The 126,206-nt window shown below is 32.7% G+C and overlaps 7 protein-coding genes and 1 pseudogene across 10 annotated transcripts; 2 read left to right on the top strand and 6 right to left on the bottom strand.

The window, feature by feature from the left end:
- The first annotated feature begins 9,699 nt into the window (after positions 1-9,699).
- LOC113855540 lies at positions 9,700-12,270 on the top strand (annotated as a pseudogene).
- Positions 12,271-38,152: 25,882 nt separating this feature from the next.
- Positions 38,153-42,550, bottom strand: LOC113856074 (leucine-rich repeat receptor-like serine/threonine-protein kinase At1g17230). The gene is made up of 2 exons (XM_027487710.1): positions 39,667-42,550; positions 38,153-39,161 (listed from the first exon to the last, which is right to left on the bottom strand). Exons 1-2 carry the CDS (start codon positions 42,548-42,550, stop codon positions 38,767-38,769), a joined length of 3,279 nt encoding a protein of 1,092 aa, XP_027343511.1. The 3' UTR covers positions 38,153-38,766.
- A 7,006-nt stretch (positions 42,551-49,556) lies between these two features.
- On the bottom strand, positions 49,557-50,966 carry LOC113855541 (serine/threonine-protein kinase WAG1-like). Its single transcript, XM_027487181.1, has one exon. The coding sequence runs from the start codon at positions 50,964-50,966 to the stop codon at positions 49,557-49,559; it is 1,410 nt and encodes a 469-aa protein (XP_027342982.1).
- Positions 50,967-57,619: 6,653 nt separating this feature from the next.
- LOC113855542 (kinesin-like protein KIN-14Q) lies at positions 57,620-62,569 on the bottom strand. The gene is made up of 17 exons (XM_027487182.1): positions 62,465-62,569; positions 62,228-62,308; positions 62,023-62,100; positions 61,576-61,908; positions 61,384-61,445; positions 61,076-61,283; positions 60,921-60,997; positions 60,742-60,841; positions 60,556-60,654; positions 60,291-60,467; positions 59,891-60,176; positions 59,509-59,670; positions 59,196-59,411; positions 59,045-59,082; positions 58,765-58,928; positions 58,536-58,661; positions 57,620-58,438 (listed from the first exon to the last, which is right to left on the bottom strand). The coding sequence occupies exons 1-17, from the start codon at positions 62,565-62,567 to the stop codon at positions 57,620-57,622; spliced, it is 3,129 nt and encodes a 1,042-aa protein (XP_027342983.1). The 5' UTR covers positions 62,568-62,569.
- Positions 62,570-64,153: 1,584 nt separating this feature from the next.
- LOC113853962 (translation initiation factor IF-2, chloroplastic) lies at positions 64,154-72,920 on the bottom strand. The gene is made up of 12 exons (XM_027484707.1): positions 70,980-72,920; positions 70,853-70,885; positions 70,103-70,216; positions 69,751-69,900; positions 69,548-69,646; positions 69,386-69,448; positions 68,759-68,914; positions 68,572-68,637; positions 67,797-68,033; positions 66,885-67,160; positions 66,293-66,481; positions 64,154-64,923 (listed from the first exon to the last, which is right to left on the bottom strand). The coding sequence occupies exons 1-12, from the start codon at positions 72,450-72,452 to the stop codon at positions 64,768-64,770; spliced, it is 3,012 nt and encodes a 1,003-aa protein (XP_027340508.1). The 5' UTR covers positions 72,453-72,920; the 3' UTR covers positions 64,154-64,767.
- An 11,123-nt stretch (positions 72,921-84,043) lies between these two features.
- Positions 84,044-92,607, top strand: LOC113854422. 2 transcript variants are annotated; one of them, XM_027485385.1, is made up of 7 exons: positions 84,044-84,266; positions 84,404-84,605; positions 84,713-84,833; positions 85,649-85,995; positions 86,106-87,864; positions 89,851-90,095; positions 92,074-92,607. In XM_027485385.1, the coding sequence occupies exons 1-7, from the start codon at positions 84,184-84,186 to the stop codon at positions 92,143-92,145; spliced, it is 2,829 nt and encodes a 942-aa protein (XP_027341186.1). In that variant the 5' UTR covers positions 84,044-84,183; the 3' UTR covers positions 92,146-92,607. The 2 variants fall into 2 exon arrangements, with proteins under 2 accessions (XP_027341186.1, XP_027341187.1); XM_027485386.1 differs by having other exon boundaries at positions 84,075-84,266; positions 85,667-85,995; positions 92,074-92,546.
- Positions 92,608-97,425: 4,818 nt separating this feature from the next.
- Positions 97,426-101,210, bottom strand: LOC113855187. 2 transcript variants are annotated; one of them, XM_027486709.1, is made up of 7 exons: positions 101,107-101,210; positions 99,634-99,753; positions 99,269-99,331; positions 99,101-99,148; positions 98,966-99,019; positions 97,831-97,885; positions 97,426-97,710 (listed from the first exon to the last, which is right to left on the bottom strand). In XM_027486709.1, exons 2-7 carry the CDS (start codon positions 99,724-99,726, stop codon positions 97,667-97,669), a joined length of 357 nt encoding a protein of 118 aa, XP_027342510.1. In that variant the 5' UTR covers positions 99,727-99,753; positions 101,107-101,210; the 3' UTR covers positions 97,426-97,666. The 2 variants fall into 2 exon arrangements, with proteins under 2 accessions (XP_027342510.1, XP_027342509.1); XM_027486708.1 differs by having other exon boundaries at positions 100,981-101,204.
- A 2,401-nt stretch (positions 101,211-103,611) lies between these two features.
- On the bottom strand, positions 103,612-109,862 carry LOC113853883 (dnaJ homolog dnj-5-like). 2 transcript variants are annotated; one of them, XM_027484569.1, is made up of 9 exons: positions 108,550-109,862; positions 107,614-107,743; positions 106,834-107,324; positions 106,341-106,421; positions 106,086-106,190; positions 105,096-105,209; positions 104,906-104,989; positions 104,750-104,821; positions 103,612-103,988 (listed from the first exon to the last, which is right to left on the bottom strand). In XM_027484569.1, exons 1-9 carry the CDS (start codon positions 108,868-108,870, stop codon positions 103,716-103,718), a joined length of 1,671 nt encoding a protein of 556 aa, XP_027340370.1. In that variant the 5' UTR covers positions 108,871-109,862; the 3' UTR covers positions 103,612-103,715. The 2 variants fall into 2 exon arrangements, with proteins under 2 accessions (XP_027340370.1, XP_027340371.1); XM_027484570.1 differs by having other exon boundaries at positions 108,641-108,743.
- Between the last annotated feature and the right edge of the window lie 16,344 nt (positions 109,863-126,206).

The raw sequence follows: 126,206 nt of genomic DNA on the forward strand, positions 1-126,206 counted from the left end.
AGAATCTTAAATATTAAAATATATTTAAAATAATAAGATATTATAAAAATATTTAAATTTTACAAAATGTAAAATATACATTTATTCTTAAAATAATTTTTTTATATTTTCACCCAATTCATTTCTCAACCAAAAATATTAACCATCAATTGTTACTTAAAATATAAAAAATAAAAATGTACAAAATTCATTAAAAATATGTAAAAATTATAAAAAAATATATTTAAATTTAATATATTATTAACAGAGAAGTCATATAAAAACAAAAATAAATTTTATGATACATGTTTGAAAAAAAAAAATATGAAGAATGTTTGAAAAATAAAAATAAAAATGAAGAACTAAGTTAAAACTAATTTTTTTCATTTTATTTGTGGACTATATAAAATTAAAATTAACAACCTTTTATTGTGACATATAAGAATAAATTTATATTTAAGTAAAAGAATTTAACTAATAATATCTGAATGTATGTTTAAAAAGAAATTTTTAATATATCTTTTTAACTTAAGTATTTAAGAATAATAATAATTTATTTATTATAAAATCTTAAATATTAAAAAATATTTTAAATAATAAGCTACTATAAATATATTTTAATTGTACAAATGTGAAAATATATATTTATTTTTACAATAATTTTTATTTATCTTTGCACCCAATTCCTTTCTCAACTTAAAATCTTAATCTTTGAATTTTTACCACAAATATAAAAAAAATTGTAAAACTATATAAAATATTATTATATATAATTAAAAAGATGTTTAAAATTAATATATCATTAATAGAGTTGCCATATGAAATGAAAAATAAATTTTGAGAGACATGTTTGAAAAAAAAACTAAATAAAAAAGGAAAATTTATCATTTTCTTAATGAAAAATATTAAATAAAAATAATATATTTATATCGACACATATAAAAATAAATTTATATATTTTTGGTTATTATAAATATATTTTAATTGTACATAATGTAATAATATTTTTAAAATATTTGTTTGTTATTCTTTGCACTCAATTCCTCTTTCATCCTAAAATAAGAACCAAGAAAATTTACACAAAATATAAAATAATAAAAATATTATTAAAAAATATATAACTAATTATAAAATGTTAAAATTAATTATTATTAGGTAGATCGTATGAAATGAAGAATAAATTCTAGGAGACATGTTTAAAAAAAATAAAAAAGAAGAAATAAATTAATAATTTTATCAATTTATTATTAAAAAACATAAAATTTAAATTAATAACATTTTATTGAGACATATGATGATCTTTTTATTTGAATGTATGTTTAAAAATAAGTTTTTTAATATTTTTTAACGTAATTATTTAAGAAATATGATATCTTTTCATTATAGAATCTTAAATACTAAAAGTTATTTAAAATATTAATATATTATAAATATATTTTAATTATAAAAATGTGAAAATATATATTATTTTTAAAATATCTTTTATTTGCCTTTGCAACAAGTTCATTTCTCTATAAAAAAATATTAACTATAAATTTTTACATAAAATATAAAAAAACTAGTAAAATAATAAAAAATTCTTAAAAAAATATATAAAAAGAACTAGTAAATTTTAAGAGACATGTTTGAAAAAAATAAAAAAAATAAACTTAATTAAAAAGGAAATTTTATCATTTTATCAATAAAAAATATAAAATTAAAATTTAGAACTTTTTATTGAGACATAAAAGAACAAAATTTATATTGAAGTAAGAAATATTAACTAATTACTATTTGAATGTTTAATTAAAAATAAATTTTTAACATATCTTTTTAACTTAAGTATTTAATAAATATCAATTTTTTATTATAAAATCTTATATATTAAAAATATTAAAATTTTATAAATATATTAATTATAAAAATGCTAAAGCATATATGTTTTTTAAAATATTTTTTTTGTTTGTTTTTACATTTAATTTCTTTCTCTATCAAAAATATTAAACGTAAATTTTTACACAATATATAAAAAGAAAATATTATACAAAATTATTTATATATATATATATATAAATAAGAAACTATAAAAAATTTTGAAATATAATTTTTTTTTGTTGGTGTCTAAAGTAATAGAATAAAACAAGGAGGAGTATTTGACCGTTGGAACATCTTTCCCTCTCTTACAGTAATTCGGTCCCCGCTCCAAGTCCAGAGCCCGTAGCATAATATATATGCCCTTCAGACTTCACAAGTGCACGCTCCTAAGTTCCAAAGAAGGTAAACATTGCAGAACCCTTCTGCTAGTTTCTTTTGCAGTCTTGAAATTAACCTGTTTGAATGCATATTTCCAAAAGATACCTTGTCATTAAGGTTTTTGAAATTAAACTTAGTTGCTTGACAGCTAATTCTAAGTCTGCAACCTGCAAGCCTTCCCTTTTTTTATCCAATGGTTCTTTGATTTGATTCAAGGTTTCATTGTGATTGCAGGTGGCAGGGGAAGTCATATCTTGGAATCACTAGACATCCTTGTTTTCATTTTTTAGTTGAAACCATTCTTGAAATGGAATAACAATCTTAGATGTGCAATTGTGCCATTGCAAGAATGATTACTTTTATACGGAGGGAGCATTTGCAGCAGGGAAAAGAGGTTTTTGAAATTATTTACCCAGGTAATTTGATTTAGTTGCATTATTATCTGTCACATGCAACATTCTGGTTTTGAGTTAATGAACTTTATGTTATTATCTAAGTATTTTTTTTTTGTAATCTACTTTGCTTCCATTTTCAGTAGTCAACATGTGATAATGCCTATATATTTACTCATTGTTTCTACATTTTGCTTTTCGTTGCTACTCTTGCTGGAATTTTTGAGTGCACAGTTTGAGTTGTTGAGACATAAAACTCTTGAGTTTTTTTTTAAATTTTTTCATGTGAATTAATGTTTTGCTGTTACTAGGGAAGTGACATTTTGGTTGTAAGAATACTGATGTTTTTTGTGTGATTTTTGCATATATGAAGGGTGATGCTTGCTGTAATTCAACTAGGCTTAGTTGAGACTCTAGGATTAATCTTGATGACACAATAATGAACATAATTCTGCCTCGTCAATATGAATAAAAAGGGACCACTCTGTAGACTCTTTTAGCTGGTTCTGATATAAAATATACTACATGTGTTTTTTGTTTGTGTGGCTGAACTTGTGTATGAGGCTGAGCTTCTTTTAGTTGTTATTGTTACTGATTAGTGGTATAAGTGTCCAATTTTTTGTGATGTTTCGTCTATACTGAATGTTGTTTTGATCACCTCCTCTTGGGTATTGTATCACTGAGTTTCTTCTGGTTGTTATGAGGTACGTCTGTCCAAAGCTACCCTTATTCTTCTACAATGTTTTTGTGTGCAGCTTTACCACCGTGGAACCTAATTCTGGTCAGACAAAACTTCGTCTTTCAAGAGAATGCTACTATTGAGAGGATTGCAAACCCCATTGCATCTGTGGCAGTAAGTTTAGATTGATGCAGTGTGGATTCACTTCTTAGCATTTAGAAATAATCTTCCTTTTATTCATTCATTTTCTGGTGAATCAAATAAAACAATTTTGATCTAAATGCTTTACTTTTTGTTTTGGGTTGGTGCTAATGAATTTATTGACTCTTGGTTTTATATATTTAGTGTTCCTTAAGTCAGATGATTTGATTCAAATTTTGAATTGTAGATGCTGCTACAGTGCCTGAAACATCTCCACGGCCTTGACATTCATTGCAATTGTGTGTTTTGTCCAATATTTGTGGTTAGTTGATTCAGAATTTGACTATGTTATGAAATTTCCTTTTGGTGGCAAAACGAAAATTAGTAGACCTGCGGGACAATCTTAGCTATTCTTGTTTTGTGAGTATACTTTTCCCTTTTCTTAAAAATGTGCATATGAGGCTTAAAAATGTGTAATCCAGAACATGGCATGCAAAAGTAAAAGGTGACAAACTGTTGGCTTTTTTCATTGAAAGGATAAGGGTATACTTTACTTTTAGGTTCACATGAATTTTTATTGTTGGTTATTTTTCCCCTTGATTTTCATATTCAGATTTTTTGGTAACTTATTTTATAAAACTTAAAAGAGATGGAATTGATCGCTTTTTCTATGAAATTATTTTAATATTGTACTTATGCTTGTGATGAATTTCCATGTTTTTGTGTTGTTTGTAATGCATTGACTAGCATAGCATTGGATTCTATAATCTGAAATAGCGTAAGTGTGCATGAAAACCTCATTGGCATTGCTGAGCACTTTGGTTGATTGAAAAAGACTTGTTCATTACTTAATAATGATTATGCTGGTTGTGAATTTTGGAATTGCATAAATTCTTATCACAGTTAAGAAATCGTGAGGATTTGGGCCTAAACACTGAAAGTTTCATTTCTTGTGTGCTTAGTAGCCCTCAATTAGGGTTTCACTCTAGAACTTGACATGTTTCTTGATTGAAATTGCATTTCACATGTTCTCACATGTACGATTGAGGCATTTTTTTTCTTTTTAAACTACTTGACCATAAATGACCAACCTTACATGAAAATCATTTGCTAGCCCTTTTGAGCCTCTTACCCTCTCTTCTTAAACTCAATACAAGCCTTAAGTGAAAAACCCATATGTCCCTTACCATTGAGGATTGGTGGATATAAGTTATGAGTTTCTGATCTTAGTGTACAGCTATGTATTCATTGCTTGGGAATAAGCAAATCTCTAAAGTTTGTGGTTGGATGGTACAAATAATACTTGTCGGATATCAAAATTACTTGTTGAAAAAAAAAAAACAGAAAAAAAGAAAAAAATGAAGAAAAAAATGAAAAAGAAATGACGAAACAAAGAAAAAGAAAAAGAAGAAAACAGAAACAGGAAAGAAAGTCTACAAAAGTGTGCAATACAATGAAAAAAAAAATAGAAGATACAAAGTTGATGCAAATAGAGTGAAAGGTTGAACGTAACTTAGTATGATCTTTATGAACTTAGCTCATCATCTTATATCCTCTAATCTTCTTTGATTTAGTTTCATTCATCCATATTATCCACCTTGACCCTAACCCTATTACATTACAACCGTAACAAAAGTCCTCATGATATGTGTTTTCATGTGCATAGGCGGTGGAGATCTTAGAATATTATCAAGCCTATGGTAGTGGATCTTAATATGAGATGGCAAATGAGAGTAAACACTATCCTTAAACCCTTGAGAGTGAGAGTGAAACACTAACTTTGGAAAGGAATGTGATTTGGGTTTATGTTTTTCCATTTGAAGCTACTGCACATTCAATTTTTGTAAGTGATTCAAGTTGGATTCAAGAAATCACTGTGTAAGGTGTTGTCAATGTGTGATTTGTGTGACACTTGCTTGAATTGGTGGATCTAATACTAGCTGGCCTTTTGTATAAGAAAGTTGGAAACATGGAATTTCATTGCAAATGTAACTCCTATGTTATTTTATGATATAATCTTGTTAATTTGGAAAGGCTAATGTAGTGCGTATAAAATATGTATTACAAATTAAAGAACCTGTTACAGAAGGAAAAGAACAAATGAGTAATCAAACTAAAATGAAATATGAATTTTTGATTGCACAATAAATGCTTATGGAGTGATTTAGTTTGGTTCCTGTTATTAGTACAGGCATTTGTCAAATTTTTTTCTTAATATTTACATATGTACTGGTTTCATACTAATTTTTCAGGGAAGGAGATGCACTGACTGTTATCCAAATTTTTTCATGTACAAATCAAATAAGTTCCTACATATTTACTGCCCCTGGTTAGACATTTGTCATTAATTATTTATATACTTTAAATAACTTTGTTCAGCTCAGAGTGTGACATTCTCTATTTTCTTTTTCTAAAATTATATTTGATTCTATACTTGGTTATTCATAAATATTGTTGAACTTGTTGAATCAAATGAAAGAAAGTTATCAGTTTGATATTGCTTGATTGTACTGTAGTATGACAATGATTATTGTTCCATCAATAATAAGGAGGAAGATAAATCAGAACACGTGCAGAATCAAGGTAATGTTAGCTTTGTTAGCATAACACAGTAAACTGAAAATTGATAAAAGAATAAAATCAATAAAGTCCCCTAACTGTCTGAAGAAAAGAAAGTCATTGCTTAGTTTCTTTGATGATCTTATGCAGATTTGACATGTTCAGGTTTATTATATTATGTCAGCATTTGTTGATGTTTTCTCATTTGCTTGCAGGAAAAACAAGCAGCCTTGTGTTATTCAACGTTAAATGCATAAACTGTTTGGGTTATAATTATTTGATTCCCATTATAAATTATCTTATTCACAACCTGATTTTCAAAGAGGTGCAATTTGATGATGTGCAATAGTGTGTTTTCACATTCAATTTCTTTCTCTATCAAAAATATTAAACATAAATTTTTACACAATATATAAAAAGAAATACTATACAAATTCTTAATATATATATATATATATAAGAAATTATAAAAATTCTTGAAATATAATTTTTTTTATTGGTGTCTAAAGTAATAGGATAAAAAACAAGGAATATTTGACCGTTGGAACATCTTTCCCTCTCTTTTAGTAATTCAGTCCCCGCTCCAGTCCCAAGCCCGTGCACAACGCAGCAGAGGCCTCAAAACTCAACCGTGAAGTAGCATAGTCTTTGCTTCTTAGTGCGTTCCACGTTTTGAAATTAAGGCTCTTATGCAGTTATAACAGATAAACTTAGTTGCTTGACAGCTGATTCTATTTCAGATTCCACAAGTGCACGCTCCTCTTGTTTTCCAAAGAAGGTAACCAGTTGCAGAACCCTTCTGCTAGTGTCTTTTGCAGTCTTGAATTATTATATTATGTCAGCATTTGTTGATGCTTTCTCATTTACTTGCAGGAAAAAGAAGCAGCCTTGTGTTATTCAACGTTAAATGCATAAACTGTTTGGGTTACAATCTCTCAACCGGTGGTAAGCTTCATACACCGTTGGACTCTCTACGCTGTTGTTCAAGCACCTATGTGAATGTCTGCTTTTGGTTGTATCTCAAAATCTATCCAAGTATTAGGGATAACTTTTAGGAAATATGAAATCAGATTGATTGTTTTGTTAATATCTAAGTTCCTTTTATAATTTACTTTGTTGCCACCTTTAATAGTCATTATGTGATAATGCCTGTATATGTACTCACATTGTTTCTGCATTTTGTTTTTGGTTGCTAGTGCTACTCTTGCTGGAATTGTTGAGTGCAGAGTTTGAGTTGTTGAGACATACAACTCTTTATGTTATTTGAATTGTGACTATTTATTAATTTCACTAACAATTTTTTGAAAACTTGTATTGCCTTAAAAAGGAAAATTTAAGATTGGATTTAATATTTGTTTTGGCTCATAAATCAGATTTGAAACTGGATTTATAACCAATTTTGCGTAAAACACTGGATTTAAAACTGGTTTGAACCAAAACCGTATTTAAAACTAATTTTAAATCAAAACCAATTACTGAGTTATTATCACCCTCATTTGTGATAATAGTGACCCAAGTTTGTGATGTTTCTGCTGTGCTGAAAGTTGTTTCGATCACCTGTTGTTTGTTATGAGGTACATATTACCTTGTAATTTCAACTTTTTCCAAGCTACCCTTATTCTTCTCCATTGTTATGTGGCAGTAAGTTTAGGTCGACGCAGGGTGGGATTCACTTCTTAGCATTCAGAAATAAGCTTCCTCTCATTCATTCATTTTTTAGTGAATAAAATAAAACAATTTTGATCTAAATATTTGCTTTAATTTTTTATTTGCGGTGGTGCTAACGAATTTATTGACTCTTGCTTTTATAGATTTAGTGCTCCTTAAGTCAGATGATTTGATTCAGGTTTTGAATTATATATGCTGCTACAGTGCCTGAAACGTCTCCATGGCCTTGGCATTCATTGCAATTGTGCGTTTTGTTTGACAACGGTGCTTAGTTGATTCAGAATTTGACAATATTATGAAATTTCCTTTTGGTGCGAAAGGAAAGGAAATTGGAAATAAACTTATTAGACAGTCTTAGACATTCATTTTGGTGAGTATACTTTTATCTTTTTCTTAAAACTGTGTATATGAAAGTGAAAAATGTCTATTATAAGATGAATTTTTCAATCAAATTATTATAAACATATAATAAGTTATTCTTTTAATATATCTATATGTACTGATTAATACAAATGTTTCAGGGAAGGAGATGCACCCTTACCCCAAATTTGTTCATGTTCAAATCAAATAAGTTCTTGCATATTTACTACACTTTTGTAGACATTTGTCATTTAACTTATTATATCCTTGAAAAAAATTGTTTTGCTGAGAGTGTGACATTGTCTACCTTCTTTTCTATTATTAATAGTTGATTCATTACTTAGTTATTTATAAATATTTATCTTTACGTTAAACCCCTTTACAGTCTGAATTCATGGATTTGTTTAGTTCGCTATGAAATAATGGAGTTCTTGTGCAATAGCATGAGTAGTTTGGATAACCCACAAGAAACTGTCTGTAGTCATTCTTTTGTTCTGCTTTTCTAACATAATTGGTATATATATTCTTTTTATTTCTCCCCACAATATATGGGATAGGAATTTATGCAATTAAATTGATTCTTTCTCACTTCTTTTGTACATTGTCAAGCCCGCACACGAAGAGTTGTGTGATTGGCTTTTTTTTTCTTATTCTGTTGATATCTTCCCTTGAATTATAGCATTTGTCCTGAGTTCATATCCTTGCATTTACATGTATTATATGCCATATTTTCCTGGAAAGCTTAAATTGCAGTTTATTGTATAAAACTCAACAGTAGTTTAGAGGAATGGACTTGTAGAGTTGAATCTATGAACCAGTGGGTTGCTACTGCAAAACTAATCTTAATTAGTTTATCCATGATCATTGCAATAGTTATATTTGTATTTCAAATGAGTGGCAGGATGGTATAGCTTTGGTGGGGAAATAAACATGCTTTTCAGATTCCAGAAGTGCATGCTTCTGTTAATTGCCAAAAGAAACTAACCAGTTGCAGAATCCTGATGCTTATAAGGCAGCATGAAAGTTATTAAAGGTTTCAATCTCAGTGTTGAAATTAACTAGATGTTGTATGCATATTTTGCCAAACAATATGTTGTCATTAAGTCTCTTACAAAGTTATAAACAAAGAAACTTAATTGCTTGCAGTTACAGGTGATTCTATGTTTAACCTTTCTTTTTTGGGTCAAATCTGGTACATTCAATCAAGGTTTCATTGTGATTGCAGGCAGCCGGGGAAGTCCTATCTTGGAATTATTGGTGATGTGCAGGGTGCAAAACAAACTGTGCTGAACATCCCTTCCAAAGATATAGACAACATTGTAATTTTAAAATTTGCTTCCTTGTATTTTATCTTTTACTACGAAACAATTCTTGCAATGGAATAATAAATAATCTTAGAGCATGTTTGGATGCCCGTTGAAAAAAGGATAATACGTGCTTCTTCAACCCATAAGCTAATCTATCGAGCATTCAATTCAGCATGGATTTGGGGATTACGAATGGGAATCCAAACTGATAGAACCCAATGTTGAACTGAGTATGAAAGACTGCTTTTTATTGCTGAACCTAATCCCCAATGCTACACCAATGTGGTACAGATTAGGAATAGGAAGAATTGTTACAAAATTCCAATAACCTGAGGTAATTCGAGAGACCTCACTCTCCATCTCAGGTTATTCCAATAACCGAACTGAATCCACACCGTGCTTCCTCTTCATCTCAGGTTTTGCGTCACTCTAACTGAAGCTGTTGACTCTGTTTCCAAACACTATTTGTTCGTAAATTTCTGTGTTTCTCTTTAATTTATTTGTTTAAAGTTTCCAGATCTAAGATTGCATCAATTAGGCGTATAAGTAGTAACTGAAGTTGGTGTTTGCTATCATTCATTTCATTATATGAACAATTGCTAAAGCCATTCCCTGCGGACACCTTAGATGGCAATTTCACCATTGATTTATTTCATGTTCTTGTCATTATTATTATCGAAAAATATTTTAAATTTGAATAGAAAAAGGGAAATAAATTATGTTGAAAATAAGACAGCCCTTAAATTAAGAGTCTAATATTGTGTATTAACTGAAAAAATAAAGCACGTATCCAAATTATGCTTTCTTGAGGCAATTGTGATTGTGAAACTGACTATTTGTTTTATTGTTACATTTCACTTTCAGCAATGGGATTCTTAGATATTCGTTCACTGCTTCTATTCTCTGCCATTTTTCGTGTTATTTTGATTGTATATGGAGAGTGGCAAGATGCTCATATGGAAGTTAGATACACCGATGTTGATTACCTTGTGTTTTCTGATGCTGCTGCTTTAATGGCATTGGGTGATTCCCCTTAGAAGCGAACCACGTATCGCTATTCCCCCTTGCTTGCCTTTCTTCTCATTCCAAATTCGTTCATCCATCGATCCTGGGGAAAATTTCTCTTTTCATCTTCAGGTATGATCAAGTTTTTGAATGTAATTTCAGCACATGCTTGTGTTGTGTTCATATAAAACGTTCATATCCATGGACTATGTGTAGCAGTGGCATAAATATGCATGCTTTAATTATAAGTGCAGAGTGGTAAACTGCTGTTTGGAAAATCAGCAAAGTCAATTTTAACAAATTTGTGGTTTGGTATATATAAGTGCACATGTTTGTTACCAGAATCTATTTGTATTGAAACAAAGTAACAAAAAGGGAAAAAGAAATTTACTCTATCCTTCAGGTGATGGTACAAAAGGCATAATAAGTATTCAAATTTTTAGAGTTGGGATATTAAAGAAATTTTTGTTTTGTTTTTTTTTTTTTTTTTGGATTTTAAGTGACCATTTTCTCTGCAATAAGTTCATTTCAGGATTTATCCTATAATTTATTCCATTCCTATTATCCTGGTTCTTGATCCGAACTTCTTCCCATCTAATCAGAAACCTGTTCTGAGGAACTGGAATGCTGTTCAGGAACAGAGACCCAAAGATGGGAATGGCTGGCATATATTACATAATCTATTTAAAAACACACTCACAATTGTACTGGTCTGTCTTCTGTTTGTATGAGTGGGAGTTCCTCCATGAAGCACAGTTGTACCATCTTAATCGTACAGATCCAAGGCACAACTTCTCTATCTATTTCTATCACATATATCTTCGTTATGGGATGAAATACTTCAGTGTTGGAAAAGCTTATCTCCTTTTTGCCACAATTTTTGGTTCAGTTGGTTCTTGTCTTCTGCTTTTGCACAGGATTTGTCATTTTGTCTATTTGTGCAGACTGTGGCATTTGTGGCATTCAATAAAGTTTGTCAAGTATTTAATAAAATGCTTAAATTTCCTGTAGTATGGCATATTTCCATTACATTTAACTAAAGTTCTTATATATAGAATTCAGTAAAGTAGATTGCTTATTTCAAGCATAATCTTATCTGTATTGGAGCTCCTTTTGGTAATGACCCTTTAAGTCAAGATGCTTATATTTTAGCAGATCTGATTTCTGTGTATTTTGCAGGTGATTACTGCACAGTATTTTGTTTGGTTCTTTTGCTTATTGCCTCTAATACTCCCTTGGAGTAAAATGAAACTTAGATGGGATGGATTATCTTGCATTCTTCTGTGGATTGGAGCTCAGACCCATTGGTTGATGTGGGGCTACCTGCTTGAGTTCAAGGGTAAAAATGTCTTCTTACAGCTTTGGATGGCAAGCTTACTTTTTCTAGCAGCCAACATATTCATCCTTGTCATGATTATTCGTCACCATAACTATGCTTCAGTTTTCAAAGCTTTATAGTATGCCAAGTCCTAGAATGTAGCTAAGCTCGAGTGAGTGACCCTGACATTCTGTGACTGATTTTCAATTTTTTATATTCTAATGCTTTTTATCTGTTGCCCTTCTGCGTTTCTGTTTTGGAAGGCTAACATAACAATTTAAGTTCATGACTATAGTTGAGTTTGAGAACTGATAATCATGTCAAAATTTGTGGATTTTTTAAAATGTGAATAAATAGGCGAATCAATGTATTATTGTTTTGTTACCCTATATTGTTTCAATTTTTAATTTTGTTGCTTCTTGGCTTTTTGTTCCTTATCTGAACTTGTAGAGTTGACCTTAAGATCTTTCAGGCAACTCTCCTTTTTAACTTTTTTCCCCCTTCATTGTATTTGGCAACATATCAAGTACAAATTGTTGTGTAATCAAGATTCATCTTCAGTTACATAAAACTACTCTAAAATTCTGATCACGTAACTACTGAGCTTGTTTTAACTGAAAAAGCTTGTCCATTAGTTTTATTCCTAAATCTTGATGGCACATTGTATTCTAACCAACCTTCATCCTCACCTGAGAAAAGATATCTTCTCATCAATTTAGACTGAACGTTTGGTGAAAACTTGTCACTCTATACTTCTATGCATTGTACTTACCACAAGAGGTGATGGTAAGTCCTCATAAAATAGTATAACCTGGTATAGACATGTGCATTATCAATGCAATGCATTTAACACCATATCTTCTGCGATCTTGTATAAGACACTATAATGTAAAAGCACTAATCATTATCAAAATTGAGTTCCATTCTGCTATTACATGCAAGCATCAGAACATCCTACAGCTTAAATTCACTGGAATGAAGGAAAGAGAGGTTGCAGAAAAGTTCTTATTAGTTCTGGCACAACATAGATACAAATTTTATAGTAAAGACGCTAACAGGAAGAACAGCCCTTAGTATGTATGCATACAAAGCAACATTTGACCTCTTTCAGGCTCAAATTCCATCCTCCAACATTTTCTTGATTTTTGCACATGGACAATCACAAGGCGAGATTTTACCCAAAAAACAATACAAATGAGAATTGGCATTCATTTAGAGATGAAAAGATGGTGGCATATAAGGTACACCACGAGAGATGTAGTGTACCTGTACAACATCAAGTTATTAGCATTGTATATATATTTGCTTCAATGGGTGGCTGAGATACATCACCTACAAGTCTAGAACTTGTAGACCAGGTTACAGATATCCTCATTTGGAATAAAAAGCAAACTGGTCTTAATGTTGTCAGGCATAGGCAAAGCTCTCCATTGAAGCCAAACCACATAATGTGTTGAAGCCATGAATAAAACACCTTGGACGCCAAACCTAATGGCTCATTCTACTAGCATTCTGCTGAATCAGATTGCATCGGGCAAAGTGTGAATAGGGGACTCATTGGGAACCTGCTCCTGGGAGCTTGGGCTTGAGGTTTTCAAATGTTGAAACCCTAGAGGCTCCAGACATGGTCTGACCAAGGTGGTCCTTTGGCCATTGGAGGGAGCTCGTTCACCGCAAAATCAGATCTGACAATTGGCAATCACCCCCAAGGCCGAAAAGGTATTGTAATTCCTGCAGTTTCACATATTTCTGAAGCAGCTGATTGGTGTTAATACTTAATAAATATGTATTAGGAATTACTCAACTAGGCTTTTATGTTAGTAATCTGTATATTTAAACAAATTGGTGTATTTGAGCTTATTACTCCCTAATTTATATGGTGGTTAACTATATATGAGCTTCTTTATGTTGATTAGTTTGTTCATTGACCAAGATGACAAATTTAAGGTGCATATTCACTTAATATAACATTACATTTGTCGTTGCTGTGTAGGAAAGGTTCAGGGCAATAACCAATTCTTACTATAGAGGAAGGCCAGGAATCATTCTTAGTACACTAGATTGACTTATGCGCTATTGTTATCTTATTCTCTTACAGCAGAGGCCTCTCTAGAATTTCTTAACGTAGAAAATTGTGTTTGCATGTTTGTAACTAGCATCCAACTCTGTTTTAATATTATACTTTTATTATTGGTCTTGATATTTGTTATTTCAGAGTGATGCTTGATGAAGATAGATCAAATTAAGCATTTGCAAGGAGTTATAAAATTCATTACGAACCTTGGCTTCAGGCTAACCTTTTGATGTGTTAAGTTTAAATGTAGATAGTAACATAAGTTGTGTAATTTTATCATTATTAGATTGGGAATCAAGGTGCTTCTCAAGAGCATCCCCTTTTGCTTTCATCTCTTTGGTAGTAAAGAGTTGTTTTTAATAAAGTGTGTATTTGAATAATTGATAGTTATGATAGAACCCAACGTTGAACTGAGTATGAAAGACTGTTCTTTATTGCTGAACCTAATCCCCAATGCTACACTAATGTGGTACAGATTAGGAATAGGAAGAATTGTTGCAAAATTCCAGACCAGTATATTCGATTCCAACTGAAAAAACTTCCCCTATCTATCTTTATGCTCTTATTTATTGACTAACAGAGCCAGCTGTCCATTATTAACAGAATTGGTTATTTACACTTTTATTTTCTGACTAGTCTTCTTTCTCCTAGTATATACATGTTTGAATCTATCAATACCCCTCTCCTCCCTCTCCTCTAAAAGAGCCATCTTGTCCTCAAGGTGAAAGTCAGGGAAAGCATCTTGAATGGTACTAGCTGATTCCCAGCTATTCTCATGATCTGGCAGCTGTTTCCTCTTAATAAGGACTTCTGTTTCACCTGCCACAGTCTGGCAGGTCTCCAACAGCTTGTCAGGACTTACTTCCAGTTCATACTCTACAGACAACATATGGGGTAGAGGCTGCGCTGTGGTAGTCGGATGAATGGCTTTTATAAGGAGTGATACATGAAAAACCGGATGTATACAACTGTTTTCTGGGAGCTGCAGTCTGTAAGCTACCTGCCCAATTTTCTCCATAATCTGATAAGGCCCATAAAAGCTGGGACTCAACTTAGCATTAGGCCTTTTAGCTAAAGATCTCTGTCTATAGGGTTGTAATTTCAAGAATACCCAATCACCCACTTGAAAAACAACATTATGTCTATGTTTATTTGCCTGCAATCTATTTGATCTTGAGCTTTACACAAGTTGTTCCGCAATTCCTTCAAAATCTCATCTCTTTGCTCTTGTAACTGGTTGACCTGCTCAATCTTAGATGGAATAGTAGCCACTTTTGGGTTTGAGTTAATGAAATTTATGTCATTTTAGCCGGGGAAGTCCTATGTTGGAATTATTGGTGATGTGTGCTTCTTCAACCCATAAGCTAATCTGTGGAGCATTCAATTCAGCATGGATTTAGGGATTACGAATGGAAATCCAAACATATCTTAGTTGTGCAATTATGTCATTGCAGGCTTCTGATAATGATTGTATTTACGTGGAGGGAGCATTTGCTGTTGGGAAAACAGGTTTGGGTTTGAGTTAATGAAATTTATGTCATTTGAAGTGTGGTTTTTTCTTAATTTCATAAGCATTTTTGTGAAAACTTTTATTGCCTAAAAAATCCAAATTTAAAATTTGTTCAACCTTAAAAATTGAATTTAAAACAGGATTGAAGATTGCTTTTGCCTAAAACACTAGACTTAAAAACTATCGGATTTAAAACCACTTTAATACCAAAACCAAATTTTAAAATGAGTTTCAAAATAATAAAGTAGACTGATCATGTTGTTATTATAAGTACTTTTTGTAATTTACTTTGTTGCCATTATAAATAGTCAATATGTGATTATGCATATCTTTTTACTCACATTGTTTCTACATTATGTTTTGGTTGCTACTCTTGCTGGAACTGTTGAGTGCATGGGTTGAGTTGTTAAGATGTACAACTCTTGTTGAGACATACAACTTGTATTGAGTGCATGGTCTAGGGACTTGAACCTGAGAAGCACCTTAAGTATGTTTCTGAACTTCCCTTTAAAACAAGGATACAAAAGAGGTATAATTAGAATACAAGGGGACAAAAGTGTGCACTAATCTAAATCTAGCCTTGAAAATTTAGGAAAATAATTCTTCTCCCTATAGTGTACCTAAATAAGAAAATGACTAGGAATATTCCATTTACATTAATTTCTAAGGAGCTATACAAATTAGAATCAAATGAGTCTGATTGATATGTTCATGATTGTGCTCATATTCAAACTCCCCCTCAATTTGGGTGGTAGATGTTTATCGTACTCAGATTGATGCTGTTTGCCTGCATGATGGAGCATGATCAACACTTAAAATATCATGGTCAATTTTCTCTTTAGTAAAGTGTCAGTCAGTCTTTACATGTTTTGTCTTTAGTAGTGTGTCGGTCAGTTTTCACATGTTTTGTCCTATCATGGTGGACTGAGTTTTTTGCAATGCTTATAGCAGACTTGTTGTGTCATAATATCCTCATAGTGTCAGTCAGACTTGTTGTTTCCTTGTGTCTTCAGTATGGCTTAACAATCTCCTTTCTCCCTTGCTGAATAACTAATTGCAGTAGGGACAACTTCTTGGTGCAAGCTTTATACGTGGCTGTAAGAACTCGCATATTTTACTTTCATTTATATTCATATTTAGTTTAAATTGCTTATGTCATATTTTACCATTTTATCTTTTTGCTTGATTCCTTTTCATTTGTTGTGGTTGAAAAACATGTAAGCTTTAATCTTTTATATTTCTCATTTTTGCTGTTTGAAGCATTATAGGAAGAATGACAAAATCAACTAGAGATTGTGCTACGTATGTTCCTGCTTGTTTTATTCTTCTTGTTTTACTTGTCCAATTTCATGACTTTTTGTTATTGATGATGGTTTGTGTTGAGAAGAAAGAGAAACCAGAGAGATAGAATGAATACATGTGTTTACACTACCCAGCGGAACGTGTATTTATAATATAAATCATTAATACTTAAATTAAATAAAAAATATACCACAGTCAATGTTTAATAACATCCTCATTTTTGTGGCCATCTAGGAAAGGGAGTTAATAGCAATAATGGCTTTATTCCTATAAACTAATTGACATGGTTTTTGAAAGTATAAATATAAGTTTGATTTTTTAAAAAGAATGAAATAATAAATATTATTTTACTTAATTATAAACTTTTCCCTACACTTTAGTTATAACTATGTTAAATAAATTAATATTTTCTTAGAAAAGGTTGATAAATCTTGTTTTGTCAAGCATGATATTTATCTAGGAAACAAATTTGTATAAGAACAAATATGCATATCCTCAATATTTAAGAGAATGAGTATCTATAAAACTAAGAATAATTATTTAAGTATTTTAATTTTTCTGCCAATATTTATTTCATCAATAATTGTGAAAACATTGGAGATAATTCTTTTAACCATAATTTCTAAGTATAATTGATTTTATTATAGCAAACTAATTATGCTCACCAAAATATTTATTTGCTATTCATGAATATAAAATATTTTTGGAGATTTAACTATATAAATGATTGTGTTGTCCTACTTCAATTAATTTAGATATATTTCATAACAATAGAAATACTGAACTATTTAAAGTTGTTCGTTTATAGGATGTGTGAAGAGGATGGAACTTATGCCTATTCCACAACAATTCATCATTTCTCTCAATTGATATATTCCATTACTCAAGGTCATAATTACCAAGTAAAATTATGCCACGAAATCTCGGTATTGGAATAAGGAAAGATAACTATTCATTAGGTCCATTTCATCCAATATTAATTTCTCTCTAGGAATCTCGTGCTCTAGATTTTCTCTAAGCTAACTTTTCCTCTTTCACTCACAGATATTACTCCCAATATTTAGGAATCTAAAAAAATCATAATGCACCTAACAAACACCCAAAGGCTGAGCCATTCACGTTACTTAAGCACCCAAATTTACACCTTGTAGTCTCCCTGGTGTAATGCAGAATGAAAACAAAAAAAAAAATCAGCTGAATACTGCTCATTTCCCTTCACAAAAGATAAATGAAATATTGCCTATTACCCCAGAGATTGAGTCTTAAATCTGACGACTCTAGGACATCTAACACTTGCATTTTTAAACATTCACTCAACCATGAAAAATCATTTTGAACACATTTCCACAACCCTTAGAATGCCATCTTTCAAAATCTTTTTGCGTAATTAGATTTGGATAACAAATTCCCCACTTTTGACCAAAAACTCAAGAATTGCTCAAGTTACAATTCTGCATAACCGATTTCTGAAAAATTGATCATTACAGAAACTTTCCCTCAAATTCTAGATAAATTTGTACTTGGAGTGATTTTTATAACTTCACCCATGTATTCTAGGTAATCTTAGATTTTCAAGCCCAATGTCTTACTTAGAATTACTTTTTTTCTTTGTTGACAGCGGCAAAAGTCTTCTTTTTGAACCACTTGCATCTAATTTATTAGCATGCATTCACATTCTTGTGTTCCTTATGACATAACCTTTCCATCAATCCATCTTTTGTACTGTTTGGAGTCCATTTGATCATTCAACCGCATGCATGACCTAAGTGTCTCAAATATGTCAAACTTTCTGTGACAGTAGAAACACATCCATGTAAAATTGTTATTTTGTACCTTTTGCATGTCTAAAAATTTATTTTAAGCACATTCCTGTAATCTTTAAGCTTTCAAACCCCTTTTGCAAAACTCAACTTGGAGGTCATTTCCCCTACTTTTTTGATCTAAAACTCAGGCTGCAGCAAAATTCAAAACTGAAACATGTACAATGTTTTTTCTAATATTGCATGCAGCAGCAACTTTCTTTCAATTTCTGGAAAATCCATATGTAGAAAATGTTTCCTAATCATGTTTCTACATTCTAGTTAATATCAGCTTTCTAACAAGCTATCACAAGCTTGTTTTGGACTCCAGTTTCCCCTTTAAAAGACTGAACTAAGTAAGTACTTCCTTTCTCTACATTCTTTTATGTAAATACTCTAAAATTCCAACAATCTTCCCTTATTTAGAGCATTCTAAAATTGGTTTATTAACACAAACGCCAACTTGACACTTGCAATCTCATGCATAAATGAAAGTATACATAGACTTGAACTTTCACTTAGTATAACACACATTTCAATAATTTGTATTTCAATGGTGTCAAAATGATTGAACCAAAGTAATACATATAGAAACTTGAAGATATTATACACGCAAGATTAAATACATGTTCCTAGTATACTCGACACAATAAGGGCCATGCATCCATATCCATTCATAAGTGCACCAAAGTAATGCCTCCTTGGCTTCTTGAAGCTGCCAAACTTTGCACTTACATAGGTAGATCTCTTAGGAAATATGCTCCTGCGACAAAGCATAAGGTAAAGAGATCTATATATATACATACACACAGACTCACAATTCAGTTAATGGTTTCAGAGGTTAATAATATTCTGCATTATTCACTAGCTAAAACACATTTTGTATAACTTGGCAACTAAACAAACTCTGCACAAGATACACATCCTGTATAATCATTTAATCAAAATATATTCTGCATGATCAATTATTCCAAACATATTCTGCATAATCAGTTAGCCAAGACACGTTATGCATTAGCATACAATTCAACATAATTAACTAACTAAATCATATCTTGCACAAACACTACATAATAAACACATTCAACAATCATACATCAAGTAGGAGAAAACATATACACAGTCAAATCATCATGCAGATTTCATGAGCTAGGAATGCATCACGTAACTACATTAGTCCAATCAAACCGAGAGCATCATACAAGTGAAAGGAAAAAGGGCATTCATTTTCACGTAGCAAAGCAGAATTCACATTAACTAAAGGTTGTAAACATCTTAGGACTTTCACGAAGGGCATCTCTTCTAATATAGAAACAAGGTGCAGTATCATGCAAATGAACACTCTCTCTAATGCAGAACATACATACAGCAGAGCACAGAAAGATACTCCCTTGATGCAGTAACCCTATATATGCGATGGAGAGCAAAAAATTCCTTCCTTAATGCTGAAAAATATATATGCAATAGGGTGTAGAAAATACTCCTTTAATACATAATTGTTTGTATGATAGGTTGCAGAAAAACAGCTCCTTTAATGCAGAATTTTGTATGCAATTAAGTGCAGAAAAATGCCCTCTTTGATGCAAAAACAAGTGGATGCAATGGCGTGCAGAAAAGACTACTTTGGTGTAGAAATGCATATGTGATAGGATGCAGAAAATAGCTCCTTGGATGCAGAATTTGGTATGCAACGAGTATTGAAAAATATTCTTTGTTGGGGCAAAAACATGTATATACAGAATGCAAATAAATGCAACATAACAAGTCATTTGATGCAAAAACAGTTGGGTATCAGGGTGCAGGGTACAAAATGCAAAAAAATGCAAGAGAGGCTCTTAAGATCAAAAGCAACAACAAGATGAATGGGTAATATGTAGAATGATTTCTCAGTTCCAAATAAGTATGCAGTGGCATGTAGGGTTGCAGAATACAGAATGCTGATTTTTTAGATGCAAACTGCAGATTTCAGAATATATAATGCAGATTAGAGATGCAAAATTAATAACACAGAAATTCTCCCCCTTTCATATCCACACAGGCTGAGCATAAATCAACTTATTACCATTCTACCCCAATGGAAATGTTAAAGGTATTGTATTCTTGCTGAGTTGTTCTATGTGTTGTAGATTTGACCTTTGGATCTGTGGTGAGGAATGAGAATCTCAAGGTAAAATTGATTGTTGTTGAATGTGTGTGATTGTCGACAAAGAGGTGTGATGTAGGGTGAAGAATAAGCATGTACCGTTTATTTCCTTTTTAGCTGTCTTTCTTTACATACTTTATATTTATTTTATTTATTAATTATTTAGGATGAAGAATAAGTATACTAGAAGCTCAAAGGTGTCAAGTTGATCAATAACCATGCACTTTTCTGGACCTTTTGCAATAAGCACGATCGTGCTTGGAAATATACACGACTGTACATGACATCGCAATAGAAAAAAAAATTGTTTTATACTATGAGCACAAGAGTCAGCACAACCATGCTGCTCCACCAGAGGCTAATGTGCTCAAGGAAAACTAATCCAAAGCTCTCAAATAGGAACTTTCAACAGACTTATCAAGTTCTTTCCATCTTAATTGATCTTTCTGCATACATTTAATTATTCCAAATATTGCGGATGATGTTTTGCTCCAAGTACGAGGGAATTTTCAATAATATGATTGTTATTGCATGTACTTAAGTCAATGTCTATGCCCCTTTTTATGATAATTTGAAATTCCTATCTTCAAAAAACCTAATTTTCTTAAACAGAGAAGCATGTTAAGTGATTATTATTGAAATAAGATTTTTATTTGGAAGCTAATAATTAGCTAAGTTCTTTAATTTTCTGCTCTACATTAAACTTTAACTCACAAATGTGAGTTTTGAGCCTTAAAGAAGATTTTTATCCTAATTTTATTAATTATACCCTTTTCTTTATTGTTTTGTGTGATTATCCCTTTAGGATTTGTACTTTAAAACTTGACTTGTAACTGACTTGAGACTACTCTTTTTGATTGCATGTTTTAATATGACTAAGGCATAATAAGATTTTTATTCTTGGCCTCCAGCACATTTGAGATACAACTATTTACCTACTTTGAGCTTTATTGATTTTTTTTTGTCCTTTGCATTAAATTATATAAAATATTTTTTATGACCTTGAGTTTATGAATCAATTGGATTGTTGAATTAACCGTAGAATTCTCCTCTACATTTCTTATGTGCAAAAAGAAAGAAAATATGTGCAAATATATGAGTGGAAAATAGCAAAAAGAAGAAAAAAAAAGGGTTAAAAATGAATGAAAGAAATGAGGAGTAAATAAATTGATTGAATGTGAAATATCAAAATTACTCCAAAAGAAATCCGAACCAACCAACAGAATCTATTATCTTGCATAATGCATTCTACTTCAAAAATTCTGCTGCATGACTATTTTCTTATCAAGAAACATTATTTTGCATTCTACTACAATCTACTCTACTGGACAGTTTAATTTAATGAACTGAGTTCTGCCCAATTTATAATGGCTATGTTGCGGTTGTGTTATGAATTGTATATAAGTGAACTTAGTGAATCTTAGGAAATTATGCACAAACTATTCAAGAAAAACCAAATTCAGAATATATCAAAGAATGAGATGTTTAAAACTTTACTTCATTCTACTTGCTGCACCCTGTTGCCTAACTTTTTCTTACATCCAATGACTTAACAAACTTGCATTTTTTGCGTTTCGCATATACGCAGTTTTGCCAAGAAAGGATATATTTTTCAGTACTTGTTGCATACCAAATTTTGCATCAAAGGATCTATTTTCTGCATCCTGCCACATATGCAATCCTACACCAAAAAGAGCATTTTCTCCACACCATTGCATCTACACACTTTGCATCAAAGAGGGTATTTTTCTGCACTTAATCACATACAAATTTTGTGTTGAAACTAAATAATTCCTGCACTCAATCATACGCACAATTTCTTTCATATTAACAAGAATATTTTTCACACTGTATTACATATATACTTGTCTGCATCAAGGAAGAAAATTTTGGCACTCCACTGCACGTAGGTTATTACATCAAAGGAGTATCCAATTGCAGAACGCTATACCGTGTTACTATGTTAGAAGAGATGCCCTGCATGAAGGTTCTAAGATGTTTATAACCTTTAGTTACCATAAATTCTGCACTGTAGTGTGAGAATGAATACCCTTATTCCTACTACTTAGAATTCTTAGTTTGATTGGACTAATATAGTTATTGATGCATCCCTAGCTCATGAAAACTGTATGATGATTTGACTAAGTGTATGTTAGCCCTACCTTAAAGTACGATTATTGACCTTAGAATGAATTATAATCTAAGTGTAAATGCACATGTGTTGGTATGTTAAGTGAAAGTGTGTGAATATTCAAAAATCAGTGAGATGATAGTTGAAGATATCTGCAAAATTACATTAAGACTACATGTGTAGAGTACTATATGTGAATTTAGTGAATATTCTGAATTTGTGTGTGTGCTTTAATGTACACCACATGTTAAAATAAGATTGTATGCACATTCTAGTAAATAATGCAGAATATCACAAACCCCTGAGCCACTAGCTAATTTGTGAACACGCATACACATACCTAGATACATGTATATGACTTAGTACTCAATGGAAATGTTAAAGGTGTTGTATTCTTGCTGAGTTATTCTATGTGTTGTGGATTTGACCCTTGTTTCTGTGGTGAGGAATGAGAATTTCAAAGTAAAACTAATTGTTATGGAATGTGTGTGATTGTCGACAAAGAGGTGTGTGGTAGGGTGAAGAATAAGTATGTATCGTTTATTTCATTTTTAGCTATCTTTCTTTACACACTTTATATTTATTTTATTTATTAATTTTTTAGGATGAAGAATAAGCATACTAAGAGCTCAAAGGAGTCAAGTTAATCAAAAACCATGTAGGTTATTACATCAAAGGAGTATCCATGACTGTGCATGATGTTGCAAGAAAAAAAAAAAGGTTTTATACTGTGAGCAGGAGAATGCACAAGAGTCAACACAACCATGCTGCTCCACCAGAGGCTAATGTGCCCAAGGAAAACTAATCTAAAGCTCTCAAATAGACACTTTCAACAGACTTATCAAGTCCTTTCCATCTCAATTCATCTTTCTACATACATTTAATTGTTCCAAATATTGAGGATGATGTTTGCTCCAAGTATAAGGGAATTTCCAATAATATGATTGTTATTGCATGTACTTAAGTCAATGTCTGTGCCCTTTTTCATGATAATTTGAAACTTCTATCCTCAACGAACCTAATTTTCTTAAACAGAGGAGCATGTTGAGCCACAAATGTGAATTTGTACTTTAAAACTTGACTGACTTGATACTCCTCTTTTCGATTGCATGTTTTAATATGATTGAGGCATAATAAGATTTTTATTCTTGGCCTCCAGCACATTTGAGATACAACTATTTGTCTACTTTGAGCTTTATTGATTTTCTTTTGGTTTCTTGCATTAAATTATATAAAATATTTTTTATGACCTTGAGTTTATGAATCAATTGAGTTGTTGAATTAACCGTAGAATTCTCCTCTACATCTCTTATGTGCAAAAAGAAAGAAAATATGTGCAAATATATAAGAGAATAGAAAATAGCAAAAAAAAGAGAAAAAAGGGTTAAAAAAAGAATAAGGAGTAAATAAATTGATTGAATGTAAAATATCAAAATTACTCCAAGAGCTTCAATTATAAACTTAAGAAATGTTTATAATTTTTATGATTTATTACCCTTTCTTATATCACTTTCATTCATTAGCAACTAGCGGTGATCACTCCCTGCCTTCAGCAGCGCCCTGGATTACAACATATGCAGCCAGGAACCCCCCCCTTTCATTTGTTCCTGGGATGTCACACTCATACCCTAGCAACTAGCACAAGAGTGTTTTGACTATATGCACGACCATGCTCACTTGTAAGAAGTTCAACTTTGAAGAAATATTACGATTTTGAAACTCTATTAAAGAAACTCAATGGAAAATGACTTAGCCATTCTCTTTTACATCTTGAAATCAAGAGCTCTTTTCATCTATTTTTTATTGGAGATTCTTCTAGTTTGTATTTACTTTTCAAATATCTATAAACTTGTTTAGTATTGTGTTTATTTTCTTTTATATTATGTCTAGCTAAATTCATAGCTAGAGCTGTGATGAAGAAATGGGTTACTTTATTTAACTGATTAGGTGAAGAAAGAGGGAGCATGAGGAGGAGGAATGGCACAGAAGATGGAATAGTGCAATATCTTGTTCTGCACCATTCTTCATTCGACACTTAACCATGAAACATGTTCTATTAAGGTACAACTCAAACTATGCAAGCTGTTAAGGAAACGTCTTAATACACTTTATATTATTAATCATAACTTATTAATAAATAAATAAATAAATTTATCAAATTAAAAGTAAAATTTATAATTTAATTAATAATAAATATTATATTATAAATAATATGTTAAAAAAAATTGAAAGTAAATAGATTAAATTAAAAGTTAAATTAAATTAAAGGAAGAAAAATGCATTTCAATTTAAATAATAAAACTATAATTTGTTTCATTTTAAATATTTGGTGTTTCAATTAAAAGTAACGAAAAGATAAATGTGTTTTTTATTTTCTTTTTTAGGTGAGATGTAAGAAAAAGAAAAATTCTCACAAAAAAAAAAATTTAATTTTTTTCTGAAATATTTTTTTTACCACATTAATAATAAAATCATTCTAGGTAAAATTATTTAAATAATAATAATAATAATAATAATAATAACACATTGAAGTGATTATATATTTAATTATTATATAGTTCATTATATTTAATTATTATAATTCATTATTCATGAATATTATATTAAATTTGTCATATATTCTTATTTATTAAGCTTTGTGTTTAGTGTTCAATCTCTTTACAATGTGACCATTTAAGATTGAATAAAAAAGTAACAATTTTTAGAGTTTTTCAATCTTTAATAAATAATTTAGGAACAATAATAAAAAATAATTTGAAACGAAAGTGATACGAATCTGTCCATCTTTATTTTATTAATGCACAACTTTTATCTATAATTACACAAATACAATGTACGTTGATTCATATTATTAACTATTTGTTGGTTAAATATTAGTGGCATTAAAATATGGCTTAAATCTTACTTTAAACTTATTTGATTGTATAATGGGCTCTTTTCTCCAATTAATATTTATCTTCATAATTATTTGATATCCAATTCATTTGTTTTAGTAATTTTTAAGTTATACATTTTCATATTTATCTATTTTCATTTTTTTTAACTTTCACTTTTGTACTTAGCATATGTTAAATTTAATTTAACTATTAAATGTTTTTTTACATTTTTTGTTGGAGATCACTCTGGACTGGAACAAGTTGGGGGCAAGTTTCCATTCCCCATCCTTAATCTCATATCTCCAAACTTGTGTCCATTCCTATTTAGATGAAAATTTATACTCAGTTTCAATGCTCATAGTTAAGGGACTCCAAATATGATGAGGAATAGAAGGATATGACTTAAATACATGCTTTAAAGGCTATTAGGTGATATTATGGGTTCAGACTTGATTTCTCAGGTGAAACTCCAATTGAGAAACCACATAACAAATACTTAAGATATTATGTCCAAATTTTGTCTCAAAATTAAATCCTAGACAATGTTTATAATGATTAAAAATATGCATGGTATGCAAACCACTTGAAGTGAATAATACGAATATATTTTGCTAGGATATGTTGACTACTAGCACTAAAACATCAACAAAGAGAAATGACATGATAAAATATAAAGATCCTCATAACAAGAGTAAATATTGATCTTAAACTTTAAATATAAATTAATTACAAAATAATTTTATAAGAAACTTAAAAAATCGCAACTACAAAGAAGTTGTAAAAGTTATCTTAAAAAATATATAATAAAAACATTTATCAAGTTTCACGATTAATGTAAAAAGAGAAGAATGTGAATTAGTGATATTGATCAACCATGTTAACTAAATATAAAAATTTATGTTTAGATTATAATTGAAGTACCAAATATTAATTAGTAAGGATAGTAGGCAAGAAGAATGAGACAAAACAATTAAATTCAAGTTTATTATAAAATATAAAAGTGTTTTCACATATTGCTATGTATAATATGATATGTCTTTTACTTTTTTGTTAGGATGTAAAAACAATGTATAATGTATATGATATATATTTGAATATAAATACTAAAAAGTGATATAAAAAGTTTTTAAATTCATTGAAATATAATTTATTAAAAGCTAATATTTCTTATAATAAATTATATTAATTGAAAGATTTATTATAAAATTTTTATTACTTTAAAAATATAAAAACAGTATCTTTTATGTCTATTTTAATTTTATAATGTTACAATAAATATTAATAAAATGAGGATAATTCACTTTTTTCTTAAAAAAAATTTATCATTCAATAACAAAATAATATTGTCAGCAATATACTAACTTATTTTATTATTATTATGGAATCATAAAAATTTTAGAATAATAGTAAATTTATCATTTGAAAAATGTTATTATAACTTTTAAATGAATTAAACTCATACAAGTCATCTCTTTTTTTCTTTACTCTACTTTTTTTTAAGCATTAAACAAAAAATTCAATATAGTAAAAAAAAAGTTAAGAGTTTGTTTGAATTTTCTTTTTAAATATAGTTTTATTTTTTTAAAATAAAATAATAAAAATTTATTTGTATCTTTTAAAACTATTTTTAAAAATAATTTTTAATTTTTAATTTTTAAAATTAAAAAACAAAAATAACTTCTTAAAAATTTTGTTTAAGTTTTTCTATTTGTTCATGTTAAAAAGTTTTAAAGAACTAAACTAACAAATAATTTTTTTTTCTTAAAAATAATTTTTTAAATTATTTTAAAATATAATTTTCAAAAACTAAAAATCAAAATAGAATCAAACAACCCCTAAATTTTATTTTATCTTTTTAAACATTCTCTTTTTTTGTTTCATCTCTACAGCTGTGTATTTATTATTTTCTTCATGTTTATCCGTATTTGTGTTAAGAAAAAATTTGTATAATATACGAGATATAACACTTTTATCTTTCAATCTCTACCTCAAATGTGTTAACTCACTTTTCATCTTACTTCTCTAATGTCACCCTATTACTATTAGGATCCAACTATTATTGTCAACTCAAAATTTCATTTACCTTGCATAATTAATATTGTGTTCTTTCATTTTAATCTATACTTCTTTTATACCTTCTACACATTGAATGATAATAAACAAATTCAAACATATAAAACTATTAAAATAATGCAAGCTTTAAAATAGTAAAAAAATAAAATAAAAAAAACTAAGTATTCGATGTAAAAATTAATAATACGTTACTAAATTTAAAAAGAAGAAGAAAAGTGAAAAAATATATATACAAAATAAAAATAAATAAATACTACTATTTAAATATTTTTATATAATAAATTTTTTTAAATGTATAAAGATTACTAAATTTTAAAAAAATAAAAATATTTATAAAAATAATTGAAATAATATTAAAAATAGAAGAATATTATGTTATATTAAAAATTTAATAATAGTAAAATAATAACTGTTATTGTTGTCTAAATAAATAATAATTTAATTATTTTACGTACAGCTAATCTTTAATTGTTATTTTGATATATTATACATTTGTATAAATTTAAAATATTTTTATAAATTAAATTCTATAAATATAAATAAAATTAATTTTCTTTAATTTTCAAATATTTAATATTTTTAATAATATGATTATTATATTATAAGAAAGTATAGTAAAAAATTTTAATTTGAAATTAAATTTGTTTAAAGCAAACTATTAATTTAATTTTTAAATTTTTACTTGACATTAATTTTGTAAAATCTTTGTAATATCAATAAAGTATTATAAATATTAAAAAACATGAATGTATTTCTTTGAATTTTCAATCAAAATTAATTAAAATTGTAAACTTTTAAAAGACAAATTTTATTAAATAAATTAGTATTATAAAAGAAAAACACATTCATGTTTAACTTAAGCTTTAAACCCTGTCTTAAAAAAGATATAAATTTTTATTTTAATGACAATATCTGTGACCTATTTTTCTGGTTAACTTTAATTAAAATGAAAATATTTTATAAAATTATTCTCAATATTGACTATTGGATATTACTTTCATGTGTGAAATGGAGTAAGCGGCCTACCATTTTTGAAATAAATAGAATTTTATATATCATAAAGAACTTTTGATGGAGAAAAAGAAAAAAGTCCTACTAGGTCCATTCTCCAAATCGCAAAGGATCAAGGAGAAATAATTGGATAAAGGTTGTTGGCATGTTGATGTATATACGGACCGTGTTGCTGACAAGAGATATATTTTTTTGACAAAAAGATCACAATCCTTAGATAGGGTTGGCCAAAAGTATCCGGCCCTCAGAAGTTTTGCTACCATTGTTCGTCCCCTGAGTGGGTATCACAAATACCTTCATGAATTTTCCTCATCACATAGTTGGCTTGTTTCTTATCAAGGCATTTCAGCAAAGGAGTGGAGATTCCTCTTTTATACAATTCTTAACCGACAAAGGTAAACTTTGTTGCTCTCTTTCTTAATTGTCTTGCCTGATCCGGATCTTCAGGTATTTTATTAGTATTAAGATACTGAAAAATTTCTATCATCCAATTTCGAGATGTATCTTCAATTTCCATACACTCTTGTCCGCGTATGCTATGCTTTGTAGCTGTCCAGGCTTCCTTTGACTTGCCAACTTTGCAAGTCTATCAGTTGCTCATTTAGGGATCTCAGTGTATACTAAACACAATTTATCAAACTCGTCTTTTATCCGTTTAAACTCCTGGTAATATTGTAGCATGATTAGGTCTTTAACTTGGTAGGTACCATTATATGACACGTCTGACTCCAATTTCTTTTGCGAGTCTGAGACCGACTAGTAGTGCTTTGTATTCAAATTGATTATTAGATGCCTTAAATCCGAATCTTATGAATTGTTCGAGTATTACTGCATTCAGTCCTTCCAAAATAACTCTTGCTCCACAACCCTTGAGATTCGATGATCCATCCACATGTAGCTTCCACACATCGGTATCGGTCTGTTTCTGAGTAGTGAACTCAGTAACAAAATTAGCAAGCACTTGGGCTTTGAGAGGCCTCGGCTTTCAAATCGGATATCAAATTGAGATAGTTCCATTGCCTATGTCATCAAACATCCTACTAACTTTGGTTTTCGTAGAATTTTAGCCACTGGGCAATTAGTACGTACCACTATCCAGTGACTTTGAAAATAATGCCTCAATCGTCAAGCTGTGCGGACTAGTGTCAAAATTGCTTTCTCCATTAACTGGTATCGGGTTTCAGCGTCTTGGAGTGTTTGACTAATGAAGTAAACTGGTGTCTGTTCAAGTGTTTCACGCAATCCTGATAGCTCTGTCTGATACAGCTAAATAGACAATTATGTCTTGCTCTAGTATTGGTTTTTTTAGAATGGGAGGGGTCGCCAATGTGTTTTTAAATTGAACAAAAGCTACTTCACACTCTTCTGTCCAGGTGAATTGTTGTGATTTTTTGAGAAGGTCAATGAAAAGGCTAAGATCTCTCTGCCATTGTAAGCAAGAATCTAGCAAGTGCAGCTATTCGGCCAGTCAATCGTTGTACTTCTTTTATGTTACGAGGGCTAGTCATCCCAATAATAGCTTGACACTTGTCTGGGTTCGCCTGAATCTCCCTTTTAGAAAGCATGAACCCTAAAAAATTTCCTTCATCTACTCCAAATGTGCTTTTTCTGGGTTAAAACACATTTTATGTCGTCTCGCCTCGCCGAATACTTCGGTCAAATGAGTAACATGACTATCAATGTCGACAGATTTAACTACCATGTCATTCACATATACTTCCATACACCTCCCTATTTGCTTCGTAAAAGTTTTATCTATCAACCTTTGATATGTCGCTCCTACATTTTTAAGGCTGAAGGGCATAACTTTATAGCAAAAATTTACTAAATCTGTTATAAACGTTGCTTTCTCCTTATCTGGAGAATACATTCATATTTGATTGTACCCAGAATATGCATCCAAAAAACTGAGTATTTTATAGTTGGCAGCCCCATCAACTAGGGTGTCAATATTTGGAAGGGGATACACATCCTTAGAACATGCCTTATTCAAATCTATGAAGTCAGTGCACATCCTCCACTTCCCATTGGCCTTTTTTACCATCACAACATCAGCCAACCAAGTGGAATATCGCACTTTTAGGATAAAACTGGCTTGTAATAACTTGTTGATCTCTTCTCAAACCACTTTTACTCTATCTCCTCCAATCTTTTTTTTTTTTTTGGGCTACCGGTTTGGCTCCCTTGTAGATCGATACATGATGGCACAAAAATTCAGGTATATTCTCGGCATGTCTAAGGCCGACCATGCAAACAAATCAGCATTGCTTAATAGCATCTTTTGAAGAACTTGCTTCTCGTTTGAGGAAAGGCCGATTCCAAGGTACGTGACTTGTTCAGGCTTTTTTCCTAATTGAAAAGGTTCTTTCTTTTCATTTGGTTCAACCCGAGTTCCCTCATCTATCCTTGAGTCAAGCTCTATATCTAACTCTACCCTTGACTGAGGCGATACTATGTTGATATCTCGTCTATGCCTGCAGAATTAGACGCAAGCTTGCGAAATAGTATTCTCTGGCTATCTTTTGGTCAACATGAACGGTAATAATTTGGCCTTTCGCAGATGGAAATTTCATAGCCAAGTGAGGAGTAGACACTATGACTTTTAATTTATTAAGGGATGGTCGGCCAAGTAGTATATTATATGAAGTACTTGCGTGTACCACTAGGTAAGTTACCTTGATACATTTTCCTTCATGTTCTGATCCGAACAAGGTGTACAGATCTCCACTCGTTCTCCGAAAAAACTGACAAGTGGTTCGTTATACTCCTTCAATTCCTCTTCTAGTATCCTAAGTTGTTTGAAAGTATTACAATACAGGATGTCAGTCGAGCTCCCTTGATTAATTAGGGTCTTACGAACTGTGCAATTAAGAATGTCAACACTTATGACCATAGGGTCGTCCTGAACTAGGTCCACTCCTTGGAAATCCTTGTCAGTAAATGTGATGGGAGGGATTCGGATTCCATTTTCCAATGATATATGTGTTGACCGAGTGGACATGTATCAAATTCCTTTTCCTAGCCGAATTGGTAGATCCTCCACCAGCGAACCCACCTGTAATAGTGTTAATGATTCGACAAGAATACTTGTGCACGTTCGTCGTGATGCTTAACAGAGGGTTCTCTTGACTTGCTACGCTGTCGTTCCATTCTTCTATCACTATATCTTCTTGATGGCTCGGGATGATAGTCTCTGCTCCTCTCGGCAGGACCGGAAGGGTTTGTTTGTACAAACCCTTGCAGGTGTCCAGCTTTAACCAAGTCTTCAATGCGGTCTTTAAGGGTTGTGCATTCTTCAATGGTATGTCCTCTACTTCTGTGGTATCGACATAATTTTGACTTGTTTGCCTAAGGAGGAGTATTGGCACGCCTTAGGATGGTTAATATTTTTGTTGCCATTGCGTGTTCGAGTACTCTTGACCGATTGGTGTTGAGTGTTGTGTAATTGGTGTATTTGGATCCTTTCGGTGGCCTCTCAGCTTTGCCTCTTCGGTCTTTGTTTTCATGTCGATTTTTAAATGGTTTGTTTCTATTTCCTTCTCTTTGATTTAACCCTAGTTCCATTCTTACCTGTCCTCGATACTCGGCCAATTCTTCCATTTGCATGTATTTTGCTGCCCGACTTCTTAGTTTGTCTAAATCTGCAGGTGGCTTTTTACATATACTGTTGACAAAGAGTCTCAGCCTCAACGTTGTTGTAAGATTATGCATTGCAACTGTCGGCTCCAAGTTATGGATTTAGAGGGCCACTTTGTCAAAACGTTCCATGAATGCTCTAAGTGTCTCTTTCTTCTTTTGTCGAATGTTTACTAACGCCATTGATGTCAAAGGATGAGGATGGCTTGTGGCGAAATGCAGATTAAATCGTCTGGTGAGTGTTGCAAATGAATTGATGGATGAAGGGGGTAACTTAGTAAACCAGCTAAAAGCTGGTCCACGAAGTGAGGTAGGAAATATCCGACATAATAGGACATCATTTTCTGTATATAGGCCGACTTGAGTTATAAAGATATCCAAGTGTTCCTCGCGGTTGGATGTTCCATCATACTTCTCCAATGTTAAGTCTCTCTAATTCTCAGGTAACTTAGCTTCCAGAATTGGCTATATGAAAGGGCTACGGTATGAAATATAGCCTCGTTCAAAAGGGGTCCTAGTTTGCTGATATGTGTTTGGCCTTTCTTACAGAGCCGAGGACTCTCTCTGCTCCTGGACAATAGTGGTAGTTTGAGAGGATATGTAGGTTTTGATTTCTTCCCTTAAGTTAGCATTCTCCTTTCTCAGAGCCGACAACTCGAGAGTGTCTTTCTCTCTCATCCTTTGTATTTCTATCATTTAAGCCTTAAGCTATCTTACTACCGAAAAAAGGCTTTCATCTCCTCCTCCTTTGGCTAGAACTTCAGATATCGAGGGATTAGGTGTGACATCCTCCAACTACCGAGAGGCTCCCCTTGTTGACTATGTACTTCCTGCTGACTCCTAGTCTGTATGTACCATGTTTACTGAGGGCTGAAGCAATTCAAGCCCACGGTGGGCGTCAAAATGTTCTTATTACAGATACACTGATCTTTTCAATACTCCTATATTGTGAGATAAGGTGACATCCTTGCAAATACTGCTAGTTTTTCTCTATCTTACGTGGGAGGGTATACCTACAAAAGTCACTCCAATGATAAAGTCAGGTGTTGGTTTAGGCAATAAATGCTATTGAATATTTAAAAGTCAACCCCTTACTTGTACCTCTTACTTTCCTTTTATAAGCAATGTTATGGGCTAATGGGCTTTGTGGATTAGCCCTGTCTTTAGCCTTCTAATTTAAGTAAATAATGATCTAATTATTTATCCTAATCGGTTTAATTATCCTTTAATTTATTCTTAATTTGACTGGGAGGGTGCTCATCTTATTTGGACCGAAGGAGTATTCAGATTCTTTCTTTTATCTTTGAGATCGAGTGATACAGCACACAAACTAACATAATCCTCACGTTATCTTTCGTGAAACTCAATGCTTGAAACATAAAGTAAGATTTCTCCATAGCAAATGCACCTTTCTTCATGTCGATGGAGGAATCTAACAGGCACATGCACATGAACAAGTCTGTGAGCCATGACAGTAGTGATGTGTTTTCCTTTAAAGTTTTGGATAATGGGGATGGATTATTAATTTTTAAAAATAATTAGAAACTTTTTCGCAATATTAAATTTAAAATAATAAAATTTTAAAAATAGTTATAATAGTAATGAGTTAAACTTTCGTTGTTCAAATCATCACTTAGCAATCAGTACACACCAAATTTTAATAAATAAAAAAATTAATGACTAAATCTTAAAGAAAAAATTTTAGAAACTAAATTAGAAAAATATAACACCTTTAGAAAAAAAAAACACATAATATCTTATACAACACCACACTAATCATTGCATAATATTAAACTTTTCTGATATAACATCACACTAAACTTACACAACATTAAAATTTCATCAATATAAAATTAGGCATTATATTAACAAAGTGTTATTATAAGTTATGTACCAAATACATCATAAGCTTCATCATCAAGACATTTCAACTAACTACTGAGTAAAGATGTCACTTAAATTTGAATAGGATATTATAATATTTATTTATATCTACATTAAAAAAATTAATCCTTATAGATATCTACATACCATAATAACTATAATATCATTTTTTGTATTCTATAAATATTTAGACACCTGTACCCAAATTAAATACCCTTATTTTAATTAAATAAAAGTGCTACTTAACACCCTAATCATATAGATGAGGTTGTTTAGAGAGCCGGCTAACGAATCTTCTCAACTCCCAGACTTACAGAAACAATACAACCACAAAGAACAATAGCAACGAAGAATTAAGCTTTTCAACTTTTGAGTCTTAAGGGAAACTCATAATAAACCTTACAAGGTAGAGGAGAGGGGATAAAATAATGGGAAAGGGAGATGAAGTGTATTGCAGAGGATTAAATTTGTACACTCAGTTCATATCCCATGTCTTAACCAATTGAGTTGACTCAAGGGCATTAGGGGTTTTCAATTTTGAGATAAGAATAATAAATCATTAAGATTGAATTTGTGAATTTTGAATATAACGTTATAACACTAAAAGTGTAATATTTATTTTATTTTATTTTACTTTAAATAATATGCAAGTATAAGCTTGAATGAGTGGTAAAGTATTTATACCTGCATCAATTCTCATAAACTTTTATGAATAAATATCTGGACTTGAATTCATATGCATTTAACATATATTTTTTTCTTCTTTATCATGAGTATTTATTATAAGCATCCGTTATATATAAATTAAATAACCACTCCTACTGCATGAGAGTTGAAACGATAATATATATAGTTTAGTAAATAAAACATTTATTATATGTTAAACAAGATGAGCCTTTTATTTTTAATGAACTAAACATAACATTAACCCCTCTTGATCAGCTCTAAATCTTGTAGACACGCCAAGTGTTTAGCACACCATAAAGTAACCCAAACCTAGCAAACATAATACAATTGCTCAAGATCTTACAATACCATAATTTCTAACAAGCAAATCTTGAATGGTTTGGACGATGATGGGGTTCCTCTATGCCAATCCAAGTGATTTTTTGTGGGCTAAAACACAATCATACATCAACTTTCCATCAGGAAGTGATTTGGACACAGTCTCTTTTTGCATGCATCTCTTAGCCCAAGCCAAGAGTTTAGGAAACTCTTCTTCCATTTTGAAGTTGCCAAATATCTCAGAAGTATAAAAACAACAAGTGAAGGGAATAAAACCAACATCAAGAAACCCAAATGTGTCACCCCCATAAAAAGGTTTGTCACCCAAGATCTCTTCTAGTATCTTTAAACTAGAGATCAACCCCATCTTCCCAGCTTCATGCTCTTCTCCTTTAGAAAGCCACATTTTCTTCCAACTTTCATACAACTGCATTGAATATCACATTTTCTTTTTGGTATTAAAAATATAGATTAACATACAAAATAATATATATATAGGATTAATAATTAAAAAGTTTTTGTTTTTTTTAATTTTTTAACTGTTAGATTATTTGATCTGTACGGTTGAGATTTGGTGTGAGTCGTTGAATAATGTAAATCATATATATATATATATAATTTTCTTTTAAACAGAAATATAAAAGATTAAAAAAAAATCTTTTATTTAGCCTAGTTTAGACCCTCTCAATTTTATTTTTTCTTTTAGACAAGTAAATATTAACAAGGATGAAATGCACATCATCGAATCCAGAGTTGGGAGTGGACTATAGTAATAACAAAATCCCAAAACATTAGTCTTAAATTTTGAATTGAACCCACCAAAATTTAGAAGAAATAAAAATAGAAATCATATGAAAGCAAATCAAAGGAGGTACCTTTTGGTCAATGAAATCTACCCAAAATTTGGCTTGAGCTCTCCGGTAAGGATCAGAGGGCATGAGTGGAGCCTTGTCGTTCCAGACCTCGTCTATGTATTGCACAATAATTGCAGATTCACAAATGGGTTTGCCATTATGAATGAGAACTGGAATTTTCTTGTGAATAGGGTTCATCTGAAGAAGCAAAGGGCTCTTGTTCCTGAGATTCTCTTCCTTGTACTCATACTTAACACCCTTTTCAGCTAATGCAATTCTAACCCTCTTCCCAAATATGCTAACCGAGTTATCCAACACAACCACTTCATCTGCCATTGTTGCAAAGGATCACCAAAATCAAAATGAAATTGTGAACTAGCACAAACTCTAGATGCTCTTTAGGATACCAATATAGCTTCTCATTTATAAAGGTGAAGTCAACATAATTTTATATTGTGTGATGTTCTGGTTTACAATATCAATGTAAATGGTTCCTACTTAAGTGTCTTCTGTTTATAATATCAATGTATTGTACCCACCTGACGCATGGATAATTACAATTATTTTAAAGATATAAAAGTAATAATTAAAGAAATGCTTTCTATATTTTTGATTGATCTGCAAGTACATCAGACAGGGAAGGGCTAAACTATTGAACCGCCTCAATATATATAATTATATATTATATATTAGTATTGATGGTGAAAGATTATATATTGATTAATTTTTTTCAAGCTGCATTAATTAAAAATATTTTAAATTTGTATATAACTTTTTTTATTTATTATATTCTCTTATTTGACAGTATTGTGAGGTAAGCTCTTTACGTGGTTAAATGAAAAGTTTAAATATTATAAACATGTGTTATTTTCTAATTGTCGTTATGGTGTGTTTTTTTAATTTTAAAGTTTTCATAATGTTAATTTTTGTGCTTTAATTATATTATCCTAGTTCTCTGTATGAAAGAAACTCCTACATAAAATTTAACTTTTTTCCAACAAGTATATACTAATTTCTTTTAAGATGAATAAATTTCAAACTAGATACATTTTTTTTTTCATAATCAATATACTTAAAGAACTAAATTATATACTAATTATATTGAGTCTTGTTAGTGTACAGAAGTATATTAATAAATGAGTAAGTTGAAATAAATAACTAATAATAATAAAATTTTATTAAAAAAAGAAGTATTTATTATATTTTTATGACTTCAATACAATAATTATATACTTTTTATCATAAAAAATTTTTGTCTCTAGGTATTTAAATTCTGCCCTAAAAGCTAAAAGCTAGATTAACAAAACTCTTAATAAATTATATAACTACATACATTTTTTTTTGTGTAATTTTTGCTAAAAAAAATACTTTCAAGATAGGAATCCAAGCAGGGTAGCTTTACTTGACAATTAGTTGCAATTCATGGATGTCTATTCAACATAAAATAAGCTGCTGGGTAAACCTTAGATTCCCAGGCTTGTCTAACATTTTCATTATAAAGAAACTGTGACCAAAACTTCAAAACCCAGTTAGTTGATATTAAGGTGATATCATTATGACTCAATTTTTTTAATTTATTTTTTACAAAATAGAAAGTTATAACTATGCTATTAACGAATATTTTGTTATTGTATGAAAGTGAAATCATAAATAATTGAATTTTATTATATATACATTACATAATTTATGTCTTTATATAGAATTGGAGAGGAAATTATTATTTTCGTTTTTATATTTTTAAAATTTGTCAATATAATCTCTAAATTAAGTAAAATGTCAGTTTAGTTTTTAAATGTATGTAGTTGTCAATTATTTTATAATCTATTGTTTCAAAGATTTATCTAAATAATCTTAAATTAAGTAAATTATCATTTTAATAATTAATATATGTAATTATCAATTATTTTAATTACTAACGCATATAATTCTCAATTAGTTAATCTCTATTGTTACCTAAATATTAATTGACCTGATAGACAGCTGACTTGCCTTCTCTCTAAATATTAAAGTAAAAAAAAATTGGTGCACCAGATATTCTCTTTTTCCTCCTCATACATTCTTTCATGTCTAACCACCAGCCCCACAAAATGTTGTTTATTGACAACACAATTTTCCACTTAAATACTCCCAAAATGCATATATACATTGTTTTTAATAGCTTTAATGCTAAAAATTAAATATGTACAGGACTACTACGAAGATAAGAAGACGTAGCAAGGACTTTACAATTTATATTTCACCAAATTGTGTGAAATTACAAATAAAGATAGTCATCATTAATATTCAAATTAGAATTGAACCTAATTTGGGTGATCTTTTTCTTTCTATGTTCAACTCGCTATCATAGACATCAAACAAAGGTGTGCCTAGAAGGAGAAGAGTGAGGTTTGGTATGTTAATAGAATCATCATACATCTAAAGGTAAAGTAGCTTTACATGGTTGGGTTAATGCACACTGCATATGCTTCTCTGAAATTGATTATGATATTCTTTTAGACAAAGCCACTTATTCAGTTAAGCCAGGGCACATGATTGTCCAGAATTCAAATATGTAGTACCAAAATCACTATCCTTGGAGGAGTGAGTGAGGCTTATAACTTACAACTCAAGATCACCATCTGCACAAACCATAACAAGCCAATCAGTTTTCTAAAATATTAATCTCATTTGACCAACTAAAAATTGACCCTATACATGTCACAATATAAATTTATTTTATTTTTAAAACCATCAATTAAAACCATAAAATTTTAGGAGACTAACAATATGGAAAGCTATCTCAATTATTATCAATTAACAAAAAAAATTTAATTATGAATTGAAGATTTCTAACCTTTGGAAGAAGCACATTCAACCTCATCCAATGGAGTTTCTGATGTAGGAGAGGTTGGTGAGTTGCTAACATATTCCCTAGCATCAATCAACATTGCAATGACCTCTCTCATTGTAGGCCTATTAAGTGGAGATGTGCTGGTGCAGAACAGAGCAATTTTGAGAATAAGAGACATTTCTTCAACTGTTTTTTGTGCACTTAGATTCAACCTTTTGTCAAATAATTCAGATGCTGGTATTGATGCTTGAATTGCTCCTCTCACACATGTCACTAAATCACCACCCTGTTCCAAAGGTTGAACAGGTGACCTCCCAGTAACTAGTTCCAACAAAACTACCCCAAAGCTATAGATGTCACATTTCTCAGACACTTTCATGGTGTAAGCATATTCTGAAAAAATAATCAAGCAACCATAAGAAAAGCAGAAAGATTACAATGACTATAACACAATGATGAAAATATCACTTTTTGTGTTTGTATATTAAGGGTATCTCTCCACTGATTACCAAAGACAATAACCTTTTGAGACAGAGAGATCACCAAAGTATAACTTCTTCTGACAAAGTTTTTTCCATTTTTCATACATACAACTAGGACTCTACTATTTATCAAGTATAGAGGACTTTGTCGATAAAAACATCCCATATTTAGCACACCATTGACATCAACTTTTGATAATTTGAATTAAACATCAGGGGATAGTAACATTTTTATTGAAAAACATCTCTTCACATGCTTTGTCATATCTTTTCCCTCCAAAAGCATTGTCACAATTGATAAGAAATTAAAAATAAAAACTGAAACGTAAATCATCGTAAAATATTAAAATAGGACTGAATTATTTCTAATAAATAGAATAACATTTTCTTAACCAATATGGTGAAGTTATTCTTACCTGGGGCAATGTAGCCATATGAACCTGCCACAGCAGACATTGATTTTGAGTAGGAAAAATCAACCAACTTTGCCAAGCCAAAGTCTCCAACATGAGCCTGAAACACCTCATCAAGCAAAATGTTGTTTGACTTAATATCGCGATGGACAATTTGAGGTTTACAATCATAATGAAGATAGCATAAGCCTTCAGCTGCTCCTAGAGCAATTTTATATCGACTATTCCAATCCAATGCACAAGTGTTTGTACTTGAATGAAGTTGTTCTCCAAGGCTTCCATTTTCCATGTACTCATACAAGAGAAGATTAGAATCCTCATGATAACAAAATCCATAAAGCTTCACAATGTTCCTGTGCCTGATCTTTCCAAGGGTTGAAATCTCAGCAAGGAAGCTTCTGTCAACATTTGCTCCTTCTCCACGTGAATTCAGCTTCTTCACCGCAATCACTTCACCATCATTCATAACCGCCTTGTATACGGTACCACAAGCTCCTCTCCCTATAACTGCAGCTTCTGAAAAATTGCCAGTGGCTTCCAAGAGATCCTGGTATGTGAAGCCTTCTTTAGGAAAGTAATAGTTATCAAGAACATGAGTCTTTGCTTGGCCTTCAATTGAAACAAAAGCAGAAGGGCTACGGCGCCTCATGGCCCTACAAATACACACTATGAAGATAAGAGAAACTAGTCCAACCATACCAGAAACAATGCTTACTATCTTTTCCCTTGGTGAACCATCTCTGATCCAGCTTGTTCTTGCAGCATGAGAGGAAGATAAAGAGTGGCAATGATTAGTACCAACACGGCACAATCCGTTGTTACCAGCAAAGTTTGTGAAATCCATCTTTCTAAATGTGGTGGTGTCTGGAACAGTTCCTACCAGCTTGTTGTTAGATACATTGCATACTAAAAGACTGGGAAGATCACCAATTGATGCAGGAATCTCACCAACAAGTTGGTTATCATTTAGATAAAGGGATTCTAGCATTTGCAAGTTCCCAAGGCTATCAGGGATTGTGCCAGAAAGGTTGTTGTGACTGAGGTTAAGTGCAATCTGAAGGGCTGCAAGTCTTCCCAAATGAAAAGAGATGCTTCCTGAAAACTTGTTGCCACCTAATTCGAGGTCAGTGAGACGAATAAGATCCCCCAAAGTGCCTGGTATTTCACCTGAGAGCATGTTATCAGAAACCTTCAACAGCTCCAAGTTCACCAGGTTGCCAATCTCATTTGGAAGCATGCCAGTGAATTTGTTCCTGCTAAGATCAAGCCTCTGCAGTTTTACACAGTTTCCCAACTCATGAGGAATGCTTCCACTGAAATGATTAGAGGAAACATTGAATGTGACAAGTTTTGTCAAATTTCCAATTTCAGGAGGGAGAAAGCCAGCAAAATTGTTATCTGACAAGAGGAGCCTCTCTAAGCTCCTGAGTTGGCCTATCCCTGGGCTTATTAGCCCAGAGAAATGGTTTTGATAAAGTTCAAGTGCTGTGAGATTGTGAAGTTCATACAATTCAACAGGTAAACTTCCCGTTAATTGGTTGTCCCCTAGCATTAGTTGCACAAGAGATTTGCATGTTTTCAGGCTATAAGGAATGTTTCCGAACAACCTATTCGATCCAAGGCTCAGGAATTGAAGCTTCTGATATTCACAAAGATGGGCAGGAATCATACCAACAAGGTTATTTGCAGATATATCAAGAATAGTAAGGTTTATAATAGCTCCAAGTTGAGGAGGAATCACACCCTCAAGTTGATTGTCAAATAGCTGCAAATCCTCCATGTATGTAAGGTTTTGAAACTCAAGTGGAATTGTACCTGTTAAGTTATTCAGTGAAAGGTCCAAGTTTTTTAGCAGCCTCAACTGACCAAGCTCCTTCGGAATGTGACCCTGAAGGTTGTTTTCAAATAAATGAAGCAAGCTAAGATTAGAGATTTGACCCAACTCTTTGGGAATGATCCCAATCAAACGGTTTTCAGATAGGTCTATCTCAATAGCATTTGTGCAGCTCCCTAGTTCTGGTGGAATTGTTCCATTCAACTGGTTGGTGTACATGTACAATCTCTTCAACTGGGATAGCTTTCCAAGTTCCTTGGGAACAGCACCACTCAATGAGTTTTGATGCAGAGCAAGCAGTTCCAAGCTACTAATGTTTCCAATCTCAGGAGGAATCTCCCCAGATAAAGCATTTTGCCACAGAAGTATAGTCGTAAGGTTCTGAAGCATTTGAAGCTCCCTTGGAATTGACCCTTCTAGCTGATTCTGTGCCAAACCCAATATCTCCATGCTCTCACACTCACTAATTTCAGCAGGTATTGGCCCTGAGAGTGCATTCAGACCTGCCCTTATCACTCTAAGCTGCTTCAACTTTCTGATTGATGTGGGAATTCCTCCAGTTAAATTATTACTATAAATTACTAGCTCTTCAAGTGATGCCAAATTCCCAAGCTCTTCTGGTACTTCACCATCAAAATAATTTTCACACAGGTAAAGCTTTCTAAGTGCAGTGATTTTCCAAATAGGGGTCAGAAGTGGCCCATGAAGCCTATTTGTGCAAAGGTCTAAAATCTCTAAGCCACCACAATCAACAAAACCATCAGAAATGGGGCCAGAGATGAAATTTTTTGACAGATTCAACTCAATTAGCCTTGGAAGATTACATATGGTTGGAGATAAAGTACCGGACAGATTAAGGTGGTTAAGTTTCACAGAAGTTACCATTGAACCTGTGCAATACACACCAGTCCAATTGCAAGGAGTTAAATCAGAAGAATTCCAGTTATATAGATTATTGTTTGGGTCAAGAAGGGATGTTTTGAACCTCAAAAGAGTTGAACTCTCTTCATTAACTGAATTTACAAACACAATGCTAAGGCAAATCAATAGCATCATGTGAAAATAAAACCCAATTAGGGAGTGATGAAAACTGCACTCCAATGCCATCATTTCTCGTAGGCAAACCAAACAAAAAGCATCAAGGGGTGGCTTGGCTTTTTTATAAGGCCACGAAGAACAAAAGTTAAAATGATTTAGAAAACAAAACAGATAACAATAAGGAAACTTTCATAGAAGCAAAACAAACAAGTGTGAACAAAGGACAATTGAGATTTGAGAGAGGTTCAAGACAAAGCACAAGATGACATAGAAAAAGAAGAGAAAATTAAGAATACCGTGTAGTGAAAGGAAGAGAATGCTTGGCTGTGAGAACAACTGAATGAATCAGAAGCCAATTGAGAAATAATTAATAACCCTTTTGGTTATAGAGAAAAATAAATAGACCCACCGAAGCAATCAATACAAAACACGAGAATAAAGGAGAGAGAGAGCATACAACACAATAACACAATACAGTGATAGAGACCTACCCTTTAGGCAGATAACAATTACAGATAGGGAGAGAGAGAGTAAAAGACATAACATTGATTGATGAGGGCATGAAAGTGGAGCTAAGCCGTGAAAGATCACGACTTGAAGATAGTTGAAGTTTTGGGTCAACGCTACGTTGTTGTATGTGTTAAAGCACTTTACAGCTTGCTTAAGTGGCATGAACTAGTTGTAGTTGTTGTTGTGGTTGTTGCTGTGACTGTTCTCAGTGTTTGTGTTCAGTTTTTGTTTCTTCTTTCTTCTATCTTCTTCTGCTTAGTGTTCTGGCAATCCACCACCTTATGGTGTGGACTTGATTCACTGTTACTATGATTTGCGTTTGAAAGATTGAGTTGACATGTTAACTATAAACGGTGTGGATTGAGAGAGACATGACATGTAGATTCCTTAGGATCACTATCTCCGCCATTCTTGCTGGGCCTGCCAATATGGGAAAAATTAATCCAAATAGTGAGAAAATTAAATTAAAATTGTGGGAATTTAATTTTGCTGTGATTCATGTGTTGAGTCATGGGTGTAATGATTTCTCTTATGGACCTCTATGGAGTAAGTGCCTTAGTGCCTAATAACAGTTCAATTTCCTACCTCTCTCTCTCTCTCTCTCTCTTTGCCCACTGCCTCACATACTGATAACTTGGATTAATTGATTTCTTGTATGCATGTGTATTCACATGTTGGTCAACATAATCTTATTTTTGGTACGTTCTTATATACTAATATGAATAAGACGATGATTAAACAACATGAATCAAAAGGTTGTTGAAACGAATTATTATTATTATTATTATTAGTGATCTTATATTAAAATGGTATTATTTCATCTCTGGATTCTACTTTAAGTACTGTACTTGAACTTTAGTTTTCTCCCTTCTTCAAGTTATTTTCAGAAGGGAATTATTAAAAAGTTAATAGCTATATTAGTCTAGAGGAAATGTAACATTACTGTACATTAGTCATATTAATTCTTTTAAAAAATATAAAAATTAGAATAGTTTTAAATCTTCCCACCCTTTATTCCTACAAATCCATAATTACTAAATTTTCCTACCCTTTATTCCTAAAAATATTTTAATTTAATACTTATTTTTAAAGTAGTTATAGAATTATTGGGAGGATATATGAGAACTCTAAAAATTATCATATAAGTCTTTGATATTTCGGAAGTCAAATTAATTCCTGAATTGCAGACATTCAGAAAACAAGTTGAAGGTATCATAGGTTTGGATTTATGTCTGTGCTTATAGAAAGTAATTATAGTTTTAAATGTGTTGGAGGCGTGTCTTTATTGCTTAAAAAAACCAATTTCACTTATGTAAAAACTATCAAAATGCTTTTATTGTTCAACTAAAATAGAAAATCATTAATCCAATATCTAATCTCTCTTAATTTTCTTGTAGAAACCAACCCCAAGACATTTGTATTGCTCAACCAAAATCGAAAATCATAAATCCAATATCTTTTTTTATTATTATTATTAACTTCTCTTCTGTTTTATTGAATATTTAGCATAAGTATATGTACTTTAAAAAAAAAGAATGTTTTCATATATGAAAGAAATTCGAATCCGATTTCTTGCATTATAGTTCAACTAAGTTAATTAATTTAACTAATATCTTCTATGATATAGAAAATTTGGGTTAATAAATGAACGAAAAACTTAAAAATGAATTCATTAATTTACAACATGGGAAAACTTAAAAACTGCACCAGGTAAAAACTGTTCTTTTTCTCTTTTTATGAACTTTTAACTGATGTTTCTTTATCAGATTTCGTAATGTTATCCTTTAAACTAAAAAATAAACCTAATGATTAAAAATAATTATGTAAGCAAAACTCCTCTCATTAAAAAAAAATTTCAAAAGTAGGGAAAATCGAATTCTACTATATTAGGCACATTACAAAATTGTAAGCAACATTCATGTCGCTATCGATACTGGCATTATTGTCTTCACTGTCGTGGTTGATAATTGCATAGTCAAGATGTCATCTTCACTTGTACCAAAAATAGATGTCCCCTCATTGTGCCTACCTCTCATAGAAAGACAGAAAAATGCGAATTCCTCATTGGATGTTTCGCATTGTTTTTCATAAAGTTCTTCTTTTGTCATCTCACAATTGAAAACAATTCATTGTTATTTCCTATATACTCTCGAATCTTTTAGAATAGAGACTAAACCTTTCACATAGGTACCAATAAATTCAAGATTTGAACATTTATTTTGCTCTAGAAGAATGGTTGGCTTATAAGTGTGCCAAACTCCTCATGAGTGGTATACATTAAGGTTTCTACTTGTGATTTATCTGCCATCTATTTGGTCAATTTTATTGATTTTGTTTCAAATATAAATTATTTGCGTAATGTTAGAATGACATTATTGCCCTGTTATTTCATGTATGTGAAAGAAAATATTGACCAAAATTAATGGGTACCCGAACCATGGTAGGTAATTAGGGTCGATTCTTTCAGAAAAATAATAATCATAGTATAGAGAGCAAGTTTTAACTTTTGATTGAACACAAAAATTATAGAAGAGGAATTAAATAACAAATTCAAATATGCAAATACCACCACTACCTTTTTTGTGGGTCAAAAAATACCACTACTGTTAAGTAGTTAAAGTGAGATAAAAAAAAAAGTGCAAATGCCCAAAAGGAATGAGTAATTTTGGGGGACTATGTACTTGAGTGGCCTCTCAATCGTAGTATGGGAATGTGTATCACAATGTATAGTTTTAAATCTGAAGTGCAAATGAGGAAAATTAAGTTCAAGTGCATGCAAATGAATCTTCAAAGGGATTTAGAGTTTATTTCTTTTGGTTTTATTTTTATATAAAAAGTGTATTTATTATTTTAAAAAATACTTTTAAAAGACTTTGTGTTTTTTAAGTTTTGAAAAAAAAAAAAACACATGATTTCTATTTTAAGCATTTATTTTGAGATGTTTTTTTAGTTATAAGTATAAATATATTTTTCAAAATCAAAAGCTTTTATGATTGTAACAAATTAATAGAATTAAAAAATAATTTTTACTATACATAAAGTCTGTAAAAAATAATTACTTTTTGACAACTTCATAATAACTTTTGAAAAGCTTAAACAAATAGACCTTCAATTACATTATCAAATAACTCCTAAAATTTTATGTATCCACATTTATATATAAGGACATTTGTGGTTTGGTTTAAAGCAGTTTATAAATTAAATTAAATTCAAATCGAACTAAACAAAATTAATTTTTGCACGGTTCAGATTATATAAATCAGTTATTTTTGTTATGCCTTTTTTTTTTTTCCTATTCTCTAAGGGACAATATTTATTAAATAAAAAATTAAATATAAACTAAATATTAAAAATTATTCAAATTATTAAATTTTATCATCATTATAAATTAAAATTCAAAATAATCTTAAATTTTATAAAAAAAATAAAATATATATATATATAAGGAAATATCTTCTTACACCAATGTAAGTCTAAAAACTCTTACACCCAACCTAATCCTTTTATTTAATTTAAATCTAATAACTAGTGAAGTAATAAATTATAATCCGCTAGATTTAAGTTAACTGAAAGGTTCACATTGAGTGTAAGAATTTTTAGATTTAAATATATAATAAAATGAACAACGTGACATCTTTTGATTAGGTTTATTTTATTATACAATAAAAATATGTATAAAGTTAAGATATTTAGAATTTGGTTTGATTTAATAAAATTTTAAACATAAAAGTAAAAATAAATAAATCAAACTCTGAATAAAAAAATATATTTTTGAGTTCTCAATTAATGATCTATTTATTTTTTAAATATTTTGAATTAATATAATAATATGGTTTAGATCGAGTCTTAAATACCATTCAAAATTTGGCATGAACAAAAATAACTCTGCAAGAGAATTTGAGAAAGGTCAATTAACTCTTAGTGCCATCACAACTATTAGGCACAAAGAGGAAGGTTCCTTGTCTGTTTAAACTTTTATTTTAAAATATATATATATATATATATATATATATATATGGCATTCTTTTTAAATATTTTCTTAAAAGATATTTTTTTTAATGTTTTGAAAAAATACTAAAGCAAAATTTTATATTTATTTTTTAACAAATTGCATAAATATTATGAATTTTTAAACATATCCTTCAATTAAAAAGCATTTGAAAAAACTTACACCACATTTTTGTTTCATTACTTTCTTTCTATCTTTTAAGACTTTTCCCCATTGCAAAAGATTCCTCAATAAGCGTATTGGTGAATGGTGACATGATATTTTTCTTTTGCAGTGGGTATAGTACGTCTTGGTGTTGTCTTCAATACACCAACCAAGATTGGTGCTTCCATATATCTATTTAGTGCTTTAATCCTAGTTAATTAACTTGCTTTGTTTTTTTAATCTGATAGCAAAATATCTAAATAGTCTAAAAAACGTTACTATAAAAATGATACGTGAGTTTAGTGGTGAAATTGGGAGTGCATGCACCTTCAGTAAAATAATACTAAAGAATATATCACATACCTCGTGGTGATATATGTTTCTGATTACGTATTACTTAAACATGGATAATACACAATTATAGTGCAATAACTATAGAAGTTTTTACTGTTCTTGTAATCATAGATGTGACTCTTAACTATGATCTTATTTTATGAGATGAGTATGTATAAAATACCAAATGTCTATACATAAATGTTTATTAAACTGAAAATTAAGAATTGGCTAAAAAATAAGGAACTAATTAAAAAAATAATTGCCCATCAGTAGCATTCACCTGAACTTGCCACAATATTAAAAATTATAATATAACCCAACATGTAATTGTAATTTAAAACACTGACTATAACAATAGAACATGCCTATGAGATATAATCTCATGAAATATAAGTGTCTTTAATGGGTTAATATTTTAAAATTGTGTATGTGAGGATTCTCTAGTTTAGACATATAGAGTATCCAATCGGAAAGGTTTCGGGCAAATTGAGCCTCAAATGGCGAGGATGAGATATTCATGAGCATGAAATTTACTACAGAGAAGTGCAGAATTTGATCTCACCATTAATAATTAGTAAAATATATTATTTAATAAAAAATTTCATTATGATAATATATTCTTTATAGTTGAGATTTGATGTAATGAAAATGTTACTGCTGAGATCTCTTCCGAAAATATGGACGCACCCTCGCCTGAGTTGCCTCCTCCTTCTCTTTCAGTATGATAATGTAATGATTTTTTATACTTTTATAATTTTTAATAAATTTTAGTTAATAATTACAAATATATTTAAAAAATGTGTTAGAAAAATGTTTTAACACTTACGTAAATAGTATTTTAAGATTTATTTTTTTTATTGCATGCTTTGTAATTTAATTTCTAAAATTTTGCTAAATAGTTATATTCTTATCATAGCGAGAGAGAGGATTAAAATCAAATAAACACTGCTCTGGGTATATATGAGTAAGCAACAAATCTGAAAAAAATTATCCTCAAATTTGTAATTATGGGAATGAAGGTTATCATTTGGTCATTAGTGATGCCAAAACAAAAGCTTCTACATGCTTTGATGTAATCTCCTCCACAATTTGCGTGCACTCAACCACATTGGGACTTGCAATTTCCATTCATATATATCAGATAAGCATGGGGTCCATAACCACAGCCACCAAGGCATTATCAATTATTTAAAAGTTTATATGAAAATTTAAGAGTTTGTGTGCATATATTTCTTCTAATTTATAGGAAATTTTAATTTACCTATCTTTTTTTTTTAATAAATTGAATCTAAATAAAATTAAATTATAGTCATGTGATGGAAAAATTCTACTCTTGAATGTACAATTTAAAGGCCTTGGAGAAAAAACTTCTACAAGCGAAGATTGGCATAGAATTATTCTTTATATGGTAAACAAGCTTCAATGCTTTCTCAATCTGCTTAAGCTTGGCATTAAGAGTGACCCAAAACAGCGTCGTGGTAGTGACACTTAGCTGCATCATCCTTCGTGCATGTAATGCTACCTCTTAGCTTAGGGTTTAGATTTGTAAATTTTGAATATGAGATATATGGTACGTAGAAATTAACTAAAAGTGCTGTCCTAATATATTTATATAAAGATTTCATAAAACCTTAACTACATTAAAAACTTGATAAAACCTAAATTTTTCTAGATGATGAAATTCTTAATTAAACCTTAACTATATTAAAAACTACAGATTATGAAGTACTGTTGCATTCAGTATTAGATATCAGTCCAAGCTTAATTCTTTACCAAGTACATTATTTAATTAATTACATATACTCGGTTTCAACAACATTAAGTAATTGCTTGTGAAATAACGAAGGCAAAGATGAAATGAATCGGTTTGATGTATCACTGTGATTCATATACAACAGTAAACGTGTGTGATGAAAAACTACACTGCACACCCAAAATTGGAAGGTATATGTATGATGATGACACTAACCTATATCTCTTCGAATGAGTATAAAAGTGGATTAAAGACAATGGGAAATTCAGCTAACGATATATGGTATTATTATTATGAACATAGTGATAATAATAATTATTATTACTGTAGTTGGAAAATAAATGATATTTGGGTCCTTTGGTCCTGACAGCGTGGGCAAGTGTCTTCCACCAGGACCTCCTTCTCTTGTGAGTCACGTGACTCACGTGCGACCTGTTCCTCCTCAACAAACCCTTCACCTCGGGTGGCCTATAGGTTCTTATCAATGGCCACTTGATCCCATCGAAAAAGGGGTGGCGTTTAACATCAGTGGCACCCCTGGCGCACCCTAGCCTCCTCCGAGGGTCCTTCACCAACAACTTCTCAATCAAATCCATAGCCTCTTCCATCCCTGCCTCATCTCTCTCTGCCACGTGGAACCTCACATCCTTGCTCGACGCTATATTGCGCAGGGTGCTCTCCTTGCTACACCCCTTGAACGGCGTCGTCCCGTACAACAACTCGTAAATAAACACCCCGAAAGCCCACCAATCAACGCCGTTACCGTGACCGTTACCAGAAACAAGCTCCGGCGCCAAGTACTCGTGCGTCCCTACGCACGATCGTGAAAACGCCGTCGTTGGTTCCGCAACAAACTCTGCAACAAACCTCGATCGCGATTTGTTATAACTGAAACAACCGTTTTTGGGTCTCACGTGAGGCGTGTGGGCCCTGAAGTTACAACTCGGTGCCACCTCAGCTGTGAAGCATAAATCGAAATCGGAGAGCATGACGTGGCCGTCCTCGCGTAACAGAACGTTCTCGGGTTTCAAGTCGCGGTACACGACGCCGAGAGCGTGGAGGTACTCCAGCGCCACGAGTACTTCGGCGGCGAAGAAACGCGCAGCCGAGAGGGGGAGGCGGTTGCCGGGCTGTTTCCGGAGGAGGGAGTGGAGGTCGCCGCCGGGGCAGTAGTCGATGAGGAGGCACGTGTAGTGAGAGACGTCGATGCGCGCGTAGAGCGTGGGGAGGAAGGGGTGGTCGAGGGCGTGGAGGATCTGCGCCTCGGTTTCCGCGTGGGAGAGTTTCTTGGCGGTTAGAAGGTCCTTGTCGACGACCTTGAGGGCGAAGTTTGCGCCGTCGTAGTCGCGGAGGCGGCAGAGGAAGACGCGGCCAAGGTTGCCGGAGCCGATGTGGCGGAGGAGCTTCAGGTGGCGAAGATGGAGGCGGCCGTCGGAGGAGAGCGTGGTGGCGGCCTGGATGGCGGACCAGTGAGGGTCGGAGCTTCGGTGAGGACGGCGGCGGATGGAGTCAGCAGTTGCGGCGGCGGAGGCTGAAGCGGTGGAGAGGCGGTCGTTGAAGCTTAGGGTTAGGCTGCTGGTTCGAGCTAAGCTGGTTCGGGCGCTGGTTCGGTCGGTGGTGGTGCTTGTGAAACTGAGATCGAGGTCTGTATCTGGGAAGAACAATGTGGGTTCGTCCATGGTTTTGGTCATGAACTTGTTCAGGTGTTGTTTCTGAGACATTAACGTTGGTGTTTAGTTTTTGTATTTAAAAGGATGGGTACACAGAAGGTGGGTCCGAAGGTTCAAGAAGTTGACCCAACTGGAGCATTTGAGGACATGGACTTGGACACTCCACAGATGCTGAGGTTAGGTTGACCAACTGGACTTCTCATATTCTATTCTTTTATCGTTTTTGCTATTATTATATGATCATCTAGTTCTCATTACTATATTCTTTATTGGTGGGAGAGGAATTTTATGGAGTGGTAATTTATAGGGGTACAAATTAACGGCTTGAATGATGCATTATATTGCTTCATTTGTTTGCTTCTACTTTTTTCTATCGTTATTGTTGTTCAGTCGGTGACAGTGTTGTGAGTTCAGGAATTGTGGATGTTCTGCATGGTTTTTATTGTTAATTACTAGTGCTAGCTAGCTGGCAAACCAAGACTCTGTTACCATAAAACAGGGACGCTGTTGTATAGTTGCATAGGACCTGCTTGCAGTTCTACTAAATTATATGCAGTAGTATATAATTAATTACTATAGTGGATAAGGAGTTGGTATCTATCATGTTCGAGCATTTAGGAATGGACTCTGTTGGGATATTTTACTTCCATTAGAACATGATGTGTATTGATAGAGCCATTCTCTTGTTTGTGGACTTCTTACATCTTATTGTGTATTCATAATTATGAACGTAGTATTGGGAGATTACAAAGATAATCCATTAAGCTCAAATTATATAATGATACCTTTTGTGTGTGACTTAATTAACACATTTGCTCGTCATTTGAAATATTATACCCGTCAATTGTAGAACAGTGCGTTCACGATGAAAATCACTATGTTGATAATTAGATATTGTTTAGTCTGTGACTGAGGTTAAGGTAGAAAATGAAGGAGGAATTGGGTGGCGATATGATGGTCCCATGTGACATGGTGGGACAATATATAAGCGTTTAAGGTCTGAAAGGGTTGGGACCTACGTGGGAGGAAAGGGGTTAGTGATGCTGTCTGCCACGTGGTCAACATTGGTCCTACAATGTCGCCTACACTATTCATTATTCCAGTATTCCCCATTTTCTTAATAATATTAGTATTACTTAGAGAAAGCTATAATTCAAAGTTCATTAATTAATAATGGGTTTCAACTCCTTAGGTAGCAATAGTATTTAGTGCTGCAGCTCACAATAATAATGGAGGCTACATCAAAATTATGAACCTCCATCCCTCGTGATAAGAGAGATCCAACTGCTCTTCTTTATTGGGGAAATGTTAAATTTAAGAAAGTCTTAATATTCAATTCATCACAATAATGAAGGGGGCATGGGTGATGTTCCCTTCCTCTTCCTCACTACCACACTTTAGTCAACTCCAATTTTTTTAGGGAATCTGATCATCACCTCCAAAATTGACGAAAATTTTAATTATTTATATGATTTATGTACACAATTGATGATATTGTTGTAGCTGAATTTTTTGCCAAAAAATGTTGAAAAGTAACCCCCCCCCCCCAAGTAAATAAAATTATGCATACCCGTCACATTTAGCATTGCATTCTATTGGATGCTAAAATAAAATATCTTGAAAAGTAAGTTCTTAACTCCGATCCCTTATATAAGTTTCTATGATTTATTTCTTTTAACACAAATAATATATATATTGGTTTCATTTCTACACAATTACTTTATTGGCATGCAGAAAAAAAAAAAAGAATTATCATGTTTAAAGTATTCTATCACATTTTCAACTAACAATACTTGATTATAATGAATAATCTCCTTAATATGGATATCTGAATAGTTCTGAAACAGAGTATCAAGAAATGTATATGATCTTGATTGGGTTATCAAAACTTTGGTAAACACTACATTCATGGATTGTTAAATTACTTGAGTGTACTTTATATTCTTCCAAATAAAATGAATTAGCGCTTGGTTGGTACGGTTTTCAGTTGGAAGCGGTGAAAATTAATTTTACAAAAACTGAAAAATAATTGAAGCTACTTAATTGCTAAACAAGTATCCACTGTGAATTTTAATTTTCAAAATTCTGTTACACTAATTAAACTAATGGAAAAACAAACAGAATTTAATGTCTAGCTAGTTAGAGAAACCCCACTAAGTGTGTTGTCTTTGAATTTAGTAATATTGTATTTTGAAGCTAAATTGTTGCCCATTCTTTAACGCAATGTTTTAATATAACATCGGATTCTTCGTTTGGAAAAAGTCTTCCAGATACTCAGAATAATATCTCTTCTGAATCATATCATGCTCAATATGTGTATAAACATATAACATTACATACAAATTAAATGTGTTTAACCATGCATGCGCTCATGGTTTGCCCATACATATAGTTTATTTATGGAAGATGCCTATTAATGGCTCAACTTGCTGCCCAAGTATTAAGCGGTATCCAAGGAAACGTTTAGTGGTTAAGAATAATGATAATAATAATAAGGATCATTTCGCAATTGATAATGAATATTCCTGAGCCCTCTGCAACTCCAAATCTTACGAATATGCGCACGTGGCAATTCACCACTCCCAGGAAGACCCTAAGACGTATTGGCTTCATCTAAATGGACATTGCACAATATGCGTCCGCATGACTCACATGAGAGCTTGGCTAATGTCTTTTGACCTCTTAAAAGTAACATGGCCCATTACACAATGAATAAAATTTGATCAATAGAAGCAAGTTAGGTGATATACGTACTTGGCTACAATATAAATCTTCACTAAGGAGGTTTAGAGACATTAGAGAAACATCTTTAACTCTGCTTAAGCATATGAGCAATGATATACACATTCATAGAAAAACCTCACCGACTCTAGTTACTCTTGTTTTGTTTTAATCAACAACATTTCAGACACATAAACACATGTCTTACTCGGTATGCGTACTTCATGAAACAAACGTCGTGTTGCATGTTGCTTTTTGATGGATGGGATATAGACGATGCATATATATACTTCGTCTTTGATAGAGAAAATAGGTCCCATGCATTATGTGTGTGTGTGTGTCTATATATATATATATATATATATCAAGCTATATACGAATCATCTTTTGGGATATGTATTCCCTAACCTAGTGACATACATACTGATCATATTTGATTCCGATTCATCAAAATGAACTAAATTTGAAGGTGGGAAAGGTATTAAATTACTAACTATGGTTTGAATATTATCTTGTTATGAAGTTGAACTTAATTTTATACAATTTCGTGAGATTTCTTAGTTAATGTTTGTTAAAACTGAATGTCGGAAAAAAGTGAAATAGTACATGCATCGCCACAGCAGCTACACTAGAACCTTAAGAAAAGAGTAAACAAATAAACTAACTTGTAAAGTAATATCACAAATTTTACATTAGGTGTATATGGTCAAGGAGAAGTAGAATCTAAGACAGACATGCTCCCCCGACCTTTCAAGCGTTATAAGGATTGATACATTGCATTTGGCTATTCTCCTAATGCACCAATTATATTTGTTAGTTTCATGATTCTAAACAGAACAATAACACCTGACCTTTCTTCTATTTTTTTAATCTTTCCAATTTCGTCTTCTCTCTACAGAGTCACATGCATCAACTTCCATTGTCTAATATCATATGCACCTTTTAATTTGAAACTCTCAATGATTAACTTAGATCCCTTTATATTATTTAATTTAACAGTGTTTAAACAATGTCGTTGATAGAGAGAGAAATTAGAGGGCTCAATCATGGCCCTCAACTAATTAAAGGATACCCATCTGAAACTCATTAACAATTTAGAATTGGTGGGATGATCATAAATTTGTTTCCATTACACAGTTGGCTAAAGGCTCATCCTGTTTGGTGAACCCAGTTGGTGTTATTATACAGAGGCAAAGAAATTATATGAGCAGAGAGAAGATGCTCAAAGTTGCCAAAGTTAAATAACTTCAATGATTCCATTGATCTTGAAAGTGCAAGTTGCTTAATTGTAGTTATTTCAGTTAAGAACCACCTGTCTTGAATGCAGACAATACCGCAAATGAATTATAAAATAAAATTATGGGCATCACTGTATTCAGGTAAATGATTTTATTTATTATTATGTATGTGAAAAATATGTTATGATAAGGGAAGTTGCTTATATGAGAACTTTATAAATATACATGTATATTATTCAAGTTGCTTGTTATCTATTTATGTCTGCATTATAAATAATAATATTGTATCCGCTGAGAATTAAATTACCGATCCCAACAAAATAACCATGAATTTTAAAAAACAAAAATTTCAGTATAACTTGTCATTGACTCCTCCTCTCCTTCATCTCAAAATGCATTTTGAATAAGTTGTAGGGTTTATTTAAGTTACTCTGTAAATAAATAATATCATCTTAAGTGGAGTAATAAAATTAAAATATTATGTTAAAAATTGTATTAAATTTGATTTTTTATAAATAAAATATATTAGTTCATTTATTCCATGAAATATAATTTAGTCAGATCCGAAATTATATTATTTATCCAATTTGTTATCACATCTCTCATTTTAAATATCTCATACTTTTCTTTTTTCTTTCTTAACTCTATCTTTGTTATAGAAATAATTATACAAATTTATTGAAAAATATATATAATTTCTCTTTTTGAATAGGAATATTCTGATACTGAGGTTGGCAATGGCATGCATCCGTCGTAAGCCTTATGTTGATAGATAGTGCTTTGATATTCTTATAGAGAGTTTCAAGCTGGGACGTCATTGTAGGGTTCTCATGGTTTAGGTTGGGTAGGCTTTAAGATATCTTTGAACCAAACCTACTCATGAAAGCAATGTATTAGGTTGGACAAATTTCTTCATCAATCTATCTCAGTTAATCCCACCCACCAAAAGTTTTTTGTGTACTCGAAATGGAATCCGTTGGATTAAAAATAAAATATATTAAATTTAATATAAAGGGCTACAAAACTGTCCAAACTCTAAAATAATACTTTGGGAGTATATTACAAATTCTCTCCAAACACACATGTGCATGTTGATTAGGTTAAATTTGCACGTTCAACACATAAAATAAAATTAAATCGATTCTGTTAGTTATAACTCTAAAAATATTGGTTAAATTATATTAAACACTTCTAAATATTTTATATTTTTTATACATTAAATACTTTTTTAATAAAAACGTTTCACCTTTACATCACCAATTAATGGCTTTAGGATGGTTAGTGAAAATGAAATTAAATTAATTGACTTGGTTAGAATTTGCTTGCGAAAGAGATTGTGACCAGATATTATTGGACCAAAATCCTTACACAAGTGGATTTCAACTAATTCATCCAATTTAGATTATCTTCATCCTTCACACTCTGCATTCTATTCTCTCCCCTTCTCAATTAATGCGTAATAATCACATTAATGCGTAAGATTGTAGCTGATATTGTTGGACCAAAATCCTTGCAAGAGAGGATCTGAATTGATTATTCTTCCAATTGATTCCTCTCCATCACCTTCTTTTTACAGACAAAATTCTCACTATGCATTCGATTCTTTCTCCTTAATTAATAATTAATGTAAAGTAATAACCATATCAATAGAAGGTAGTGCTAGACCAACATCCTTGCAAGAGATAATCCAAATTGCTAATTCCTCTCATATGGAGTAACACTTGTTTATAATATGCCTTAAGCACCACGTTACTAACTTAGTATTCACACTAACTTTATTTAATTAAATGTTTAACCTTTGCCATCAACATAATAATTAACATGCACATTGATTATCACTATAAAATTGCTAAAATATAACTGATATTATAAAGTCATCAAAATAGGTAACTATATATGTTTAACTAAGGGAGATTTACTACAATAATATATTTTAAAAAATTATTAAAATAATATCATTTTTAAGCATTATCAAAGTTTACTATTAGAGACATTTGTGACGGTTTAAACCTTTTAGAAAATTTAATTTTTTCTGCAGTTCCTAACCGTTAGAAAATAAACCACCATAAATTTTATAGTTGCAGTTTTAATTAAAAAAAATTTAGACCACCAAAATAATATAAATTGCCACAATTTTTTGGTTGCCAAAAACAAATCCATTATTGTAATATGTTTTAAAATAGTATTATTTTAATACCCATTTTTAAAAGTGTATTATTTTGATAAGAAAATAAAATAAAATTTAGTCTATCATACTTTCTCAAACAAACTTCAGTTATGAAGAGTATTTGTCTTTTAAAAATGAAACAAACATGCTCTAACTCTATTTCTTTTTCCAAAAGGATAGTAATTAATAATTAATCTAACAATCTATTATGGAGTTGTGCTATATGTTACGAAAACAGCTATGCTAGTGCACCAATGATGAGGCATCATGGTTCAGGCATGAATAAAAGGATTATGAAACCCATGTTAAAAATTATACACATCACTCAAATGCAAAATATACAAGAGATTTGCTCCATGTCCCATTTCATACTTCAACAAATGAGTTGCTTACTATTATAGCATTTCCCATATGAAAAACATATCATTTTTCATATTCCTTAATAGGGGTTGACACACGAGAAATCAATTTCATCTATCCTCACATCACAAAAAATAAAATAAAATAAAATAAAATAATCTAGATCAACACAGCTTTCAGATCCAGCCCCTTTCCTTTTCCTTTTGACTATTCTTTTGTTGGATATCTTTAGCTCCACCTCTTCTACCACTTCCTACAACCCTTTGTGCCAATTTCCCTCTACTTCCAATGGAAACTCTAACTTTCTCCATTCCTACATTTACACCAACCTTTCTCATATGTTGCTGAAGTGGAGACTTTACCTGTACTTTCTTATGCAGGCTTCTTCTTAGTAAACTACCTAACTTCTTAGCACCACTTCTTACTTCTTTGGGACTCTCACAATGAGTCTGTGCAGGCACACAGTTTGTTTCTGATTCATCATTGATATCTTTCTGATCAGCTTGGTTTGTTAACTTGGGTAATAATGGTGATTGGAACTGTGTTAAGCTAGGTATACTTGGTAGTGGAATCAGAGAGTTTCTCCTTGATGCAGCGGCTGAAAGAACACGTGGTGTCATCGTGCAAATAGAAGCTCTTCCAGTCCTTTTTGGCAGTAATGCTTTGTCAGCCATGTCAGGATTGTTTTCTTTCTCAGTGTAATCAATGCACTTGATGGAGCTTTCCATTGTGGCAAAGGGTATATAAGGTTTCAAGATGTTGTTCTCTGTGAGTGGTCTAGCTGAATTTATTTGTTGGTCTTTGCACCATCCACCACTCACTGGATCATTAATATTCTTGAGACATCCAAGTGGTCTATTTGCAAGTGCTGGTCGCATAAGTGCATTATTTTGCTCTTCTTGATGTTTCATTTGGTGTTGCTCGGCTATCTTTGAGTCTACATGTTGACGTGCTAGCTTTCTCTCGATCAGAAGTTGTGATTCCAGTTCCTTGACCTTCATAGTGAACACACAGAATGCTGAGATTTTACAAGCAAAGACTATTGACAATTTATAAAGTAAAAAAATAAAAAATCGTGTTATAATATGATACCTTGTCTTGCAGGTTTTTGTTCTTATTATCTCTTTCCTTCATCTTGGACTCTAATCCATGGATTGTTTCCTCCATCTTCTTGATTTGAAAATCCTTCAGTTTTACCTCTTGTTTGGTTTTCTCAGCCTAACAAAGAAGGGTAAACTTGTTGAAAATCAAAGACTAGTTGTTGACATTTAAGCAACGAATTGTTGATGCTTGATAAATATAACAACATTACAATAATTACCAGTTGTTTGTGTCTCAGAAGTTCAATAGTGTCCAACTGCTTTTTAGCAGGGCCCAGTTCTATTCCCCTTACTCTACTAGCAAAGTTCAAAGAGCAAATTGTCTCACTCAAATCGTTTTCATTAGGACTGATCTGTACAAACATGAGTGCCTTTGAATCTCCTCCTATAAAAACAAGATTATACATCAAATTTCATAACTACTTTTGCACACGTACAGAGATAAAACTCAAGCATGCATGCAAGAGAAGCACGTTTCTTTAAGGAACAAGAAGTAAATACCTAATGAATCTTGCAGCAAGTGTGTGAGCTTGGAGTTCCTGCACCACAAAGAACAATAAAAACTTCAATACTGACCAATAGACCAAAAATTGGTGATCCATTTCAGCAATTGTGATTGAAAAACAAAGCCTTATATTTGAATTTCCAAAACCTGAAAGGGATATGTGAACTTTTTGTTGCAAGAGCTGATATGACATCCCCAAGTGCAGACAGAGACCTATTGATATTTTGCGTCTCCTTCAGTCTATCACCATGCACTTCTGTCTTGGCGACTCGCTCGCTGCCTGCTAGGTCCACCAGCCATAACTTGCTTCTGGTGTACTCACCATTCATCAAATTCTCCCCCTTAACCATAACACAGTGAATGCTGTATAGAAAAAGAATACCCCATCATAAGCAGTGTTTCTCCAACCATCCTATTCAAATATAGTTTAGGGTTCCAATTTAAAAAAGTTGAAGCTGACCAGTGGGATCTGCTACTATGCTCATTGGAATTGGTTGAGCTTACAGCCCTTGCATTGCTCCCAGTTTGTAGGACTTCCCAGACTTCAGTCATGTTGTTCACATGTGCCTCAACCAGCCCTGGAATGTGATGCATTCCTTCACCAGCTTGCCTAATTTCCAGTCTACAATTTACAACATTTCAGTGAACTTAAATATTCTGAAAATGTTATAGAATCCTAATTTCCAGTCTACAATTTACCACATTTCAGTGAACTTAAATATTCTGAAAATGTTGTAGAATAAGCTTTAAGTATAGTTTCACTATAAGTTCCTTGTCTAATTTTGCTTGGAAAAGTGCCGTTAGGTTGAAAATAGCAAATAGCCAACTGGTTTGTAGTCTACCTTTTTGCAGCTGTTCCTGGATGATTTCCTGGAACCAGCAAATCTCTTATTTGCTCATTGTACACTTCTAAGACACTTACAGAGATATCATAACGATACAGCTCCTGTCTCTCCTTGATTATGTCAAACATTTTTTCAAGAGTCCTGAAATTAACCCCACGAGCCTCTTCCGTGCCCTCCATCGTGAAAGTTTTTCCTGTCCCAGTCTGTCCATATGCAAAAATGCATACATTGTACCCATCTAGAACTGAGGTTGCAAATGGTGCTGTGTCTTCAAAAATTTCAGCTACAAAGAAAACAGTAAAAATCTGTCAAGGTGAAACCATGGGATTAATGCATAGTAAAAATCAGCAAAAATACCATCCTAAAGAAGAATCCATGGCCTTAATGCATAGTTTACCTTGTTCAGCTTGGGGAGCAAAGATAGCATCAAACTTAAAAGTCTTTTTAGGAGCTCCATTTGACATTACAGTAAGCTCACCATCTTTAGCAGATTCAAAATCTAAGGCCACCGTTGCTCCTACTGCTATCTCTTCGGCATTGAGAGGCCTACACCGGCAAAAGACCCTTATGTTTCCTGTGAAGAAGAATAGTTAGTGAACCATCTTGCGTTTTATTTATATCACATCCAAGTCTAAGAAAACAAGATCAACTGCACAGCTTACCTCTCAACTCCAAAACCTTATTGTAAAGCTCTTTCCGTTCCTTAGCTCCTTCAATATATTTGGACTTGAGATCTTCATGTGACTCCAGTTGTTCATTTACTAGTATAAATGGAGGAATCAGATTATGTACAAATGCAGAACGGTAAAGTAGTGTTTGAAAGCTATATTATAACGATGTCTACTTACTTTTCGACTTGATAATAAAACCCATTTCTCTCACATCCGCTTGATATTTCTGGTATGCCTGTGCTTCCTCCAATAGGTTGATGTGTTCCATTTTCATAATCTATCAAGTAATCGATTCAACACATTTTAAATATATCTTTTAAACTGTTTGTCACTCAATTTTGTTAGCATATCAGTACCTTCACTTTCCTTGTCAAGTCTCTCAGTGATGAAAACCACTTACTTTTCTCTTTCACTTGCCCCTCAATAGCAAATGCTACAAATATCACTTGATTAGATAAACAAAACCTTAAATGATTGGCTATATAATAACTTGAAAAAGTTATATGCATACCCAAAGAGCCGACATGCATGGACTTGCGCATTAGCTCATTCTGAAGCTCTTTTAAGGAGTTCCAAGCTTCCTGGCAGTCTCTACTCTTCTGTTGATTCTCCCTCTTGATCTCCCCCAACTCCCTCCTTGTTTCTGCCAGGTCTTTACTCTTACACTCAAAATCTCTTTTCAGCCTCTTAAACTTCTCCACCCCAACATCCTCATCATCCTACAAAAGTATCATTGAAAATAAGAACACATATTATATTATTTCTCGTATTTTTCCTGCTTAAAATAAGAAATCTATCACGGTTCATATAGAGGCATACTTCTGAGGACTCCAATTCTGCCTCCTGAGACACTCCAATATCATCTTGCATTTCATTATCTCCTGAATTTAAAGCAAAATTTCGCTGATAAATAACAGGTTGAACTATAACCAGCAACATCGCATCATGTGATTCTATTTCCAAATTTCAAAACCTTTATTCACAAGTAGAGATAAGAAGAATTGAACTCACTTGGAGGGTAATCTAGGGGAGACTCACCCCTGGTTACAAGGGGTGGAAAAAGCTCAAAGGAGGCTTCAGGAGATAATAGCTCTTCTTTTTGTTCAAAAGTTTGAAAAAAATCAGAGAATTTAACAGTTGGGATCTTATGGCCATTGTCAACTTCAACTTGAGAACCATTGATTCCATTCTCTAGAGAAAGCTCCATAGATGATTCCAAATTCTTGCAATACTTGTTCTTCAAAACCTCAGGAGAATCACTATAACTGATTCCAGCAATATCTGGTGAGCCAGCACAAATGACCAAATCTGGGGATGTAAGAGAATACCCCAAAATTGATCTTCCTGAAACAACTCATCCCATAATATTCTATCAGATCCTAAGAGACACTCAAACACCAAAAAATTAAAAAAAAAAATTAAATATTAAATTGTGTTAGCGAACCCAAATTCCATTACCATCAAAAATATTTTTCACAACTGGGTCATCGAATTGCACGCTTTTCCCTTCAAAGCTCCCATTTTCCCGAGAAAACCCTACATCAACAACTCACAACCCTTGTGACAACTCATCAAAACAACAAAATGGAGTTCATCCAAGACAATAAAAGATTCAATTTTTGCACAAAAAAAAATCATTTTCTTTTTCATGAATTGTCCTAACCATAACTGGGGCTTCCACCACGAGATTGAGGCTCATCCGCCATAGCCGAACTCCGAAAGCTCAGTGATGTTCGTGAAAGAGCTGTCACGTCAAAAGAAAAAAAAATGATAAACAAACCTAAAGGGTACACGAGAAGATCATCAAGTTCAGAACTTGGAAGTTGGAATCATTTCGTTCTTTTTCTTTTCTGTTTTGAAAGAGAAAGAAAATGAAGGAAAAGGGTTGAAGGGTTCTTACAATTGGTGGAGCAGTGAGTATTAAAAGAGTTTTGTTGTTGCAAAGAAACGTCTGTGAGAAGAAGTGGGTCATGGTCATAGAGACACCATTGATTATCCTCCATTGATAAAATACCCAATCTGTTTCAACTTTGAATTCAGCAAGAAGGATTATTATAAAAAAAATTTAAAAAAATCGAAGCATAAATTAAAAAACAAAAAAGGGGTTATGCTTTAGATAATAATGTTGCTGGTGATGATGATGACGGAGATGGTGATGGTGATGGTGATGGTGATGAAAAATAAAGTAGAAGAAGGTTTCTATGAAATGGATTTGATTTCGTTGCAATGAAAGTGTGAAGATTGAAGTTGCCTTAATGAAAATTTGACCGTTGGGTTTGAAATTTGAAATGTAGTAAGCGGGGAAATATTCACGAATCACGTTACAACAACATGGTTTGTGGCTTCTTGGTGGAGTCTCTGACTTTCTGCTTTGGATTCTGACTTTTTTTTAACCCTTTTGGATTGTGACTTAGGATAAGTTACTGAACCACAGGACACGTCACGCACGTCACGCACCTTTTTTATTCTTACTTTTTTGGGTTTAAATACGAGAGACAATCAATTTTATAGGCTGGTGAAAAAAAAACAATATGATGAGATTTGCTAATTATAAGAAATTAGAATAATATTATTCATACAACAATTTTTCAGTAAATTACATATATATACTTTTATCTCTTTTTATTGCATCACTTATTTTATTTTAGATTTTTCTTTTCCAATCTTTTTTATTGTTTGAAAATTATAAAATTTATTGTACAAATAATATTTTTCAAAAATAATGTCAAGAATTAGGAAGATAATAAAAAATAGGGTGAAAATTAATAATTATATTTCTTAACTAGGGAAATTGAGGAAACATAGAAAGCTTAGTAATTAGAGAATATTTTATATAATTCTATGCAAACAATATATAGAAATAAAATATGGTAGTGAATTATTAAGCTGATTTTATGAATTTTTTTTTTCGAAATTCAATTTAAAAATATTATATTAGAAACTTTACTCAACTTTAATTTGTTTCCATTAGCATTCGATGTTTTTCCTCATTTTATTTGCTCTTTTGCTTTAAAAGGGAAAAAATCATTTCATAAAAAAAAATATCTTATTTTGTTCTATTTTTCATGTTTCATTATCTTAATTTAATATTTTCTTTTCAAATTAATTTTTACCAAAAGAAGATATCAAAATTAATCTATTGTTTTGTAAAAAAGAAATGTTTCTTCCCTGGCTCAAAATTTGAATTTAAGATTGGACTAGCCTAGTAGGAAAAATGATAATTTATAAGAAGTCATTGCCTCAAACTTTGTTACCCTCATTATCTTTCAAAGAACAAAATACACTCGAATCAAATATATTAATAATTGCATTTCATGTTACTCATTACTGTAGAAAACTAACAACACACTTTTTAATATATATTTGTAATTACTTTACTTCTTTAAAAAATTAAAGCAATTTCTATTCAATAATCAATTTACAAAATAAGTATATTAAATTTTAATCCCAACCTTCAAAACTAGATTTAAACAACTAATAATAATTTTTTATTAAAAAAATATTTATTACACTTTTGCATCTCTAATGTAATAAATATATTTTGTTTCAAGGCTAAAGTTAACAGAACCGTTTAAGAAACAAATAAATTAAATAGAATGTAATGAAGAATGTGGTCAAAAAACATTCTTAGCATTTCTCTCTTGATAATTTCATTTAATCCAATCATTGAGACAGCAAATATTATTTTACCAAAGTATTTACATCGGTCTATAACCATGGATCATAACTATATTTTGTGTAGGAGCAAAGCACAGTAAACATACAATTTTCTGGGCCTCAGAGTAAGATGATGCATCCCTTTTTTCTCCTTTTATCAAAAATAAGATGATGCGTCCATTATAGAGCATCATACAAAAAATGAAGGAAAAAAATGCAATTCTTTCCTTGTCTTATAGGTGGTTGTTACAAGTATTTCTGGGTCAAGGCCAATATTGAAACTTTTTACCTCTTTACAAGGAGCTGAAACTGATATACGTTTGCTATATACACTTTTACATCAAACAATGGAACAAATCATTTTGAACTCAGATCTTCAGCAGTGGCACCCTCAATATCAATATAATGATGTGGAATTGTTACCACTCTCCAATGACATTGGAGAGAAGTACAATGTTTTTTCAACTGGAACCTGGATTGCATTTGGTCGCTCAAACACAAGATAGGAACCAATCTCAGTGGCACACATCATTGTTCATTCCATAATTAAACTCCCACTCCCTCCACAGCAGCTGCCATTGATGCTGAGGCCTCTTCAAGGGTCCTCTTCTTCTGAACTGTGTTGAAGGCTTCAAGAATATCACCCTCTTCCCAATCATCAAAGTCTTCTAATCCAACTCCACACTCAAGACCAGCATTTACCTGTTCACAAGGGAGAGAAAGAAATGTGTATTGAGGGAGTAGCTATAATGACCGGGAGATGTAACGCGCAGCCATTCAACGTGGAAAAAACAACCATTATTTAAAAAGCAATACACTGGCAAGCAGTTGTTCAATTATGAGAAAAAAAAAAAAAAAAGAGGAGCAAGAAAAGGCTATTACAAGTTCAAAATTGCATACATCTAAACAAGAAGCTTTCCCTCAAAGCCATGTCATGTGATAGAAAACAAGCTGAGGAACAAGATCAAAGCTACATATCAAGAGTTTAAATCTGATTCACTACCCGTAACACAATACAATATATATGAGAAAGTGCCACATTGTTTGACTAATTAAGGCATCTCACTTGCAATAAAAACCATTTATACTCCTTCAACCATCATATAGTTCATTGACAATGTAAAACTTAACAACGGATTAAAATTGAATCCATTTAATTAATTCCAAAATTAAAAGGTTTTAAAACAATTTTGATTTTGGATAGAGCTAAATGGAATTAGATCCATGTAGCCAACGCACCTAATGGGACTTTTTTGTTTTAAATCCTCACATTTTATCCATCTGAGGAGCAACCAGTTGACATTCACACCAAAGAACAACAATACTAGGTCAATGAAAGATTCAACAACCAAAGCAACACGTAGGACAAATTGGACCACAAATTTGGGTAAATCATAAATTTCTCCATCTTAATCACATAATGTAGAAGCTGCTCATAAACTAATGTTACATGATGGGAATCTATGTTAAGTATTAATGCATGCAGAGTACAAGGTGCTCATAAACTAATTGATTCTTATTCTGCAACATGATTGCAAATCCACAACAATCACAATCAAAAAAGCCCATAGCTACATAGATATACTGATTGAAAAGACCCAGTCCGAGTCGCAAGTTTGAGCATCCAACAATATCATCCAAAGCGTCATTAATGACCAAACTATACTTTTATAGTAACAGAAAAAAAGGTTAAAAGTGCTACTCAATTTTGGTGGATTTACAATTAACTGCCAAAATTGAATTAATTAGAGAAGATGTAGAGAATAAAGTAGCAAGTACAACATTCTTATGACTGAAAGTCCCTCACTATTATCATTCTCCATCATATCATAGCATTATCTCTGAAAAATGTATATTTCTCAATAAAAAAACACAGCTTGTGCTCATTCATAATATCCAAATACAAAATGAAAATGGACTGACAATATTGGCTTCACAATTGGTAGGTAAAATTTTATAAATTAAGGAACAATTATCCAATCATATTCATTCTTGTACCATGCAACTTTTGCAGTGATATTATTGTTTATGAATTCCGGAAATGGGAAATAATACTGAAAGCAGAGCATACCTCTTTAACAATCTCCTTCACCCGTCTCAAAGAATCAACAATACCAACATGAACTACTTTTCCCTTCCGAAGGACTCGAATACCGCAGCCTTTTAGTACCTTTCCCTCTGTAACCATGCATCCAGCTACACGACCACTACCACTGCTGAATGTGGCCCGTACTTCTGCTGAGCCAATTGTTACTTGTTCCTACAAAAAGATAACAGCAAGTAATGCAGCTAAACCTTCAGTAACTTATAAGTTTGGAAATAACACAAAATGATAAGAAATAAAGCGCATCCTAGTATCTCAGACCACAAATGTTTGGGAAGGACCACTTGACACTACCTACTGCACACTATATAACCTATACAATGGAAAAAAGTGATTATTATGTGTTAAACAAAATGAAGCTGGAACTATTTAATAAATCTACAAGTATGCTTTAGAAAACAAAGTTTATGACAAAATTTTATGTAATTAGAGATATGTTTCTTTACAGGCACCACTGCACTTAAATGTCATATAATTTATCAGTGCAAGTACTCAAACAAAAGTATGCACATGATAATCTACACTAGAAGATTACAAGTTTAAAGATATGTTGATTTACCTCAACAGGTTCCAGGAGCCCTTCCATTGCATTCCTTACATCATCAATTAATTCATAAATAACTCTATATAATCTAATCTCAACAGCTTTATTGTCTGCATAACTTTTCACAGAGCCTGGTGCTTTGACATTAAATCCCAAAATGATAGCTTTGCTTGCAACTGCTAGGTCCACGTCACTTGTGCTTACATCACCTGTTGCTTCCAACAAAAACTTCAGTGTGACATTATCTTGTGGTAGCACCTGCAGAGCTTTTCTGACAGCTTCAATAGATCCCTAGCCATGACCAAGAACAATGACATTAATTGCAGGTGAAGCAATAACTACTGTGATATCCATAAAACATATTGAAGTTGTAGCCTAAATACAATATCATCATATGTTCCCCCATTTGAGAACATTGGGGCTGGCATACAACATAGTTGCATATTTACCATAAATGATAAAGAATATGATAGATTATTGACGAGTTAGTTATTATGCCTATGGATCATCTTCCATACAGTCTACACAAAATTACAAGAACACATTATGCATGCACACGTGAACATGCATGTCTAACACCCTTAAATAACATATATAAACAGGTAATGTTGTTTCCTGAAAGATAGATTATCTTGGGTTAATTATTAACAACCATGTTAAACTAGCCTATTTCATATTAGCATATTTGTCTTCAAGAGAAAATGGTCAGAGCCTTTTGGGGTAGTAAAATATGATAAGGTAAACATTCAAGGTAAATTGGTAGGGTACATAAATTATGCTCAGGTTTCAATAATGCAACATAATACAAAATCACTGCATGAGATCACCGACAAAGACATCAATAAGTTTGACCAGGTAAGTGGTTCCGTATTTAACATCAAAAAGAAATTGTACAAATTCAAGTATTACTAGCAGCAGTGGTCATACCTGAAGATCAACCTTCAAAATTATATTTAGTTGGTGCAAGTCTAGCCCAGAAAGCTTCCCTGCTGAAACTGCAGAAGCTAAGGAAGAAAGGGTGATCTTGCCATCCCCTGCCTTTGCTGTAATGCGCTCATTTCGTAATGACTCCGCACGGGCCTCTGCCTTTTCACGAGCAGTATCAAGGGATTCAACAACCTCAAATTCATCACCAGCAATTGGAACATTATTCAATCCAATAACCTGCAGAGATGCATAGAAGAAAAATTAGAAAATTTTCAATCAGGTTGAATTTTAGCATCTATAAAAAGCCTCTCAATGTGCATTACATACATTATATTGTATATGCAGGTGCATGCACATACAATATATATATATATATATAATAGATACAGGCGAGTTGATATAATTTCAGCTGCAATTACAGAAACATCATGTCAACAACTATGCTGCCAAACAATGAATTCACATCAATATTTTAAATGATGAGTAAAATTAATCTGCATCCAGTATTTAAGTCATTAGCAAACTAATATTTGATCCATCCAGTTATTCAGTCCACAGACACATCAAAAGAAAGCACAAATCTGTGGATGTGAATCATAAAATGAAATGAAATTAGCTACAAGACTGATTAAGCAGAGAAGTTGTCCATTTGAGTTAAAGATGTTCAATGGAAAATGATATCCTCTACTTCACAACTCCCTCCCCAGTCTAAGCAAATGAAACGAAGAGAGTAGCAATGCATTATATGCCTCTTTTGTACTATGAAATTACAAACCTGTACAGGTATAGAGGGCATAGCTTCATTGACCCGTTTTCCACCATCATCAAATAAAGCCCGCACCTGAATGAAGTGAATACAAGATGTTTTACCAATGCAGGGGAAACAAAGTAGATGGCCAGAATTCAATAACCAAATGTTAAGGTCATATAGCACTGGATTTTATGTTTACGTATCTACCAACCTTTCCAAAAGCTTCTCCACAAACTACCACATCTCCCCTTCTAAGAGTGCCATTCTGCACAATAAATGTAGCAAATGGTCCTTTTGATTTATCTAGCCCTGCCTCAATGACTGTGCCCTTCGCACTTCTATCAGGATTCGCTTTCAGCTCTTGCAACTGAACCATAATGCTTAGTTCAGAATGAATACCAGAAAGATAAAAGAAAGGCCCAAAAAGTGTAAATTTTAACAAGCACTGTCAAATTATCCAATAATAGTCTTCTCAGTCCCACAAAAGAACCAAAAATTAATCAAGGTATCTGCCACATGGAGGAGACTTCAGAATGCTAAAACACCCAAAACATGATAGTTGTTTTATACAATATGCACCAAAGAGGATTGCATATCTATTAAAGCTGGAAGGTGAGTGTTAAACTACATCCATCTTTGAAAAAGTAACAAAAGGTTCTGAAATGCCTAAATATTACTCTCATAGTGATTTATTTCTATCTATTGATCGCACATTATATGCTAAAAGAAAGATTTTATATCAATAAAGAATAACATACGAACATTAAAATGTATAAACAATCAGACAAAGAGATAGCATAGTTGTAGAGTTAACTGACATCAACAGCCAAAAAGATACCTCAGCAACAAGCATAACAGTTTCCAAGAGATCATCTATGTTCTTCCCTTTAAGAGCACTTATCTGTTGACATAAGAGAAAGAGAGAAACATATAATTTCCTAAACGTTAAAGAAGCATAAACAGGATAAGAAAATTATTAGAACAAATAAGAAATATAAACCTGAACCATTGGGATGTCACCACCCCAGTCTTCAGGCATTAAACCAATTGAAGAAAGCTCTTGCATGACTCGTTCTGGATTTGCTCCATCTTTATCTATCTGATTCAAATAAATAAATAATAATGTGTCAACAATTCCTCAAGTCCCCCACAAAGCAAGAAAAATTTTCAAAATGATGTAGGAAACATGTCATGTTGGCATACCTTGTTTATAGCAATGATCATGGGAACTCCTGCTGCTTTGGCATGAGCTATAGCTTCATTTGTTTGAGGACGAATTCCATCATCCGCAGCCACAACAATAATAGCAATGTCTGTTACACTTGCCCCACGAGCTCTCATTGCCCCAAATGCCTGCAGGAGTGTATATAATCTATATCATCTAAAGGGAAGGAAAAGAAAATGAAAAGTTGAGTAATAGTTAATAATTCAGCAAACATGCTAGCATAAGTCAGCAAGTGGTCACGTGGATCCAGCAGAAGGAATAGCATGAGTAGTTTTCATATTTATAAGGAAAAAAGTTAGAAGTGGAAAATTTTATTAAAACTGAGCATACCTCATGCCCAGGAGTGTCAAGGAAAACACAGGGCAGCTGTTTGCCATCAACAGGTACTTGCACTTTGTAGGCCCCAATTCCCTGTGTTATCCCACCAGCTTCAGAAGCAGCTACCTGTTAACAATTGATACATCAGGCTAAAATTGAATGGCAGTGTACTATGGGCATCAATAGGAGAAGCTCCAGAAATTACATAATTACACCATATTCAGATGCTATACAAGACAAATCTAGCATAGAAAATTCAGAAAAGGGCGCAGGGTACAGCATAGCATTTCATAAACACATAAACAACATCTGTAACTAATTATTGGCAAAAGGAGAAGCAACTATCTTTCAAATATTTTACACACACAACTTACAATTTAGCAACCCATTTACTGTTCTCAGGTCAATTTCTGTCTTCATAAAAGCCCTCAAAATGCTTCAAGTTTGAAAGGTAAACTAATCCCTAATATTGCAAGTCATGGATTGCACATAACTGTCTTACAAATTTAGGGCCACATCTGTCCTGGAAACCAGCAGTAGTCCACCCCCCACAAGAAACAGTTGCATTATAGGTGAGACACATCAACAAGGGAAAAAATTATCAAATGTGCATATTGTACTAAACCTAATCAAACCTCATAAAAATTGTCTAAAACATGGTAATAATCACTCACAACTAAACATCCACATGACATCTATATGCTCATGCTTGTTTAAAGATACAGAAAGAAGCATAACAGTTTTACTAAATTTTCACCATACCTTGCTCTTCCGTATATAATCCAAAAGAGTTGTCTGCCAAAGGATAACATCAACAGATATCAGAGAAAGGAAGAATTCAAGGTGAAAAACTGGAGTTAAATGAAGAACACAGAGTGATGTCACTTACCTTGCCATGATCCACATGGCCCATAATAGTAATGACAGGAGGCCTGTCTTTGAGTTTGTCAAGGTCGTCTTCATCCAGAATATCCCTTTTCTTCACTAAACCTTCAACTTTGATGGGATCAGCATCTATGACTTCCACATCATACTCTTTACAAACCATCTTCACCATATCTTTGTCTAGTGTTTGTACCCCATCCGGTTTGATCCCCTTGGAGTATAGATAACCCAGGATTTTTCCTTCACTGATTGCCAAATTGTAGGCTAATTCCTCCACTAGCATACCTTCGTTACCAACCTCTAGAATTTCTACTTTGACAGGAGCTGCATCCTTGGCAGCCTGGAGTCTTGCTGCCTTTCGACTTGCTTTACTCCATTTTCTTCCTTTTCTTGCTGTTGCAGCACCGGGAATAGAGACATTGAGTTCTGATGTGTCCTCATCATGAATCACATCATTATCATCCACTAATCGCCTTCTGCCAGCCGGAGCACCTCTCCTCCGGTAATCATCTTTGAACTTTCCAGGAGGAGGCGCCTTTCCTGGTTTTGGAGGGGCTATAACCGCTTGAGCAATTAGAGGATCAACTACTGGCTTCTTGGCAGCAAACTTATCAACCAAGATTGGTTGCTTCCTTTCTTTAGATTTCACAGACGTTTCAGCTGCACCCTGATTCCTCAAGACAACAGGTTTTTTTATGGGTGGCGGAGCTATAGAAGGTTTAGCTTGTAACATGGGTTGAGGTCTCAAAGGCCGCTGAGGAGGACGAGACTGAGACATTACCTTCTCCCCTCCCTTCGTTTGAGACTTCTCCCCTTCATTCTTGTAATTAGGCTTCGGTACTTCCTTCACAACCTTCTCCACAGCTGCAACTGTGTCCCCTTTACGCCACACACTCTTCAAGGTCTTAGACTTCTGCATTTTCGTGGAATTTACCGGTTTATCAACCTTAGGATTAACATCTGTATTAGGTCTTTCTGGTTTTTTTACCGAACCGTTATTTCTTTCACCATTCAACTTCGAATTTCCCAGCTTTTCAGCCTTCTCCAACACCTCTCCAAGTGACTCAATCACTTTATTCCTCTCTTCCACAGCATCAGTGCCCCCAAAAGTCCTTGAGGAGCCTAAAATGGGGTCACCCTTATTGTCTGAGGACTTAAACACAGGCTTAGGAGGTGGCTTAAGCACAAAACCAGCACTATCATCCCCACCTTTACTACTACTACTACTGTTAGAATCAAGGGGCACTGAATTTCCTTGGTCAGCAACAAAATCAGTTGTGGTCACTGAATATCTACACACAGACAATGACACACAATGCCATCTTCTGTTCACCACACACTTCCCTCTAGAAAGAGAGACTCTCCTCACCGCAGAATGAGACCTTCCAGAGGAACTCACACCCATGAGGCTCCCCAAGCTCACAGGGGAAGCAAGAGAACCCATTGTTCCTTGCACGTTTCCCACTAATATTAGCATATTGAGCCTCACCCCACAACACCAAAACAAACAAAAAAATGTTCCAAAATTATAATATCTTCTGAAACCTCAACAATTCCTCATTATAGCACACACCCCAGTTAACAATTAAACCTACCCAGATACCAAATTCCCATGAAAAGTGACAAAACAAGAGTAAGATTAATATTTCTGGCCTAGTAGAACAAAAGGGGTATGGTACCTCAGTTCAAAGACAGAAACTTTGTGTATCAAATTGGGGTAGAACATGCAAAAGGGTTCTGGGTATTGCACAGCAAGGTGACATTCATAGAACGAAAAGCGTGAAAATGTGAGAGAAGAAGAAGGGTAGTGAGGGAGTGATTTTTTGTGGCTATAGAAGTGGTGATAATCTTATGGCATTTTCCAAGGGCATGTGTGGACGGTTATCTACCTGTCAAATTTTGTGTAGCGAATTGCGATAAGGCTCTTTTGTTTATGTTTTTTCTTTTTCTTTTTCTTTGTTTTCGGGGTTTTTTATGCACTTAGTCTCTTTCTTGCCCTCCTACATGTCTCCTCAAGGCAAAATAAGCTTAGTGACATGAATTACGATTTTCATAAATTGTTTTTAATTTATTAAAATATTTTTTATGATAATTAATTTACAAATTTGATGGTTATTTTTTATTTATTTTAACAAATTTTAAGATTCAATTATAATATAAGTTTTTATTTAACAAAATTATTAAATAAATACTTAATTAAGTTGAATATTTAAATCTAAAATGAAAAGATTTTTTATTTAAAATTAGAAAATGAAGAACGTTGGATTGTAATTCAATCGGCTTTATAAAAGGTGTACGTAAGCACACCTACACAGTCGTAATTGTGGAGATTATTATTATTATTATTATTATTATTTAGAAAGTTGTGAAAATTCTAATATTAACGTTAATTTTTTTTATAAAATTGGCTACATTAATGGAAGTGTAAGTGAGACAGTCTGCACATCATTAGGTCATAATATAAAAAATAATAAAAGGTTCATGTAATCTTTCATAAAAAAAATAAAAGGTTCATGTAATCATATAATTTTTTATATAAATAAGGCAAATTGATTTCAGTTACTCTATTTAAATTTATGAATAAAATGGATGATCATTTAATGGATATGATAAATGAGATTTAATGTTCGTTTATAAATTGATGATAATTTCATTTACTAGAAGAAGAAAAAAGCTGATTTATGTTTCTATTTCTATAATTAGAAAAACAAATTATTAATCACAGGAGCAATTCAGAAAATTTAATATAGAAGAAATCAAATTGTATCAATATAACTTTATTAAATAAAAGATAAAAACTACATGCATACTATATAATAAATTTATTGTTAATAATAAAATAATTTCTTTTAAAATATTATAAAATTTTATTAATTTAATAAATTTTGTAATATTTTTTGTTTTTCATTTAAAAATTTGAACTTAGTTTAATCATGTACTTGAAAAACGCATTAATTTATATTATTGTTTAATATTTAATTCTTTTTAATACTTTCATTGCTGTGTAATGAACATTTTGTCAAAGTGGCACAAATTTATAGTTATAATATAGTAAATTACTTTTCTATAAGTTTTTTCACATTTTTGTTTATTATTTCTTAAATTCTTTATTAAAATTTTAAAAACTTTTCAGAAGAATATTTTTTAGATTGTATAATACAATTCATTTCCTTGTATTAAAAAAAAGTTTATTTTACCTTTCTATATATTAACTCAAGTGTAATTTAAACATTGACTTTGAAAAGCATGTAATGTGAAGTTTTATATTTTTAAAAATATATAAAAATTATTTTTTATTTAATTATTTATTTTCTCCATTTTTATAAAAAGATACTTTAAAATATCTAAATTTTCTAATTTTATCTAAAAAATGAAAAAACTAAACAGATGAATAATAAAAAAATTTAATATACTTTTAAAAATAGCGAATGTCCTGTTGCACTCTTTCAAAAATCATGATCTAAATTATAAATGATTAAATATACAAAGAGGTAAAAGAAACTTTTTACTGCATTAAATCTCATTTTAAAAGGCATGTTTTATATATAACTTCAAATGTTTTTCTTTACCACACATAACTTTGATTAAGAAACAATTATTTAGGTTCATCAATTTCAATTAGTAAACATTCATCTTTTTATAATGCATAAATTGTGTTACACTGCGATTTTTGTAAAAGTTAGCTGATAAATCTTATTAAATAAACTAAATAACTTTAAAGTTTTTTAATGGCTAAATTAAATGAATTTATAGTTGTTTCATATTTTATCCTTACCGTTAATAACAATTTAATTATTTCTAAGTAGAAGTGTGTGAGAAGATTACACTATCAGTTAAATAATTAAAAGTGTGTAAAAAGAGAAAATTATTAAATAAAATTTTTAATTTAAAAAATTTTGTTTCTTAAATTTTATTTTAACCTTACAAAGATAAAAACTTTCAAAAATTTTATTTCACACCATTGTAGGTATCGACATTATATTTTAGGAAACTAAAATAGGTATCCATATTATATTAAACTAAAATAAAGAAAGAGAAATTTATGTAACTTTTCTTTCATATGATATCTCATGATCGGGGATAAAATAAGTTAGGTTGTACAACTAAACTGAACTTGTAGTCTAATCTTTTTAAAGTTTAGTTTAATTTAACTTATTTAAGTAATAAGCTTAATTTAACTTTTTTTATAAATTTAATTGAATAAATAATTTAAGTTTAAACTTAAGAAAAAACTTATTAGACCTATTTAAAATTAATAAAATTTATAGTAATATATTGAATAATTTTATATAAAAATCATAATATAATATTATATTAAATAAAATCTTAAATTAAAAATCTTAATTCTTTTTATTGAAATTACAAAGTACTCATATTACATGCATACTCTATATAAGAAATAGTCCTTTTTGTTGGAGTCTTTTGTGTTACTTAGTATATATTATACACATAACGTTGATATGCATATGTGTTGTCTCAATTATATTTATTGCTGGTTCATTTCATTCATTATCTTTTTACATGTTTATTTATATTAAATGTAACTATTTTTACTATTTTTTTATTTTTAAATTAACAAAATACCTTCTTCAATTAAAAATAATAAAATAATTTATTTATTTAAATATTTTACTACAAAGTAGTTTATTAAAAAAGTTAGTAAGTCAAAACAGACTTTTATAAATGATAGACTAGACTTAATAAAAAGGTTATACCAGATTTAAACTTCAAAATTTTGAAGTAGTTTAAGTCTATTTAATTAAAGTCTAATTCAATTCAACCTATTAAAATTACAGAATAAATATTAAAAATAATAAAATATTAAAATTATTAAGACTTTCAAAATTTAAAGTCAGCAACTACCCCAAACACGCTTTCATCTTGATTTTTTCATTAACAGAGTTGCAATGCCTTTGTTCTAAATTTTTGAGTGACATAAGTTGTATACATGATTGGTTAATGCCACTCCATGGGCAATACATTTCTCTAGCGTTTGCAGTTTGGCGCATATATATATATTTTGAAATTATTTAATTTCGTATTTAATCTAACTATATTTCTTAAATGTATTAATATTTTTTTCAAAATAGCTCTTTAATTTTCATGATAATTGATGACTTTGTTTACAATATTTACTAACTTTATATTTATTAAAAAATTTAAATGCTGAATTAAATTTGAAAATAAAAAATAATAGAAGACATTTATAATATAAGAAGTGTGTAAATATACGTTTGTGAAAAGTAAAAATAATATATAAAGAATTGATTTTATTGATCACATACACTAATTCTTTTTTTTAAATAATGACATAAATTAGATGAACCTGTTATCTGTGTTAGTCCATATAAATAATAATTTAATATTAATAACTCTTTAAATAATATGCTATTATAACAGGATATATATGTTTAAAATTTTATTCTTTAAAGAATAATGTGAACAATGATTTTTATTTTAAAATTATTTTTTCTTGCAGGCTAGGCTCTGATACTAGAGACAGATTAATACTAGAGAGGAAGACATAAAAGATGGACAAGAAGACATATATATATATATTTACTCAAATAATAAAATGGAAATAGAATGTAAATGGGGGCAGAGTAAACACAGTTATATTATAAAGTAGTTGTAGAATAAGAAATCTGATTATTGGCAAGATTTTGTAGAACTTTTATTCTGATTTTGCAAGCTGATACAATCTCTGCACAAAAGACTAAGGATAGAAGGCTTTAAACTTTAGACAGTAAAGGTTACAAGAGAGAGCTTGTTTCAAAAATTGTTTTCTCTTCTCCTTTTTCGAATGCCTCTAACACAACTCAAAACATGAATTTATAATTCAAAAAAGTACATTGCAATAATTCTGAATATTATTGCAGAATACTCTTTTAATTTATTACATATTTCTATTGTTGTCAAATTCTGTTTGTTTCCTTGTCATTTTCCTTTGTATTATTGATAGATTCTTTTTTGATAGATTTTCTCTGCTTCTTTGTCTAATATTTCTTGTATTATTATTAGATTCTTTTCGAATAGATTCTCTTAATATGCCTTTGTAATTTTTCAGGCCTTCTTTGATATATGTTGTTGGCATTAGAGTTTATTGTAGAGGGAAAAAATTGTTTAACAATCATCTCTGTTGTTGAAGAAGTTCTCAATATTTGAACTGCTTTGAACCTCTTCTTCACCTTCAACTTGGGAGGATGTTGAAGCTATAACTTGTAAAATTGTGTTGAACTTTATTTCAATTCCTACTAAAGACAATGTTGTCATCATCCTTGATTTGTTTTGTAGAAACAAAGATTACTGATTAAGGGAGACAACAGTTGATGTTGTTGTTTGGTTTCCTTGGCTGATCCTTGAATGTTGTAGCCCTAAATCAATTTTTGGCTTAGTAATTAGGGTTAGGTTAAATTTTTCCCACCATTTGACTTTGATTACTCTTAGTAGGTATTGTACACTTGATTATTCTACTAATTTAGCTGAATCATACTCCCACATAATAATCCAAGTAATTCTTTGACTTGTCACAAAAGAGATAAGCTTATAATTCTCACCAAAGTTGGTCTTCAATATAAAATATTGGAAGTTGATAAGAATCTCTTTAGGAAAAATAGACTGAACAGGTCCAAATTCTAGGAACCACTTGATAAACCATTTTGGAAATTTTAAAGAGATTCCCTTACTAAACCAGATGAACCAAGAGTCTGTAGCTAGTTGCATAAATAACATGTTGCTCTAAGCATCAATGTAATTAAAATAATTATATTGTTGCAGCTGATATTGTATTGTAAAACTATTTGATTGATACAGAGGTTGTTGCCAATCCTGTATTGTCAAAATTTTTAATATTTTTATATTTGAAAATATTGTTTTCCTTATCTTAGAATTTTGTTGATGAGTTAGTTTTATAGACTGTGTGTCTAATAAAATTAATTTATAATATTGTCTCTTTTTTGCATGAGAAATTGATACAAAATGGAACCTTTCTGAAAATATTTTCTTTAGTATTTCATGTCGTGGTAAACTAAACCATTCTGGTTCAATTACCATTAGAAGTATTGTAAAATCTTTTTCTTAGTAAGTACCTTTTGATTCTGCTTCTTTTTTGGGAGTATCTGATGGTAGAGGGGTGAATTTGCTTGAAGTTTGAATTGGACTGTTTTGATTTTGTGTAGGGTTTGTCTTAATTATCTGGCTCATTGTTTGTTGAGGTCTTTTTGTAGGATTTGATTTTGCAAGTAGGGGTGGGCCATATAGGTCTTTTGTCATTCTAGACATTGCTTTCCCTACAAAAATTCTCTAATAAGAAAATTTGGTAATACATTCTTTTCTCCTTTGATATGTTGGATATCAAAATCAAAGTTTGCTAATAAAGGTTGCCATCTTGCAAAAATATATTTTGAAACAATGTTTTTAACATCCTTTTGTAAAACTTGTGGGGCTGCCTTGCATTCTATTTTTATTAAAAAAAATCTATTGAACAAATCATCTCAAAATTTATGTACATATAAAACAATTGATAGAATCTCTTTTTTAACAGTAGAATATATTTTTGTTGTGTAAGATGTTAGATACCTGAATGATACCTAACAACTTTCTCTTTTAAAGATTAAAGATGTATATGCTTAAGAACTCCACCATAACCAAGTTATGATGCGTCTGTTTCAACTATAAAAGAGGCATTTGGATTTAGAATTCCTAGACAAGGAATAGTTTTGACTATGCTCTTGATTTTTTTATGGTTTCACTCATCTCTTCAATCCAAGTCGGAGAGTCTTTTCTAAGCCTAGAATATAAAGGCGCATATATTATCTAATATTTGGCAGAAAATTTGATATGTAATTTAAATACCCTATAAATCTTTGTAATTGTTTTTTGTCTTTAATTTCATTAGGGAATTTATCTGCAAATTTAAATGACCTTTGTATTGGCGTGATAAATATCATATCCAAGAAATCTTATTTTTGTTTGAAATATACTCATCTTTTTGGCTGATACTACTAATTCATTCCGTTTAATTAATTTACTTAGATGTTGAATGTGTTGATTTATCCCCTTTGAAAAACTAAGAACATCATTATTTCTTAAAATTCACTGGGTGTATTCTTAAGACCTTGGGGCATTATATTCCACTCATAACGTTCAAAAGAAATTACGAATATGTCTTTATATCTTTTGCCTTAATATATATATGATAACATCCAGACTTCATGTTAAACTTTGAAAATATATTGGATTAGTCTTTTAATCAAATATTGTTTATTGGGTAAAAGATATCTGATCCATTTTAATATTTTGTTCAATGGCTTATAATTTATAACTAATCTCGGAGCTCATCTTTCTAGTTCTGAAGACATAAAACCCTGTACAACTTCAGGATAATTTTGGTGGTCTAATTAATCTTTTATCCAGAAATTCTTGAATTTCTTGCTTGCAAAACTTAATTTGTTCTTTATTCTTTGTATTAGTTTTGCTTTCATTGGAATATCTTTCTCATTAATTTTTTTTCATAAGGAAGGCTTATTTCATGTTGTTTTCTATAATGAAAGGCCATAAGATTTGTTTCACAAATTTCTTTTTCAATTTTTTCTTGAAAATATTTTATTATTTTTTTAATTTTTGGTGACTTTAATTAATTTTCAATTCTTTTATATTCAATTTCTTTATGAAGGAATTTTATTTGTTTTTGTTTTCTATTTATCATATTTATCCCTTATATGGAAAATTTTTGTAACAAATTGAGTTTCCTTGTTTCAAGGGCCCTTAGGAATTTAAAGATAATTGTCTTTCCTAGAACTGTTTGTGTAGTAATCCCTATGTTACTAATCTGGAAAGGGTATAGTAAGATTAAGAATGGGGTTCATAAAATTATTTAATTGTTCATATTTTTTATTATTACAAAAGACATTGTAAAACATATCTTGTCTTTACAGATTTTTGCATTAGATAATTTATAATTAACTATCATTTTACTACCATTAGCACTGATTACTCTTTTTGTAGTTTTTTCAAAATATTTTGTGGGTATTAACTCTTCATGTATGCAGTTTACATCTGCACCTAAATCTATCAGTGCAATGAACTTGAACTTTTCTTTTTCTACTACTAAGACCACTTCACATAGCTAGCCACTTATAAGTAGTTAAATTTAATAATTGCATTTGAAAGATTTCTGACTCTTTTTCTTCTGGTATTTTGGTTTGTTGTTCTATTAGTTGTTTTCCTTCCAGCGCCATTAGCCTGTATTCTAAAGTTAGCTGATTTTGTTTTAATTCTGTAATTTATTGTTTTAGCCACTTAATTTCATCTTGTAAGTCTTTTATTGTTGTTTGATTTTAGTTTTGTTTAAATCTAGAGGATATCTCTTTCATTTCAATTGATTTTATTTCTCCAGTAACTTGTTCTATTTTTTGTACTAGTTTATTGAGTTTAATAATAAATTCAATTTTTAAATGAGAATCTTCTAACTTATCTATAATGGATATTAAGACTTATGTTTGATCTTAGGTCAATATATTTATTTGCGGACTAGCGCAGTTATTATAGTCGCATAATTCTAGTTTTAAACAGAACTTTTTTTGTTCTTCATAACTTGTATCAGAAGAATTATCTAATTGGTATATTTCAATATTATTATCTTCTTCAAATTCATCTTCTGAACTTTTAGGTTTGGCTTCAAAGTTTATCATTATCCTTTGTAGTGTTAATTTTAACTCTTCATTTTTTAAAGAGTTAATTTTTTATTGTACCCAGCAATTTTTTGCAATGTGACCAGATTTTTCACATTTCCAACAATTATTATTTCTTATTTGTTTCTTATTTTGTGATTTATCTTGTCGTTTTGGTCTATAAAAGGACTTTTGTTGTCTTTACTTATTTTCATGATTTGATTTTTTAGGAAACTATTTTTTAATTTTTTTGTTTTACCTAGTAAGTGATTTAATAGGTTGAAAACCAAAATCTTGACAGAAAGAATCCATCTCTTTTTGGTTTCGTAGTTTTTCTTTTCTTAATTGGTTTTATAGTTTTGCATCTATACATATTTTTATGCTTGTTTCAACAATTATATTATGTGTTTAACCATGAGTTAGTTGTTCATAGGGATTGTACCCCCTTCACACTTTATTTTTAGATTTTGAATGACTTTTTGTGGAAATAATAGTGGAAAAGCGACAATAAACATTTCTTTCCAAAACCTAGCTGTTGTATATTCTCTCAATGATACTTTTGATAAAAACATGTCTTTATACCATGGATGATAAGACATATTTGGGCATCTTAGATTTACTAATTGTAGAGATACTCATTCTTTAAAAATGCTGGAATCTCTTAAAGTGTTGTATTATAGTAAAAATAAAAGTTGATGTTACATCTTTTTCTTGTGTCTCTTGTTTAACATGTATTAATATCGCATTTTTCCTGTCCACAAATGACATATTATCCCACCATCCTCTTAATTGTCCTGTAAATCCCCGAACTATTGTTTTTATTACAGTTTTATCACTAATTCCTCTTATTTTATATGTTGTGGCTGCCATAGCCATTTGTGTGGTAAAATCTAAGATTGTTTGTTCACTTAGTCCACTAAATTCCATTATGTTAGATCATTTCTAGTATAAGGATTTTGTACAAAATTTCCTCTTTCTTTTAAAAGTATATCTGGTAAAGATGACCTATTATAATATAGTTTTTTTTTATGGTTATATTTTGTATTCAACTTATTTATTTTTATTGTATTTATAGAAGTTTTTTCTAAACTTATATGATATTTTTGTTTTTAGCTGCTCTATGCCTACTTCTAGACTACTCTTTTTTCTTAGTTTATATTGTTTTTGTAGGTAGTGTACCTATTTTTAGAATGATTTTTTCTAAGCTTTCCTTTTTTTTACAAGATTCATGTATATCTTTAATTTTAGTTAATTATTCTGAAATAACTCTTAGTACAGTATTGATAAAGTTTATTTGTAGATGTAATTTGCTAATATCATTTTTCTCAATTTGTTTTTTTTTAGGATTGACTTTCTTAAAAGGTGATGTTTCTACTTCTATGTTTTCATTCGTTTGTATTATTATTTTTTCAAGTGGGAAGTACTCTGAAAATACTTCTTTCCTTATTATAGTTTTCCATATTTTTTTAACTACTCCTATTGGACATATCTTTTTTGGAAAAGGAAATTCTTTAACTAAGTATTGTTCTAACCAGTTAAAGAAGTAGATATTAATTTCTATTTGATATAGATAATTATAAAATTTTTCTCCAAATTCTACTTGTTGTGTATCTGAATAAGTGGATGAAAACTACTTTTTTTTTTTTTTGTATTTTGCATCTAAGTCTTCTTTAATCCAAGCCTTATCTATAACAAAAGGTTCTTCTCTTATCAGAGTATTGATTATTTGTGATGTTGTTGGGCTAAAATTTGAGTCTTCTTCAAAATTTTCATAAATCGGAATAGAAACTCTTGGTCTACTATTGTTGTCTAGTCCTCTCAAGCCTAGATTAATAGTAGAGTTATCTACTGAATTTCTAGATAGTTCTTTTATTATTAAGGGCATATTTTGATTAAAAGAATTGATCTATTCATTTTAAGAGGAATACTTGACCCTTTTTGTATAATTTCTCTTATATTTGTATTGTGGATTTTGGCCGTTTCTTCTATGTTTTTTATAATTCATTCTTTTGGAATTCTTCTACTTAGTTCTTCTTAGCTAAGCAGTTTGGGAGTTTGTACTAGACTTTGTTTTGTGTTTGGTTTTATCATTATTGTTTTTGTTTGTCTTAAAGCTTTGAAATTATAGTTTACTTTTGAAACTTTATAACATACTCTGTAAATCATGTGAAAAGGATTTGTAGGCTCATCTGCAACATCTGTTGGAGAATTTATAAAAAAATTTATAGCTTCTGCTGTTTTTTCATTATCCAGGTTCATTGTAAAGTTAAGATAACAATTAAATAGGGCAGGACTGTCATGAAGATTACTTTATAAAGCTGCTATTATTGACTCTTATATTCTATATAATCTTATATCTCGTAGTAATATAAGAATAGGTATCAACTCCTATCCTATAGTTAGGCTTAACTGTAACTTGAATTAATCCTAGGTGAACAAAGTGATATCCATCTTATACATATTTTTTCTAATAATTCATTTTCTAAGAGTTGGATCTCTTTATTATTTGTGGTTTCAGGTTGTGAGTATTGTACTACATGTATTTGTTCATCTGGTCTTCATTCCCAAAGAAACCTTAATTTATATATTTTTGAAAATTTTATTTATGTATAGACCAATTATGTAATGAGTTTTCTATTTGTCCTATTGAGAGATTTTGTCTGGATATAGAACCTCATGCATCTTTACTTTGTGTTCTTATCTCTCTACCTTGTCTATTACTTCCTAAACACTTATAACTATAAATGACATATTTGGTATTGATCTTTAAGTTAACACTTTAGGTTACGAGATCACTCTAGCTGACCAATAAACTTAAAGTCTAAAAAAAAGACTTATTGTCATGATTACTATTTAGGCTGACCAACATATTCATAACTCTCACTACTACCTATATTTTAACATTTAAGACAAGAAGAACTTAAACTTCTCCTGAACTAAAATTTTAAAAAAATATATTATATTAATACATTTTTATATTTTAATTTTATTATTATTAATATTTAATTATTTAATTAATATATTATATTATAATTATTTTCATTTATAATAAATAAAAATTACTTAAATATGAATTATATTTTATTTAAAACTAAAATTTATAAAAATAATAATAAAATTAATATATATATATATAATAATAATAATAACAACAATAAGACAATATAATAAATAATATAATTTTAAATAAATTATTTATAATAATATTTATTTAACTTGTCATATATTTTATTTTTATTGATTTAAATTTTTTAAATACGATATTCATAAAAAAAAATTTTGAGATAACACACACTATAAATAAATTATATTTAATATAATAAAAAAAAAGAGTTGGTGTGAAACAGAGGAGGGGAGTGGAAGGAATTAATTTGAGAAATTAATTTGAGACACTAATAAGTGTCCCGTAAGTACAAACGAAGGGTGGTTAGAGTTAGAGGCAGAAGCGAAGGAAAGAGAGAAAAGAGGTGGGAGTGAGTGAAGAGAAGAGAAGAAGAGAATAAATTCAAAGCAAAACGAAGAAAAAAAGAAAGAAAAATGAACGAAGATGGCGTAACCTCTGCGAATCTCAATCCCTCTCTTCCCAAACCACCCTCTTCTCCTCCGACTCCGGCTGCTAGGTCTCTCTCTCTCTCTCTCTAGGGTTACTCTTTCTCATTCAAATCTCTTATTAACCGCAATTCGATTTCAAACTCTCCTTTTTCTAGGGTTTTTCACTTTACTTGTTAATAATTGATATTTTTTCTGTTCCTCTCAGCTCGGCCGGGGCTTCCTCGCCGGCGGTTCCGGCCAACGCCGGCAACGGAGATTCTCGCCGGCGCGATAAATCGAGCGCGGATTCGCATCTGGTTATCGGTTCGGTGCTGCAAGGGGCTTCGGTTCCTTCCTGTAGGCCCTGGGAACGCGGTGATTTGCTTCGCCGCCTTTCCACGTTCAAGCTCGCAGGAAAATTGCCCAAGGTTTGCGGCTTTTCGTGCTTTATGTTACTTAGAAAAATTGTGGTGGAAGCCATTAGGTTAAGCCAATTGGGGCAAAATGATTGTATTTAGGTTTGGTCGCTTTGCAGGTTGCTGGCTCTTTGGCTTGTGCCAAGAGAGGTTGGGTGAATGCTGATGTTGCTAAGATTGAGTGTGAGTTATGTGGTGCTCAATTAGATTTTGCTTTGCCTTTAGCGTCCTCTTTTGAAGGTGAGGCTATTATTAATGACTACATTTATGGCTTTTTGTGATGGAGATTGCTTGTTCCGCTAGATTTTTTATCCAACTTGAACCCGTGTTCAGTGTATATATATTAACGTAGATTGAAATATGCCTTCTTCTTGAAGACTGGTGTTTTCTGTTTCTACCTTTCCAGAAAATTATCTCTTCTGGGGGATCAAATTAGACATTATAGCTGAAAATGCTTTATTGAATGGATAAGCTCACACTAATTTGTCAATTTGGGATTTTCCTTGGGAGGCATTTGAAGGAATTGGAATGGAATTATACCAATTCATGTAGAAATAGAGGAAAGGTTCTTGAGTCAAATGCTATAGAGATAAGGATAGAGAAAGAGGGAAAAGCCTAAATATTTCATGCAGTACTTTTGATTGAAAATCAATTTGATTTATTTTGTACCTTTTGCTTAATGAGAGAATGATTATATTATGCATTTCCAGTTGATTTTATTGCAGTGACTTTCAATAAGGTAAGGTTTATGGGCAAACTAGTTACACATTGAATGCCACCTAGTCCCTAGATACATTTTGTTAGAGGTTGTTATTTTACCATTTTTGTGTTAGATTATGATACAATGTCCATAATGTGTATTTTGAACCTTTTGTGGTATCAACTCTACTCTATATTCAATAAAAATACTTTATACTTCTTTTTCTGTTCTTTGTAAACTTTTTCGTTTTAATATTCTGGCACTTCACCATGAACCCTCCTATCTTGACTTTTGTACCACTTGATTTGATGCTGCTGCTGGGACTTGATTATTGTTTTGCATATCTTTGATGAAGCTGATACTTCCAGTGAAGAATTTAATGAACAGCTAGATAGAGGACACAAAATCACCTGTCCTTGGAGAGGCAATAGCTGTCCAGATAGTTTGGTGCAGTTCCCTCCTACCTCAGCTTCAGCTCTGATTGGAGGTTTTAAGGATCGGTGTGATGGACTCTTGCAGTTTTACTCCCTCCCCGTTGTATCTTCATCTGCAGTTGAGCAGATGCGGCTTACACATGGCCCTCAAATTGACCGCTTTCTTGGGCACTTGCAAATTCAGACAATTGGAGAATTGGGCTGCAGGGCAGAAAATGTATGTGGAATGGGCTTTACTGGAGAACAGGCTCCTCATCCATATTCTTATGTAAGACTTTTGATATTGTTTTATTTTCATTATCTATGTAAGTGTATTTTAGTTCTATTTGTCTTCTGATTTTATTATTTTCATCCTACAATAATATTCATCATCAATAGGCTCAGAAGCTCATAAGTCTTTGTGGATGGGAGCCACGGTGGCTTCCTAATGTGCTTGACTGTGAAGAGCAGTCAGCTGAATCAGCTAAAAATGGTTACAGCTCTGGTCCAGCCAAAGGCTCTGCACCAGATCCTGCTCCAAGCAGGAAGGAGTTTTCAACTTCATCCAGGAAAGAAACCGGGGATAATGATGTACTGGGTTCAGAATTTAATTGTGAGTCTAAGTCACCTTTGTTAGATTGTACTTTATGTGGGGCCACAGTTAGAGTATGGGATTTCTTGACTGCCCCTCGTCCAGTACATTTGACACCCTGTGGAATTGATACCCCTCAAACTAGCAAGAAAATAGCATCAACAAGAGGACTAAGTGCAGCTAGTGGTATCAATGAATGGGCTGCTGCTGATGGTGTTGAAAAAGAGAGGACTGGAGATCGTGATGAGGCTACAACATCTGATAAAAGGCAACTTGTATCCAATAAAAGTTTAGATTTAAATCTTAAAATGGCTAGTGGGCCAACCTGTTCACCAATGAACTTGACTTCAACCTCAGGTCATGTGCAAGATGCTGTTATGGGAAAAGATTTAATGATTGGGCGGCCTTCTGGAAGTGAGATTGGTGACCAGGCAGCTTCTTATGAATCACAAGGCCCAATTGCACGCAAGCGCAGGTTAGATGATGGTGGAACCACAGCTGATAGGCCACATCTAAACATGCAACAGGCAGACAGTGCTGAAAGAACTTTAACTGATCGTGATAATAATGAAGTCATTGGTGATCAACAGTATTCAGCTGGTCCTTCCAAGCGTGCCCGTGATACTGATCTATTGGAAAAGTTCCAGTTTCCATTAAGAAATTCTTCTGGTGCTGTACCTAGCCGTTCATCAGATATTCAAATAGAACCAGAGGCAAACATGGCTAACCAATTAAACCCAGAAAGGGATAATACTATTGGCATCCCATCTACCAGAGATTCCACCCATGCATCTTCTATTATTGCGATGAATACAGTTTATCACAGTTCAGATGATGAATCAATGGAAAGTGTTGAAAATTTTCCTGTTGATGTTAATGATGTCAATTACCCTTCTGTTGATTTGAATGAAACATCAGAATTAAATAACAGCTATCAAGCGCAGCAGAGTACTTGTTTCCAACCGCTTTTAGAAAGAGCTGGGGGTGAGGCTGGTGTTAGCAGTTCAAATGCTTGTGGGGAAGTTTTGAACACAGAGATATTAACTGCACATGCTAGGGATGGGCCCAGTTTTGGTATTAGTGGGGGAAGTGTTGGCATGGGTGCAAGTCATGAGGCTGAAATCCATGGGACTGATGTCTCGGTTCATAGAGATGATAGTTTAGGTGACGTTGAACCAATTGCTGAAGTGATTGAAAATCAGGGCCAGGCTGGTGAATTTGAGCCTTATCATGGACTCACTGGCGATTTTGTGCCTGAAGAAACGAGTCGGGATGATCCTCAAGGGGATAGTCAAGCCGTGGTGTCTCAATCTACAGCAAGGACTGATAGTGGCTCAAAAATTATAGCTTCAACCAAATTTGAATCTGTTGAAAGCGGTGAGAAGACCAGTAGTAGCATGCAGATGCCAGGCCATGAAAATGGTGCCCATCCATCCCTTTCTTGTAATGCTGTTGTATGTTCTGCCTATGAAGTATCCAAGGAAGAAGTTACTCAGACTGGGAAGGCATCTCACATTGATGACGGTGCATATCATGAATCAAGCTTTTTAGCTGCAGATGTTATGGGTATGTCAATTTTTATTTTTTATATTTACTTTATTTAGTTCTTTATTTCCATCTAAACTTGAAGATGCTTTTCCCTCATCTTCACCTCATTCTCACTGCTGCTCAATGTGACCAGTAAAAGCTGCTACACTTTTCAATTTTGAATGTTTTCATTGTAATATGTTTAATAATTTCTTTTCTAATGATATAATTATGTGATACAAAATTATACAAAGTTGTTTGGTTATTGAAATAATCCTATTATTAATTACAACCATGATAAGTAATATCAGAGTACCTTATCTAAAATGGGTTGTATTGGGAGGAATAGCTTATAGATAGAGCCAGAGGGGGTTGGGGCCCCCGGTTATACCTTCTTGTGTGGATATTTAATGAGGAAAGGGAGAAAATGCATCCATTTTTTGTTTGGGAATCAAGTCTTCTGTCCCTGTCAGTTTTTCCTCCCAATTAAATGCTTACAACTCAGTAAGAAAAAACAAATAACAAATGAAATTGTTGTCAATTATGACATTTTTTTTATTAAAAAATATTGTCAGTATTTAATTGGGGGAGGAGGGACTGGAAATGGGAACAAGTTCTTTATACCAAGAGCCTTCCTTATTAGAAGTTACATTGGACCCAATTGATTTGAGTTAAGCCGGGTGGACCCATTTTAGGGGCCAAAGTTCTCGAACGCTTGCTTTCTTCATTCATAAGACTCAATCTTCAGACCTTAGTTACATAAGAGGAACTAAGCTCCTCACCTCTTGAAGTTAAACCAACATGCATTGGGTATGGGGGACAAAATGATTTGAATTCCTTTGAGTCTTTCAAGGAAGTAGAAGACATATAGTTGTACAACAACAACAAGCAAGCCTTATCCTACTAGGTGAGGTTGGCTCCATAGATCATATGACACCATTGAACTTGGTCAAAAATAAAAATTTCAAAAATTTGATTAATCAAAAAGTTTCTTTTAATAATTTCATCTAATGTTTTTTTGGTCTCTCTCGACCCTTTTTTACCATACTAAAATTTATGCAATCCATTCTTTTCATTGGTGCTTCTAAAGGCCTTTTCTATGCATGATCAAATTACCTTAGATGGTTTTCAATCATTTTTTCCACTATAAGTGTTACTCCAATATTCTCACTTATACTATCATTTTTTATCTTGTCCTTTCATTTGTGACCACTCATCCACCTTAACATTTTTATTTCTGTTATTCTCAGTTTTTTCTCATGTTGTTTCTTTAAGGCCTAATATTCATTACCATATAGGATAGCTGGTCATATTGCAGATACTTTATGATTACAAATAACTCTTGATAACTTTCTACACTTTAATTATCCACCTTGTATTCTATGAATAATCTCTTCATTAATTTTTCCATTATTCTGTAGAAGACATATAGTTGTAATGATATTTCAATTTCATGATTTTGGCAACCTTATCCTTTATTTGAACTTGCCCCAAATTTTGATGTTGAAATCTCTATCTCTCATCCACATAAGCAAACACACCCTAGCAATCACACAGACAGTGTTTGCGTAACTGTCATGAGTGAGTATATTATACATGTAGATATTGATTAGATTACACAATCATATAGTTACATCCATTGTTTATGATGTTCTAATATGAATTTATGAGAAATGAAACTCTTATTCAGATAATGTTTTCAACCTTATTGTTGTTTAAATGGTTTCATGGTGGATGCACCAATCAGTAACTAATGAGTTACTCATGAATTAATTTTTAAATGAATTTACCTGGTATATACAAACAAATTCACATGAAACACAATCTCTAATCTTTTGCTGAATTCAAGTAATGTGGATGAATTGTACCCAAACCTTCTGTCCCTTTTGTAGAATTTTTCTTTCATAATAAAATTTTCATATTATGCTACATAATTTATCTGAGATAACCTGTGCCATTGCCTGCCACTCTATTCTGGTAGCTCTTTGTTGAGCATTAACTAATGCACTCTATTCCAATGATCAGGGACTCCTTATAGAGACAACAGTAATGGAGGTGTTGAATTTGATCCAATCAAATTACATATTGATTACTGTCCTTGGGTGAATGGGGATGTTGCTGCTGCTGGTTGTGATAGCTCCAGTTCAGGTGTGGGTAGTGTAGCTCTTTGTGGTTGGCAGCTGACTTTGGATGCCATGGATTCTTTCCAGTCTCTTGGACATCTTCCTGTACAAACTCTAGAATCTGAATCGGCAGCATCCATGTGCAAGGTATGTTCTAGTTGTTCCACTGCAGTATTAGCCTTGATTACACGGTGAACACTATATTTAGATGTTTAGTATTTTCATGAATGTTCCCCATTTTCAAAATCCAAAATAGTCTTCAAATTATGATAGAAAATGGTTCTCCAAGATATAGTTTTTATTCTATTTTAGGTAGGAAATTTTGATCAGTCACAGACAATATATGTAAGGAACAACAGAACATGTAAAGAAAGATGCATAACTTAGAGAAGATATTTAAGTTATTAAATATACCTGTTTAATATGCTAGGATTTTTAAATCATAAACTCCTAATTTATGAAGCTTAGATACTCCAAAAATAACAAAGTATAGGTGTCATACCTGTATCTGATATTGACATGTGAACTATATGCCTAGATACTTATCCAAGGAGTATCCTCCATTTTTATTTTTATTTGCTGATACGTTTGGGAAATGTCTTAGATACTTACAATAGTACTAAAATTTTATGACTTTCTTTTCTTCCATATTCTTAAAGTTATAGTAAATAGTATGCAATTATATAGAGCCAAGACTTGTTTTGAATGGGACTAAGATAATTTTGTGGCATTATGATATGAATTGGGAAAAATTATATAACATCTTTGTCATGCTCATATGAGAAAAGAATATATTCTGATCTGGGCAAGGGAAAAAAAATGTAACTAGGATTGTTTTTGTTATGATCATCATCCAGTGATACAGTTATGTAATAATGAGAAATGATCAATGTCTCTTTACAAATATTGTGCATTTAAAAGTAAAGTATTTTTTTTTAATAGTCATTTTAAAGTATTTATGTTGTATTGTATCTTAAATATTGAAGTTTTTTCCATATCCCTATTTCTGTGTCATATCGAATTTGTGGCATTTTACGTATATGGGCTTCAAAGGTCAACTTGCGAAAAAAATATGTATCCTATGGTGGTAATAAATAGTGTTATACTAAATGAAATTAAATAAAGAGATAAAGTTTAAATTAAAAAATAGTTATGAAAATTTTATAATTTAAATTAATATTGAATTAAAAAATGTTTAATGTAAAAAAATCTACTTGGCATGGTTAGAAACAGAATCAATTCGTAAAGTGCTTCCATTTAAGTAAACTTTTGAAAACACTCATTTAAGCTGTACTTATAAATTAAGTGATTGGTTTCTACAAAAGTTGCACAATTTAAAATTAGTCCTTATAAATTATTTTATTAGGATAAAGTCTCTACTTTTTCATGAACTATTATTTTTAGTCTCTCTACTATTATTATTTTTTATTTCAATAGACCACGTTAGCTAGAAGGATTAAAAACAATAGTTTATAAAAAAGTTGAAACTATATTCTAACATAATATTTTATAGGGATAAAGTCTAAGTTGTGCAACTTTTGTAGGAATCAAATACTTTAATTAAGCCTAAATTAAATATTATAGATTGTATCTTTGCTGTACTTATCAATTCTTCTTTGAGAACCATTTGCATTTAAAAAGTTATAATACATTAACTTTAGATAGGTACTGTCAATAACATCAACCTCACTACCATTCGTTGCTAAAAAGAGTTTTGAGTTCCAAGTTAGTGGCAACAATTAATGGAAGAGCTAATATGTTGATGTCTATTGCAAAAACAAATAGTAAAGAGAAGAAGAAGAGATATTCATATATTTGATTAGATGAAGATATATTCATATATTTGATTTAGTTTGAACTCAACTACTGGATTCTGGTGTAGGCACTAAGCTGCTCACTGGAAAATCAATGCCATATTCAAGCGGTGCCATTTTTGAATGGTTTTTTTTCCAAATGTATTTATTTTGGTTGGGAATTTCATTTTTCTATATGTGACACTAGACTGCAGTTTCTTCTGATATGTAGAAAGAGCTCCCAATTTTATCATAAAGGAAACCATTTTGATGCTCTAAAAATGCTTGCAAGTTAATGGTGTATCATGTTAGATTATATTATTGTCTTTCAGGGGGACCGCCTCACTTCCAGCCAAAAATTGTTAGCACGCAACTCTTATGTGAGAAACCATGGAAGGAACTGAGACCTTCAAGAAGTTTTCACAAATTTTGTTGAGCTGTTACTCCAAGAATGAGTTTTATTCCTATATACTAATTCAGGTTATATTTTTATTTGGACGTCTGTCCAATCATGTTTTTCTCTAAAGTCAGTTTTGCTGTTATCATATTTACTGTTTTATTGGATTTTGGATTGGCATTTGTTAGTTTAATAAAAGTATCATTGCATCAAAGCCTTTTTGAGCTGTAGCAATTGATATGGATGATAGATAATGTCAGCTAGTGATTAAGTAACTTCATTACTTCAAACCTCCATTGTAGTCTTGTGGTCCTGCCTAAGATGGCTTATAGGAGATTGTTTTTCTATTTTGGAGCTTTCGGCCTTTCACCCAAAATAGCTGAAAGCTACACCGTACTCTATTCATGCCGCAATTATGAGATTCATTTTTTTTTGGGATATATATATATACTATAATATGGTTGAATTTGAATTTCATCTTGATGCTGGCTATCTTTTTTTTAAATAGCTAGCATAAAATTATTTCTGTAGCAGCAGTAGAAGTGTTCGTTATACATTAGAATAGACAAAATATCTAAATTACTTGCTTCAAATCTGTAATTTAATTCAAGATATTAAATCACGGAAAATGTTTTAGAATTGGTTAATCTTCAAAATGAGGGTTTCATGCAGTTAGATCATCCCCATTAGTAGTTAGTTATGATATGTTAGTTCGGGACACATTAATAGTTATTGTAAAAGAAATAATGCATATTGCCTCTATAAATAAGATTGAGATAGAGAGGTCAGCTTGTCAACTGTGAGAGTTAGGGCCTTTTGGCTTAGGAGGTGGGATGCCTTGAAGAACTGTTGAGTGTGTGTCTTTTCATTTCAGTAAATTGGGGAGTACGTGTTTCCTCATAATGATACTAGATTTCTATCAAATGTTTACAATGTAACCATAGTAATTAATAGTATGCAGTAGTGTCCCATATAATGGCGTTGTGGCCCTTCTGGGCACTGTGGAAGTCATTGTGTTGCATCTTCATGGAGCTGCTGTAGTATCTGCTTTCACGGTTGTATTCACACGCTATTTTGCATTTGTGGCCATGATTGGTAACAGGGACTTAAAAAACCTTCTTTAATTCCCTGACTCTCTGGCCACTATATGGAGGCCATTGTGTTGCATCTTCATGGAGCTGCTGTAGTATCTGCTTTTACAATCCTATTCACACGCTAGTTTGCATTTTAGTGACCATGATTGGTAACAGGCACTTAAAAGACCTTCTTTACCCCCTTAATATCACTTGTCCATGGAGTTTTTTGGGGATCATTTCATAATTTGTTTTAATTTTTTCTGTAGATAGTTTGAAACACTGGTTCACACTGAATGACATTTATCAAATGGATGCTCTGCTCTCCTGTGTACCTCTGTTTGACGCAAACTGTCTAACACCATAACACACTGGTGCATTTCCAGCGAACCCTTGCTACTTTGGCAACATTTCCGGCCAACCCACAATCCACTGTCATTAATTTTGTTGTCTCTGTTCCATTCATGTCCTTTGGGCTCAAATCTGTTGATGTCAAAGGGGATTCTCTGTTCTATATCTTCGAATTAAAAAGTAGCTAGTTGGAGATCCTAAGATCTTAAAAACCCAACATCAGAATCCCACACTTCTAAATTGAGACTCAAGTCCCATACCATACAGTTGAGATTCTAACATCCCGTGATGCTCTGCAGTCCCTGTGCCTACACAAGTTGACTTTGATATAATTGATGAACCTTGGGAGAACCACACCACAAAAGCTAACCGTTGTATTTGGAGAGCTCAAGGTCTAATAAACCCCACACTAGAAATGTCATACTTCTAATGTGGGACCTAAGTCCCCATGTGATCAAATTTCTTTTCAGATAGGGATGCTCTTTTCATAAATAACAGGAGAAGCATTTCTCCAATTTAATCCCCAGCTAGAATCTTATGGTTATAATCCTTTATTTCTTTGTCTTCTTGTATGATAGACCAACTAAATTGCGTGATTTGTCTTATGGTATGATCTTCAATTTTCGCTTCCAAATTAGTGCTCGAACAGTCTTCCTGAACATATATTCTATATATCCTCCTTAATTGGAAACCACGTGCTTCCAAAGCTTTCGTCCCATTTATTTACTCTGTCAGCTTTTCCACTTGGACTGTGGTCTAGTTTGGATAAATTTCTAAATAAGTACTTATAAGAAAGAATACCTTTGGGGAGGCACTAGTAAGGAGAGTATATTGTATAACTTTTAGTTCGGTAAATATGGGTTGAGGGAGAACCAGTAGAATTTTAGACGAAGTTATTAAAAGTGACTATTTGATTAATCAAATTTTTAGAACTTTGATTTTTGACTGAATTCAATGGGCAGTGTGTAATTCATCTAGTAGTCAGTTTGCATTCCAAAAACCCAGATAAAAAAATATAAGGGGGCTCAAAATTGAAGTTTTTACTTTTCTAGTTGTGAGTCACCTTATTTGATATGTAGTGAGGCTGTATTCTCCAGTTCTTGTCCTTCCATATCAGTCTGATTGGAAGTGATTCATTGTGTCAGCCACATTCATTTGACCCTAAAAGATATTGCCTTAAAAGCATGGATGTGACCATTGCGATAGATTTAGCCTTAAACAGGCCAACCAAAGCTAAGTTGATGATCTTAGCCTAACTGCTCGACTTATCTGTGTTTCTATTAACCAAGTCAATTTGGTTCCTTTGCTTCTTTTTCGCATTTTGCTGCATGAAGGCTAAAAGCTTCCAAATAAAGGTTTTGATGTATTTCGAGAAATTATTTGTCGTACGATCTTGCAGGGTTAATACTTTGTGATCCGTGAAAATTTCTTACCGGCATTCATCTTTCCAGCGGTTCCTTTTTACACTCAAATGGCTTTCTTTCCAGCAATGTCGAGTGAAATTCTTTTTTATGGTGCCTGATACCAGCCGCCTGCTTGTTTCGTTGTCCCTCAAAACCTTGTTTCTTCTACGATTTTAATTCCATTACAAGTTGTGGTTTTAAGAACCCATGCAGTTTCTGGATTTTATGATTCATATTTGATAAATGTTTTATTTTGTAATAAGTAAAACGTTTGATAACCATAAACCACAATCACACTAAAATTCTTGAATACACATCTATGAGCTATGATGTTTTGATTCTTGGGACGAGTCGAGTCTTTTGGAATATTGCACAGGGGGGGGGGGATAGTCAATCCTTCGGGTAATAGAGATTTTGTTTTCTTTTCCATCAAATAGTTTTGCATTAGATGTCTGTGATTGTCAAAAGCTCCAAAATACTGTGCATATAATGATCGGCAAATGGGCACATAGGGATTTTTTATTAGTCGATTGTATATGGTAGGCGCGTGGTTGGGAGTTGAGACTATAATGTGTTTGAAATAGAGTATATTAGAGTGTGTTGGCATTTCTCTCGTTCCAATGGAGTCAATGTTCTTCACTTTCCATGACTTGATTGATTTGCGTTGAACTTCATCAAATGCCAAAACAGGTTAATTTTTCTGAATTTTTGCTCGATTTGAAGGGAGCTGAAACCGAGATCTAAGCTATTTAAAACTTGTTTGTTTTTAAACGGTTTTTTCTTTTTAAAGTAAAAAAATAGAATTTGTTTGTTAATGCATGGTTTATTTTTATTTTCTTCTTAAAAATAATTTTAAAATATAATTTTTTAAAATTTAAAAACCAAAACAGAAACAAACAGGTTCTTAATTTTTTTGGTAAAAAAAAAACTTTGCTTGCAAGTTATTTTGGGTTATTTGCTCGATACGAAGAGTTGTAATCAATGAAATTTAAATTATGACGAATGAATTACAAATGGCTAAAAATTTAAATTTTTTATGTTTGAAAAAAGGTTTTAAAAAAGTCGGTACAAGGAAACTACTAGCCAATTATTCAGAAGCTTTCAGATTATGTTAAAACCACCAAACGTAATTGAAATGTGTAAAAAAATTTTAACTACAAATTATATGGTAAAGTATGCGATTATTTTATGTTAAGCAACAAGGCCCGTTAGTCCTCAGACGGCTAGTTTTTATAAATGATTAGCGAAAGATGAATATAAAAATATTAAAGTCAATTGACGTAACAGTAGAAGAATAAACTAAACAAAATGATTAATAAAAACTAAAGTTAAACTAGGCAATTCCTCCTCTTCCCTTTATTGTAATTTTTATCCTTTTCATCTTTTATAAGTGTTTGTAATTTTTTTTTGTAATATTTATCATTTTTTTAATTTTTTTAAACTATGATTAACATTATACTCTAAAAAATTTTACCCTATTAAGAGGAAGAAAACTTGGCCCATTATTGAATATAAATCCACCAACAAATAATTTGTCTAAAAAACCTTTCATAATTTATTTGATTAAGAAAAAAAAATTAGATGTCAAATAAAAATGACTATAAATGATGTGTATCAAACTTGATTACTTACAATTTCCTAATAATTTTTTCATAAAATATAAAATTAACTAATTTGACCATTAAATTATTTTATTTTATTTTATTTTCAAAATCATCTATATCAAATTTTATATAATTTAAACATTTATATATTAATTATCTAAAAGTTAATATTTATATATATTTTAAAAATATATCACACATTGAAATAAATCAAGGAAGTTCCTATTATTTTTTGTATTTGAGTAAAATTTTACGTGAGAAAGGGAAGAAATTTCACAAGTAAAAGTGTTGTCTGCACACCTTTTTTGGTTGGAAATAAAATTCAGTCCATGCCCATTTTCAATCTAATTTCTATTCGAAAAGAAAAGTCACTTTCTAACCGCCTAAGGTTGGTATACTGTGAGCCAATTTAGCTGTGTGCCTAATAGTCATATGTGACCTTGTCTTATGACAGCTAACACGATCAGGACACATCCTAGTCTTTATATATCAAAATTTTATGAATTGATCTCCACCATTTACTATAATTATAACGGCGTTAAAGTAAGTTTATATAAAGATCCAAATGAAAAATGAAATACTATGTGTAAAGACCAAAACCAAATTGTAAAGTTTTTCACATGGAAGAACCAAAATGAAGAATACTTTTTATATGAATTAAAATAAAAATCAATGTCAAGTATAGGAAATGTATTTAATTAACAATACTAAACTTTGATAATCGAAATGGACTAATTCATAAACAATTTTTCATATAAGAGCACGTAGGATTTTTTTCATGTAGGAACTAAAATGGCAAACAGTACAATGCGTTGAAAGCAAATGTATAATTAAACCTTTTACCTTTTTTATTGCCTTTAGTCAAATAAAGAGAGAAGGGTGTGTTTTGTTTTGTTTTTTGGGGGTAGGGGGAGTAAAACACAATCATAATCCCAAGTATGTGTCTACAGCGTAGGTTCAAGTAAAATAGTTTGCCATGTCTTGTGCTAATATGAATACATGATGAACTTCCTTTATTGTTGAAAACAACAAAAAGTCATACCTACACTGAGGTATTACAACAATTGTCAGCACATCATCAAAAGACTGACTGCTGCTTACTCATTGGAAGGTGCATCCTCTGATGGAACACTTCCCCCTTCTTTATGACAATACATGAAAATTTAGTTAGTTCTTTTAGAAGATGTAGAGAATCATAAGGGAAAAAGGAATCTATGTTTAAACATTTTAATTGACTATAAGCCAACAAAATTAAACATACCTTCTCCTGAAGGAGCGTATGGAGATTTCCGGTAACGCGTTTGCTGCTGTGTTGGCTGAAAAGCAGAAGCGCCAACCAGAGATTTGTCATGCACATTACATGAGACATGAGAGTGGCAGGTATAATTAGATTTAAGGCATGATTGAACACACATAAATCTAATCTTCCTAGCCTCTAAGAAATGTACTAAGGATCTATGGGTACATAAGCACTTATTTAATAAACTTTCTATCATGTGAGAACTTATACTACATATTTGCCCATAAAACTTCTTGGAACAAGTTGAAAAGAAGCTTATTGAAACAAGTTGAAAAGAGCTTGAGAGTCCCAGGCTATTTCCGTAAACTCTTCCAAATAGAGTCTAAAACTTCTTTTTTTCTTTTGGGTTTTTTCTCTTTTTTAAAATAAGTAATAGAATCATAAAATTCTGTAATCAATTTTTAATAAAAAATTACTTTTTCTAGGAAAAAACTTAAACAAACAGGCCATTATTTTTGTTTCAAAATGAAAATTAGACAGATGATTAGAGATTTGAAGCTTTCACTTTCCAAAAACTGTAGAGAAGGGGGTGGTAGGGGATAGGGGACGCTATGGTCTATGGAGCAACATCCTTTATGATGGTAAAAAGTCAGTGAATAACGAAGGCATCATCCTCAAGATTCTGTAATCTTATTACCCATTTATTTTTATTGTAATGTGAAGAAGCTAGCAGTTAACATTAACACAGCCATTATATAGCAAGTGCTGATCCAAATCCCATAACTAAATGGAAAAATTCAAATTTAATTGTCTAAAGTAAATAATATAACCATTATTCTATTTCAGTTTATTCTAAATCTTTGATCATTGGAAACTTTACCAACCAATTTATTAACAAGCATGCAAAATAATGTTAGACACGCATAACACTACAAATAACAAATATTATCCACAAGCCTGTTCCCATACCTAATCTAACATTATCTGAGTTTAATTTTTTTTAGACTTTACAACTGCCAATGACATATAACGATTTCAAGAAACAGTCAAAGACCATTAGGCAGCAGGCAATCCACACATCAGAAGAAAAATTATTATCAAGTCATAGAAAGCAATTCCACTATCTAAATCAGGTATTAGAACATCGGTTAACTACCTGCAATTTAGGGCGAAGAGCCTCAAGTGGTCCCTTAGGCTTCTCTCCACCTTGCTGTTTCATGTGAGGGCACAGAAAAGCGTCAGAAAATTCAAATATAACCAACTATGATGGCGGCATGGTTTCCAGAAGTACCTTTCCAAGTGCCCAATCCGCAGAATCAAAGTAAGCACGCTCATGGTCCTAGCATAAAGTTGAGTTTAAATGAATCAGAATATACCAACAAATATTCATGGGCACTATGCATCATGATATCATAAACTCAAGTGACAAACAAATTAACACAAATCCACACGCACACACCTTAGATATGAGTGGTGGCTTTTTGGGCACGATTCCTCCATATTTTTTCTTTACAGCCTCCTCCTACAAGGTTTATGAATTAACAAGTCACAATAAAAGAAATTCTTCGGGAAGTAAAACAACCTCTTAGTAAAGAGGTTATGAATCTCACAAGGACTTCCTGGATTTGGGAAGGGTAAATATACACAGCCTTACTCCCACAACTGGAGAGACTATTTCCAGGATTTAACCATGACCTCCAAGGCTCCAACACACAAGGCAGCAAACTTACCATTGTGCCAAGGTTCAACCTCAATGAAGATTATGTGATGCAAAGTGAAATTAATTTTAATTTGAGCATTCAAAAAACAAGATCAGAATACCACCTGCTTCTGGGATGATGGCATGTCGTTAGCCGACTCATCTGATGCATCCACATCCATCAGTCCAAGACCTTTGTTATGCTCTATGTTAGACATGAGGTCCTTTTGAGTGTAAAACTGCAGCTGCAACAACAGGCCAGGTTAGCAGAAAATTCTCAAATGCACAAAATACCACATTTGTGAATAAAGTCCTAGGTTAGCAATGATTAGAATTCAGAAAGCTCTTCAGACACGTCAGACTCTAGCAATGAAATAAATTGTTTCTTTGAGAACGGGAATTTGAAAATGCTTTCATACATGCACAAGCCATCATTACCAAACTTACTTCAATAAAAGTTCATGGACAAAAAAAGATACAAGAGTTAGGAAAAGCATAGCCAATTCCCTGTTTACCCATTTAAAGACATATAGGAGATATTCAAATATGTACAATGAACAAACCACACACCTCATCAAAAAGAAAGACCAGTATGGACAGTACAACAAACATACATCTTTTCTAAATCAAAAACCTACAGCTAACAGCAGTTATACTTATAATACAGACATTCAGCAACTCATTCCATACTTCAGGCCCTGAACATCTAATCAGAGAATTTGGTTTACTGGGCACAAATGGGACAGAGGAATAATTGGCTGAAAACTTTATTAAACCTACCTAGTCAATAAAATGCTTCGTGAAATCATAACACAGCATCATTTTAAGTGTAATCGCATGATTTAAAAGTAACAATGAAAGAAGAAAATGCAACCAAAGGTTACAGGGAAACTGCAAGTCCATCTTTATCAAGTGAGACTCTAATGGATATTACATAAGTTTCATATCATTTTATTTCACGTCATTTTGCTTCTCCATATTGGTATCCACACTACAGGGTTGAAAAAAGCATACAACACCTATCCTAATCAAAAGCAAAAAACTTTTCAATGAACAATGATTCCTCAAAGAAATGCTACCTAGCTTACCAGTGATCTTCCACAACTACAAATTTGCAATTAAGCAAGGCTCAAAAATAACAACAATATTTGATCTTCAACCATGTCAAAAACTAATTGGGCACAAGGCACAAAACAAAAATAGCAGAATCATTACATCCACACAACAAAGTTGAAAAATCCATGTGCAAGCTCGCTAGCACACACCACCCAGCCCATCAAATCAAGCAAAGTTGAAAGCTTTTTCTACAAAGAAACACACATCTGAGGATAAAATAAGCATTGGTTTTCGAAGAAGTTCAATAACTCCTCAACCCAACCAAAAATTCTAAAGCCTCCATCCCCCATAACGAGCAATCATTGCAACTAAATCATCAAATTAAATGGGTATTGAGAAAAAACCAAAAAGATTACAAATTTAGGTAAAAAAAAAAAATACTGAACTTGATAATGGGGTGGAACAAATGGAGCAGCTTTGAAACTGAATAAAGAGACAGAAAATGAAGATCAAGTTGAAGGAAAAGGACAGAAGTCACTCACCGGAGCGGTGGGGCCACAACCGTATTCAGCGGAGCACCGAATGGTGTCTCTGCTCTCTCCTTCTCTCTCTAACTCTCTGTCTCTCTCTCCTCTCTTCTATCTTCTCTGTGTTTGTTAATTGTTGTCTCTGTCTCAGATCCCATGCTTCCTTACATTCATTTTTTTTTTGTCTTTTTTTATTTGTTTCATTTAATCATATTTTTTGGATCCAATTATCATCATCATTATCATTATTATTATTTTTACATACGCATGCAATTTTGTCATATACAATGGTTTATTGCGATTAAGGAATTTTTGTCACCTTTTCTAACAATTGAATTGATTACGCAATGTGCAGTGCACGCAATTTCATATGAGTATGCTGTGATGTTTGGTCCTCCTATGTCTTAAGACTTTCATTAGATGTAGCTTTTTGTAAATGACCAAATTACAATAAATATATTTTTAATAAAAAATTATTTTCAAATATTTAAAATCAGCCATAAAATATTTTTAATTATAACTATAATTTTATATTTTAACATATGTATAATTATAATTTCCTTTTTAAAATAATTCATGCATTTAAATTTCATAATTTTTAATTATTTAAATTAACTTTTATCATAAATTTCATCAACAGTTAATATAAACGTAACAAACATGTGATATTGACTTGTATAAATTAATAAAAAATATATAAATTATTTAGATAAAGATAAAATGTAAAATATAACCATTTTTATTTTTATTTAAATATTATTTTAAAATTATATAAATCAATAATATATCATATTGTGTTATATTTTTATTAATTATTGAATAAAAATTTGGAATGAAAGATTTAGTTTATATAATTAAAAAATTATGAGAACTAAATGTGATAAATTAAAATTAAAGAAACTTAAATGATACATTAATTAAAATTCAGAAACTAAAAATATAATAATCTTTGTTTTTAAAAAAATCATAACTTAATAGATATTCTGTTTTTATTTTCTTAACAAAATACTTTTGGCATTTGTCTTAAAGTATTGATAAAATCTGCAAAAACTAGCCGCTGAACAATGAATTAGGGATCATATTGAATCAGATTCACCATTTAAATTATTTGATCAAATCATTACAAACGCTATTCACATGCAATAATATAAAACATGAAAAACAACTTACAAATAATGTAAAACCTAGGAAAGTAGCATAATAATAAACATGTTCCACTCACCATAATTTTTAAAACTAATTAACAAAATTTTTCGTATATTATACAAGGATTTTTAAAGTTAAGAATATAAAAATAATATATAATATTTAAAAATAATCAATATCATATTTTATTAGTTAGAAATAAAATTAAAGAGATGAGAGTTTTAATGTTAAGGAAGGAATTATAAAAAAAATTAAATTGAGATTAACTAAAACTATAATAACCTTAACATCTTATCTCGTTAGTGTCACTGCGATATATTTAGTAATAGTTCTCCACGAGGCAAATCAAACAAATTGATTTCTCAAAATCATATATATATATATATATGGGTCCCAGGCCATGTGAGTTCTATAAATGACTATAGCATACTTGGATAAATACAAGATTGGTTAAGTCATTCACTTATTGTATAATGAATTAAATATTTTTGAAAAAATAATTTAAGAAAAAAATATTTGAATTTTTTTTGAAAAAATCATTTCTTAAAAATAATTGGTTTCCAAACATGTCTTTAATAGTAGTCTAAATAAAAATCAAGAAAAAAAATACTTCATATAAAAATACATTGTATTAATACTTTTCATATGAAAAATATCATATTACATAAGAAAATGACGACCATAATAATTCACCATTATATTTCAAAATTAGATCAATTGAATAATAGAATGTAAATTAAAACTTGAGAAGATAGCTGAACAAAAATATTTGATCTTAATTAAATGCTTCATCTCCATAGTAGTCCTCAACTTAGATGTTCAAATCCTAATTTTAAGAAATTTTATGATTAAAATTCATAAAATAAGTTATCACAAAAAGATCTTATTGAATAAATCCTTAATTAAATTGTATTTTCAAATGCATTCTAAAACTTAAAATATTGAATACATAGAAATGCCATCCAATAACACACAAAGGAATGTAAAAGGAAAGGGAGAGAAAAAAAGTTGTGGACAGAACATTTAACTCTAAAATGAATGCTGATAATCAAAGTCAGAAGCCAAATGAGAAAATTTTATTAGCCGTATGTACAAAGGACCAAAAGTAGAAGTCCTTGGTAATCCTCAAAAGGATACACTAAGCCACAGATCCATGTCAACCAGCTCATGCTCGGTGACCAGAAAAGCAATGAGGCAAACACTTAGAAACCAAGGGTTTTTTTGCACTTCTAACACCTTAAAACAAATATGGAATGTGGTTAAGTAACTTGCCAACCTTGGTTCTCATAATTTAATCCATGGCTTTCATCTATCTTTGATGACAATAAAGGCGCATTTTTTAGTGTTGGTAACCATTCCTTCTTGTTTTTTTTAATCTCAGCTGTGGATATCCATCACTTTTCGTCTACAAAATGTTTACTCCATCAATCCCTTGGGGACATGCAATGAACTATGAACTTTCCCTATAGACTTCAGCTTCAGCATGACGTTCTTCGCCATTGCTTCTTCCCTTTCTTTTGATGCAATTTGAATGGACTCCAACTCTTCCTGCGTTTGGAGGTCTCACAAAAGAGACCAGATGCTAGAGCCTGCTGAAGCCACAGGTCAAATGCCTCTTCATCTTCATCCATCATCATTTCAGCGTCCAAATCCCATGGATATCTACTCGAGTTGCAACGCTGGCTTTTCTCCAAGCCAACCATGTTTACTCGGAAGCTCGGTCGATGGGTGTTAGGCCTACAAGCCATTCCCTGCACAAAATGAAGTAAGCTGTCAGGCACATAAAGTAGAGTAAAAATTAATCCTTTTCGGTCAAGATTTCTTATCAACCCTCTTATTTTAAGTTTTAACCCTAGGAAAGTTCTCATCGCCTCAACTCCAACAAAGGGGCCGAACAAACATAACCACTGCCTTGTACTAAGAGACCAAAATAAGGGACCAACTAATCTTTATTGTAAAAATAAGCAAGAATTCCCAAGGGTCTATTTACTTTGAGGTAATCTCTTCTGTTTTTACTTCCTATTTTCACTTTTTAATAACAAAAATATCACACTGTTTTCATTTTGTTTTATGTTTTCAAAGATTTATATAAAAACAGTGAAAATAATAAATAATTGATTTACTGTTTTCTGTTCAAACCTTTGAAAATAGAAAACAAAGTAAAACGATGGTAGCATTTTTGTAATAAAAAGTGAAAGTGAAAATAGATAACATGTTCTCAAACTAAACAGGCTCCAGATTTCATTCTTAATCAGATGATTATGGATTCTGTAATTTTGTAACATCCACGCTCACCAATAACCAAAATGCTACGTCAATGCAATTCCAATCAATTGGAATTCATCAAAGAATTTAATAATTATCACTGCTCATTGTCATTCATAACAAATGAACCCAATATTTGCATGTTTCACCCTTTCTGATTGCCATGATGTTTTGATTTCTTTCTCTAGACTTGAAACTTCAGAATAAAGCACCAAATCAGGTAAATATGCATTATATGTACACTGACCTGACATATAGCCCATTCCGACACATCAAAAATTTTGCTCTCTGCACAAACAAAAGCACGTGGAATCTCCACCTACGGAAACAAGATTGAATTTAGAAACTAAATGCAAACAATATAAGATAAGTCATGAAAACTATTCGCTATGAACCATTCTACCTTTTGAGGCCTGTCAAAAACCAAAGAACCTTTATATTCAACCCATCCATCTCCATCCTTGGCTTGATGAAACTGACAGCAATCCTGCTTCCAGAGAATAAGTAAAATTCAGAAGATAACGTGAGCATGAAATAGAGAGAAAGAGGAGAAATGCATACAATAATCAGCAAGTAAAGGAAAGAAATCAGACCTGACACCATCTTGCTTTGGCCTTGCTCCTGTTAGTACATACCCAAATATGTGAATTCCCACACTTGGTGCACTGTATTCGTCTGGATTCTTCAGAACGATAATCAGCATTATCCTACAGAGAATACATTAAATGTATCATCACTACTTTTTAATAAAGATCATCAGTCAGCCAAGTATTCAGTAAACAAGTACACAGGCAATCAATTGCATTGATCTCATTCTGAAATCATGTTATTGTTTGATAGAGGTGATTTTGATAATCATAAAATTCCTCTTACCCCATTAGCACATATTTCATTTAAACATATTATGTATCCATTCTTTTCTATTCTATTTTACATCACCAAATCAGTTACAGGTCCTTTTGTAAGCAAACATTTGTATTTGAAAAATAGGAAGCAGACAGAAGAAATTATAATTTTCAACTTGAAACCAAAGATTGAGATTAACAAAAGCAACTGTCATACAACATTATGATTAACAGTAGGGTTAAAGATTAGAATTCTATTATTGATTTTGCTCCAAAAGGGAGTAAATGTGTCAAGGAGACTTTCATCAAATACAGATTCTAGCTGGCTAGTCAAAAGCCCAGGGGCCATGAGAGTAACATTTTAAAGATGATGGTCATAGAAGAAGCATGAACAGAGTAGACCAACACAACAACACATTAAAATTAAATGTGTCCCACTAGAATTATAAATGTTTTCACTTGGACACAACTTTTTCAAGTTTCTGTATAGCACTGTCATAGCACTGCTTTAAGGAACTGCTTAACTATCACACAGATTATTAAGGAACAATTTTTTTTGTATAAAAGTGATAAAGAATGAAGAGAATTTCACAGCATTTATAACCCATGTCCATAGAGTATAAAACTAGCAAAACATTCTTGGTTTCCAAAACTACAACTTACAAGATGTGTGGATTGAATATACACAGAACCCAAGAAGAATACGAAAGTCATTTACAAGAATACCATCAGATTTACCTGATGTGAACTACTATGGGATCTCTGGCAGACACTTTTAGCCATGGATTCTTCTTTTCTTAATTGCTCATCATAGTCTCGCTTCTTGACAGAGTCAGAAAGAACCTGGAAGTTTCACATAATTTGTTAACGGAAGAAATTGAAGTGTACAAAATTAATTATGTTTTACAAATTATGTATCAAATATGCATTAAAAGCTAGTTTATCAAGTATCAAATATAAGAGAGATTATGCAGCTTAAACTCAGAACATTACCTCATATGCACATTGAAGCTTCTTAAATGACTCACTTGCCAAAGAACTGCCCATATTTTTATCAGGATGCACGAGCATAGCCTACATCATTAAATTGAAAAAAAAAAAGGAATATTCCATATAAAACATCAGATCATCAGAATATAGGAGGGTATTTGTTTTCATTTTTGAATTATATGTTTTCATCAATAATTACAAAAAAGCCACATCATTTTGTTTCTGATATTCAAGATTTTCAGAAGTAATGGTTAAAGCAGCAAAATGAAGAGATGGTGGCAATTTCATAATTAGTAAATCAGATGAATGCAAACAGAATACAAACCAAACACTCTTTAAGTAGGCTAGTAAACACAATATAACTTAAGTCAAAATGTGATTCCTCATACATTGTAACACAATAATACTTAAAACACATACCAGCAGCTTAGACAAATATTTTGATTACATTGAAGCAAAATAAAATAGACAATGCAAAAGAAATCTAAACGACTACCTTTTTCCGGTATTCCTTTTTCAAAATTGCTACATCAATCTTTTTGTGGCGGGCAAAACCAAGGGCTTCATAATGATTCAGACTCTTCAATATCCTCTTCATTTCATCAGTTGAACTTGTTTGTTCTCTAACAACTTTGTTAACAGAAAGCTCTTTCTGGTTATCAACAACTGATGTTGTAACAGCAGGTTTACTGGAGGATTTACATGAATGCAAATTCTCAGATTCTTCAGTAGGGATAGGATATTCACACTCTTCAGAGAAGTCATTTTCAATAACTGTTTCTGATTGCTTCTGCTCTTCAGAATGTGAACTTTCGCTCACATTATCAAACCATTGGAGCAGAAAATTCAAAATATCATTCGAGAGGAATGCGAGGTTTATAGCAAGAAAAAAACCTAGCCATCCCACTCGTACTTGAACACAGTATAAAGCATATATAGTTCCAATTAATACCACCAAGCGTGCATGATTTAGGGAGAATAAATAACCTGCAGTTGTATAATTGACAAAAAAAATTTCAGGATTGAAAAAGGTAACATATTCAATTAGGCCAACAAGAATAGAGAGGTATCCCATTGCCCTTATAGAACATCAGCTGAACCCAGTGTGGAATCATAAACACAACTGAAAAATATCACCTTAGGTATGAACAAATTAATAACACTGTATATATTACAAAAGATATAGAACAATATGCAGCATGCCTCCTCTCCTCTTTTATTCACGTCATTATGAGAATAGATCTTATAACCCAAAAAACAAGAAAAAATATCATACCTCCTACTATGAGTAATGTTCCTGTTATCCAGAAGTTAGCATACATCCACAAAATTAGGATGGCAAAAAGCCCTACAATGAAAACCCCAGGGGTATAACCCAAGTATTGGATAGCAACTCCAGCAACACCCTGAAACATTCAATTGAACTGTGAGAAGCAATGTAAAATTTTCTCGGCAGATTTATGTTACTGAATTTCTGAAGCAAGCAAATACATAACTACTATAAATACAAGTCCGAATTTAAGATGATAAAGTACAGATCCATCCGTCACTAGTGAAGTGCAACTTTTCTCCTAGACTAAAATTTAAATTGCCAAATGGGCAACAGAACCTAGAAGCTGAATAATGTAATTCACAAACAGTGTTAAAAGCCAAGTTAATTTATGCATAAACAAATATATTTATACAATGAATTCAAATAATATTAGATGGAAACAATGAGTAAATGACTGATTATGATGTTTAGCTTCTAATGCCAGGAAAATGTATAATCCCCATTTATACCATAGTGCTCTTTCTGTCATTATTGAAGTTCACTTTGCAAAAGACAATACTAACTGTCAAATCCACATAGTTTGTTACTCTCCAGAGTCTCACTTTTATAAAAATTAACATCATTCTTTAAGGTTTGAAAGTTGAAACTTATTTATATAAAAAAATCTTATAGAGCATTCCAACACTTTTATAATGACAATTGAAACCCAGTTGCTCCATGTATCAATCTATATTTTAGAATGACTAATAAGGCAATTGTAAAGGCAACCACTAAATGTTAGGATAACTGCCACTATTCTAAAAGTGCTATTCAACTGAAGGAGGTAATAGCGATAACCCAAAGAACAGCTAAAAGTAAAAATAAATAAGTGGACAACACACAAACACAGATCAGAAACTGCAAAAATGAAGAGTTATACAAGTTGAAATGAAGACATACCATGCTAACAAGCACGTAAACCAAGCAATACATCGAAGTCAGACTAAGAAAGCAGCTCCACATTATAAGCAGGAGCATCACTGAACCAAACCTAATGAAGGACTGAAAGCCCCTCAGAGCAGAATCTTTCCAGAAACTCAATGACAACCTCAGCAAGCTCCCCAATCTGGAGCAACCCCTGCACACCATAGGCCAATGCCGTTCAACGAACACAGCAATCCTGTCTTTGCAACATGTCACCACAGTTCGACCTCGCCAGCAGGCGTCCTTCTGCGACAGAAGCCACTGCCAACCTTGCTTGAACAACCCTATGTCCTCCATCACCAAGGCCTCCTCAAATTCCCCCACAATCTTGGTGAAACCTCACTCCTATGACTAAAACTCAAACCTCATCATCCTAAACAAGTTGCTAATGCTATAGATACCCATCACCATCAATCCAATGTCCCTTATATCTAAACAACACTTCAGCTAAATCGTCAATGCTATCCATAAAAAAAACACCTTGATCTACCAAAAATTCACTCAATAAAAAAATCCTGCTACTCCAACTCCCTACATAAAACAACCAAATTCACGGGTTTCACAAGTCCAATGGCTCCTCAACCAAAAAGGGAAAGAAGAAAAACACAAAACCCCACTATTGATGGGATCAAAAGAGAGCATTGTGTGAGTCCATGAGAGCACTAAATACAATCACGTTCAAAAGGGCTAAATTGCTTCCAAAATAAGCTTCCCGAAAAGCAACCACTGTTCACAAAAGCCCCACAAAAACAAGAAAAAACACAAAGCAATAGTTGAACAAGAAGATAAAAACCCTCCCTTTTTGACAAACACAATGCAACTCCTTTCCCTTTTCCACGCCCCCACTGAAACTCTAGCACTACCAAGCTTGACCCTTTAACCAGTTCAAGACCTGGCACTGCAGAAGGGGGCAAAAACCCATCAAAGGAACGAACTTGAAGGTGACCCAGTAACCGTTGGAACCCTAAAACCAGAGGGGAAGTGCCATTTGGGATCAAGTTTGAAACTTTGAAGCACCGACAGAGAATGAACAAAAGGGTACGATAGTTGAAGGAGAATATTGGATTTAGCAGAAGGAGAAAGAAAACCTTGGCTTTTCTCTTTTTCGTTTTTATTTTTTCTTCTTCTCAGGGATTGCTTGTGAAAAAGAGAGAGTTTCAAAAAGTTTCGTAAAGGGTGGAAAGAGACGAGCGAGAGAGTTGATTGTTGCAGAGGATGAGAGAGAAAGAGAGAGAGAGAAATTACATCATTTTTTAAATATTTTTTATTTCGGAAATATTATTTTGTTTGCTTCATGGATTTGGGCTGGAGAGTTATGTAATAATAGGCAGTGGGGTCCATTGCTCCCCATTGAATTTTGCAATTCCGTGATGTTTTAAACTTAATTTAATTCTTAAAGAATATTCTTAAATCCTAATCTTGGCTTGGCTTTAGAAAGAAAAAGAAAATAAAGCTGATTCAAGTTCTAGGTTTGAATTTAAATAATTCATTACAATAATATTTCATTAAAACAATTTTAGGAGTTGAATTAATAATGTTTTAAAATGTAGCTAATTTGAACAATATTGATCTTATTAAAATTAGGCTAATACACATAGCATCATAAGTTATTCTTATTTTTTAAAATTTTAAAAAGAAGGATTTGGGTAAGCAACAAAGTAGTACAATTAATTGTAATGTACAAAAAAAAAGGTACTAAAATTTTGGTGATGAAAAATGTTTTACCATATGCGTCACATTTCTTAAAATGTTTGTGGTGCCATAGATTGACCATAGATAGGTGGAAATTACATGATTGTTACAGATTTTGTGAGGTTTTAGTCCAAAAAAAGTAAAAATGTTACAAATTGGTGACAGTGATGTTGAAGTCAAGGTATGAATCACCGGCATAACTTTAAATATAAGTTTTTAAAATATAATAAAAAGAAACATGTGTCATGTCCTGAAAGACCTACATGAGATATGGTTCTACCTTCATTAAATTCTTTTACAATATTTAATAATAATATGTTTTTATTAAAAGTACTTATTATATTCCTTATTTTGATTTTTTGTTGATATGAATATTACAAGTATTTATGATAATCTTTTAATTAAAAATAAAAGTGTTAATTTAAAATTTTAATAGACTAAAACAATAAAAAATTAAAGAGTTAAAAATAATTTTTTATCAAATATAAAAATTAAAAATAATTTAAAATTTAATAAAATTAGTGAATAAATTAGTCAATATATAATAAAAACAAAATATATAAGCTAATTAAATTAAATATATTTATTAAAACTAGTCATTAAACACTGATAAATGAAAGACAACATAAAAGATATATTTAATTGTTTGACCATAATTTAAAAATAATTTATTCTTATAATTAAATATAAGTTCTTATTCTTAAATAAAGCCATATCTTTTATATTTGAATATTTATTTTTATTTATAAGTTTTAAATTTTTTAAACATTAACTTAATTATACTTTGGTCTTCTAATTATTATATTAATTTAATTTTAGTCCTTTAATTTTAAGTGCACGATTTTAGTCTTATTTTTTTATTTAATAAAGTTATCTTTTTTCTTTATATTTGTACTTTTAGTCTCTCAACTTTTATTTTTATTTAATTTTAGTTTCCTATATTCTCAATTTAGCAAATTTGAAAAATGTTTCTTTTCATTTTAAAAAGAATTTTTTAAAAAAAAATATATACTTATTTTATATTTTGTTCTTTTTAAAAATGAAAAAAATATGTGTTTTTAGTCTTCTAACTATTGAATTTATTTTTTCACTCTTAGTTCCCTAATCGAACTCTACCATTGTCACCGTTGCACTTCTTTTTTCTTTATCTCTCCAACCTTTCTTGTCTACTCCCCTTCATTCTTTCACTCTTTTTCTTCACAACCAACTTTTCTCTCTTTGACATTGCCTCTACTCTCCTCTTCCTCCTTAAAGATGCAAACTTTGACTATAAATCTCAACTTTCTCTTTGTTTTGAACAATCTTGTTTTGAAGGAAGAAAAGAGTAATAATGGAATTCTCTTGTTTGGTATTATTAACATTTCTAATCACTAGATAAATATATCAAAGGAAGTTTTGAAAATAGCCACTTCATAAAAAGATAAAATAAGTGTACATCATGAAGGATCAAGAGAGGTAAGATTTGGAGAAGAAGACATGGTAAAGCTCCACTTAAAGAGAGAGGGTGAAAGAAAAATATCATTAGTCAATGGCAGAGTCAAGCTAAAAAGGAAGAAGAAGAAGAAGAATTTTGTTGGTTGAAAAAAGGATGAAATTTGCTAAACTAAAAAAATCTACAAAATAAAATAGTGTAATTAAAAAATAGAAAATAAAATTAAACAAATACAATAGTTGTGACCAAAATTCTAAGGAGGAAAAATACCATACAAATTTATTTTTTAACTTATGATGATAAAATAATTTTATCAATAATAAAAATATCAACTATGAAATGCAATGTTAACTTACTAAAACTATATATTTTCAAATAGATATCACTTTTTATATTTTAATTTTCTTTAAACAATCTGTAATCTTAAAAGTTAAGATAATAATTTTTAGTTTTATCTTAAATTTTAAATAATTTTTTTAGTAAAACTAAAATAATATAAATAAAATTGTATTATAATTTTGATAACGTTGTATCATGAAAAAAGAATGTGTTAAGAGTGAGAAATAATATCAGAGGTTGATGAACATAAGAAAGGTAAACTAGGAATTCAAATAACATAATAAAGATAAAAATAAGAAAATCGCTATGCATATATGTCCAAACCCTACATGAAATAGGGTTTCAAAAGTGTTGAGTTAGTGAAATAAATTTTTAAATACTATACTTTGTTTTAACTAAATTTTTAAGCCGATTCAATAACTTATAGTTTATCTTATTTAAATTGTTAAACTAGAAAAATATATCTATGAAAAAAGAATGTGTTAAGAGTGAGAAATAATATCAAATGTTGTTGAACATAAGAAAAGTAAACTAGGAATTCAAATAACATAATAAAGATAAAAATAAGAAAATCGCTACGCATATATGCCCAAACCCTACATGAAATAGGGTTTCAAAAGTGCTGAGTTAGTGAAATAAGCTTCTTTATTAAATCCTATACTTTGTTTCAACTAAATTTTTAAGCTAATTCAATAACTTACAATTTGTCTTATTTAAATTGTTAAACGAGAAAAATATATCAATTATGAAAAAAGAATGTGTTAAGAGTGAAAAATAACATCATAGGTTGATGAACATAAGAAAGATAAACTAGGAATTCAAATAACATAATAAAAATAAAAATAAGAAAATCGCTACGCATATATGTCCAAACTCTACATGAAATAGGGTTTCAAAAGTGCTAAGTTAGTGAAATAAGCTTCTTTATTAAATACTATACTTTGTTTTAACTAAATTTTTAAGTCGATTCAATAACTTACAATTTATCTTAATTAAATTGTTAAACGAGAAAAATATATCAATTAAATAGTGTTTTATTTTGAATAGTTTAACTTAATTTTTAAATTTAAAATTTGAGTCTAACCTATTTATTTGTCATTAGTATTCTTTTAAGCTATTTTTTTTAATATACTTCAATGTTTACTTTATAATGGGATTTTTTCGAATGAATAGAAAAACTTTACCCTTAAATAAGCTAAAAAGTCTTAAGCCTTCAAACAATCTAATTAACAATATACAATCTAAAAAAATAATATAATTAAAATTAAATAATAGAATTTTTAAACAATTTTTGTAGCTGAATGGACAAGACAAATTATTAGAGTTAAAAGACTTTGTCAATGGCCATTTTAATGAAATGGATAAGATAAATTACAGTCCCTGAATTCAAGTGATATTGTACTTAGTATCCTTCTATTTTTTTAAATCTTATATAGACTTCTATTAATTTATAAATCAAAGGAGATTTGTATTAATTAATAGTATATTATACAGTTATATAAATTAAGAATATCAACTCAAGGTCAGAAAAAAGCAAAAGAATGCCAAGTGTTCCTCCCTTAACTGTCTTCTAATCTCTGATCAGGCGTCCTGCTGCTGATTTGATGATAGGGAGAATACCTGCAAAAGGCACTCCGATGATAAAGTCAGGATTCGGTTCTGAGCAATAAATGTTATTTAATGATCTGAAGTCAACCACTCACCTGTATTTCTTATCTTCTTTTTATAGACGTTCTTTTGGGCTAATGGGCCTGAGTCAATTTTTATATTTGAGGCCCATAGTATTTTTGATTATCTTTAATTTGGATTATTTACCTTTTAATCCTGACTAGGGGTACCGGCCTAGTATGCCGAGTAGGTATTCGGTTTCTTTTTACTGATGGTGGAACCGAGTTGATTCCTTTCCCAGTACACTAGCCCTACAAGCCCGGCGAGTTGCGAAGCAAGGGCTTTAAAAAATGGAGATGGTAATATTAGAATAGGTATTCGGTTGGAGTGCTTTTTATTGTACTGAGGGGGTCATCGTGGGGGTGTCCGATCTCGATTGATGGTAACGTTTGATGTATTAATTTTTACACTGAGGAGTAGTCGGTTTAATAACAACACGGTATAGGCCGAGATTATAAATTTGCTAAGGAATATTCTAGAATGTTGGTTTTGAGGATTTGTCAGAGGGTATGTGAAGCGAAGGGGTGCTCCATCTCCTCCGTTGATCTGGAAGGGATCTGATGGTTTGAAACGAAAGGGCGTTTTTTCGTTTGCCCGACATCAGTCCCTTATAAATATGTGGTGGTCCCTCATCCCTTTCTTACTCTTTTGCTTTGTGCCGAACCCTGCATACCTTTGCTCCAAACCGACTAGTGTTCAGAGATCCTAGGCTTTTCTTCCCTACCGACTACTAGCAAGGTGCGTTTTATTTTTTCTTAACTTCTTTTCTATCATGGCTGATCGTATTGAGTGGGAGGATTCCTTGTCGGATGCCTCGGGGCCGGGTACCATTGAGGTTGATATTATAAATGGAACCGAGGGGAGTGACGAAGTTTCGTCTATTTCAAACCGGAGGGCTGAAGAGGCACAGGTCGGCGAAGGCAGTAGCGAAACTGAGACGTCATCGTCAAGTGATACTGACGCTCCTGAACCTCTTCCCAGCACTAGTCCTCCTCGGGAAAGGCAGGTGTTTCCTCCCTGCATGGTGCCTGGTTATGAGTGGGTACACGGTGAAGTGGCCGCCTACTTTTCTCGTTTCAAAAGAAATAAAAGTCTTCAATTTTTTGTAGATAATTGTGATATTTCTTTATGGGAGGCCTGTGACCCGTATCCTATACACCTTGACCCCTGTCAGGGGGACGAGGGCGAGAACCCAGATTTTGTTTTCCTGGGAGGTGTCGGAATGGCCGACACCTTCTTTATGTATGAGTACATGTTTAGGGAATTAGGTATCAGGCTCCCTTTTGACGATTTCCAAATGGGGGTTTTGAGGGTATTGAATGTAGCGCCAACACAACTACATCCGAACAGGTGGGCGGCAATTCAAGCCTTTAGAATACTTTGTAAATTCCATTATATAGAGCCTAGTATAGGTCTTTTTCTTCATTTTTTTTGTACGCGTCCATCTGACCTGGCGAGGTGGGTTTCTCTAATAAGGCAACCCGAGTTGCCCCTCTTTAAGCCATATGCGTCGTCTTTTAAGGGTTTCAAAACCGGTTTCTTCAAGGTAACCGTGGACCCTGTAGGTAAAAATTATTTTTTTGATAGCGAGGGCAATCCCCTATTCCCTTTTCACTGGACTCGGGTGTCGCGCCGATACGACACATACCCTGAGGATATGTTATCGGCTAGGGAGCTATCGGATTTGCAATTCTTGAAGTCCCTTCCCCGGGACATTCCTGCCCGACATGTAGTCCTCGTTCTCAAGTCTCCGCGTCCTCGGTGGGATATGGAGGGTATGTGTTATTTCGTTTCTGACTTGTATTTGGAATTGAGCTATATTGATTTGACTTGCTATTGTTAACATAGGTTTGATGGCTCAAAGAGGTGTGGATGTGCCGACCTTCCGGCGTACTTTGAAGCAAAGAATGCCCGAAGGGACGCCCGTTGAGGAGCACCGTCATCCTCAAATCGACCAACTTCCCGAGGTGCCGGAACCTCGCCCTCCTCCCCAAGATTTTGTTCCAGCCGAAGGCCCTTCCAAGAAACGTAAGGAAAAGGGCAAAGGCAAGGAGCCCGAAAGGGAGAGGAAGAGACGACACGCCCACTCGGGTGAGCCTAGCGGCGTTCAAGGGGCTCGGAGTCAGACCCGAGTGGTAGCTGCTGGGGAGGGAAGCAGTTCTCCCGTAGTTCCCTTGGACATGCTGGCCGAGGGGTTCTTGGTAAGCGGGACACATGCTGGTCGGCTTGCTGCTCCAAACCTGTTATCTGATGCAGGGAAGGAACTGGTCGGCGGTTTGGACTATGAGTCTCTGTGGCGCTACTACGCAGAACTTCATGTACGGTCCACCGTAATGCTCCGAAGGCTGGTTGTGGATCCTATTCTCGAAGTTAAGAAGTTGAAGGCCGCCTATTCGGTTTCTGAAGAGGCTTTGGCCGAGAGTAGAGAGATTCAAGCTAGCCTGGACGAGACCGTTCAATCCCTGCAGGGTCAGGTTAATCAATACAAAGAGCACTTTCAAATAATGGAGGACCGAGTACATGCGGCCGAGGAGGTGGCGAGGGTCCGGGGGGAGGAGATGGAGGCGTTAAAGGCAAAGTCCTGTCAAATGGAGGAGGCTTTACGGGCCAAATCTGCCGAGATGGAAGAAGCCCTGGCGCTGGAGAGGCAAAAGGCTGAAACCGAGATGAGAAACTTTGCCGAGAAGTGTTCTCAGCAAGTATCTTACGAGCATGAAGCTGGTTTTAACCACGCTATTCGCAAGTGTCATGGGTTCTGCCAAGTACCGGTAGACTTTCATTTTGACATTACAAAGGACTTTTTCGGCGGGAGGTTCATTCCTTACACCGAGGTTGAGGATGATGTAGAACCCGACGTCGAAGTGCCGAGACGTCTCCCTGAGGTTACTGCCAACCCTGAGGTGGCCGCTCCCGAGGCAGTAGAGAGAATAGAAAGTTAAATTACTCGCCCTTTGTATTCATGGGTCATTAGTGCCCACATTTTGTAACCAGTTTTTTGTTTGAAATAGAATTTTATCCTTTTTTCTCATGCTTTGTATTTTGTCACAACTTGTCCTAACAACATTTACGATATGCTTAATATTATCATCCTTAGCCAAATAACTTGCATACGATTTACACTTAATATACTCATCTTTAGCCGAGTAGGGGACGAGGAGATGATCTCGTTTTAAAAATTTAGCTTTAACCAAATGGTAACTAAGAACTCCTCGTAATTTGTTAATTTTGACCGAGCGAGAGAGTATTCGGGATTGAGATATTTTGACCTTTTAGTCGAGAGATGCTTGAAAGAAAAATAATTCACGCTTGACCGAGTGGGGGTACTCAGAAGTGAGATAATGTTTTATCTTTAACCGAGTGAGGGTATTCGGGAGGGAAACAACTCAACCTTGGCCAAGTGAAACTTGGGAGGGAAATATATTATTTCATCCTTGACCGAGTGAGGGTACTCGGCAGGGGAATATAATTGCTGCATCCTTGATCGAGTGAGGTACTCGGGAGGGAAACAATTCATCCTTGGCTAAGTGAAACTTGGGAGGGAAATATATTATTTCATCCTTGACCGAGTGAGGGTACTCGGCAGGGAATATAATTGCTGCATCCTTGACCGAGTGGGGTACTCGGGAGGGAAACAATTCAACCTTGGCCAAGTGAAACTTGGGAGGGAAATATATTATTTCATCCTTGACCGAGTGAGGGTACTCGGCAGGGGAATATAATTGCTGCATCCTTGACCGAGTGGGGTACTTGGGAGGGAAACAATTCATCCTCGGCCAAGTGAAACTTGGGAGGGAAATATATTATTTCATCCTTGACCGAGTGAGGGTACTCGGCAGGGGAATATAATTGCTGCATCCTTGACCGAGTGGGGTACTCGGGAGGGAAACAATTCAACCTTGGCCAAGTGAAACTTGGGAGGGAAATATATTATTTCATCCTTGACCGAGTGAGGGTACTCGGCAGGGGAATATAATTGCTGCATCCTTGACCGAGTGGGGTACTCGGGAGGGAAACAATTCAACCTTGGCCAAGTGAAACTTGGGAGGGAATGGTGCTTGAAAGGTATGTAATGCGTAAAAAACCGTATAGGTGAAGAAAGAGAAATTTTATTGATTAAGTGCCTCGTTAAAAACCTTCTCAGGAAAACCCCTTTTCACTTTCTTTTAAGAGGATGAAACCTGGGATAGGAAAAGAGTACACCTGTGCACGTATTACAAGGTTTTAGCTATAATAATGCTTTAAATGGGTGACATTCCAGGTTCTTGGTATTAATTTTTCTGCCAGGGTTTCCAATTTGTATGCTCCATTATTTAATCTTGCTGCTACCCGAAAGGGGCCTTCTCAGTTGGCTGCCAACTTCCCTTCTTGTCGATCCTTGCGCGCGTCTCCGGTTACTCGCCATACCAGGTCGTTTTTGTAGAATTGTCGTGGACTTATTTTGGAGTTGAATTTTCTAGCCATCATTCTTTTACTAGCCTCAATCATGATGGCAGCGTGGTCACGGATCTCATCTATCAAGTCCAGGTTGACGGCCAGAGCCTCTTCATTGGCCGATTCCTTGAAATTCTCTCTCCTGAATGACGGCTCTCCAATTTCTACCGGTACCATGGCATCAATACCATAGGTAAGCCGAAAGGGGGTTTCTTTTGTTGTGGTCTGCGGCGTGCACCGATAGGCCCATAAAATCTCAGGCAGCTTCTCTGCCCATTCTCCCTTTGCCGAACCCAACCTCCTTTTTAATTCATGCAAGATCACTTTGTTGGCAGCCTCGGCTTGGCCATTCGTCTGCGGATGTTCAACAGATGTAACTCTATGTTTGATATGCAGGCCTGCCAAGAACTCGTTGAATCGCCGATTTGCAAACTGAAGCCCATTATCTGTAATTAGTGCATGAGGGAGACCGAACCGTGTTATGATGTTTTTTCAAGTGAATTTTTGTACGTTATGGGCCGTGATTAATGCTAGGGGTTCGGCCTCAATCCATTTGGTAAAGTAGTCCACGGCGACGAGGAGGAATTTACATTGCCCTTTTGCCAAGGGAAATGGACCGAGGAGGTCCATTCCCCAAATAGCGAAGGGCCAAGGAGCGATAATGTGCCGAAGGGTATCGGCGTGTTGGCGTAGGTGAGGACCGTGTTGTTGACAGGGAATGCATATTTTTACAAACAACTGACAGTCTTGAGTTATTGTTGGTCAGTAGTATCCAGCCCTGAGCACTTTGGCTGCCATAGTTCGTCCGCCCGAATGGGTTCCACAAATACCTTCATGGATTTCTCTCATCACGTACTTAACTTGGTCGTCTTCTAGGCATTTAAGCATGGGGGTGGAAATTCCTCTTCGATACAATTCTTTACCGAGAAGAAGGTATTTGGCTGCATGTGCTTTAATTTTCCTAGCTGCTGCTGCGTCCTGCGGGAGACTGCCATCAGTGAGGTATTGGACCAGGGGGGTCATCCAATTATGAGATGAATTTTCTATGTCCATGCATTCTTGCTTGGTGATACTAGGTTGGGGGATTTGTTGGTGAACCATGCTCTGCAGCTGCCCTGGTTTCCGTTGGCTAGCCAGCCTAGCTAGCCTGTCGGCTCGTGTGTTCATGTTTCGGGGTGTGTACCGAATGCATACCTCCTCAAACTCGGTTTTTATTTTCTTAACCTCCTGGTAATATTTAAGCATGACCGAGTCCCTGATCTGATAGGTATCATTTACTTGTTCGGTTACAACTTTTGAATCACTCCAAGCAGTAATGCGTTTAACCCCCATTTCCCTTGCTAGTCTGAGACCGGCGAGTAAAGCTTCATATTCGGCTTGATTGTTGGATGCCTTAAATCCGAACCGGATAGACTGTTCAATGGCGAACGCATTCGGTCCTTCAAGAATGACCCCCGCTCCACTGCCTGATTGATTTGATGATCCATCAACGTGCAGGTTCCAGATGTCTGAAATGGTATTATGTTGTGTCGTAAACTCGTTGATGAAGTCGGCTAATAGCTGGGCTTTAAGGGGGCGTCGGTTCTCGAAATGGATGTCATATTTGGATAATTCAATTGTCCATGTCACCAACCGACCAGCCAATTCTGGTTTTCTCAAAATTTTGGCCATCGGACAATCTGTACGGACTATCATTCAATGGCTCTGGAAGTAGTGTCTTAACCGACGAGCTGTGTGGACTAAGGCAAGTACCACTTTCTCCACTAACTGGTACCGAGATTCAGGACCCTGAAGTGTCCTGCTAACGAAATATACGGGGTTCGGTTCGGGTGTTTCTTGAAGTAAAACCGAACTGACGGCGTGATCGGACACAGACAAATAAACAATCATTTCCAGATTCGATATTGGTTTAATCAACGCAGGTGGTGCGGCCAGCATATGCTTGTACTGTACAAAGGCGTCCTCACATTCATTGGTCCATGCAAATTTTTGCGATTTCTTCAACAATTCAATGAAAGGCCGAGACCTTTCTGCCATTATTGGCAAGAATCTAGCCAGGGATGCAATCCGCCCGGTCAGTCGTTGCACGTCCTTGACATTGCGAGGGCTGGCCATGTCGATGATGGCTTTACATTTGTCGGGATTTGCCTCAATCCCTCTTTCGGACAACATGAAGCCCAGGAATTTACCGCCAGCTACACCAAATGTACATTTTTCAGGATTGAACCTCATACCATGTTTTCTGGCTTCTCCGAATACCTCCTTTAAGTGGTCAAGATGTTGCTTTAATGCAAGGGATTTAATTACCATGTCGTCTACATACACTTCCATGCATTTACCCACTTGTTTTTCAAAAATTTTGTTCATGAGTCGCTAGTATGTTGCTCCTGCATTCTTCAACCCAAACGGCATCACCCGATAACAGTAATTTGCAGAATTTGTGATGAATGCTGTTTTTTCCTCATCGGGGGGGTACATTCGTATTTGATTGTACCCAGAATAAGCATATAAAAAGCTCAGTATTTTGTGACCGGCAGCACCATCAACCAAGGTGTCAATGTTTGGTAGGGGGTATGCATCCTTTGGGCATGCTTTATTGAGGTCCGTGAAATCCGTGCACATTCGCCACTTGCCATTGGCTTTTTTGACCATGACAATGTTGGCTAACCATGTTGAATACCTGACCTCTCAGATGAAGCCGGCCTGTATTAGTTTGCTGGTTTCTTCTCTTACCGCCTTTGCTCTATCACCACCAATTTTTCTCCTATTTTGAGCTACCGGCTTGGCTCCTTTTTTAGACCGATAAGTGGTGGCATAGGAATGCTGGATCAATGCCAGGCATATCCGAGGCTGTCCAAGCAAACAAGTCGGCATTATCTACTAGCATCTTTTGGAGAACGACTTTCTCTTACTCGTTCAAACCGATCCCTAAATACGCAATTTGTTCTGGCCTTGTTCCTAGTTGGAAAGATTGTTTGTTTTCATTAGGCTCGACTCGATATTCTTCATCCACTCTAGGATCGAGTTCAACATCCAACTCTTCTTCCAACCGAGGGGATACAATATTGACATCCCGGGTATTTCCCTGAAAGGGTTTAAGACGTAAACTTGCGAAGTAACATTCCCTGGCTGTTTTTTGATCGGCATGGACGGTAACAATTCGGCCTCTTTCAGACGAAAATTTCATGGCCAAGTGCGGAGTGGAAACTATGGCCTTCAATTTGTTCAGGGACGGTCTACCGAGTAGTATATTATAAGATGTGTTCGCATGTACTACAAGATAAGTGACTCTTATGCGTTTGCCCTCATGCTCTGATCCAAAGGTCGTATACAAGTCGATACACCCCTTGGTCTCTACTCGTTCCCCGGAAAAACCGACCAACGGCTCATGATATTCCTTGAGTTCTTGTTCTGAGATGCCTAATTGCTTGAATGTATTCCAGTATAGGATATCAGCCGAGCTCCCTTGGTCTATTAGCGTTTTTCGGACAGTGCAGTTAAGAATGTCTACACTAATTACCATGGGATCATCCTGTACCGGGTCGACTCCTTGAAAGTCATCGTCAGTGAACATAATAGGCGGGATCCGGATCTTACTGCCCAATGAAACATTATTCACAGAACGGACATTCCGAAGATGCCTCTTCCTAGCCGAATGGGTAGATCCTCCACCAGCAAACCCTCCGGCTATGGTGTTAATGACCCTCTTCGGATATTTATCTTGTTCATATCTTCTTGGTGGGGGCTCCCTGGACCTGCTCCTGGGCCGTTCAAATTTTTTGGCGTCGGATCTCTTTGGTGAATCGGGGTGGCTGTCTCTTCCTTTGTTGTATTGCCTTGTGGGATCTGTCTGTACAAAATTTTTCAGGTGTCCATCTTTGATCAATTCTTCAATTTTGTCTCTTAGCGCCGCACACTCCTCGGTAGTGTGACCCCTATTCTGATGATACCGGCAAGACTTGCTTTTATCTGCCCGAGGAGGGGTGTTAGCACGTCTAGGCATTCTCAATATTTCTGTGGCCAACGCTTGGTCAAGTATTCTGGACTGATTAGAGTTGAGAGTCGTGTAGGAGGGATACTTCGGTCCTCGAGGTGGTCGTTCGAGTTCCTTTCCTCTGTCGTTCCCCCGCCTTGTTTTAAAGATCTCCCTTCTTTCTTCATTTTTTGAGTTAGGTCCTTGTTCCATCCGTACCTGGCTCCGGTATTCGGATAGTTCTTCCATTTGCATATATTTCGCAGCCCGGCTCCTTAACTCGTCTAGGTCGACTGGGGGTTTTTTGCAGAGGCTATTAACGAAGGGTCCCGGTTTCAACGCTGTTGTTAGATGGTGCATAGCCACTGCTGGTTCCAAATTATGGATTGAAAGAGTCACTTTGCCGAAGCGTTCCATGAACGCTCTAAGTGATTCACCTTTCTCTTGGCGAATATTGACTAGGGCCAAGGATGTTAGTGGATGGGGCCGGCTTGTGGCGAACTGCAAGTTGAAACGTCTTGTGAGAGTTGCGAACGAGTCGACGGAGAGGGGGGAGAGTCGGGTGAACCAACTAAGTGCAGGTCCTCGGAGTGAAGTAGGAAAGATTCTGCACCATAAGGCGTCGCTTTCTGTGTACAGACCGACCTGCGTTGTAAAGATGTCCACATGTTCTCCGGGGTCGGATGTGCCATCGTATTTGTCTATTACCAACCCTCTCCAATTATCGGGCAGCTTGGCTTCTAGAATGCGGTGAACGAACGGGCTCCGGTTCATAAGTTCATCTCGGTCGTTTTCGGTTACCGATTGATATACCTGTCTTGATTTTTCTTGCAGCGCTGATGATTCTCCTTGATCTTGGACGACGGGGGTAGTAAGGGAGGGGACGTGTGTCCTTATTTCCTCCCTTAGGCCGGTATTTTCCCTTCGTAGGGATGAGAGTTCCAGTGCATCTCTTTCGCGATCCTTCTTCATCTCCTCCATTTCTGCCCTTAGCTGCCTCAGTACAGCTAGGATGCTTTCTTCCGTTCCTCCCTGTATCACTACTTCCGGTACTAGTTCCTCTGGCGTGACGCCCTCCATTTGTTGCCTAGAAGTCCCTTCCTGCTGGCTTCTCGTCATTACCATGCTTAATCCTGAGTGACGAAGTTGATCGGGCCCCACGGTGGGCGCCAGAATGTTCCTCCCTTAACTGTCTTCTAATCTCTGATCAGGCATCCTGCTGCTGATTTGATGATAGGGAGAATACTTGCAAAAGACACTCTGATGATAAAGTCAGGATTCGGTTCTGAGCAATAAATGTTATTTAATGATCTGAAGTCAACCACTCACCTGTATTTCTTATCTTCTTTTTATAGACGTTCTTTTGGGCTAACGGGCCTAAGTCAATTTTTATATTTGAAGCCCATAGTATTTTTGATTATCTTTAATTTGGATTATTTACCTTTTAATCCTGACTAGGGGTACCGGCCTAGTATGCCGAGTAGGTATTCGATTTCTTTTTGCTGATGGTGGAACCGAGTTGATTCCTTTCCCAGTACACCAAGTATAATTCAACCTTAGCTCAAATGGTGTGAATATAATTTATCTTCAAGTCAACTCAATCGCATTTTATTTAGAGTCAAATTAAATTAGACTCAAGTTTTTTTTTTTTTTTAATGTAGGATTTTTTTCAAGTCTATGATTGAGTTCAAATTTAAAATTTGTCTAAACAATTAAAATAAAGTAAAGGATAGACATAAATTGTCTTAAATATGTCACAAATATTCCTAACTAAACTTGACAGTGAGTCAAAACAATGGTAAATTTACACAATATTTTTAAAACAAAAAAAAAAGATATTTAAGTAAAACAAGATGGATTTTGACTATATGGCTATCAATTCATGAATCTAATACTTGAATCAATAGAAGGTCAAATTTGATTATATTTCACATTATTATGTGTTCGCATTTAGGTTGTAATTTTCTAAACATGCAAAATTTTAATGCTAAATGGAGAAGTTTATAATATGTGGATGAGTTTATAGTATTAAAATCGTGCAATCAGACATGGATTTGATCTATCCCTTTGTTTTGAATAAAATAAAATCAACATTATTGTAAATAAAATTAATTTAATTGATTAAAAAAAGTTAAAAAATATATATTTTTTAACAGTGATTTAATTGATTTAGATTATTTTTTTAAGTGCATCGGGTAAAATCCACCCAACAAATACTAAAATAAAAATAAAAATATAAGATATCAAGAAAAAAGAAAACCGAATTAGGTAAGTGTATTTATGAAAATATACTTGTGTTGCTAACTCTTTCCACTAATATTTTAGCAAGTTACAAATCTAAAAGTACTTTAATAAAATTAAAATAATGACAAAATGATTGCTTGTATAAATCAATAATTGTTTTATTTAAGTATTGTTATACTTTCAGTTTTTATAAAATATTTTTTAAAATAATCCCTTACACTACAGCCAATAATGTGCAATGATAATTATATCAGAAGATTGACTCTACATATTAATAATTAAGTTTCTCTTAATGCTGAAAAATACATATATTTTATATTTGGAATCTTGTCACATTGTTCATCGATATCACGTTGCAGTGTTACTTCCATTTCATGATCATCAATCATAGTGCAGATCCAGATTGCTTGCAGTTCTGACGAGAATTCAAGCTGCAGTTTTGTATTTGCTTAAGTGAATTTTAGTAAAAAATAATTTTAACTTAAGTTAAAACAAATTCGCTTAAACCAATTTCGTTTAACCCAGAAAAATCTGCTTAAGCGAATTTAGAAAGAGTAGCAAAAAAATAAGAAGAAGAGAGAAAATGAGGCTGAGAGGGAGATCAAAGATTGGGGCAAGAGCACAAGGGAGCGGGAGAAGGCTAATAGAAGAAAGCGAATTTGTTTTAATTTAAGCCAAAATCACTTTTTACCAAAATTCACTTAAGCGAAAAAATTTCATTTAAGCGAACGAGAAATTGCAGCTTGCAGTTTCCGCCAAAACTGCAGACGATCCAGATCCATCATAGTGTGGTTGCCCTGAAGTATTGCAGTTTATTAAGAGTGTTTATTATCACTCTTATCTATCATTATTTTTATTTAACTACTTTTATTTTTTTATAATCATATTATTAGCCGTAAGAATATTTTAAATAAGAATTATTTAAATAAAAACAACACTAATCACTGAATACATAGGTCAAATGACAAAAATTATTCAAACTTTAATATTTAAAAATATAATTTTGATGGAAGAACTTTTTCACTTATAATAGTTTAATCCAAATCCAAATCATCTATCAGTAGTTTTGATGAAGAATTCCTAAAAATTCAATGTTTTTTACTTTTCAACTGGTTGACACCACCAACATTAAAGACACTGATTGCAACCACTTCATCCCAGAATAGGTGGAGGGAATTTATTCTTAGTGTTTGTCAGTTTCCTCAACTTGAAACTTAACAAAATAGTCATTGTCACCCATGTGAACATAAAGAAAAGATTTCTCATTCTCCCATACCATAACCTTTTTTTAACTTGAAGTTTTAGCTAAACAAGCTACATTCAATTAAATGGAAACCAAACTAGAAAGCATCATTAGTTTTGTCTGATCTCCTTTTCACTCCATATATAATACAGGAGTAGTGTTTCATACACAAACTTTATCTTAAAATATTCTAGTGTAGATTCATTTGAATCCTTCAAGAAAAAAGTTATAATAACATATCCAAGTTTTATCCAATAGCTTGCACGGACTTTATTCTTGTAGATTCAGTGAAGACTTTATGAGGGGTTTGTATAATTATTATTTTCCATAATATAATAGTCAACAACAGAACAAGACACAAAAACAACACCTATTGTGGTAAGTGAGATGGTGCTGGTAGCTGGTATAAGTATTCCATCTTTGATTTCATTATGGGCTCTGAATACCCAATTTAAGAGGCACATGCTTAGCAAAATTCAGTAAGAAAAATGGGTTGTTACAGCTGGAGATCTCTGCTGTATTGAATTATATTTATCTGATCTTACTAATGTTTCATGTGAACTTCTTACCATGGTGGTCCCCTTATTTACTTCTATATTGATTCGTCTTAA

This window comes from Abrus precatorius, unplaced genomic scaffold (assembly GCF_003935025.1).
Source record: "Abrus precatorius isolate BTA unplaced genomic scaffold, Abrus_2018 Scaffold11, whole genome shotgun sequence".
Taxonomy (NCBI): domain Eukaryota; kingdom Viridiplantae; phylum Streptophyta; class Magnoliopsida; order Fabales; family Fabaceae; genus Abrus; species Abrus precatorius.

What these genes read in the sequence shown, in the direction of transcription:
- LOC113856074 (XM_027487710.1), bottom strand. Translation starts at nt 42,550, where the DNA reads ATGCTATTGATTTGCCTTAGCATTGTGTTTGTAAATTCAGTTAATGAA. An exon ending in ATATGGCTACATTGCCCCAG is followed by an intron (nt 39,162 to 39,666) that starts GTAAGAATAACT and finishes TTATTTTTTCAG; the next exon opens with AATATGCTTACACCATGAAA.
- LOC113855541 (XM_027487181.1), bottom strand. Translation starts at nt 50,966, where the DNA reads ATGGACGAACCCACATTGTTCTTCCCAGATACAGACCTCGATCTCAGT.
- LOC113855542 (XM_027487182.1), bottom strand. Translation starts at nt 62,567, where the DNA reads ATGGAGGATAATCAATGGTGTCTCTATGACCATGACCCACTTCTTCTC. An exon ending in TACTCACTGCTCCACCAATT is followed by an intron (nt 62,309 to 62,464) that starts GTAAGAACCCTT and finishes TTGACGTGACAG; the next exon opens with CTCTTTCACGAACATCACTG. An exon ending in CATGCATGTCGGCTCTTTGG is followed by an intron (nt 60,998 to 61,075) that starts GTATGCATATAA and finishes TGATATTTGTAG; the next exon opens with CATTTGCTATTGAGGGGCAA.
- LOC113853962 (XM_027484707.1), bottom strand. Translation starts at nt 72,452, where the DNA reads ATGCTAATATTAGTGGGAAACGTGCAAGGAACAATGGGTTCTCTTGCT. An exon ending in ATTATATACGGAAGAGCAAG is followed by an intron (nt 70,217 to 70,852) that starts GTATGGTGAAAA and finishes AATTGTTAACAG; the next exon opens with GTAGCTGCTTCTGAAGCTGG. An exon ending in TGAAGGAGATTGTTAAAGAG is followed by an intron (nt 64,924 to 66,292) that starts GTATGCTCTGCT and finishes CCTTGTGAACAG; the next exon opens with GTAAATGCTGGTCTTGAGTG.
- LOC113854422 (XM_027485385.1), top strand. Translation starts at nt 84,184, where the DNA reads ATGAACGAAGATGGCGTAACCTCTGCGAATCTCAATCCCTCTCTTCCC. An exon ending in TTTAGCGTCCTCTTTTGAAG is followed by an intron (nt 84,834 to 85,648) that starts GTGAGGCTATTA and finishes TCTTTGATGAAG; the next exon opens with CTGATACTTCCAGTGAAGAA. An exon ending in CTCCTCATCCATATTCTTAT is followed by an intron (nt 85,996 to 86,105) that starts GTAAGACTTTTG and finishes CATCATCAATAG; the next exon opens with GCTCAGAAGCTCATAAGTCT.
- LOC113855187 (XM_027486709.1), bottom strand. Translation starts at nt 99,726, where the DNA reads ATGTCTAACATAGAGCATAACAAAGGTCTTGGACTGATGGATGTGGAT. An exon ending in CGGATTGGGCACTTGGAAAG is followed by an intron (nt 99,020 to 99,100) that starts GTACTTCTGGAA and finishes CACATGAAACAG; the next exon opens with CAAGGTGGAGAGAAGCCTAA. An exon ending in CTCTTCGCCCTAAATTGCAG is followed by an intron (nt 97,886 to 98,965) that starts GTAGTTAACCGA and finishes TCTGCTTTTCAG; the next exon opens with CCAACACAGCAGCAAACGCG.
- LOC113853883 (XM_027484569.1), bottom strand. Translation starts at nt 108,870, where the DNA reads ATGGAGGACATAGGGTTGTTCAAGCAAGGTTGGCAGTGGCTTCTGTCG. An exon ending in TTTACGTGCTTGTTAGCATG is followed by an intron (nt 107,744 to 108,549) that starts GTATGTCTTCAT and finishes TGAATGTTTCAG; the next exon opens with GGTGTTGCTGGAGTTGCTAT. An exon ending in AAAAGGAATACCGGAAAAAG is followed by an intron (nt 106,422 to 106,833) that starts GTAGTCGTTTAG and finishes TTAATGATGTAG; the next exon opens with GCTATGCTCGTGCATCCTGA.